Below are 113889 nucleotides of genomic sequence, written 5' to 3'. Positions count from 1 at the left end.
GGAAACTATTCTTATTCGTCATGATTCCGAGTTGACCCAAATTTCCATGTTAGCTTGTCAGTGAATGGAGATACTTATGCGTTCGCGCAGTTCGATTCGCGTCACGCAACACTGACTTAATCCAATTATGTGGGCCAATAGCGCTACAAATAGCGATTTTACAGTAGCATATATCGAAATATATTAGCACCAAACCTTTGGATGAATAATATCAAGTAGAGTTCCGGTTCAAAATTGCTATGTATTTTGTCCAACGGTTGGCGAAGCTGGGTCCAAATCGGTATTGATTGTCTGACGTTTGGTGAAGTATTGCAGCCAATGGCAAATTTCCTGATGTAGCAACCACAGTTCTGTTCAGTCTTGATATCCTATTACCAAATGATATATCCAGTTCATCAAACTTTTTGCGTCTTCAACCGATTTCTTGCTGTATCGTTGGTGTATCAATTTGGTTGGTGAAGATTCTGTCTATCTAACTAGATAAATCGACTTCTTGTCTTCTAGAATCCTGGATTTTCGACAATTATCATAGCTACATTATGGGAGCGCTGAAAACGCGTCCGCTCACCACGACGCCTGACAGTCAGTAGACGGCATGGGACCGTTCCTGTGAGTACAGGAACTCAGAATACAGGAATACAGACACTCTATTTCCGGTAACTCTTTACTAAAATACGTTGAGCAGTCATCTGTCGCTAATTCCGACTTTAGTCGCCCTTATCACATGGTTAATTGGTTATATGACTCAGTGATTTCATCCAACTCTTGTCAGAGCTCAGTGGTCGGGGAAGTCACACGTCGATGGTCAGCAGAGATGAGCATGGATTAGGATTAGGTTTTGAAAAAACAGGATTTGTGAAATTTTGACGGATTTGGATTGGATTTGGATTAGACATTTTTTTCGGAACGGATTAGGATTTGGATTGGATTTACCTATTTTCTGGGAGATTGAAATGTCGTGTGGCGAATGGCGACAAACTTTATTCAGATCAATTATTAATGTACTTATGGTTACTAAGTTATCTTGAATCAAGTGAATCGTTGATTGTGAAAGAAAATTTTTGAATCCCTTCATTGCATAAATTAGTATTTTTTCTAAATTTCCAGTTGGAATCGGATTAGGATTGGACATGGACTTGAATATGAAAAAGTTATGGATTAGTATTTGGATTTGGATTTCAAGGTTCGGATTTGGATTGGATTAGGACATAGAAATTTCAAATCCGCTCATCTCTGATGGTCAGGAATTTGCGCAATCGTTTTGTTTACATAATTTCTCCTACGACTCGGCCTCTTTCTATTTCAGTGGTTGGATGGTCGATTTCTGTCGGCGGCAATTCTTGCGAAATCGATTGTAACTGTGAAGTTAATTGAATTTTCAGGTAAGATATATATCAGTAAACAACAACTGAGTACCGTAACTACTGCATTTCAGCCCCCATGGTCGGGTTGCCACATATATACAATACAATACATGCTTGATTTGATGCTTAATGTGTGCAGCTTTCTCGATTTGATTTGATGTGCCAACAAGGGCAACAACGTTGATATTTTCGATGACATTTATGCATATACTGTACTGGAAAAAACTTCGCACAAATATCTTATACAGTGAGTCTTGATTTCCATAAGGCTACACAGCTGGCTACTCGGTCAGCATTATTAGTTACTGTCAGGTTTTGATACTGATGCTTCCGCCATCACCAATTCCAGGTGAAAAGCTGTCTAAAATTATGCACACCAAGCACGGAACCAATATTTCATATGAAAAGTACTGACCTCTGGCATTCGTCAAAACGTAGGCTATTGCTTACCGTCAAAACGTGATGAAAGTGAATTTCATAATTAATCTTGTTAGAGAGTAAATTTGAACTCACAGATATATTATATATATGATAGTCTAGATCAGGGGTTCTCAGCCGTCCTTTGCCCATGGCCCATTTTCCGGTTTGAAAATGTTCTGTGGCCCACCCCTTATCCTAGAGTCATTGTCCCGTCCAAGGCGTGGTCATCGCTGGCGCCGATATGCCTATTTCTCTAAAATCTGCGCATTTATCTCTTTCTGATCATTACAAATGTAGACCTTCAAAGCGATGAAATCGCACGAAGCGCGACGAAAATTTTCAAGTTGAATAAATTTCCCCCAACAAACAAACGACCAAAGAAATTTGGGCCTCTTTGAGCTCCCCCAATTGGTTATGGTCCTGGTAGATCGCATAACTTTTGTGTGTACATTAATATGGCCGCTGTTCTACTCACATCGCGAAACCCAATAATCTGATCTTCACATCAACTGTGTGATTGCGGTTATACTTCCACTGTGGTGCGGATTGGGGCTGGGCCAGCTTCAAACAATTCTTTGATGAAAGAATATTTCAATGTTCAAGCTGTACAATGTACATATAGTATGTCCTGTATCTACTTAAGTGGCGATGTCAGAACATTCAATCCAATGGTACAATCATTTCATGTGACTCTTACATTATGTAAAATGATTTCAAGGCCGGAAATTTTAAACCGACTCCAAACATTAATGCACGCACTTCTCTAAATCCTCAATACATTACGATTCGTTGTGGTGGTGCCGTATACTTCGATAGGAAGTTGAATTGATAATAAATTACGATTATGGCTATTTTTATATTACAATAATACGACCTGCCAAGGTACCGTAAGTCTATATCAACTACACTTCTGTCCGAGTTTAATGCGCACCCCTTTCAACGGCATACGACCTGCTGGAATACTTGATCACTTCAGCACTAACTTGCCGTTAGCCCTAGGTTGACGTAGCCGGGGGATAAAAGCCTCCGTTTCCCCTCCCATTTTCGACTTGTAGATTGTGACTCCATGCGTGCCATTACGTCCCATCAGAGTCGGATGAAAAACGTAAGGTAGCCTACGTATAATTTGATAATATGAATATATTTTTGAGCGAATAACATAACAAATACACCCAAATTTTCAAGTTCTACAATATTCCAAATAGCTCTGTGGCCCACCTCAAATGCTCCTGTGGCCCACCAGTGGGCCATGGCCCACCCTTTGAGAACCCCTGGTCTAGATATCCATGTGAGAACTATATTAGGATACTGTTACACCACATTTGTGTAATGCCCCCACAGATTCCCAGTGCACCTAATGGCACCCTCTTTGTAACTCCACCCCCTTCAAGATCAATATCACCCTTTGGTGATGTTAATAACCACTTACATACGTACAGACCAGTGTTGGGATGACACGAGTCGTGACTTGACTTGAGTCAACGTTTTTGTATGACTTGACTTGACTCGAGTCACTTTGCAAAAATGAGATGACTTGACTCTGCGCCAGTGTCACTTGTGAGAGCAGCCTGTCATTCACTGATTGCACCTATCACTGATACTCAGGCCTGTTTATTTTTGGATTTCTCCAAAAATAACAAAAATAGCTTAGTTTTGGATGTTTTCAAATTTTAGTTTTGGAAAATCTCCCAAAATAAGAATTGAAGGTGTTTTCAAGCCCTAATACTACTAGAAAACTTCACCGAAAGTATGTTATTATCATGTATTCATGTCCTTCAACACATCGACATCATCAGTGATCTTGATCTAACTTTCCAATGCTTTCTTCACAAAGTCTTTGGCCTGAAGAAAGGCTTCCAAATAAAAATCAGTCAGTGACGCCTGGTAGAGACCCTTCTCCCAGTTGATTTTCGAGAAATTGGCTTCGACCGTCGCAGTTGTGGGAAACATCAAACCGTATGGGTCCAAAGAACTGTCGGTTGGTTTCAAACTCTTCAATCTTCCTAACGTTTACTCCTGACAAGCGCTTGAAGTGACGTCCATTTTGTATCGGAGAGATATGGATTGGAATTGGTCTTTGATATTCTGTATCTACTCAGGTGCCCACCCCGGTGTTTGTCGATCAATTCATTGAGCTGCAAATAAAGTAGCATATATATATGTATCACTCTTGTTGATAATATTAGAATCTAAAAGAGCAAGAAGTGTTTGTTCTGTCCTGCCTACAAGGTTGCACCACAGGGCAGGACCCTTTCATTGTCGGCAACTTCAATTTTCTTTATGCCGTCGATGAGCCCTGCAATAAATTCTCCCTGCTGCCTCGAACGTGGACTGTTTCTCCTCTTCGTCGATATTATCGAGAACGTTGAGGACTGCACAGTGCACACCCCTGATCCTCCACGAAGTTGCGTGCCTCAGCGAACTTGATAGCCCAGCACCGTCTAACCAGAAAACCTTCCTCGCCGTGGGTGTCATTGTCCCAGTCCTCAGCTGGGCACTGAGCTTGAAGGCGTTCGACCAGGCGATGGAGCTTCCCTTGCTGCTCCACAATCAGATGGGCAAGTCCCTGAAGCATCGTGACGGTGGTGCTCAGTTCCGTGGCCATGCGATCGAGGACGATCAGTTGGATCCACCACTGCGGCTAAGGTGCACAGGCCGGACTTTTCTCGTTTATAACTCCGAGGAGTTGGGTACGGTGTCTAGTTAACCAATTGGTCATATTCTTAATTGACAACCAACAGGTGTCAACAAACTTGGGGTACGTACTTTTCATCTCCTGGATCAAGTCCTGTTGCTGTCTGAGGTAACCAGCATTCAGTCCCATCATCGTGTGGACGAAGTGATTGCTGTAGAGGTGGCGGTATTCGGCCTGCGCCACAAGGTCCAGTGGTGCAGCCGGCACCACACTCGTACGATTTCATACCATGCCGCCTCTTCAACCCTTGTCGCCACGCCTCTGGTCCTTCCAGTGAGTGGATGTAGCCTACTTTTGGCGTTTCGGAGACCCCCTGCCTCACACACATGCTGTTTTGCGTGTGTTTTTGTGAGTTTCCTGGTTGTTTCAGCAGTATTTACACTGCTCTGACTCGTTTATTTCACTAAAAAACTTGAAAAAAATCAACCAAAAAAAGCTTATTTTTGGATGTTTTCAAATCGTATTTTTGGAGAATCTCCGAAAATCATCATCATCATTGGTTTATTAGCAATTTTATCAGTTCAATACACCACAAAAATGCGATACAATGAAAAGACAGGAAGATGTCGAAGCGACAAGGAGTAGTCTATGGAATCTGACACCCACCTTGGACTAGGCGATGTAAAGAGGAGGCATGCACACTGAATGAAAGTAAAGAAGATAGTATAGAAGAAGAATGCGACAAGAAATAGGGCGGCATGTCATGGGAATCGCAGGTCAGTCGTGATCCGGTAATCTTGAGGATGGACTGTATTTATTTAGTAGTAATTGCTTGTATTTCGACTTGAATGTGGACATGCTCGTCGACTGTCGGATGGCCGGCGGGATACTGTTCCACACATCAGGTCCGGCATATTTGATGGAGCGATGATCTTTTCGGTCGATCATATGATATTTGGACGACGTGGACGCGCGTGTGTTGTACTTGTGCGCTTTTGATTCGGAGGTAAAGAAGTCATTGAAATATTCGGGGCAACGACCGCAGTGAAACTGATACATAAACTTGGCGATTTCTAGTTTCCGCATATCTTCTATGTTTAGGACGCCGAATCTCTTCAACAGCGACTTATTGGATGGGCAGCCAGGCCCCTTTGGGGCCCTAGCTATGATTCGGAGCACTTTATGCTGTAGTTTCTGCAGCGGCTTGAGTGCAGTTTTACTGGCAGCCCCCCAACAGAGGATGCCATAATGTAACTTCGATTGGATTAAGGATTTAAAGAGTATCAGAAGAACCCATGCTGGCATGAAGCGCCCAAGGCTGTAGAACAGGCCGCACTTTGGTGATAATTTAGTTTCTAGGGACTGAATATGACTCTTCCAGGACATAAAACCCAATATCCAAAAATAAACAGGCCTGCTGATACTCCATTGCTACATTGATTTGTTAGGTCAAAATCTTCCGTTTCTTAGGTAAAAAAAATCTCCCTAATCATGAGGTTCTGTACTCCAAAGAGTCTCTTTGTAAGTTTCACTGATCCTCCATTGTTGCACCACAAATAAATTGACCGCAAACGAAACAATCACAGAAAAAGTTGTCGTAGTGGTAGTAGATTAATGTAATAGCAACGTATCTTTGTTTATTAGACGGCTCAGTGTTTACATTATGCAGTGCTCACCGTTACCAACCTGCTTGTATAATTTGAATCGAACGAATGTAGTCTATGCGTTTCTATTGTCACGGATGTGTAGATGGGTAGTGTATCGTACCATATCAATTTGTTGCAACTTCTCGAGGCTTCACATTCGATCCTCTATTTTGGATGATAATAACATACTGTAGCTTGTTCCTACAGTTACTCGCGTATATTATTGGCAGTTCTACGTGTGCCCGAGCGATATAACGCCTTTTTGAAGGTATATTTAACTTCATATTCGTTATTTCATTCAAGATAAATGGCCAATTAATCTGTCTTCCACCCAGCAAAATGTAATGACTTTGCATCATCACCCGGTCTTCAAAAATTAAAATTGACTCGAATCGTGACTTGACTTGTGACTTGACTTGACTCGAGTCACCTCGAAAAAAAAGAGTGACTTGACTTTACTCGAGTCAAAATGTGCATGACTAGAGCTGACTCGTGACTCGAAGGTAGTGACTTGATCCCAACACTGGTACAGAGACCACCCTAACCCCAACTCCTGTGAACTGCAAGCACCGACTGCATGTCAGTAGAAGCGTGGCATATTTGTGGTCATGCGGGACAGTTTCCATTATGGCGTATGTATTAAAGAAGTGCTAATTTTTATTTGCATTTGCATGTTGAAAGAAATATTGTTTATGCCGTTGATCACATATTACCTCCATGGCTCCAGATGCAGTACCGGTGTGCGATTGATGACATAAAATATTGTTTTCTTTCCTGTCGCTGTCACTTGAGATTATCATTTTTAATAAAGCTATATTCTCTCTACAACAGACAAAACTGTTACAGAACTCTCTGTTGAAGAATGAAGGTTATCGTGGCTGGGTTCCCAAAGACGGGAACAAAATCGATGAACTGGGCTCTTACGACACTAGGCTATAAGGTGTATGATTTCCCCGAGAATGTCTATCTTCTGCAAAAGGAGTACAAAAAAATGTTCCATGATGGATGGTGCGCAGAAGATTTACAAAAGATGTATCAGGGAGTCGATGCGGTAGTAGACACGCCTGCTTGTTTTTTCTGGGAGGAGTTGGCTAAAGCGTTTCCCGATGCGAAAGTGAGTGAACGTAATTATGCGCCAATGACCAACCAATGTTAAATTATTCCACTGATATTTGTGGCATGGGACAATTTCATTTACCGTACTTATTATTCATGTATTTCTTCTTTGATGAAAATATACGCATACCAGACCTTGAAATAAAGCTAGCATTGGTTTTTCTTTTGTAAATTATCTGATATAACGGAAAAAATATCAGATTCTAGATTCTAAACGTAGAATGTCGAAAATCAAATGGGAATCAAACTAAGGACTCCAATGTGGTAAATCTAAATGTGGTTTAGGTAATTCTCGTTCGACAAAGGTACTGTATCCCTAGTCCCTACTCACTGGTTCTTCACCATTGATTGGCCACAATGCACATAGCTTTTGTTCTCAATTAATTATAATGAGCGCTACTGCTGTGGAATCATATCAGTTGCCAAAATAAATCAAACGTGGTTCGACAAAAATTTGGAGATTTTGAGATTCTTCTAAAATGAAATTAGTGAACAGAATACCTCAAAAAATATTGGTCACAATTATTGTAAATTATCACAACTGACCTTGAATGAAATCCCATTTGCATTTTCAATCGTCATTTTATGTTGGTTCCAATGATGCATATTTCAGCTGTGGGAGTAGACACCTTCGATTGGGTGCTTTTAGTATGCGATGCCTCAACCTAATCTACTTTTTGACATAACTTGGGTACTTTTGAGACCTCTCACTTTTTATTTCTACTTAAAATAGTTCTTCTACTTGAGTAGTTTTAGCCAATCTTGGAAATGGCTACTTCTACTTGTAATTGAGTAGAAATTTATGGTATCACTTCTACTTTTACTTAAGCAATTTTGTCTACTGTGACCACATCTGCTGCATGCCATATGCTTCTCATTTGTTTCATAAAACTATTTAAGATCATACTTACGATGCGCGACAGTGAAGAAGAATGGCTGCAAAGTATGAAGAATTTGACAGCGGCCGCTGAAGGAAACATAGCGATGAGATTGGTGGACACGCTATCATATACGCAATGGAAGACTAAAAGGAATCTCATGAACACAATGGGTATAGCCTACGCATCCGTGAAGTGTCACCTCTCTGCAACGCACTCAGCTTTTGACCATTATTTTCGCAGGCATGGTCACTATGGGATGGCAACCGCAGTCGTTTTTTGCGAGAAAGTATCACTTGAATGAACAAATGCTAAAAATGAAGTATCGCGCTCACAATGCTTACGTTGAGCATGTAAGTATGGCTTGGTAAACTTCTTATCACGCTATCTACCTCTGTATGAAACAACTACGCTAGATTGGTATGATGTGTCAAGTGGGAAATGTTATTGAATACAGAATCCCTATTTGTGAATATCGGAAATAACGTAATTGAATAATATCTTCGTATGGAAGTACGCCCTAATATTTTCGGCTGATATTCGTCAGAGGTGCTCGTCAGCAACAAGTAGATAATTCAAAAGATTTCTGTTTATCAACAATCGTATGCAAAGTTCTTCATTTCGAGTGTCAGCCAAAAATATTAGGGTTTATTTCATTATCAATATATCATTCAATTGTATACAGAAGTTCTAAACCTCCAAGAGTCTCTCGAAATAACATACCAGTTCCAGTGACACTTCGAAATATCGCTGTCTTGAATGTACATATTGTACATTTACCACGTGCACCCTGCAGTACATGTATCGTATGCCCCGGTATGTACCATACCATCGCTTAAGCTATAAAATATCTAGGATTTCGTAATGGCTCGCACAAGTTGGTTAGTATGTTTATTGGGAGTAAATATCAAGTATCCTGTATTCGAAAGACCTGATTCGAATTGGATGGCGTCCAAAATGATTCGGGTGGATTTCGATTCACTGATTTGGGTCGCTCACGACTGATGTCATAATGAGACTGAAGTTTTCTTTGACCTGCCACTGCATGCTTAGGTAGGTATGGAACGCAGTGATGTATGCAAAGTCTTGCAAAGTATTTTCAAACACCAGTGTTTGTATGAATTGTTATCGGTTTGTGTGCCCGCAGTTTAGCTGTGTTGACTTTGTAACTTTAGTCACAGCTATTCCCGCAATATGCGTACTTTTCGAGGTTCCAAGCACGGAAGTCATCAGCGATAAAGTACCAGTGCGAAACTGAGTGCTCAAGTGTAGTGAGCTCCCACTTTTCCTGCTTGCATTTGTTCCACGAAATTCAAATCTTTCCAGGCCGCGCCAAAGGACAGGTTTCTGGTGTACAAGTGTTCCGAAGGATGGGGACCTCTGTGCGAGTTTCTCGGGGTGTCTGTTCCAGACATACCGTTTCCGCACAAAAACAAGGCTGGCAGCATGGTGGCAGAAGCCCTCGCGACTTTCCCCGTCTTTATTCGAATGCAAAGGGAGGCTATGGCGGCAACCGCGCTGCTGCTTGCTGGAAGCTCGGTCGCACTTTATTACACTGTGAAACTGGGGCCAACTGAAGTTTGCCGATGTTTAGGCAATGGCCTTGTCAATGGGTTTGACTCGGCGGTAACTTTCTTCAAATTGAAATAATTTGGTTCCTATTTTCATAATTTCTTGTTATTAATCGCGTGGAATTGATGGCATATGTCGCTATGAACTATGAAGTGACGACTTCTGCAATTACAGCCAAGTTTTCTGTCAAATATATTTTCTATTGAACGTACGTCAATTCAATCTGGGCCATTGGTGAGCACTGAGTAGTGGGCGTTATTGGACTAAAGAAAACTGTTTGAGAAGTTGGAGGTTTAACAGCTCTGTTTATGCCAGACCTGGGCAAAGTGCGGCCCGCGAATCCATTCTGTGCAGCCCGCGAGGGGTTGCTTGGAATTCATAACATTAAACCTGCTTTTTGAATGTTTACGCGAGGACTAAAACCATGGGCTGTATCAACTAGACCGGAAATTCGTTTACTTTGAAGCCTGCCCATTAATATGCCACGATTGCGCTGGCTACGTACCTAGCATGCGTAACCCACATTCAAAATAACGGCAATATGGCAAAGTGTGAGTAACAATTTGATTCTCAAGAAATCACTCTTTCCATAAAGTTTAGGTCAAGCATCATAACGGTACGTGTTTCAAATCGTTACGTGACGCGATTCCAAATCCCTAATTCGCAAGAAGTCAATCAGTGCTAGTGCTCTCGATTACTATATGACTCATCATATCCATCACGGGCGGGTCCATGACGGATGAACGGGCATGTAGAAAAGAAAACCGAAAGCTCAAATTCATGAAGACTACGGAAGTTACGTGTAAACCCGTCCTTTTGTTTTTTGCCGAGCACGTAGCTGAGGTAGAGAATTTAAATTATGACAAAACACGAAACACTCGGTGAAGGGAGGACGAGTTTAAGAAAAACTGCCAACTTCGCTTGACATCAAGGCTATTTGAGGTGCACACTGCTCGGAATACAGCAACCGAGACGAGCTTCGAACTAACCCATATACATTTCAGTGCAGTGGTTCTCGAACTGGGGGGCGTGAAAGCAGCTGAAGAGAGGCGCGAAGCTGAAGTTGAATGAATTTTTTTGGCGCTTCAGGCGATTTAACCCAGATTATAGTTTAGATACTCCTCTGTGTATTGTCGGACTTCGATATTACAGAATTCTCTCATCAACAACCATAACCTTCCATGCTACGAAACTATCCGTTATGATTTCTAGAATTCGGGTTGCTCTTTTCAATATGTTGTGATATGATGATGGGGGTGGGCGCGAAATTTTTCACTATCATAAAAAGGGGGCGTTCCTAAAAAGAACCACTGTTTCAGTTTCTTAATAGAAGAACGTGCATAGGGGTCTGAGGAAAGTTACGAATGTAGCCTATCATGTTCAACATTGTTTCGAATCATGACGGCAAATATATATTTTTAATATACCGCCACTTTCTCACTACCTAACATCAGCACATTCACTGAGCAGCATTTGATAATAATTTAATTTAAAAATAAAATTAAAATACGCTGGAGAATATAGCTAAATTTTTTCACTCAGCCCGCCAACGTATTTTCTATTTCTCATTTTGCCCGCGGAGGAAAATAATTGCCCACCCCTGGTTTATGCGGCGAAGTCAGATATATCAGTATGTGGTCACGTCGTTCGCTATCGTATTGAAAAGAACACGGGCGGAATCATCGGGCCTGCTTGGAGATGGAGTATAAATCGTTGTTACTATTCTCGCCGAACAAATCGTATCTATATCATTAATCCATAGTGCCGCCTAGCCTGAGCTGCAATTCGAACCACAACAGTAGCGTTCGTTTTGTGTGAAATAATGCTTGAGGACTCGAAACTTTATTTCAATCACTGCGAATTGGATGTGATTCTTCTGTTTGTACGAGGATATGATAGAGAATCCATGTATGCAAAAAGAAACATGCAAATGAATAAACCACGTGTTTAGCTTAGTATATGGATGTTGGCTTCGACCATCCTGAAGGCGATTATTGATTCAATCTGGTATGATTTCCAAGTTTATTTTGCGCATCAAGAGTGCATTTATTCGAGCCGAATATATAAATCCAAATATGTGATTAGTGTAGCAAATTTAAGTAGTATTCCATCAAGTTTGACAACTTAGGTACACTCCTGGCATGTGCAAATATCATTACGTGATGCAATCCCCAAATGGGTATAAATGCCTTCAAAATCTGTATACGTCGCAAAATGTAGCATTTTTAGCTTAGATAGATATGCTGTTTGCTATTTTTTCTGGTAGAAGCCACTCATATGGATACTCGGCCTTTTCATTCCTGCGTTGCACCTCATTTTTGTATTTTTCCAGGTCCTTTTTAAATTTTCGTATAGCGACTTTTACGGCGTTATCCACAGAAAGCTTGACTGGATAATTTCCAAGGAAAACCTGCGCAATTGAATGCATATCACATTGTAAGATCGGTCAATCTTATGTTCAATAATATTATGGTAGTAGGCTATATTATGCACTCTAGGCCATTACCTACACACTAATTCAATAATACCAGTGGGAAAGTCATCCCGAAGTATGCCACCTGAGTGTGATACTATTTTACCATGGGCGGATTGAAACAGGTCAAGATATCTTTCCGGTGCCGTATGAATATGGCAAATATAGACTATGCCATGGGTATGCGGTAGAAAGTAGAAATAGCCTACATATCCTGGCACCGACGATGTAATTACCAGAGGTACAACAGCAAACCCCTTCCTCTTTGTCATATGCTAAGGAAGACTAAAGTAACAAGCTACTGATGGGTAATTGAACAATTCGATCCGTAACTAAACCCTCTCATCGGTATCCCCCTGTGTATTGAAAGATTACTAACCTCATCAGGCGCATATGTTGACAAAGAAAAGGCAATTGCGATAGCTAGTAGAGACATCCTCGTGTCGGGTAGAGACGCCATGATTCTCTCCATTGTAGCCTGAACATAGTAATATAATTGACAACATGTGGCGAATTTCAATATAAATACAGTGTTTAATTAGCAAGAAATGAGGTATATCGATACGATATCATATTACAATAAGATTAGACTGATTCAAAGATGTCACAGTCAAAGAGTAGGTTATTTGCTACATGTATGCATATTGCATAGTTAACCAGAGACGCGCGATCAGGAGAGGCAAAGTGAGGCAGTGACTCACGTGTCGCCAGGATGAGCAAGGAAAATTGGGAAAACCTTCAATTATTATATTGATATATACCGTTGATGTTCATGAATAACTAAAGTTGAACATTTTTTCATCCAACATCACCAATTTTCATATTTATTGTTAAAAAATACAGCGCTTGCACGGATGAGATGGCGAGGAGGAGCCTCCAACACTTGGTTATCAATTCTGGAGTCGACTTCGGTCGTACTCGAGCCCGCAACCCATTGGTATTGAGGCTGTAGATTATACCACTACGATATCTCGCCACTGCATGTCACTGTGTTATCTACGACACAATGCCTTGCAAACAAGAAGATCAACTACCTCTGCCAAGCACGACAGTCCGAACAATATGTAAATAGATCGATTTAGTAATTCTGTCGTTTAAATTTGAGGTAGTTTCCCATTTCTCAAACGCCCGAGCGAGACCGCAAAAATTACTTTTTCACTTGGTCACCTTATTCAGGCTATTGATTTTGATAAGGTCGCCAAAGAATGAGTTTTTCTGCAATCCCTTGGCCTAGGGGTTTGGGGTGTTTTTTTTTAAACTTGTTTTAGAGGGACGGGGGTTATCGCTATGCTGTTTGACTTTTTTTGGGAAAATTATTCTCGCATTGCCTAATTTTTTCGCTATGTTCCGGGAAAAATATAATTTGGGCGGTCCCGCCATAATTCATGTGAAATGGCAAAGTATCAAATTTGATAGCTCAGCAGGAACTACGTTACATACAGACCCTTTCGAGTATCATACCCTACTAATTCAACAAAAATTGTAAATGCAACTTTTTACTGCAACTTTTGTCAAAATTAGCTTAAGTGCAACTTTATCGCGATTTTAGTGCAACAAAAACTTGCCCTACTGATCACGCATAATTGCCCGCGGTCGATGATCGCCAAGACGGGCGTGTCATCACGAATGATATGTATGGGTTGAGTGTCATGACCTGCAGCGAAACCACTGACACTGGCTCAGGGAACCTTTCGGGTTATCGGCAACCCGGTTAAGAACCATTGACGTTCGACGAGAGTCTTACGAATTGTAATGTTACCATGCAGTAACTTATTCCTCGGTGTCGCGCGTGCTCACTTACCTCGCCTTTCCTGTGTGGTGGAAGCCTCATAGCAACTGGATTATTGGGAACGAACTTGTACTGGTCATACTGCGGGAAATTGACCGCTGAATGCTGGACGGCGCTTGTATAGATTGCCGATGTGCAGAGTTGTATCTGTCAATTTTCACAAGTTTCTCTCAAAATGTACAAACCCAGCACATGGTAGTTATTCCGTCGCTTACAGACGGAATTAACCGACCCGTCGTTATTGGTAATAGAAGTGCTGTCATGCATTCGACGTAGAGATGATGCCTAGATCTCGATACATTTTTCAGACTTATAGAATAAAGAAATAGCTGTACGTAAGGTCGCATTTAATACAAATGGTTGTTCAAAACACTTTGCTGAAAACATGTTTTAAACAAAGGCCTTATAAGAAAAATTGGGTTATTTTTAAGTTGCATAAATATGCCATAATTGTATAAATACTTCTCAAAAACATGTAGGGTGAGCCTACGGACGAGGATTACCACCCGATATAGCCGACGTATACGATATGGGATGGTTGGAACACTCGAAATATAGTCGGTTCAACAGCTATAGTACGTACTACGTATATATAGATCAGGGACGGCAACATACGGCCCGCGACGTGAATTTGAGTGGCCCGCAGACAATTTTTGGTCTTAAATGATAATATGGCCGGCGGTCACAGTCTTCCGCAATTCTCCACTACTTGCTTACTATGTCAAATTTTAGTGACTGTAGGTTATTTTTTATTTTTTTCGGACACAAATAATAGTTCTTTGTGTACGACATGCAGCCAGAGTTCAAAGAACCTGTACATAACTTTGATCGACCACAGATGTCTCATTGACTTCAACAGTCATTGAAGTACATTACATTTACAAATTCATTGAATACTGCTTTGATCTCTATGCTTAAAGTTTACATTAAATTCGATTAATCCTGGTATAGGCGGATAAACACGCGATTAATGCATTGATTCAGGAATCCGGCCCGCCAAGTACTTCATTTTCCCATATCCAGCCCGCCGACTGGAGAAGTTGCCCGCCCATGATATAGATCAGGGGTTCTCAACCCGCGGCCCGCGGGCCGCATGCGGCCCGCAGACGATTATTTTGCGGCCCGCGACATCTTTCATTATAAACACAATTATTGCTGACACGGTATTGTAACAAATTAATTTAGATACTTAGCTCTTTTATCGCACCGTCCCTGTTTCGTTTGATTACTAATTTTTGAATGCAGTGGTTCTCAAACTGGGAGGCGCGCCCCTGAGGAGCGTGAAAGCATCTGAAAGGGGTGCGACGCTGCGGTCAACTGAAAAAAATTTCGCGCTGCGCGCAATTTGTTTTCAGTTCATAGTTACTTCTCTGTGTATAGTCCGAATTTCATATTTGAGAATTCTCTCATCAACAGTCAAAACCTTCCATGCCATCAAACTAGCCGTTTGTAGTATTCAGGTTGAATTTTGTTATATGACGATAAGGGAGCACGAAATTATTCTCTATCAAAAAAGGGAGTGTGTTTGAAAAAGTTTGAGAACCACTGCTTTAATGTACTCTCGTTTCTTGATATATGCTCGACTTCGGATTGTTATTGTTTTGAATCTGTATTCTGCTGGACTCTGGTTCAAGAGAATCCCGCTACGTAGTTGGCCTGCAATTTTAAAGAGTGTTTGACTCACTGCGAACGATTGTTGAGATTGCCTACAACGTTACAGACGCATCGTTCAAAATTACTTGGAATATCGCTAAATCCTAGAAATCTGCTACAGAAGGTGCGATTTCAATAAGACCTTAACATACTGAGCGAATATTTGATGTTTCCGGAACTTAAGCAGCAAAGACAATATCACCTGACAAATTTCGAAGATACAGTCGTCTGATTCAATCGTGTCCAGACGAGTTACGTCAATGTCAGTCGGTCGCATGTTCTGAAACACGTTGCCGCGTAGACTGCTTTAACCCAATCTCGGACAAATCCACCGACATTGCATAACTAATTATCTGGTTGAATTTTATCAGAGTGGACCTGGACATATATGCAGAGGAAATGCTGGCTGGGCAAACGTGGTGAGGGGGCCAGCGAAAAATATTAACTTGACAAAGCTAACTCTGTAACTGTTGATGTAGAGCCCCAGGCATGGAAGGAAAAGAGAATGGTTGATTGGTTTGCTCAGAAATGGCCCCGAACGCCAGACTTCCTTTCATATCACTCAGAGCTCAGTGTGATAATGGCCTCTGTAACGCAAACGTTACCGTAATTTTATAATTGCTCACTCAAGCATTGAAACAGAGAGTTCGGTTCTCAGGTGGAAGGGTTTTAAGTTGCATATACCGACTTGGCAATGAATGCAATGCACGCTGCATGAAGGGATTTAATTGCGCCGCTAGATGATACATATTCTCACAATAAGCAGCAGCTGCAAACTTACGAACGCTGTCCATTGATGCTTTATAATGCATAAAAATGTACTAAATGCCCGTATACGAGTGGTAAATAGGCTACAGTAGCCTAAATTTAATGGTAGCCCACAAATACACGGTAATATTGTTCTGCGGCCCGCAGCGTCTTTTGCTGTTAAAATGCGGCCCGTTACACAAGAGAAGTTGAGAACCCCTGATATAGATTATAGATCATTGGTACGAAATGAATGTTATGATAATGACGACCGCTAACCGTAAAAATGCTGCAAGACGATGTATAGTCCTGGTTAAAGATATTTTTGGTCCGTGTATGACATTGGTTGGGAGCCTATTTCGTCAGAAGATCTATCTTTATCCTATATTTTCAATTGTGGATATCAATCCACTATGACGTCACAACATCGTTTTTAAAAAACAATAAAAGACATGTTTTAAACAATGGCCTTGCTTTAAATATGTTTGTTTTAAATTGTTTTGAACACAACCATAGCTGTACGAAGCGAGGTTTACCAGTTGATCAACCGTACAAAGTGGATAAGGCAACCCCTTGCGATGCTTTTCATCCTCCCATCCTATTCCTTCAGTTGCAATGTCTTCAATCATATCTTGCAAAAATTTGTCACGGCTGATATCCTGAAATTTTGGGTTGATTGGTATTGCGATTTAGACACTGTATTTCTGGCAATGGGCAAAGCGACCCAAACAAAGGAGCACAATCAAACTGAACGATTGAATTAGTATACGCTCTTCCGGACGTGTCGTTTATAATGTATAGGCCCACTGGTCACTGGTTCCCAGCATTTTGCTATGACGATAATCATGTTAGCATCCAACATTATGACAGGGCAGGGTTTTCGCGATTTCTAACTTGCTACACCCATATCGGCCATGGTTTCTTTAGGATTATCATTGACGCTATACGAGGAGGCCGAAGACGACTAATGGTCGAATTTTATTCAATGGGAAGCTAACAATGTAATTTTGGCATGGATCTCGATAAGGAAGAAAATCGGTGAGTAGGCAGCCTATATCGTCGGTTTCTTTTTATACAAACCTCGTTTTGGGGATAGTAATGTCGAAGAACGTGTGTCACGAACTCCTCAATGATTGTCCACAAATTTGTAGCATCGTCACGGTAGTAAAACTTCGGCAGAAGTTTGGCGTCATGCAAACCTGAATTGCGCAGTCTCCGATTGATACAAGTCACGTACATGAAACAGCTTCAAATTGTGGCTCAGGCAAACCAAGTATGAAATAATATAGACGCAATATAGGAAGCTAACGAATCTCCAACCAGAGGTGGTCAATAACGAATTACTGACGAATTACTTACGAAGTCCTTCAAGTAGATTTTGCCCACTCATACTACTTCCTCATGTGGTTATGATATTAGACTACTTCTACTTCTACTTTTAGGAAAAACTAGGACCAGAAGACTTACTTTTTCTTACTTATATATCGCTACTTCTACTTCTAGTTGAGTACCGACCATGACTACTTTGGCCATCTCTGTATCCAACTTGAGTGTGACAGACGTTTTGCTGGGGTGGATTCATAATCCCCATAATGTCACGATGTCGTGAATGCAATAGGATATGTGTAATATTGGGATAAATATGGTATAGTAAACATATTTTCGTTTATCCAGAATATTGTTTAAGATGTGCTCTTCTAATGGTATCGTAAATATATATTCGGAGCGTAAATTATTCATGCATCTAAGTAATGTCGCATGTATGATCATGATCAGTGACAGCTTTTCATACCTCGTTTCTTCAGGAGACATGGTATTCTCAAATCATCCATATCAAATGACTTGTACATCTTTCGCGCAGTATCTTCCCCCTCTGTAAGATCATATTCAACTAGTAAATCACGCATCACTTATATTTTGTACGTGATTGGACAGTCCGTTAATACCTAATCCGAGGGCCTGGTTAGCGGCGCTCCCTGCTAGAATAAGATTAGCTCTCGCCAATAAGTTGATCACAGTGACCGTCTGCAGGTGCGGTCGTAGTAGCTTGTAAACAGGATGACAGCGTGGTAAGGCCCGAAAGACAGCAACCGCAAATGACTCCATCACGCCGTGCGTCAGCAAAAAATGGTAGTGCCACTATAATGGGAAGATGCTCAGTAAAGTTGACGTGCGATGAAATAGGTACTGCTGAAAATCGCACTCAAGTCAACTTTCGATTTCCTTCGTAATCATATACTTGTAAGATGTGTGACTATATAGGTGGCCAAAGCAGCCAGCGTTGGTGCGCAAGTACTGGTATGAGTAGCGCCGAGTAGCGATTACCTAGATGTGTCAAAATTACTTTAAGTGGCAGTAGAACATGAAGATTTAAAAAGTACTTGACTATATGACACTACAAATTGGTGTAATTTCCGAAAATATATTCAGTTACAGGGGCTATTTCACCCCGACGGTATGACAACAGCATTCATTAAAACGATCGAAAAATATCCCTTAACTTAACTGCTTTCCACTTAAAAAATCCAAACTTCGAAAAGTAAATAGTGAAGTGAAGTGGGAGTAGTCTAAAAGTATGACAACATGAGTAACAAGTACAAGTAAGCGAAATCTACTTCAGTACTCCGAGAGAGTAGAAGTACCTAGTTACTGACTAAAATATCGTAAAAAAAATCAATCAATGTCGATACTTACCTCGTGCATGCACCCAAAAGCCGTTTTAAAGTACATTTTCGCCAGGAGCCAATCCAATTCGGAATCCTGAGGAGTAAATATTGTCTCCGTATCACTAGGGACCAATTGAATGGCGATTGGTACAAGATCTTTATTCTTGTTTACGTAAAATACGCAAATAGCGTCTGGACAATATAATTGTTGTCCCTGACTGTTTTTATTGCGCTTCACGTCTTTAAAGGTCGTGGTAAAATCCACCATGTACACCATTCCGCCCTGTCACAACGGATCTGGTTAAGTTATAACGCAAAAGGATCGTTTGAATACTCAAATGGCAATACCTTCATTGCTTTGGGCAATGTTTGACCGTCCAGTAAACCGGCAACGTGATCATTGCCTATTTGGCAGTTGTCAGGTATTTTCGTGCACCTATTTGAAAATGTATTAAGTCATAAAATAAATTCTATAATCTAAGATAATCTAAGATATGTTATTGTCCGTTTAATACAGAAGTGGGAAACCTTTTTCGTCACAGAAGCCATGTTCAAGTATGATTCGTTTTTCTTCTGCAGAGGTGGTCAAAGTAGTCAAGAAAGCTACTCAAGTAGAAGTAGAAGTAGCGATGAAAAAATCTACTCAAGTACGAGTAGAAGTACTTCTTCCATAAGCAACCTAAAACTACTTGAAGTAGAAGTAGAATTGACTGACTTTAAAAGTACTCAAGTAAGTAAGTAGTTGTGAAAACGATCCTAATTCGTTCACATGGATTGTAAAAAGGTGCAAATTGAGCTATGCGAAAGGTGACGAGCTTGATTCATATCGATGCATACCAACAGGTATCCAATTTTCGATATATTTTCCGGAAATTAAAGGCATTACTACACTTGCCTTTATACTTCAACATGTATGTTATCCAGACAAAACAACTGATATTAATTATACCTCAAAGTATTTGATACTGGTAATTAAAAGTAAAATGTAAATACTACTTCTAAAAGTGGAACATGTATTTCATGCCTTTAGTCGGGGTTGTAATGACTCGAGTCAGACACGAGTCACGATTTTTTGGTGACTCGACTTGACTCGATTCATTTTCTTAAAAATGAAAAATGACTCGACTCGACTCGAGTCAATTTGTGTATTGACTCGACTTGTACTCGAGTCATTGCGCATGACTCGGAGTCTGTGTCTCGGACCAAGTCATATGACTCGAGACTGGGTCTACCAAGACAGGCATTTCATAGTAATTTCGAAGAATAGTAAAGTTATCACACTATAATTATTTTGTCTATCAGTACTAATACTTGAAAATGCTACCAGAAACTGTTATAAGTGAGGAAAATCAGCATATTATAAATGCGAACCATTCGATATCACCAAACAGAGTAATAAAAAGTGGGTTTAACAAGACTTTAACTGGAAACAGAGCAGTCTACACAATGACTTGGACTCGGACTCGAGTAAAAACACTACGACTCAGACTCGACACTCTACTCCGTGACTTGGACTCGTACTTGACTCGGTACTGAATTGAAAATGACTCGACTTGATTCGAGTCAAAACTATAAAAGTGAGATTGACTTGTGACTCGGAACCTTGTGACTTGATTACAACCCTGCCTTTAGTCCAAAAAGTTTCATAGGTGATATGCTAAAACAGCTCTAAAACTTAAAAAAAGTCAGAGTCCACTTTTCCAGATTAGGAAACGCCATGGAAATGCTAGATTACGATATGACAAGTAAATGCTAGATTGCGAAACATCAGTTTCAAACGTCATACTGAACCATATATACTGTGATGTATTTCATATGGGCGAAGGACGACAATGTGGTGTAAACGGAACCACGCCAACCCGCGACCTAAATTATATTCACCGATACTTTCGTGAAATCATACTGGTCACTCCGTATCCACTGCACGCGAAGCGCGACGAAAATTCTTCGCTTTACTCAACTTTTATGAAAATTAAATGTTGATACTCCGTGAAAACAGCCCCGAAATTTCTCAGGCTATCTTCTTGATTGGGAAGATTGAACTACTTCTACTTGACAAACTGAAAATAGCGAAACGTAAGCAAGTAGATCACAAAATATTACGAAGTAGAAGTAGAGAAAATCAGATCTACTTGAGTAAGTACCAGAAGTAGAGGAAAACTATTTGAGTACTTCGAAAAAGTAGAAGTACTTCGTTACTGACCACCTCTGAACACTACCTGCAGGTAGTATGTAAATGACACAAGTTACTATCCTAGACAAATTTTGCAATTTTATACCGGTCAAATGAAGCAAGACGATTTAGATATCGAATAGTTCGAACCCAGCGGCTTGGTGGCTCACAATATTCGTATTGTGTGAATTGTACGTATGTTATGTATACCGTGATGACTGGCGTAATGTATATCCGGAACCTTTACCCTGCGCCTACATTCATGGTAATTACATGATAGACTACCATTGTCAACCAGCTACCAATATCACGCACGCGGCAATGTTTTTCTGTGCCAACCAGTACAGTTTCGGTTGCTAGGGTGTTAATATCTATCTGGATACTTCACAACCACTCGTATGGTTTTCGGACATTCACAGCAATCACGTTCTAGACTACCATTCAAACCACCCGCAACGTTGATAGGATGCCGCCACATGTCAATGGTATCTAGATCAGCCTTGTTATATACAAATATCAACATAACGGTTGTTATTAAGCTAGTGTTGCTTGCTATGTAAGTGACATTTCTGTTCTACAGTGACGTTCATGTTATGTATTTTATGTTTGCTCATGTAGTCCGTCCGTAAATGTCCACTATTGCATAAAATCTGCTTTCCCATCAAAACAAAACCAATGGATCCAAATCACATTCAACGTTACGCCAAACAGGTACCTTCACATGTATACCGTAGGGATGGTGCCAATGTTCCCTTCAATTTATGAAGAGTCTGCGCACACTCACCAACTCACTGCGCAGACCCGTCGACAACAGTGCGTAACGACTAAAAAAAGGTCATCACTGGGATTGTTTGTGCGCAACTTGGATTTTCTCTGCGCAGAGACCTAGTCAGCACTGCGCATTTGCGCACGTGCGCAGCTTAGAGGGAACATTGCGGATGGTGCAGATGTTCTTGTCGCGTTCGTGTTTGGTTTGCGAACCTCAACATCGCCAGTGTAGGCCTACATGCAATATGAGGTCGACGGAAGTAGCCTACCTCTCTAGTGATGTTGGCGCTATTCCGTTCAGTTGCTGGCGCCCAAATTCTTCATCGGATGTCCACCTAAAATATATCGGTGAAGAGAAAATACTTTTAGTGAGTATTCTATTTTTTCGAGCAACCTTCCAAGAAAATCTGATTTGTCTGCTCCATCTTCGAACACCTGGTATAGCATGTGGTAGCTTTCGAGACTGTCCAATTGAAATTGATTTTCTGAAAGCAACGCATTCGTTCGTCAAGCCCACAGAGACACATATACCATGTACGTCCAATGAGCCACGGTAAAACTTATGATCGATCGATTGTTACTTTGTTCCATGAGACCACGAAAATGTACATACGCCATCTATAAATTCGCTATAGCATGAGTTTCCAGAGCATGTGGTGGAAAGGAAATGACTTCGGGCCGAGACAACGATATTCCGAGGTATCAGAGTCGTAAATGCCACACCAGAGGGATCGTTTATTTCAAATAAAAGTCTACTCCATTTCGCATAGTTGAAATATCACTGGCGAATTTCTTTGCACTTCGCGCGATCTTTGTTACGGCTACTACTATGCACGTTTTCAAGTCACTGCATTGGGTAACCAATATAAGTAGGCTATACTGACAAATTGTTACGATAATATGTCCAACAATATAAATACGAAATTCGGTTCGATGTCAAGGTCGAACGAAGATCTAGCATGGGTAGGGTTACCATACGTCCTCTTTTTTTTTACTTTTTCGAAAGTGTCCTCGGAGGACGCCCAGATGTCCTCATTTCTGAGATTTTGTAATATTTTCTGAGAATTTAGGTTAAATATATGGCAAAATAAACTTAGATACAGTAAATCAGCACTGAAGTAACGCTCCGGCGGGTATTTTGGGAGCTGGGCCGGAAAGTAGACTTTTATTTTAGTTAACCAACTGATAACGTGAAAGAAAAAATGTATTCCGTTTTTTCTCAGTCAACCTACCACGAAGTGGGAAAAATTTACCATTTTTCAGGATTTTCCTCCGGTTTTGCAAGTCTGAAAATTTTGAAAAAGTGTCCTCTTTCAGATTTCCAAAATATGGTAACCCTATGCTATAAGCATGGGACACCGAACAAAAAACTTGAAGAATTTGTGATTAAGTCATAACAAAGTTTCGCATCCCAAGGATATTACATTGTTATTAAATTCGTGGTTTCGCGAAAGCATTGACAGCGCCAGTGTATTTAAGGGAAATCCTACGCGAGCTTGGTAATTTCCTGCTAGCAATTTGAAACTAGAAAAAGTATGGGAATCACTTATGTGCAGTGCACTCAATAAAACAAAGTTGTGTATTCTAAATATTGGGAAGGATGAATTGCAATGACATCAATCGCGCTGAATCAATGATTTTGATTGATATGATATTGATCAATGATTGACAAATAGCTGTGTACAATTGAATAGTATATATTCATATTGAAATGAACCCGAATATTTTCGGCTGACACTCGTCAGCAACTACTGGAGTAGTCTGTGCCAACAGAAGGAGTTCGTGTATATCATCTAAAATAGTACATTGAGCATTAGTCGCCTCTTCGCCGCGATTATTCGAAATTTCGTGTCGGTGCTGTCATATTTTGGTACACGACCGTTGATAGGCAATGTTCTTTCCAATTCTCTACCAGCTGCTGACGATTACCACTGACGAGTGTCAGTCGAAAATGTTCGGCTTCATTTCAATATGAGGCCGAATTGTATATTGAAGTTCTGTACCTCCAAGAAGCTCTTCTAACTGTGTGTTCGGAACTTGTCTATGACATGCATGCTTGAAGGAAGGGCGCTAACATTAAAATGCAATTTTGAGGCGTAAGACTTAATTGGGTCGTGGGACGTTTATAAACTTAGATTCGGGTCACGCTATAAAAAGTTTGGCAACCACTGTAGTGAAAAATTACTTTGCAGGAAATCCATAGCTTTCGTGACGCCATTTTCCACCGAGTTTTCCCCGAATGATTGCGTCCATTTCTCGGTTGGCTGAAATATCAACGGTACTTCTGCCCACGCGTCGGCGTCAACGTAGCGAGGAAGACTTCGAGTAGGGTCCCTAGGGCCTGGACGGCGCACCCAAGGCAACAATACTCTCATATGGTCCACTTCGCGTTTCAAAACCGAAAGCACGTGAGGATTATTTACTGTGTGGTGAAGGCGGCCTGGAAGAATATACAAATATACCCGATAAGAACGAATCAAACCATCATAAAATAATTTACTCCTAATTGTAACAAGATATTTGTTGTATAATAATAGCAACTATCTTCAAGCAAAAATTACGGAAATTTGGCAGGGATGAATGGTTTTTTTTGTAGACATACATGATTGGATTTATGGTAGACGGTTATTATCGGTCCCTCATATCTTTCTAAAAAAATAGGCCAACATATCAATTGAGTAAATTAATCTAACCTTCTCCAGTGGGCACATTTAATTCTTTTTGGACCCAATCATAAACTGGAAACACAACTTTCTGATCTTTGTAGAATACTTTGACTTTTCTTATTCCCCATGGATCCTTTTCTTTTAGTTCAACCAGTTCTGTGACAAATTAGTTCGGTTGCGACGGATAAAAACGCGATAGCAGCCATGGTATTTATTAAAAGAATATTCCACAAACACCATGGCTGAAATCTGACACTGCATGCTAACCAAATCTGAGGAGAACAGGAAGTCCAACGTCAATCGTTTCGATGTTAAATTCATCAGTGCCTCCTTTAATGAAATGATCGTCTCCTAATTGGTTAAGTTGTCGAGTCCCGGTAACTGTCCCATCTTTGCCGGTCAGCTCCAGCAACACAAAGTTGTTCTTACCCCCTGATCCGGCGTAGGCATTTGCGGTCTGTCGCAGGAAATTAATCGACAATGAACCCAATAATACAAACATGCCGTTATCGTTAGGTAAATGCTCATGTCATGCCTCCTATACCCCAATTTTACAAAGGAAACTGTAGTGGTATAGCAGATTCTTCGAAGTTGTTATTGTTTAATAAAAAGAACAGGTGCTTATCACCTGTTGGTCTTTTGCACCACGGTAAAAATGTGCGTACAAAGAAATGAACCAATAAATCAATAGAATCGGTGTGATTGCAGAAAATATGATTCCGAAACGTTGAGAAAATGCAATCAAGTTTCAAAAATCATATCCGGCGATTAGACGACAGTACGAATTCATTGGTGTATAGAGTAATATTTTGGTCACCATGGAGGGTCTGAATACAGAAATTGACAATCGATTCGGCACATATCACAACGAGGAGTTACCTGTGAAACGCCTATTTTGCGCAACGTAGTAAAACATGATCATTGCCATGCGAAGTTACTTAATTGAGTTTTCTGCAGCTTTGCATTGGAACATCGTACACTACAGCAGTTCTAGGATTCAGCGCATTACAATAATATATAGTCGTAATGTACTAGTAAATAAGTAATAAAATACAACATTTAGAAGCATGGAAGATCACGGGAACAGTCATGTTACCTGAATAACTATTTTGTATTCCGTCTTAGCCACTGACTCCATGGTGGTAGCAAATACACTTTACCACTAGATCCAGACCAAAGCAAGTCAGGAAATCTCAAAGATTGTTACTGTATAGATAGTAAATGCTATAGTTTCGAATGATCCGAGACTTGACTTGACCTGACTCGAGTAACTGCCCTAAAATGACTTGACTTGAAACGTAGTTGAGACTCGACGCATGAGAAATGTGGAATGACACGTGGAGTGATGTGAGCGTCTGCATCCATGTACAATGTGCATTAAATCGATGGACACAAAGTGACAATATTTTGTGACTTGAATTTGACTCGATATCGGGATATTTCAGATTACTTGTCACGTGACTTGACTCGAAATATTTTAAAATAACTTTACCTGACAAGAGTCAAAATTTGCTGCTATTCGAAATGGCTTATCGTACAGTAACTTGATTTCAACACTGAACTGAATCGAATCAGCATCACTAAAAAGCCTTGTGATATATATTCTAACGCATTCAAATAGGATTTATATGTAACAGAATGCCGCCATTTTATTGTCATATACAAAGGTGCGCTTTCGATAAATCTCGCGACTGGAATTCGAATTTATCGATGCCACTTAAGATATAAAAATACATATTATAATGATTCTACTTGAAAATAAAAATCAGGAAGCGACAACCACTGTATACCACACATAGGCTTAAGGACTATGGCCTATAGTCTTGAGCGAGCGTTAGGTTTTGGAATGAGCAAAGCCTAATACCTGAACGGAAATAAGAAATAACATATCTCATTCTTATATGACTGGTATCACCTAACCTATAGGCCTACATTCATTATACTCCAAAGTTCACAATTGAAACCTGTCTAGCAGCAATGTGCTTGCCTGAATGCTGCACAAATAACTAATCGCTCGTATTTCACTAACTCTAAGATGACTGCAATGTTGTAGTGTAATATTCATTCGGAACGAAGGTTGCCTAAAACAATTTCGCTCACTTTTGCGCTTTGCAATGTGCGGATTCGTCACGTCTGTGCATGCCCGGTATGCATCCGGTGTAAGATAGACAATAAAGCGCAAAGACGTAGGATGAGCAATATAAAATTCCGGATTGTCTTACAACTGTGAAGGGAGACACTTTACTCAGACCAATTGCTTTGAGTCTGGCTATAAACCAACCTACGGATGGATGCGCAATACGTGTCTCACGGTTGATTACCCAGATGGAGCTACTGATTGCTGGTCGCTTCGTAAGCAGATATTGTTTTCCAGCGGCCGTACATTGTACGGCGTACAACATTATGTCCAGCTAGGACGATAGTTTCGGACTGTATTGCCACTAGGAAACCACGTCTGGGGCATGTTCGGACTTTGTTGCCACTCGGACATCATATATCTGGGGTATGTTCGCACTGCGATCCGACACTGAGACGTCATGTCTGGGTTATGTTCGAACTGTGTTGCGCTACTAGGACATCATGTCTGTGGTATGTTTGCACTGTGTTGCTTCTCGGACATGGTGTCTAGGGCATGTTCGGACTGTGTTGACACCCGCGGATATCATGTCTGGTGTCTGTTCGAACATTGTTGACAGTGGAACATCATGTCAGGGGTATGTTCGCACTGTACAATATCTGAAGAGCTTCTTAGAAGTACAGAACTTCAATATACAATTGAAATTGAATAGTATATATTCATATTGAAATAAGCCCGACTATTTTAGGCTGACACTCGTCAGGGGTAATCGTCCGCAACTAGTAGAGAATGAAAAAGAACATCGCATATCAACAATCGTATCACAGAATATGATGTCACCAGCATGGAATTTCGAATACGAGAGCGTTCAATGTACTACACTGTAAAAAATAAACTGGCTGGGTAGCATGTTCGACCTGGTACCTGACAGGTTCAGTTCCATTTGCTGCCTAACATGTTTCTTCCTGACATATAATCTCGTAACCACGTACGACCTGAGATTTCAATTGACCTTTGACCTTGACCGATTGGCACAGGATCAGTAGCCAGGGTATGAATTAAAACAAGCAATTCAGAGTTGGGTCAAATGATGTATATTGAGAACAAATGCATCAAAACAAGAAAAATTCTTGAAATGGCGGAAGTTTCGGATAATACGTAATGAAATAAGAAATACTATAACGGCTAAAAATATTGACACGTCATGAAGCAATTAATTTACTACTAACAGCCACAGTGTAAGCCGCAGAGTACCTAACGTTAGGAAGTTTTGAAAATTATGCAATGAAAGAAGAATTATTACAACAACGGCTAAAAATATTGGCCTGTCATCAATGAATTAATTTACTACAAAAAGTCACAGTGTAAGCCGCAGAGTACCTAACGTCAAGTAGTTTTGGAACTTAAGCAAGGAAAGAAGAATTATTACAACAACGGCTAAAAATATTGACCCGTCCACAATGAACTAATTTACTACAAAAAGCCACAGTGAAAGCCGACTAGTACCTAAGGTTTCGAAGTTTTGGACATAGGTATAATGAAACAAGAATTATAATAACGGCTAAAAGTATTGACCCGTCCTCAATAAATGATCAAATTAATTTACTATGAACAGCCACAGTCAGCCACACCTAACGTTAGAAAGTTTCAAACGTATGTAATGAAACAAGAATTACTATACCAGCTTGAAACATTGACCAGTCCTCAATGAATTAAGTTATTATAAACTGTCACAGTGTATTTTTAGATGGTACACGAACTCTTTTTGTAGACACAGACTTGGCTGGTGTACAATATCTGTTTCGAAGCGACCAGCAATCGGTAGCTGCTTCTGGATACCTAAACATGAGTCCCGTGCCGCCCATCTATCCGTATACGTATTAGGTAGTCTGCATGTGTCATAGAAATGACCAAAGTATCGAAGTACGCCGTCAGGCATGCTCTGACCAATATGAATTATATTATTACAGTGTGCACTTTTGGAAAAAGACTCGACGAAAAAAAATACATTCACATTATAGCCTTGTATACCGTAGCACTGTGGAAGAAGACTGTGGAGAAGGGCACATACAACTGACAGACATTCGTAATAGCGAGTGTCGTTATAGCGGGCCGTTCGTTTTGGTTTGGGATACGTTTGGTTTGTTTGGGGTACGATTCAATGAGTGGTCAAATTGGGTAACGTTCGGGGTTATGTTAAGGTACGTTTCAGATGGATTTTGATACTCGCAAGTTTTGACACTTTCCAGTTTGAATAACTCGCTATTATGACACTTCTTGTTTCGACACTCGCTATCTGGGACGCAACGCGCTGTGTTGAATGACTCGCCAAAGCATGGTCACTACAGCAGTATATACCCAATGTAAGGTTGTTGTTGTTGTTGTTGTTGTTTATTAAACAAAAAGATGTGTGGCGCTTATCGTCTGACGGCCTTTTGCAGTTGCACCACGGCCAAAGACATAATGTAAACGATACGAGGAGGTCGTATGAAATAGTGACGGATATCAGAATGAAGTAACCCCAATATGAGGTGATACATCAGTGACATGGGGTCAGGGGAGGCAAGTGAGGCAGCGCCTCACCTGTCGTCAGGATGAGTGAACGAAAATTGTGAAACCTTCAATTATTATTGGTATTTACGATTGACATTAATTAATGAATGAATGAATTTTGAACATTTCTCTCCTAAAATTACGAGATTTGCATAGATATATTGTTCGGAAATAAAGCTCGGAACGAGAGTTGAGGAACCAAACCGGCCAAGCCTCACCGTTGATAGCCCATACATACGTAGGTTGGAATTTAAATTAACTGATATTAATCGAATGTAACTGTCGCACTGATTCCGAAAATTTAAATACTGATCGACTTCTCAATTCTCAAAGTATTCGGCGGTAACATATAACGTTGCGCTACACGCCTACGTTTTATCGCCATTACTTACGAAGCTTCTTACCAATCAAGAACTTGGATAGCTATTGCGTTGTGTGTAATTCGAGTTTGTAATTGGGAAAGTCACTTCCATATGGCAGTACCTTTCGTGCCTTAGATCAGGAAGAGGAAGACAATGTGTATTTGATAACTATACATTGTCACAGTGGCATAGCCATGTCTGCTATTGTCTTTGATCTATGAACGTATCGTACAATCCAAGATTTCGAGTCAGTACCAGACATGGGGTGATTACTTCATGAATGTAATCGATTGCGATTACGATTACTTCTGAATCACGCGATTACGATTACGATTACGATTACAGCAAAATCGGTAAGTAGTCGATTACGATTACGATTACATTGGAAAAGTAATCGCGATTACTCACGATTACATTTATTTTGTATCGTAGTAGTTATATTGGAAGACAATACATGGATTGCGCCGGAAAGGCCCAATGATATAACAACTGTCTTTAAAAAAAGATGGGACGTTTCCTTGTTACGTCATAATGTACCCATTTCCCATTTTATAGAGGACGGTTTATCGCACCGAGTGATTTGCATTCTTGCCAAGTCTATAACTGCCGCACCCCTTAATTCCCCAATAGGGTGGGGAGCGTGGTTGGAGGGGACTCAAAAGCATTTTGTAAACCAACATAAATTATAGAGTATTTTCGAGAGATTTCATTACCTTGGAATTTCTCTTTGAGCTTTGCGATTTAAATGCCTCTAGAAAGCTTGATTTTGAAATGCATACGTCTCCCCTTCAAGAAATACAGCATGCATAATTCATAGTAATAGGCATTTAGGTGTCAGTCAATACCGCTCCTCGACACATCCAAAGACATATGCAGTTTCGGCCAACATGAGACCCCACGAAGTGTGCTATTAAAGAAAGACATTGGCCAAAACTTAGGGTATGTGTCCACTGTTAATAGCCGCAATGGCTGGGCGTGGCCATAACAGTCCATTCCTTCCAATCTGAGCCCACGATGCAATTGCCACCCGGGCACCCACAGAGCATTAGACATGACAATTTGTGTGTGCGTCTCACGCAAGTTTTTCTTTTAGTCTGCTGTTTGGGCCACTACAATCAATATCTGTTTGCTATATAACAGACCGGAGGTCACGAATTAACAACATACAATATAGTAATTATTGCAAGACACCAGATGTTATAATTATGCATTAGCCCCCCCCCCCCCCCCCCGCGCTCTTCAAGTAAATCTGACCATCGGCCGCTGAGATAGGATTAAAAATGCAATGTAATGCAATTACCAATATTATTGACGAAATCAAATCTTCAACTTCAGAATTGACTACCCTATGGGGGCCCAAGACCAAAGTTTGGCTGAGGGACGCTTTTGCTGTTTTGATCCTGATTTTAGCTATAACCATGGTTAACATGGTATATAAGCCGATGGCTATAGCGGCAGGTCCAAATGCTCAGTAAAGAATTATGAAATAGCGACCCGTTTTACGTAGAATAATATGAGAATAACAGAAAGTGAACAAAAAATTCTGCCTTCAACTTAATGCAGATAATGTAATGCAAGCTGCCATTACGAGAAACGGCAAAACAATGGCCCAGTTATGATGATATATATCTGCAGCTGTTGATTTTAATGCTTCGTTGTGGAAATCGTAATGTTTTATTTGGCGAGTACAGAATTTTAAACCTTTGTCTGCTGTGCGTTCGTATCATATAGGCCTACTGCTCGCCAAGCAGCAACGGTGAAACTGCATTTAACTATAGAATTGGAACTATTACATTCCATAGTTTAACTGAGCATAATCAAACATCGATACGAAACTTGCTAGGTGATTATGATTAATTATCATGATGCGAGGTAGTGGCGTCTGAAATGTATTGATAAACCGATATACAGTACGGTGGGTTTTCTTACAATCACACTAATGTACATAGAATATATATTTACTATGTGTGGATACTTCCTACGCAAAGACGAGCAAAGCCAATAGGCTACCTCTGACGTAATAATGAGCAGTGGCATTTGAAAATCAGACGTTTGTTCTCTCAATAACTGGTATAATATCTCTTCCTTGTTCACGAGTGTTCAGTTTATGTCACAGTCCTCGTACAAATAAATAGTAATCGTTCTTTCACAAAGAAATCGATTAATTATGGGAAGTAGTCGATTACGATTACGATTACTTCGAGATTTTTTCGAATGTAATCGATTGCGATTACGATTACTTGAAAATGCTGTTATCGTCGTAATCGATTACGATTACTAATCGCGATTACCCCATGTCTGGTCAGTACATATTGGTCGCCGGCGCGACAGTAACTTAAATTTGAAAAGGGTGGTCCGAGCCCCTAACCCAGAAAACGGCATATTCTTTACCTCTGAAAGACATGTTTATACGGCAACGAGAATAATTATTCTGGCAGTGATGAAAATTTACTAGCCAGTTATTGCAATATTGATCAATTCAGTACAAAAATAATTGTTTGGCAGAGAGCCATATGTTATATATGACTCGCGAGCCATAGGCTCCCGACCCCTGCCCCTACACCCGGTTGAAGAGCCCTGCTATATATATGAAAGTAGCTATATTATTGACCAAATTCATACATAAACTTTTGAAAAAATTCGCGCGGCCAGTAAATTTATGCATAATGATTTTTCACAACAGTTATATTAGCGTTTGGTATATGGTAGGCCGACAAACATAAATGGATAAGTTTTGCGTACGCCGTTACCTAATTCGGTCACATCTACGAATCGAGTGATACCGGACTTGGTTCGCTGCGGAAAGGGTGTGTATACTGTGTATGTGCGTGTGTTTGTGTCAGTGTGAATTGCATGCAGAAATGGAAGTATGGGGAGTCTGTGGACCGAAGCCCTCCAGTAGGTGTGTTGATTGGGACCAAGACTATTGTTTTTGAGGTTGGCAAAGAGTTGTTGCGGCCCTGCTCGAGTGCTCGTATAGCCTGTCTTGTTCTTCAGTCAACGGGTGTTTGCGCCGGGGGAAATGACCTTTTTAAGCATCGGGCTGATTTTTCCTAATGAGGGGGGGGGGGGGTATTTTGGCTCAAATTTCAGCCAAAAGCGTCCACGAGATGAAAAAGGTTGGGAACCACCGGATATAAGAAATAGGTGAAGGCGTTTATTAAATGTTTCAACTGTCTGGTGGAATTACTGTCGATATGTAATCTGGAGTCAAACGTGATGTCTACATGTACCGGAATCCTTTTTCAAAGGGGAGATGCGACCCGTTGACGACAAGTCTAAAATCTATCGGCTTATGCGGCATGTGGAAAGAGTTTTGCCACAGGTTACTCATTCACCACAATTGCTCAGTAAATGGTCGAAACGACTGTTGCAAAAGTGATTGTCTCAATTTGGTATACCGCCCGCACGTTTTAGTCCGTGACGCACCTATAGCCTTATAGGCGTCATGTTCACTAATAATAATAATAAAGAAAGAATATAATAAAATAATTATTAATATTATAATCGCAAAAATTTGGACCCAAAATACTATATAAGTGCTGCATCCTTCCGTTTATGCAGAACTGTAGTGGGTTTCTTCGTAATGAAAGAGAATTTGAGATCATTGGTTAGCCTCATTTCTCCTAAAACACATAACGGATTGTCGTTTTCATACATTGCTCGTATGATTGTACATAATGTACAAGACACTTCAAATTTCAATTTTCACAAACTCAAGCGAAAACACTATCAGCGAGATAGAGAAATTCTTTATTGCTTCATCAACAGGAATATTAACAACAAGGAAATTGAATATGTGAAAATTCAACGCCAAGACGGAACACAGGAGATTATAAGCAATCCTTTTAGCGTATTTATTTCGATGATAAAGTGATATCAAGACGGTGGTTCGCAATTTGTCTCACTCTTAATCAAATGGCGATACTTCTAGCTATTCGTTCGGGCAGAAGCCATTCATACGGGTATTCAACTTTCTCATTCCTCATTCTGACTTCTTCCCCATACAACGAAAGATCTTCTCGGAATTGCGCAATCGCGCGTAACGGGACTTCGTCCGTGAACAACATGTTCGCCGGATAGTCGCCGAGGAACACCTATAAATCACAGTACATCTCACCATGGTCTATAAATCATCAATATACCCCCCAGAACCAAAGATTCTAGTCTACGTAATGATTTTAAATTACTGTATACTGAGATTCAGATTTATTGATCGACGTATGTAGGCTATGTATGCATTTTTGCTTATAGTTGATACGGATTGAAGATCAAAACTGCGCCACCTATCGGTTTGGTGAAAATGGTTTTCTTAGTAAAACGTACTACATGCCTCAACTCAACCAATGGCAAATTCTCATCCAAGGTTGCGCGATGTTTTACAAGAGGGGCAGGGTATTACCATATTGATCGTACCATTAATGAAAAGAAACCTACCTCATCCGGTGCATATGCGGACAATTCCGAGGCTATGGTGATAAATATCAGAGACATTATGGCGTCTGGTAAAGAATCCATGATTCTCTCCATGGTAGCCTGAAGAAAGCAACATAAGACTTCTGTCATTTCAGCGACGGTTTAGGAAAATATTTGAAACAGCAGTAAGCGCTTGTCGGTTGTGCGTGTACTGTGGTCGTCTTACGTTACCTCTCCTCTTCTATGTGGCGGAAGTCTCATAGCGGACGGGCTGTTTGGGGCGTATTTGAATTGGGCATACTGTGGATAGTTGACAGCAGAATGTTGCACGGAACTGGTGAAAATGACGCTTGTACATAATCGGATCTGTGAAACAATATCAGCGTATCATTCTCAAATACTTTACTGTGCTTGCGTTTCTATCACGGTATAATTTCACAGCTCTACTATCAGATATTTTCGCATAGCTTTGAATTTCTAGAACTAGAGCGCTAAATGCAGCAACATTTTATTCACAGCCACTGCGCATCTGAACATTAATATGTGTGTGTATTAGGGATGGTGTGAACCTCTGAAAGGTTCAGGTTCGTGTGAACGCGAACCTTTTTGAAAGGTTCTGTGTGAACGCGAACGTGAACCTCGTGACGTCACGTGACGTCATATTGCTGATTCCAGCCCTATCATTCAATGTAGTGATAGCCGATAGTAATGTACACGATACCTAGCGACGACTCGGGCCACATAAAGCCACAATGCTGAAGCACATATTGGCGTTTTAAACGTCGCTAAATGTATCAACTGAGGCACTCAAATGATATAATACTCCCATAAAATCAATATCATCCGTCGTTTTGCCAACAATTCCGACGAGGACTTGCCACGGAATATAAAAGCTTACGCAGTAACGGTCTTGGCCAGATGGACAATGTATTCGGCGTCTGAGTATTGCTACATTGATATTGAGCAGAGTGTAAAACAGGTTTCTATATTTTCTACCGATAATAGGCTACCCCACAAGTTATACAGCTGTAGTCATGCATTACCTTAATCGCACGGATTTAGTTTTAATGATGCAGTAAACATATGAAGTCAAGATTGACCCCGTACGCCTGCTAGATTTGTTACATCAAAAAACGATATCAATCTCATTGATTGGTTGAATAAGCATCATTCACGGACTACATGTAGTGTATGTCCCTCGTGATGTTGTGTGATTGCGGGTCAAGCCCACAGCAAAAGTCACTAAATTAAATATTCACAAACGGAAAGCTGGATATTTCGAGCAAACTTTTGTAACAAAGCAAGTTAAATCTTTGAGATAGTCAAGGTGCATGCTCGTTTTGTGTAGATTTTTTATGACGCCAGCGCCATGCATAGAGTGGCACGCAGTTGAAATGCAATAAATTCGAACCAAAGATATCATAAAGAAGTGAAAATTGTAATATATGAAAAAGGTTCACAGTGCAGAACCTGCCAAGGTTCTGTTGTGAACGCGAACCTCTAAATTTCCGAGGTTCACACACAGAACGCGAACGTGAACCTCGCGTTCACACCATCCCTAGTGTGTATTGTACCAGTTGGTCGACCGTAAGCATGGGGTACGGTACCCCCTTGCGGTGCGTTTCATCGTCCCATCCTATTCCTTCAACAGCAAGGTCCTCCATCATTTCTTGCAGGAATTTGTCATCTTCGATATCCTTGGTGAAAGGGGAATCAAAATTAAAACAGTGGTAGAAGACTCCACTAGCGCTACCGGTGACGACTTTAGAGTGTAGAAGCGCACAATGTACATGAAACACGGTAGTCGGTAGCCTACCGATTAACAGTAGCCTACAATTGAATTCAGATGCAAGGCACCGGTAGGCCTACACTATGCATTCATTTTGCATCAATATGTCCATAAGTCAACATGGATGATTTTACGAATGGCTGGCCGCTTCAAATCAAGTTAGTACTGGCCATATTCGCCGAGTGAATCGAAATTGTTTGATGTCTTATGTAGGCCTACCGAAGGAGCTCCATCAGTTCTTCGGGAAGAACTGGCTTGAAGTAGCTGTTGTGAGTGTGAGTGATTCTTAACTGACAGTTATATTACAAACGCTTTGAATATCAGGTAGCCTTTATCGCGGCCAAGGAATAAATTGAGCGGTTGCAAAAGAGAACCCCTTATGATTGGGATATGTCCTTTACTGTATATTACGGCAACTAACTAACTGCCCGGGTATGAAATGGCCTTTCTGTTGAAAAGGCATGAAAGCAAACACCATCGATGCAAAATTTCACATGCAGAAATATCGACATCATTGGCAATGTGCTGAAGTCATACTGATCTAGTTCTTGACCTAGATTCAGAGGTGGTACTAACGCAGTACATCTACTTTTTCGAAATACTCAAGTAGTTATCCACTACTTGCAATACTTACTCAAGTAAATTTAATTCGCCCATATGACTTGTTTCATTACATTAAATATGACTCATCCAAAAGTTTGAAACTACCGTTTTGCAATCTAGCATCTACTTATCGTATCATAATCTAGCAGCACACAGCTTCTCCTAATCTGGATGAGTGGTCTCCGACTTTTTTAGCGTTAGACCTACTTTAGCAGACCACCGTTGAAGATTACTGGACAAAAACATGAAATATATTTTCTTGGGTGTTCGAGTACTTACTTACTTACTTACTTACTTACCTACTTACTTACTTACTTACGTACTTACGTAATTACTTACTTACTTACTTACTTACTTACTTACTTACTTACTTACTTACTTACTTACTTACTTACTTACTTACTTACTTACTTACTTACTTACTTACTTACTTACTTACTTATTTACTTACTTACTTACTTACTTACTTACTTACTTACTTACTTACTTACTTACTTACTTACTTACTTACTTACTTACTTACTTACTTACTTACTTACTTACTTACATACTTACTTACTTACTTACATGAGTAGATTCAAATCCAGCCAACTCTACTTCAACTGGAAGTAGTTTTAGGTTGTCGGTACTACTTATACTTATACTTGAGTAGATTTTTGCGTTACTACTTCTACAGGAGTAGCTTTCGTGACTACTTTGACCATCACTGCCTAGATTCCTAAACCGATCTCGAGTTTATTTAGTATTCACATTGCACTTACTTGTATTTCGGAGTAATAATGTTGTATCACTGTTGAAACAAACTGTTTTATAATTTTCCACAGCTCCATCGCGTCATCGCGGTAGTAATAGTTGGGAAGAAGTTTTTCATCATTTAAACCTTAAATAAATTTGAAGGAGTAGGTCGAGTACACTTGATGTCAATGGATTCATGTTTTTGGAAATGCAGATTCCCATCCGAATAAGGTTGGCACATAACTACAACCCATTAGAAGAGCTTCTTGGAGGTACAGAACTCCAATATACAATTGAATATAGTACACCCCTGACGTGTTTCAATGTGATAATACTATTCACATCCATCCATTTACTCACGATCCATCTTAATCGGGTATATATTCTTTTGAATTAAGCCTATCAATGATTCCCACGCATTGGTAGGTCGTGGTCATTGGTGAGTCGTTACCCATGTTACAGTTTTCTACTCAATGTCAGAAGGATGCTTTTGGTTGTTACGGGACGACAGCAATTTTCTTATTGATATGATAGCAATATTATAGGTATAAATAAATAAAAAAAACTTGTAGAATATTAACGATCTTACATCATGTAGCTGGTTTGGTCGCAAATAGGTTTACCTAAATTTTAGATATTTTTGGATATTTTTCGAGAAAAAAATCAAGCCAATCAAGCCTAGAAGTGACATGGTAATATCTAATATACAAGCTCAACTTCCGCTTTAATAGTAAATTGCATTTGTATACATGTTTCTGTTCACGTTAATTTGTTTTTCATTCGTTTGGTCATAACTCATTGTGGGTCGCACAATAAAACTTGCCTTAAAAATAGGTCGCTAACTGAAAAGGGTTGGGGAGCCCTGGCCTACATGATTTCCCCGTATATTTAAGCAGGTAATCTTCTTTCAAACTGTAACGATACATCAGCACTGTGTCTTACCCTTTTTCTCTAGAAGACACGGTAAACATAAATCTTCCATATCGAACGACTTGTACATTTTTCGGATAAACTCTTCTCCCTCTTTAGAATGTTATTGATCATGTGAATAAATATACATCGTCGCCATAACAGTCTACTACAGGGGTGGGCAAACTTTTGAGCCCGCGGGCCGCATTCAACATCTGAATCCGTTCACGGGCCGCACTATATAAAATTGGGATTATAAACCAAAACGTATTATTGGTATTTGATTATATAGTGATGACATGGAGATAATATATATGCTTATTAAAATAAACCTAACATTGTTCGATACGCGTCAGAAACAGTGACAAGATGTCATAGGCTGGTCGACCAATTAATAACCAATTTGTCAAAACTATAGAGATGAAAGTCGGTTGTCCCGATTCTTAGAACCGGATTGAAATTTAAATCTGTGAGCATCGATCTGCGCATAGATTTACTAATTCCACTTTTGGTCCAGTTCCAGGACACACTATATGCTGACAGCATCATAACCATGTAAGCTTCAAGCACGCTTCTACTATGTGTAGATAAAATATAAATACCCAATTCTACGCATACAGAGAACGAATCTGCCTAAGACACGCGCGAATCGTTTTTTATAAGCACATCACTGAAATAAGTAAAACTGGAGTGGCCAATCCAATCCGAATTATGTCAATCTCGTTTAGGATTTCTGTGATGTTGAGTAGTTGAAACCTTTCAAACTGCGTGGGCCTTGAGATCGGGCTCTCGCGCCAGAAATTAAAGATACTATATAGTATATAGGCAGTAGGCTATTTACCTTAGAACAGTCATTCTCAAACTTCTTAAGACACGCCCCCCCCCCCCTTATGATCGTGAAAGATTTCGCGTACCCCTTATCGTAATATCACTAGACGCAACCAGGATGCTAGCAAACCTAACGGGTAATTTGATGGCATGGGATATTACTGCTGTGGATGAGAGATTTTAAAATATGAAATGCATACTTAAATACAGAGCATGTAATGATGAATGACATGCAAATCGCGCGGAGCGCGAAAAATTTTTTCAGTCGAGCTCAGCTTCACGCCCCCCTCCAGAGGCTTTCCCGCCTCCAGTTTGAGAACCACTGCCTTAAATCATGGCGAAATGTACCACGAAAAAGTTTAATCAAATTCCTGCATTAATTCGATTTTTAGTACACGTTTTATCAATATTTTTTATTAAGTTTCTTTAGACGCTCGCGGGCCGCTCAAAATGGTGTTGCGGGCCGCATGCGGCCCGCGGGCCGTAGTTTGCCCACCCCTGGTCTACTAGAAGTAAGTAATGTATCCGTTACCAATTCCCAATGCCTTATTCATTGCAGATCCAGCGTTGAGAAGATCGTTCCTGGCCTCCAAATTGATGACAGTGATGGTCTGCAAATGAGGCCTCAACAATTTGTAGACTGGATGGCTCCGGGGTAGATCTCGGAAAACGGCAACTGCAAACGGCTCCATTACGCCATGCGTCAGCAGAAAATGATAATACCACTGTAAATCACATTCGAGTAAATAAATGGTCAGAAGCTGTAACGAATCACAAAGCTTATTGCAAAGAGGTGAAGTGTTTTAGCCTAATTTCTCCAATCAAAGCTTATTAGTTTTAATTAAACGACTGTTTGATGTTTGGCCTAACGATACAGTGGATTCTATTACTTGATTAGTCGAGGTGAGCTTCTTCTAACGTCGCACACATTGTATAGCGTCAATACGTTGTGCTCGGATTTGGATGCCCCGTTACCCACCCGCTGAACAATAAGAACCTTTGCGATGGAGCATTACGGGGCTCGAAAATGCTCCCCTTTGATGCATGCATGTACGTAGAAATGGCATATACGCCGACTATTTCTACTCAATTACATGTGTAAGTGGTGACTTCCGAGACATGCCAAAATTACGTTTGAAAAGCGTTAAAAGTAAACTTGGTCCAGGAGTCGCATACTTTTAACAGTTAATCGAAGATGGTGACTTTCGAAATTCAAGGGTGCATCTTCACGACCAAAGCATAATTAGCAATGACACCACAAATAGGTGCAATGTTCAATATTACATCCAGTTTTTCCGTGATACAGAGGTCACTTCACGCGGTTCGTGCGACAATTTCAACGATAAAAGTGATGCAATCGTATACCAAAACTGCTTTGCAGTGTTGGGATCAAGTCACTACCTTCGAGTCACGAGTCATTTCGAGTCATTGCACATTTTGACTCGAGTCAAGTCAAGTCAATCGATTTTCGAAGGTCACTCGAGTCAAGTCAAGTCACTCGATTTTTGGAGGTGACTCGAGTCAAGTCCAGTCAAGTCACGAGTCAAGTCACAATTCAAGTCAAGTTGCTTTTTCGAAGTATGAGGCATGATTACGTCAATGAATTTTGCTAGCTGTCTGAACCACAGATTGAATGGTCATTAATTTTCAAGCGATGAACGAATATAGAGTTGAATATGCACACAAGAAGGCGCTGTATCGCTCACATACACGTAGAACTGCTAAACTACGTAAGTAATTGCATATCCTCAGTCTATAGTTACCAGTCAAAATAGAGAATTGAGAAACGAATTGATAAGATGCAATACATTACCAGCTTACAAATTGATATGATACAATTCGAGCCTGTGCCAATGATTGAGGGCTTAACTATATTCGAATTCAATTTCAATAAAACAAGAGGTTTGGTTAAGGTAAGAATATAAAGCAGAAATAGACATTTTGCTATTAAATTACTTTACTATATTAGTTTACGACAATGTAAGCTGTAACTTTCGATCACTTCGTTCGCGGCCAATTTATTTGTGAGAGAATAATGGAGGCTCAGTAAAACACACGATCATTGAATTATTGGTCGCTCTCACGGGTTACATCAGTGTTTCGCGAAAAATCCGAACATATGCAAGACAGTGATTTTTATCGACACCGATTACTTGATGACTTGAAATTGACTCGTGAATTTTGCTCCGAGTCACGAGTCAATCCACATTTTTGATACGCCGAGTCAAGTCAAGTCAAGTCATTTTAGCAAAGTGACTCGAGTCAAGTCAAGTCATACGAAAAAGGTGACTCGAGTCTGACTCGAGTCAAGTCATGACTCGAGTCATCCCAACACTGCTGCTTTGTATCATTCAAAATCGAAAGTGTAAAAATTGTTGAAATGGATTAACACATAACAACTTGAGTAAGTACTACAAGGAGGCAAAATCTACTTAAATACTCCGTATAAGTATACGTACTTCGTTACTGACCGCATCTGGTGCGCACATCAAGCCGCATACAAGCCTACCTGATGCATGCTACTAAACGATGCCTTGTAGTACATCTTCGCCAAAATCCAATCCAGTTCTGCATCGTTCGGAGTGAAAACGGTGTCAGGGTCACCGGGGACTAGCTGTATCGCGATAGGAACAAGACCGCCGTCGGAGTTGACGTGGAATAGACAAAGAGCGTCTGGAGAATATAATTGCTCGCCAAGCTCATTCCTGTTACGATGAACGTCACGAAAAACCGTAGTGAAATCCACCATGTAAACCTTCCCTTTCTGTTAAAATTTTACAAATGTTGCACGCGCGTGAGGGAGTTGCAGAGAATCTGTTGATTACCTTTATTTCTTCGTCCAAGGTGCTACCACCGAGGAAATCTTTGACATGGTCGTTGGAAACTTGGGCGCCGTCCGGAATTTTCCCACATCTGTTTCAAATTGAGCTACCACTTAACGACGCCCGCCCGCAAAATTCTAACACAGTAATAAGGCGGGACAGCAACTTGCGTCTCTGTTTTATGCATGTTATGTGTACGCCATTGTAAAATTAGGATAAGTGCTTTTTAACACCTGGAAATGCGTTGTTATATATTTCCGCAAATCCTTGGAAATACGTTGGTCGTGACGCTAAAAAACTGTTATCGTAAATTCGTGTCAGGCCGTTGCTATATATTAGAGCTATGCTCAGCACGCAGCACTGAAGTGCTATATAGACTTGCTTGAATCGATTTAAGCGAATATGGGAATCTACTGACTACCGCTGACGAATGAATCGCCTCAAATTTTCAGATATTTTTAAATCTACCTTTATTGGGACATAGACCACTGATCCCCTGTAATCTAGTGGGCAGAGATTAGAACATTGAAAGCGATTACGCTATTTAGTCGCAATCGCGGTAACGTTGCGGTACTCGGAATGAAAATTCTGTTGTACGCTATTAATTTTACGATGCATAAGCAATTAGTAATGACTAAGATGAAGTTCCGTCGTATACCTCTCCAAGATTGTTGGTGCGATTCCATTCAAGTGTTGTCTTCCGAATTCCTCATCTGACCGCCACCTTAAAGAAATTAACCTATAGGGTGATGTAATAATATGGATTTTGTAGGTTTATTACCCATTCAGAAATTCGGACTCCCCGTCTTCGCCATCAAATAATTGGTAGAGCATGTGATAACTTTCCAGATCTTCTAATTTGTTTACTTTTGCTGAAATCAAGACATACAAGTGCATAATTAGTGTAAGGAACACAGAAAAGTATGAGCACGCTCGACTCATTCGACCCTCATGCTCATGCCCTATTGTCTAAGCCAGTGGTTCTCAAACTGGGGGGCGTGAAAGCATCTGAAGGGGGTTCCGAAGCCGCAGTTAACTGAACAATGTATCGCGCTCCGCGCGAGTTACCTCCTGTTCGAGGTGATTACGCACTATGCGCACTGCGCAGTCGATTTTCTGAATTTAATAGTGGAGAATTCTCTCATCAATACCATAGCCTTCAATGCCATCAAACTATCCCTTGGGATTGCTAGCATTCTGATTTCTCTCTTTAATATTTGCTATAGCACCATAAAAGGGGTGCGAAAATTTTCACCATCAAAAAGGGAACCACTGGTCTAGGCCATGGCTCTTCAACCGGGTGTACATGTGCACCGTAATGTTTAATAGGTGTGGCACTGAAAAAAATATTAATTTTTTCCCACTTCGTGGTCGGTTGACTAGAATAAAAAGTCAACTTTCCGGCACAGCTCCCGCAATAACCGCCGGAGCGTTACTTCAGTGCTGATTTACACTATCTCACTCGAATTTTACCTTATATTTAAACAAAATTCTCAAAAAAGATGACATTTGAGCGTCCTCCGAGGAGACTTTTAAATAAAAGTCAAAAAAGAGGACAAATCCTTTTAAAAGAGGAAGTATGGTAACCCTACATATGTAATGGAAATGCGGCTTACTAGGGAATCGGTGCTTTTGCTGTTTGCGGAATTCGTGGTGTGTCGACTACAATGGTCATTTACACCAGGCCGATATTCGTTATTTTTGATTCCGTGACAGCCGACTTGTAGCACGGCCCACTTCTAAGCTCTTTAAGACACCGCTTACAAGGATGATAGGGCGAGGAGGAGCCTAGGTAAACCTCCAACACTTAGGTAGGTATTCTGGAGTCGACTTCTAACTCACAACCCATTGGTTTTTAACTGTGGATTTTACCACTATGCTACCTCGCCACACACGGAATCAGTGTGTTATGTTGTCAGGGGTGTACGAGTTTTGAGTAAATGTTAAAATGGTGAACCACGACGAAAAAGCCTGAAGAGCACTGTCCTAGGCTCAATACACTCTCTTTGTTTTCCAACTGTTTCGCGATCATAGTTACAAGGGTTGGTATAACCTATCATATTTGTCAAATGTTAAAATACCAGCAACTCTCGAAACATTTTCGTCTGCGTTGGGATTCACAGCTGAAACCATATCCTGGTGGATTTCTGAGGGCTTTTGACAAATATATGGATAGTTCGATTCGCGTTATCGATTTACCAACTAACTGCCTAACTATCATTATGAAATTATGTATGGTTCTGATAACAATAAACGGAGGTCTTTTGTACAACACGATAATTGATTACTTATGTTATGAAATAAGTAAGCTACTATAATCCAGTGTAGTAGTATAGTAGGGATGGTGTGAACCTCTGAAAGTTTCAGGTTCGTGTGAACGCGAACCTTTTTGAAAGGTTCTGTGCAAACGCGAACGGAAACCTCGTGATGTCAGATTGCTAATTCCAAACATTTCAGTGAAGTGATATATATTAATGTAGGCTATAGTCGCTACACGATATCTATAGCGACAACTCGGGCCACATAATGCCACGATGTGAAAGTACATACTGACTTTTTAAACGTCGCCAAATGTATGAACTGGAGCAATCAAATGATATCATAAAATCAAAATCTTCCGTGACCTTTGTCAACTATTTCGACGAGGACTTGCAAGGGAATATAAGCTTACGCCTCAACGGTCTAGGCCAGACCGGACAATGTATTCGGCGTCGGACTGTTGCTATACGTTGATATTGGATTTCTATACTTGCTACCGATATTACCCCATTAACAAGTTATACAGCAGTAGCCAACACCCAAATCGCACGGATTTGGTTTTTATGACATAATGAACATATAAAATCGAGATGGACCCCGTAGGGGAGACCGGGGACAATTGTAATACTTTTTGGATTTTCTAACATTACGTGTTTTTCTCATGGAAATTTTGTTTACAAAGTTTATATAAAGAAGCCAACTACTCGATAGTTAGTATAAAAACTAAAATGGAACTCAATCAACAATCAATCATGGAAATTTTGGATCGCGAAAATCGCCGCTCAACTGTTACAATCGCCCCGTATCCAGGGGCAATTGTACCACCCCTGCGGGGCAATTATAGCAGTGCTATTTATAATTAAAAACAAACGAAATGAACAACGAGAACGGGAGCACCAATTGTATTATTGCATTGAACTAAAGAAAGAGAAGTTTGAACGCTTTCAGGGTACGCCCCATCGCATTTTGGCATCTGAATACAGTATCACCATTCGTGCCTTCTTCATGAGCTAAAAGTGTACGAGAAGCACATTCATTCCATCTCGCGATCCCTACACATATTCGGCTTCTTCTACCAAGGTGCTGTTGTTCAGCGTGCATTATGGATTGGGCATTCGGTCACTGGCAAAGGTGCGAAACCGTTCTGGCTAAAATATCTTGGTTGAATGGGGCGATGATATTGTAGAAAAACGAAGACACAACATTGTGTGGCGTCAAATCTAATGGCATTCTTCGGTCCTGTACAAAATTAAAATAAATTGTTCACACCAAATGACAAAATGTAAGTGGGCCATGCTCAAATTCAGGGGATGAGGATTCAGTCATGGGCAAGTTCTTAAGTGACCATTGAAGGTCGACACATCAAAAGTCGATCAACATGAGAAAGGGTGGTAGAATCACGGAAATAACCGAACCCTAAGATTCACATCACTACTTTTGTATGGCCTTTCCGACAAATGATCATGTTGGAATTGGTATGGCAAGGTAGTATCTGTTCTGGTATTGACCTTATGGCTGTTGCAAGATTGGTCTTCAGTAGATAAAGGGTTTTACCGACTTATGAACAAATATATTCAGCATTGAAAAGATATTTTAGCGGGGCTAAAGTAACAGATTGTTACGATTGCCCCTGACACGCTCGACCATGATTAGCGTCTTAGTATGGTACCTTCCCGGCGATGCAAGTCCTAGTTTTCCTATCATCACGGTAGACTATTGTAACATTGTTCCAGCTACATATATTAGGCTACGTTGTAACTACTTGAGGTACTATCCGTCTGAACAAATTATTACAGACCAGAAAATATTTACTCAAGGGTCCAAAATTTCGTTTTTTTCAAATTATTCCGGGGTTTCGCGTTGTAGCTCAACGTAACTCCAGGTATGTTAGGAGAGATCACTGCCGCATGCGCACTCAAAATATCAAGGCGATATCTCCACCCTACTAGCGGTGAGGTCGATTGTTACATTTGCCCCTATAGTTACATTTGTCCCCGGTCTCCCCTACCCACTTGCTATATGTTTTACATCTGACAACGATATCAATTTCATTGATTGGTTGAATAAGCATTATTCGCCTACTACCAAGGCTACATGTAGCATATTTCGCTCTTGCTGTTGTGTGATTTCGGTTTAAGCTCACAGCAGAGAGTCACTAAATATTCGCAAACAGAAAGCAAACTTTTGTAAGAAAGCAGGTATAATTTTTGAGATTGTTATGGTGCATGCTCGTTGAGTGATGATTTTTTATACTGCAAGCGCCATGCATAGAGTCGCCAGCAGTTGAAATACAATAAATTTCAACCAAAGATGTTATATTGACGTGAAAATTGTAATATATGAAATTGTAGTACCGATACTAAGGTTCATTTGTGAACGTGAACCTCTGAATTTCCGAGGTTCACACACAGAACGCGAACGTGAACCTCACGTTTACACCATCCCAAGTAAGTAGTTCAATTATACTCCGCAATCAAGTGCTGCCTTTTAGTTTACCGATCATGTGCGACTTTTATAGAATTATCTAACCGGCTGAGTCAGAAACCTCACCAACCACTTAGTTGAAAGTTGACAGCCGTATACCTACGCCTTACATTGATTACGACCATGGGTTGAAAAAGTCGATAATTATCATACAGCCAATTCACTGCAAGGCTTTCGATGAAGCAGGCCGTATTTCGATAGGGAGATTTCAGCAGTATTCAAGAAAAAAGGTATTACGAATCACTGATCTGGAGAATCGTTGGTTTAACGGTCGTCCGGTGTTTTAGTTCCATCCCTTTGAAAATTATTTTTATACAAGTTTCGTCAAATTCACGGATATATCTTCTGGGCTACAAGTCAACAAATCTATTAGGGAAAATGACAATGCTGTGTTTTAACTCTTACCTTTCAGAAATGTGATTGCCGACTTCATCAAATTTTCAATTGCATTTTGACCGTATGATTGCGTCCATGTTTCTGTCTGGTGGAATATCAGAGGGACTTCCTCAATGCTGTTGGCGTCGACATAGCGCGGGAGGCTCCTCGTTAGATCTGTTGGGCCTGGTCTACGCACCCAGGGCAGTATTACTTTGGTATACTCCATTTCTCGTTTTAACGCAGACAAGACGTAAGGATTTTCTACGTCTTGATAGAGTCTACCTGGAAGGTTGAAGGAGGCATTTACAAACTGCAAAAAAACAAGCCATTATGCGATTTCGGGTTGTGGTGTAGAAACGTAAAAATTTTTCATATCAGCAACTTTGATGCGGCTAGCAAATGCATCTACAATATATGTGTACATAATTTATTACTATAAGTGTCAGCACAGATAAGCACCGATAAGTTGAATAAATCAAGAACACGCCCTGATACAATCAGGGCTGTGGAGTCGGTAAATTTTACCACCGACTCCAACTCCGACTCCACACATTTTCAATGGACCGATTCCGACTCCGACTCTGACTCCGACTCCTCAGTCTCTAAACGTACCGACTCCGGCTCCGACTCTGGCTCTGACTCGGACTCCTGAATCTTTAAAAATACGGAGTCCGACTCCAACCCCGACTCCAACAGTATTATCACTTTACTTCGAAAATTATATGCCACAGTGACGGTTAAATGACTATCATATAACCATTAAAGATATGCAAACATATGATTAACGATGACATGCAAAATTGTTTCATTGTGGCACAGCTCTTAGTCACTTAGTCACGTATTCAAGGTAGTGCGGAGCATGGACCGGAGCCGGCCAGAATCTATATGGATAAGCATGACGTTTGTAACAAAGTAACTACCAACCACACACAAGGAACCGCCAAGCCAGTGCGAAAATAAACGAGCCATATTTATAAATTTATGGAACCGGATTTCCGGTCGGAAAAATTGAAAAACCGGATCGGAGTCGGACCAGAGAATTTGTCGATCCGCTCCGCACTAATTCAAGGACTAGGACTTGCAGTCTTTCTTAATCATTTGTTCGACCCAAGCAGCTCAGCTACACTACAAATATTTTTAATTTTGTCAAGTGGGAAGGAGCGTTTGGTGATATTTACATAAATTTTGCATCCAGACGATATATTTGCTCTGTCACAATATCATGGTATAATTCCAAAAATTGCATCAATTTGTGACTGCATCGCGAAGATGCATATTGCTTTTTTCTTCCTCTATGCAACTGAATTGTATTTTGCGTCAGGGGTGGCCAACCTTTTCGGCCAAAGGGTCACGTGAGATTTACGAACCATTGTGCGGGCAACTTGAATGTTAATAACCTTTTTTAGTCAGTGTGTAACTGCACAGTGTGCAGTCATGTCCTGATCGCGCGAAGCAACATATTTTTTCGAAGGTAATGAATGAATTCGATCTATAAATATATTACTCGTAGATAAGGGGGGTCGCCTCTGTGTAGCAAGGGGCTCATTTGGCAAGGACAGGAATATTTGGCGTTTTAGACATAGCAATATCGAAGGTTTCGGTGAACATGCCTCTGTCATTTTGCGTAAATGTTTCATCGCCGACGATCTCCCTTCGAGCGCGCAAGCGAAGTCCCATGTTGGGACACGTTATCTCCTAATTGCGAGTTTAGTTGGACTCAATTCTGTAAATTACGCGTATTTATAATTTCTAGGAGGGTTTCCAATACTAAATGCAAGAAATGTGACCATAAATCATGCGAAATGCTAAGAAAAAATTCAAGACAAATAAATCTGCTACGGAATATTATACTTTATGGTCATATACGAAGATCTGTGATGAATGTGGCTGGCCCCTGGTTACGACAATGCGTCGAAACTGATGCGTCATCAAATTTCGCGGTCAGGCAAATCAAATTTAGTTGGCCTTGCAATTTTACCTGATGATATATCTAATTTTGAGAATTACCTCGCAGGCCACACAAAACCTTCTCGCGAGTCACATTTGGCCTGCGGGGCACGGTCTGGCCTCCCCTGACCCGTACCTGTATCGTTACTATAATAACAGTGATTGATAGTACATAAACATCATATAATAGTTAATATTAGTAATTCAAAAGATATCTTTGAAAAGCAATTGTTTACATGATAAAGAAGTTGGAGTGGGAGTCGGAGTCCAAGTCGGGGTCGTTTTCACAAACTCCGACTCCGACTCCAGTCAGTATCTTTTACACGACTCCGATTCCACAGCCCTGAATACAATACAATTGTTTACCTCGGTAAATCGTATGGACCGCAGAGCTTGAATATAAATAGGCGAAACAGTTTAAGACCTAAGACCTCAACGCATAACCCATTTAATCTGGTTATTATAAGCGTCGTTATTTCCTATTTCCAAGTTCCAGGTATATATGTAAACGTGCATCCACCCAACCTTCTCCGGTAGGAATAGTCAATCTTGTTTCAACCCAATTGTGAACCGGAAAATCCACTTCCTGGCCTCTGTAGATGATTTTAACGTTGCCCACCGCCCACGGATTCATCCGTCGTTGTTCTCTGAGTTCTGACAAGGCATTCAAATTATTATTTATATTCTTTATTCACAGTAAAACTGGTAGATACACACATAATCCGGGGAGCAACCTGCCCCCAAAGGAAAATGGCGAGATTGGAGTAAATTTTTAAAATTTCAGTAATACATTCAAACTGTTATTCCTATGCAATACACGGAGAAGTCAGATTACAGAATTGCAGCAGATGAAGAATTGGCAAGGGTTACAGAGCAGAGGTAGAGATGATTGAAGATGAAGAATCGAAATTACAGAAATTATGCTGTGATTCACAAGCGTAATTTTAGTCCAGTGGTGCATTCAAGGCCTTGAATGCACTGAATGCATTATTATTATTATACCATATTACTGTACGAAATGTCTCTGTTTTGTCGCGCTGTACCGCTGGGTGGAAATGATGAACTCGGCTGATTATCCTGGAACCTAAAGTTACCATATTTTGGAATCGGGAAGGGCGGACACTTTTACCAAATCATGAAAGGTAGTCGGCCGAAATCGAACACAGCTGATTTTGTAATATATACTGGAAATCTTGTGGCCCTATACTGCTGGAACCCCTCAAAATTACCCTCTAATTTGGCATTGGGACTGAAATGATATTATGACGACTGACGAACAATGACGTCGCGGAGAAACAATGCCCAATCCGCTGCGCGTGCGAGGTAGATTATATCAAATCCTATGTCCTGTCCAGTGTCTACTCACCCAGCGTTATGAGAATAGGTATTCCAACATCCATCGTTTCTACTTGAAACAAATTAGTTTCGCCTCTATGAAAATTTTGATCTCCTAGTTTGTTCAGTTGAATAGCTTCAGCAACAGTTCCATCATCACCGGTCATTTCGATAAAAACGAGATTGTCCTTGCCCCCAGAACCATGATAAGCGTTTGCCGTCTATTAAATACTCGCACTCAATATATGCTTATTATGCATGATAGTGTACAATAGTGCACATGCCCGGCTACCAATACCTCCACAATTATGTCGTATTTCGCTGTTCCTTTTTCCGTTACTACCTGCGTACTTCCATATTCCAACGAACTGATAGCAATTACGCAGATACGTAATACTAGATTGAGGTTGCTTGAAATCAGCATATCATCACTTTTAAAAGGCAACAGTATAGCTGAAAAAACAAGCGCCTGTTGGCCTGGGGAGATGTGCGGTTATATAGCACGAATATGTAGTCCTGTGGAATCAGTACGTACGTACGAACGTAGATGATTGAAGAATGCCGTATTGCCTATAACAGAGCATGTTCAAATGCTATGGTTTATGATTCTCGCGACACTAATATAAACTAATACACCCAATATCTGCGATAACCTCGCTGTAGTTGGTAGTCAGATCTGTTACATCCACTCACATAGCAATGTCGCCATAGGAAAGCTGACTATTATACACGTACTTCCGACAAATTGATCGTACACATTTCCGAGTGGAAATGCGGGTTGAAAACTTCAAGGCTATAAGTCAGCGCTCGAGATTACCAGACCACGATATAATATATCGACCAGGCTGGTCGACACACATATAGGCTACCACTTCAGTTTCATCGCTTGCATTTTAATCTTATCCTTTCTTACTTTTCATTTAGTGTACACTGTACAGTGTACGTACGGGTACGTCTCTTCTTTGCGTCGTCTAGCTAGGCCAGGGGTGGGCAATTATTTTCCTCCGCAGGCCAAATGAGAAATAGAAAAGACGTTGGCGGGACGAGTGAAAAATTTTTAGCTATATTCTCCAGAGCATTTTAATTTCATTTCTAAATTACGCTGTTAATAAATTCTGCACAGTGACTGTGTTGATGTTAGGTAGTGAGAAAGACAAGATTAATTTAAAAAATATCTATTTGCCGTCATGATTCGAAACAATGTTAAAAATGATACATTTTCAACTCTCTTCAAACCCCTATCTACGTTCTTCTATTAAGACGCTATAGAAGTGATTCTCAAACTTTTTAGACGCGCCTCCCTGTATGATAGTGAGATATTTCGCGCCCCCCTCATCATGATTTCACAAACTATTAAAAAGTGCAACCAGAATGCTAGCAATCCCAACGGATAGTTTGATGACATGGAAGGTTATGACTGCTGATGAGAGAATTCGGAAATATCAAAGTCGGACAATACACAGAGAAATAAATAACCATAAGCTGTGGGTAAATCGCGCGGGACGCGAACCAATTGTTTATTAAACTTCGGCTTCACGCTCCTCTTCTGATGCTTTCACGACCCCCCAGTTCGAGAAACACTTCACTGAAATGTATATGCAATAGTACAAATCCTATCTTCTTGGTCGCAGCCTTCCGAGCAGTTTGTTTGTTGTATTCATGGTGTGTGTCGACTATACTATGGTGATTAACACCAGGGCGATATTGCTCATATTTGATTCCGTATCTGCCGACTTGCAGCACGGCCCATTTCTAGGCTTTTTGTAAGACACTGCTCAGGCGAATGAGATCTCGGTCGGACTCGAACCCGCAACCCATTGGTGCTGTAGCTGTGGATTTTACTACTACGCTATCTCGCCAACTTCCGAGCAGTGTGCAGCTTAAATAGCGCGATGTTGAGCGAAGCTAGCAGCTTTTTTGAACTTCGCCCTCCCTTGATCAAGTGTTCCGTGCTTTTGTCACGAGACCGACTTTAATTAAAATCTTAATCTCGGCGAGATGCTCGGCAAAAACTAAGAGGAAGGTTCTACTCCTGACTCCAGTATACAATTATTTAGTGCTCTAAAGTTTAAACCTTTTAATTTCAGTTTTTGGCATGCCCGTTAATCTTTTATAGGTGATAGATATCATGAGTCATAGTAATCGCGAGCACTGATTGACTTGTTTTACGAATTAGGGATGTTGAAGACATACCATATAATGCGCAATGTGACAATGGCAACAATGAAGGTTTAAACTAAACTATATCGAAAGAGTGATTTCTTGTAACTTTAATTGCTACTCATACTTTGCCTCATTGCCTTTATTTTGAATTTGGATTACGCATGCGAGGTACGTAGGCAGCGTAATTGTGTCATATTAATGAACAGGCTTCAAAGTAAATGAATTTCCAGTTTAGTCGATGCACCCTGTGGTTTTAGCTATTCAAAAAGCAAGTTCTATGTTTTGAATTTCAAGCAACCTTCCGCGAGCCGCACAGAATAGCTTCGCGGGTCGCACTTTGCCCAGGTTTGAGCTAGGCCCTGGTGGGCGTTACTATGACCATGACCATGTTTCAACAACTCCATCTCCGTTCATTGTATCGCAATGGTTAGACCTTTTTGAAAGCATAAAATTATTAATATACTGATGATAATGAAGGCAAGATCGATTTCCGATATGTAATATTATGTTGGTGCATGACGACAGCCTAGCCAAGATTTGCACTCGCTGTTCCGTTGCTGCGTATGCAGCCTTAATTTACTAATAAATGAATTCTGTCATAATAATATAGCTTCCTAGCTGGAGTGAAGACGAGAGGTGATATAGCGGCCTTATTCGGACTGGTAGTTTTAGGGCAAGAAAAGCGCCGACTGATGCCTGGATATCGAGCAAATAAGCATAAATCTAATTACGCCACATTGTCGAACGTACCGGGTTGAAATGTAGGCCTACTTGTTCTCAGAGATTGCTGCGCCCGTCCGCGAGACGACGGTAGTGTCGATAGTAATCAGAACGCAACGCGGAAATGCTCCGTGTAAGAAAACTATAAGAACCCCGAACCATCTCACTTGCTGCATCATCACCCAACTACCTTCCAAACCCAAACACCACGCAAATGATTAATACATGCCACAGTTACATTCATTACACGCAAAATCAAATCGATATACTGCTTGCAATTTTCCCTGGGAGAAGCCATTTGTAAGGGTACTGGACTTCGCTGTTTCGCTTTCTCACGTCTTTCGCGTAGTTGTCAAGCTGTCTTCGAAATTCCTTTATGGCTGCTTTCGCTTCCTTGTCCACGAAGAGTTTGACCGGGTAATCGCCCAGGAGAATCTACACGTGAAAATTTTCGAAGGAATCGAAAAATCTATACGATGAAGCCTTGTTTCAATGTGTCAACTCACAAGTCTACGAGAGTGGATTCAATAAAATACAGGATACAAACATGCATTATGCATTCAATAAAATACAGGATATATACATGTTCATTATTCATATACAGTGCTGTTAAAAATATTTGCATTACGTATTTTTTTGCCTTTTCCGTGGATAAATTGCCTCTCCTAAGATATCTGACGACATCAATCACATAATCTACATCAGAGGTCTCAAACACGCGGCCCGCGAGAGCATTTTGTGCGGCCCGCGACGGCATTTTGGATTTTCAAGTATTGGACAATGTATTCCAGTGCCACATATCTTTTTTAGATATAAGAACTTGAAGTTCAACCTAAAACTGCTATAAAAACACTGAAATCTCAACAAACTACACTACCACATCACTTTTAAGAGCTACCATGTGGTAGAAGATCAGCTATTACGTCACAATTCTAGTTCATGATGAAAAAACATGACCCGTTGATGATTCGTGATTGAAAATATTGTGATTTGGTTTTGTGCGATCTTTCGTAAAATTACTCGATTTCGGAATGACTGGGTGATTAAATAAAAATTACTCGAGTTGAGTCGAGTCAAACGTTAAAATTGGAGAAGGACTTGCGACGCGGAACGTTGACTTGGCAATCCTACGGACGTAACAGTCTATATGAAATTGTCATGGGGAACAGTAATTATATCAAAAGGTGGTAGCTTGCGTTGCGTAGGGTATATATAGCTATCTAATCAGGTCAGTATGGCAACCATTGGTCTTATGTGACCCCGTGACGTATAGTTGGTTACATGTTACGTGTTGTCTGATATCTTTATATCTTTATCCATGTTATTATCGGTGGCGAGTAAGGTAGTAGTACGCTCCACAGCTGTAACACCAATGAATTCATGGGCGATTGAACATTTATATTCTTAACCAGGGTCCGTAGACCCCTTCGGGGCACGGAGCACCACATCATGGGGTACAAGATGCATTGTGGAATTAGGCCTATATGCTGGGGAATATTTTCTTGCCAATTTACTCAACTGGAAAATGGTCTTCGCGCTACGCGCGATTTTACGTATATGGGCTTTCTAATTTTAATATAGGTACAATCAGAAATTGTGTTGAAAATGAACAGGGGCTACGAGAAATCTTATTGGAAGCACGAGGGGTACGATCGCTAAGGTTAAGAAATAATGTTATTACTATGGTTCAATACTGATTATATTCAAGTTGTTATTGATATGTTCCAATAATAATCGAAGGCAAAATATGACGCTGCTTTAATTTGACTTTGGCAATGACATAGCAACAATAGCCTATACTTATCACGACTATATCATAACCCGGATTACGCTACACCGCTCAAATGCTCTGATATCAGATCAATCTTCAGTAGATTTTAAAATATTATACATAAAATTGTGGCACGTCCAAGGTTTTCTAGCTGCAATATTATAACCCGACAGTTTGACGATGTCATGAGCAATGCTTCCTCTAATTTTTGACGCATCTGCCCAGACTCACCAACTCACTGCGCAGATCCATGGAAAACAGTGCGAAACGACTAAAACACTGTCATCTCTTCGGATTTTCGTGCGCAACTTGGATTTTCTGTGCGCAGAGACCTTGTCAGTACTTCGCATTTGCGCACGTGCGCAGCTTAGAGGGAACATTGGTCATGATGCATCCTCTCGCATGATGTCTATAACTCATTATTTCAATAAATAATGCCCGGCATAAAATCAATTTTATTCAAATATTTGAAAATATGATTTCTTTCCATGTCAAGCGTGAATAGTACGATAGTAAATTACATATTCATGATGTTTCTGGAATGCCTGTCTTCAAGCTCCCGTCAAAAAAGGCCTACTTGAAAATTCTGCGTTGAATATCCCTATTATTGGAGGTGCGGCCCGCGGCGTCATCAAAACTAAGAAATTGGCCGTCGAGCACATTTGAGTTTGAGACCTCTGATCTACATTCTATAACAAAGTCGAAGAACGCTATTTTGGTTCCATTTGCACCTTCTTTTGACCGATTTTGATTTATTGGATAAATATCGCAACACATCGAAACTTTGAGAAGATAAAAATAAATGTGCGATTTCACCTGCAATACTATTCGCTAACGTGCAAGAAGCAACACTAGGTCCGCAGAGTAACGACATTGCAGTCAATTGCAGCCCGATTGTAGCTTATGACGTAACTACAAATGTATTTGTGACGCATGCGTCCTCGGAAACAGTAAACGCAGAATATTTGCAGATTTTACATGTGAAGTTTTTTGTCGGGGCTGCATGAGCAATGAGTTTTCGACTAGGTGCTACATATGTTGCTTACAGCATTCCGTTCAGTAGACAGAATGCGTTACTAATACTCATCCGACATCAATGAATAGTTTGATCCATGAACAATTGAACATATAGGTAGCTACTCCTACTACCACATCGCTAATATAGCCCCGTGTCCCGGAAATCAGCAATCCGTTGCCTACTGCAAGGTGGTCAAAGTATATTATGAAAATATAACTGAGCTTGACCAACCTCATCTGGTGCGTAGCTTGACAAAGAAGCGGTGATGGCAATTCCGATTAAAGACTGCTCCACACCTGGCAGTGATTTCAATATTCTTTCCATTGTCGCCTGAATAATTTGCGCATGGGTGAAATACGCATTGCTATACTTGATGGCATGATCATTTCAGACGCGCTAAGGACGCAGCAGCCATGTTCAATGTTTAGTTCATGCTTAAGTTGACCTCGAGTCGGCTATACCGATAAGTCGATGATAAGTCTTTCATATTCCGGTATTGACACTTCCCAAACGGTTGAATGCTCAGGAAGTGCGTGAAGGCGAAATCACAACCGGTGATTACTCGTAAAATCACAGGAATTCGTCGGTTTACGGATGTAACATGCTATGCGCCAGCAATCTGCAGACGAGCTTACCTCGCCCTTTTTATGTGGCGGTTGCATCATGGCAAACGGGTTGTTCGGAACGTATTTGTACTGATCGAATTGCGGGAAATTAACGGCGGAGTGATGCACAGAGCTGGTGAAGATGACGGACGTGCAAAGTTGAATCTGCAAAACACCAGGCCAGTATAACGAGCATTCGCTTACAGTGTTCGCTTACAGCTTACACTATCACGAAGGGCAAAGATCAAATTGCATATCAAACGATAAAGTGCAAAAAGAATGGAGTCAAAAGTTGGATTCAATAGGAATAGTTATTTACGTTCGGTCCAGCAAGAACTATACGCAGATTTTCGGACAGTGATAGTTCGACAATTGTTGAAGAAGCACCGTGGCTGTTTTCAATTTACCATCATCGTACACTCCAGTCATTATATTGGCGATTCAATGTTCCAAGAGTTGGTAAACTATAGTCATCATTGCTACTCAGGTGGAAGTAGAACTAATACTGTAAATCTGTGCTCAGTTACAAGTAGAAGTAGCGATTTGCCTTGGTCGAGGCGTCGCATACTTTTTGTAATCATTCGTAGGTGACGATATTAGAATTGAAAGATGTACCATTCCAGCTAACATTACTGACAACGGAAATATCGCCACCATCTGATCCGCGTCAGCGTTGTCTCAAAAAAAACCAAAGGTGGGACGTGCTATAAGTCGGCAGCTACGGAATTAGAATAAAGAGTATCGGAATAAAGAATATCGGCCTGGTATGTGAATGACCATTGCAATCAAAAACACGAAGAATACCACAAATAAACGAGACCAGTGCAGCCACTAAATGATAATTTGACCAATGAATAAGCGCTTGACATTTGGCGTTTCGCCCGCCTTCTTACCAGTTGATCGACTGTGCGCAGAGGAAACGGCAAACCCTTGCGGTTCTTCTCATCTTCCCAGCCAATGCCTTCGGTGGCAAGATCATCCATCATGTCTTGCAAGAATCTGTCGGCCACAACGTCCTGACGTGAAGGCGTTAGAAGTTTGTCACGTATAGGTATAGCATAGCCTATTATAATCTACCCCAGAGGTTTTCAACATATGGACCATGGCGTGGTTTTCAGTGGGCCACATAGCTCGTCAGACATGCAGCTGTCTTCAAACTGTGTGTCGAGAAGACGTCGACCTTTTTCAGTAATTGGCTTACAAAATTTAGAGCTTCACCACGGAAAATCCGAACTTGGGCCGCGACCACAAAAAGGATTGAGAGCACTGGTCTACAAGAGGACTATAGACGATATTGAACTGTATTTGACAATTTTTGATACCTCGCATGTATATTAGGGCTGTTCAAAAATAACTTTTTTTCCGGATTCCAGCCATTCACTTATTAAATTGTCAGGTTTTCATAAAAACGCTCCACACCAAATTTGGTTCCATTTTAACAAGCATTGGACTCCGCAGATCCAATTAAAAATTTTAATTTATTAGGGAAAATTAAAAAAAAAAAAATTCAATTTTTGCTGTCAACCCCATGAAATTGTTGGGCTGTCTTCAAAGACGATGCAAAACAAATTTGTCTCAATTCCGACCAGTAGAAGTGTAGTTTTGTGAGTTTATCCTTGATAATCCTAGGATTATCCTCTATCTGTGGATAATCCGCGGATTATCATCGAATATCTCACATAGCTCCGCTTCTACTGGTCGGAATTGAGTCAAATTTGTTTTGCATCGTCTTTGAAGACAGCTCAACAATTCCATGAGGTTGGCAGAAAAATTTGTAGTTTTTTTTTAATTTTCCCTAATTAATCAAAAAATTTAATTGGATCTGCAGAGTCCTATACTTGTTACAATTGAACCAAATTTGGTTGTGCAGCGATTTTTAGGGTAACCTGACAATTTATTCACTGAATGGCTGGAATCCGGGAAAAAAAGATATTTTTGAACAGCCCTAACGTATATTGCGCAATTGTTCAGCTTTACATCATACACCGTTCAGAATGTGTGGCGAGATAGCGCGTAGTGGTATGATCCACAGCTGCAACACCAATGGCTTGGCGGTTCGACTCCGATCGAGGTCGACTCCAGAATCCCTACCTATAAGTGTTGGAGGTTTATCTAGGCTCCTCCTCGCCAACACATCCGTGTAAGCGGTGTCTTATAAAAGCCTGTAGAAGTGGGCCGTGCTTCAGGTCGGCATTTACGGAATAAAAATGAAGAAAATTGGACTGGTGTAAATGACCATAGTAGTCGACAAACATCATGAATACCGCAAACAACAGCAACCATTCAGGTACCAAATGAGTGTTGGAAATAGCAATTCAACTACACTGAACCAGGACGCTCTCGGACCATGTAATTATACCCCAGCTATATAGAGCATATAGTTTGAGGTATATAACGTTGACATGATATACTGACTTCTTCGACAGGGTAGTAATGCCGGATTATAGTCGAAACGAAGTGTTCGATGATTTCCCAAAGCTTCGTAGCATCGTCACGATAGTAAAATTTTGGAAGGAGCTTCGGGTCATGCAAACCTAGACAAGTGCGCAAATTAAAAGAGATATATTCAGCAGCGATGGTGTAAGTTGTCATCATCGGTATTCAAAGTACAAGTAGAAGTAACGTAATGAATTTCGGCTCAAGCACAAGTAGAAGTATAACTTGGTACATTTCCCCTGAAGTACTGATTTCCAAGACATACAACGAGTACTATACAATAGGAATTGGAAAATATATGTCCGAAAAGTACTCAAGTCAGTAGTTTCAGCAGAAGCGAAAGTATGATCTCTAAAACATAACCAGTTTTTTGAGTAGGTTCCTACATAGGAAAAAAAAACTATTTGAGTACTTCGGAAATGTAGAAGTACGTCATTACTGACCACCTCCGATATTCATAGTGGGCCTGATCTCGCCCATGTAAATGGGCAAGTGAATGTAGAAGTGGTGAAGCAATTGGAAAGTACTTGAGATCGTACAGGTCTTTGCGAAGTAGTCAGGGAGGATATTCGGGTAACGTTTCGCCGCAAGTCCTCAAGATTTGTCTACTCAAAGGTGTGAAGAAAGAGTGTAATCGGAAATTATTTAAACTCCGAAACTGAGTCCACTCCCAGTATTGTTCGCGGTGAATGGTCTTAAAAATTATAAGTATAGCCTGTGCATCTACGCTTCTGTATTGCAGCGAATAAATTCGACTTGACAAAATCACCTCTTTTCTTCAGCAACTCCGGGATCTTCAAATCCTCCATATCGAAAGTTTTGAACATTTCGCGTGCGGTGTCTTCTCCCTCTAGAAGAGATTATTGCGAATCAAAAGACCGTAGCTTCCGTTTCGACCAAGGCAACTTTGAATTACCAAGTGCCAGCGCCTTGTTGGCGCTGGAGCTGGCCAGAATGAGGTTCTGCCTGGCGAGAACGTTGATCACTGTAACCGTTTGCAGATGCGGTCTCAGCAGCTTGTAAATAGGGTGAGACCGAGGTAGGTCTCGGAACACTGCGACAGCGAAGGATTCCATGACGCCGTGCGTCAGTGCAAAATGATAGTACCACTAAAATGGAAGCAGAATCCGATTTAGTCTATCATCCACAGGCACAATATACATTATATAGATTACATAACATTGCACTCCCAGCGAAAAGCGTGTGTAATCACACCCAAAGGGTGGTCCACGAAAACATTGCTTATTTCCGATTTACACGGCGGTTATAAATGCTACGTGCCTACCTGCACACCTTCCCACGTCCCAGCGTACAAGCAGGGCAGGAACTGCCGAACCCTAAACCCTCCAATAGGGGTGGCCCGAGCTCGAAGGGGGGCTAAAATTATTTCGCAAATCAACATAAAATACAGCGTATTGAGGGAAATTTAGGTATATAGGGAAATTGATACGACTCAAAATCTTCTTCGCGCGATTTAATGTAACTAATTGGCTGCTTTTAATTGAACCCTCCGCGCCCCAAGACAATGTACGCATCATTTATTTAAAAAAAAACTTATGAAGTTTCGGCCAACATACGACCCCGCGCAGTGTGTTTACAAGTAATACCTTGGCCAAAAATTACAGCCGCATGTTGGCTGAAAGCATCGATATATATATTGTCCATAGGCGCCTAGGAGGCCGGCGCGAAATAGTCAAGTCACCACCTCCCTCAGCTCTATCGGTAAATCTGATCGCGTGGGCCAAGAGGGGATAAAAAATAAATTGCAATATATGCAAAGCGCGAAGAAAAATTTCATTGTAGGAAATTAAAGGAATATTGCATACACGTTAAGCGATCGCTTTGGTGCCGTCGCGGCCCATGTTTGGGTGGTGGCCCATACTTTAATAACTAAGGCAAGTTTTTGTTGCACTAAAATCGCGAGAAGGTTGCATTTAATTTTAACAAAAGTTGAAGTAAAAAGTTGCATTTATAATTTTTGTTCAATTATCACAGGGTATGAGATGCTCAAAAGGTTCCGTTGTCTAACCTAGTTCCTGCACAGCTATCAAATTTGTTACTTTATGGCCATTTAACGCACGATCTGGCGAAACCGCCAAAAATTCGACGCATAGCAAGAAAATTACGCATTGCGAGAAAAATTACCCCCCAAAAGCCAAACAGCATAGCTATAACCTCCTCCCCCTAAGACAAGATAAATAACACAGCCCAAACCCTAGGTCTGCAAGCTTGACCCAAGGCATTACACAGAAACTCACTCTCGGCGATGGGAAACTATTTCAAATTTAAACGACAGAATTAATAGAACGAACTATTTACATATTGCTCGGACACGGTCGTGCTTGGCAGGGGTAGTTCAACTTCTTGCTTGCAAACCATTGTGTCATACATAACAGTGAGATGCAGCTAGGCCATCATATAGCTCTTTGTTTTGTAAATCAAAGAGAATAGAATTATACTAAAAATATTTTACAGCATGTTTATAAATCACTCCTTTACATTTCAACGCAATATTTGATAAAAGTTGCAGTAAAAATTGGCATGAAAAATAGAGAAAAGTTGCAAAAAGTTGCACTATAAAATCCCTCCAAACAGCTTCAAACATCATAGTACATTGATTATGAGTATCTAGGAAGCTGTCGGAAGCTGTAAAAAAAGGTTGCGAAAACCTGCCTTATTAATAACCCAAGCTCTAAAAGCTAGAGCTCATCAGCAACGAAGTACTTCTACATTTCCGTAGTTTACTCAAGTATAGGTTACACTCCTTGTTTTAATAAATACCATCATTTAAATACTACTTCTACATCAGTTTTTATAATCTGAAGAACTACCCTTTGCATATTTGTTATTTTCAAGTGAAACGTGGTTTCTGTATGCACTTAACGTCCCGTCGCTGTGAAGTTAGACGATTCATAAGCAAGTTCAATTGCTGTAGTGTGGAGCGAAATTTCCGATGAAGAAGACTTATGAATATTGACTGCAAATGAGTGTGACGTCTGTTCTGTATGTAGGTATGTGTCTTGGTCTCTGGAGACTGGTCCAGCCAACCCCAGTGGTTAACTAGAGACACAGTTGAGAACCACTGCGTTACATACACGAATACACGAATGCCTATTTACCTCGTGCAAGCAGCCGAACGCAACTTTATGATACATCTTCGCCAACAACCAATCCAATTCCGAGTCCTCCGGAGTGAAGATAGTATCCGGATCTCCGGGAACCAACTGGATAGCGACCGGAAGCAGATCGCCGCTGCAATTCACGTGGTACAGACATATCGAGTCGGGACAATACAGCTGGTTGCCGTATTTGTCTTTGTTGCGATTCACATTCCTGATGATAGTGGTGAAATCCGCCATGTAGACTTTACCGGCCTACACCGATAAAGTGAAGATGCATTGGAATAAGTTAAACTTTTGTATATGCGAGGTGAAGCTCCGATCCTGTATACAACCTTCATTTCTTCAGACAAACTCTTTCCACCAAGCAAATTTGTCGGCACGTGTGCGTCGGTTATTTGGGAGGTTTCAGGAATCGTCGTGCATCTGCGAGATGGGCATTACGGCGTGTTGTATCAGCGAAATCACTAGTTCGACTATGACTATGCACATAATAAATTCGACTTCACGCTTTGCAGTATGTATGAGTTCACAAACAGCAATTTCATTATGGAATATAAAAGGTATAGGGAGATTATGAGCTTTTATTGATACAAAAGATGACATGTAATGTTCATGGCTGACGATGACAAATTTGCTATCTGACATTGTGAGCGTTTTCACAAAAGCGAACTATAGAGTAACCGTTGCCGCGAAGATGACCCTTTTCAAGTACCGTAACAAGCGAGTAAATATTAGGATTGTACATTTTCATACTTTGGTCAGTTTCTTCGGTCTATGAAGTCGTATACAGAAGCTTCGCAAATGCAAACGCAGATTTGAAAATTAGCATTAAAATCGATTTATCACCTCGCGATGTATTGTAGCCAATGTGACACTTGAAACAACCAGTGGTGTTGGCGGGAAAGTGTGTACATGTAGGTATGCGTACTGTAAATGTCCGCACCTACTCTATTTCGTGAATGCACGTAAAAACGTAGCACACTATCACGTATGCACTTCTTTCGACGTGCGAGGCGTTAATAAAACACCGATTTCAGTCGCGCCAGGGTTGTAATGACTCGAGTCAGACTTTTTGGTGACTCGACTTGAATCATGTTGTGTATTGAAACGACTATTAAACTCAAGTCATTGCGCATGACTTGGGACTATAAGTCATATGACTCGAGACTTAAACAGCCAACTTCGAAAAATAGTAAAGTTGCCACATTGTCTGTGGTATTCACGATCGACTACAACCGATAGGTACTGCAGCCGTGGATTATAACACTTGGTTACCTCGCCGCAAGTTACCACATTGTTGGCTTTTCGTCTATCAGTACTGATACTTGAAAATGGTACAGGAGACTGTTAAGAGTGAGGGAAATTGGTGTATTATGAATGCGAGGTATTCGATAGCACCCAAGCATAGTTGTAAAAAGGTGAGATGAACATGATTTGAACTCGAGCCTGATCATTGATCATCAATGAACACGATGACTTGGAATTGAACTCGATCCTCTGCACCCCGACCTGGACTCGGTGCCGGAATGAAAATGACTCGACTTGACTCGAATCTAAACTATAAAGTTATTATCGACTTTTGACTTGAAACCTTGTGACTTGATTACCTTACAACGCTGGGTCGCGCTCTAAAAAGTTTGAGAACCACCGCCCTACAAGATACGAGCACGTCATTCGGTCTAATTATGAGACCGCAGAAATTAGAGTCGTCGAGACAACAGGTGTTCTTGCTACTGAAACGAGACTTTCTACCTCTCCAGCGAAGTCGGTGCGATCCCGTTCAATTGCTGCCTTCCATACTCATCGTCAGACCGCCACCTGAAATAGATTTCACACCGACGTGACGTCACTGCCCGGTGCCACGTTACGGTCCAGTGATCACCTGTCGAGGAATTTCGATCGTTTTCCTGGTTCTTCGAAGACCTTGTACAGCATGTGGTAGCTTTCCAGACTGTTTAGCTGCGACTGCGTCACTGAAACGGACAGACGGTGTGAGCCGATGATTGCTGCCGCACGGACAATAATATATGACCCTCTCTTAGGTTACGTTGTGTAACTTAGTATGCTCAGATGTAAAACCTATACTTACGAGTCGGATTCTTGTGTTGGGCAATTAAGGGTGTCAGATCTCACTATTTATGCATTTGAGCAATTTTGGAAATATGCTGAAATATTTGTGAAATGTTTCTATGCTCTAATTTCGGGTTTTCCTGAAAAGGCCATTGGGTAATTGTATAGTGCGAAGCGAGCCAAGCCTAGTGTAGACATTTGACCATCTAGTGCTTATGAGCAATGAGCATTAACTCTTAGCGACATCAGTAATTTTATTTCTAATCTAATTTGGAATAGCTGAAAACTTTCTAGTTGCTCAACACTGACGGCGAATTAAGTTAAAATTGGCGGATCTTTGTCGACTACGTGGTGACTCACACCGCCTTCTGGTTAGAGGATTTATGTTTTATCGGCGGTTTTATAGCATCCATATAAACACTTCCCGCGGGAGACCTCATTCGCAACCCGCGTATCGAGTTAATTTGACACTCTGGACGCATTTGACCTATAGAAATATGATGTCGGATCTCCGCCTTATATAACTGCGCACTCAAGCCTATATACAGATACTTAAACAGTGTGAACGAAAATCGTGCACCATGACGATTTTCACCATAGCGTGTAGGGTAGAAATCGTGTAAACGGCACTTTCCGGAAAAAGTGTCATATATCCCTGGAGTGGAGCATAGGTTCTCTTCTTGCCACACCGATAAGGCGCAGATAGGTGGATAATCCGAAAATTATCAACGAAAAACTCAAATAACTCCGCTTCTACTAGTTGGAATTGAGTTAAATTTGTTTTGCATCGTCTTTGAAGACAACTCAATAATTTCATGGGGTTGACAGAAAAATTTGGATTTTTATTTTTATTTTCCTTATAAATTAAAAATTTAAATCGGCTCTGCAACGCTAATTTACAGTGGATATGCAGTAGCCTATGCTATGGCGGAAACGAGTTGAATTCACGTTATGCATCTATTTCCAACCACGTATTTACAGTGTATATGCAGTAGCCTATGCTATGGCGGAAACGAGTTGAATTCACGTTAAGGATCTATTTCCAACCACGTATTTACAGTGTATATGTAGTAGCCTATGCTATGGCGGAAACGAGGTGGATGCACGTTATGCATCTATTTCCAACCATGTATTTACAGTGTGTATGCAGTATAGCCTATGCTATGGCGGAAACGAGTTGAATGCACGTTATGCATGTATTTCCAACCATGTATTTACATTGTATATGCAGTAGCCTATGCTATGGCGGGAACGAGGTGAATGCACGTTATGCATCTATTTCCAACCCTGTATTTACAGTGTATATGCAGTAGCCTACGCTATGAAAACAAAAATAAAGGAAACAGCAGACAAAATTACTGGCAAGAAATTCCATGGCCTTCCGCACGCCCGCTGGTACCGAATTCTGCCCGAAAGACAGCGTCCACTGTTCGGTCGGTCTGAATATCAGCGGGACCTCCGTCATCGCAACGGCGTCGATGTACCTCGGCAAACTCCTGGTGGGGTCCGTGGGACCCGGGCGGCGCACCCAAGGCAGTCGCACCCGCGCGTGTTCCACCTCGCGCTTCAGTACGGACAGGACGTGCGCGTTGCCTACCTTGTGGTGCGGGGCAGCTGAAACGTAGAGTAGAGTTAACGCTGTAAATTCTACTCAATTACAAGTAAAATTAGTAATTCGCGAGGAATGAAAAAGCTACGCGGAATGGAAGTAGAAACGAAAGTGTGAAAATTGAGCAAGTAGAAGGAGTGTCAAAAGTAGAATCCGCCCAGGGGTCCCATACTTTAAGCGGTTAATCGGACGTGGCCACTTTCGAAATCAAAATTTTGTCAAAATTGTTGCGTTATAGGTCAAAAATTAATTGTCAAAATTGTTTACAAAGTCATAATTTGTTTTTGCAACCTGGATTTCGTTTGTGTCATAGATGTTTATACAGTCGGTGAACTTATCCTTTGACATTTTACATCTTGTAGCCTACTTTATAGGCCTAGCGTTGTCGACGGCCAATCGTCTGCTCATTGTGAATCATAAAAAGGTCAAATGAAGCGAATAGGTTGATATGGTGTTATGTTCAACTTACCGCAATATCCTAACCGAAGCAAGACTGAATGGGCATTGGTTCTTATATCAAGAAGAGCATGATGGAAAAATTGTAATGTAGACGACATTGTCAGAATGAAGCAACACGATGTGTCACCAGCAGTGCAAGCACTATTTCAGTATTGCCAGCCAACAACTGCTGCTGTTGAACTCCTCTCTCCCTACTTGGCAAGCTACCTAGTAAGGACCCGAGAATGTAGGAAAGTATCTTTCGTTGTATTACAGCAAATTTCAATTATGTCTACCATAATGCGTGATGTAGCAACTGGAATTCTTCATAGGTCCAGATTTCGTTAATATAAGGTTTTTTCATGTAAAAATTGGTCAGTTTTCAAGTCAAAAAAGTTTTTTCCGGATAAACTTCTTCGTAAGGATAGACAGTTCCAAACAGAAATGATTAGATTAGTAGTACAATTCTAAAATTATGCGCGAAAACACTGAATTTGCATACATGCGGGCAAAATTTCGTCATTTAATAAGTTTTTTAAGGTAAAAAAGTCTAAATTTTGATTTTTTGGGGACAAAAACTTCCGTTTTTTAGGTCCAAAAAATCGCCCTACTAATGACACTACATATATGTAGAATCTTCGTCATTATATTCAGTTACCGCGATACTGGAGCTATTTCACGGGGTTCGTATGACAATTTCACTCGTATAGGTGATGAAAACTCATCCCAAAATGCCTACTTGTAAATTGTAAAACGTATAGGTCGATTTCACTGATATCTGTTCAAGTAGAAGAGGATGTAGTCTAAAACGTAACAACTTGAGTAAGCGGTGCAGGTAGGAAAGCCTACTTGAGTACTCCGAGAAAAGGAGACAAACGCCGCGTAAAACGAATGGCCGTGCAAGAAGAAGTGCCACATGAGGGTGGGCAGGGCAGAGTCGAATATCTGACTGATTCAATTTCGAATCGATTTAAGCAGGCAGTAGGCACGTATAGGATTTACGACGCGATATAAGTCGCTATGAGTGTACCATTGACTATAGCGCTTTGTGGTAATTTCGCTCCCTCCAAGGTACCATCATACAATGTGCACGTTTTCGGTGTCGTGATAATAAAGACATACATGCATTCCATAGACGGGAAATGCGTCGAAACGATAATTTCTGGTGATAAAATAGTTTTCAATCAATACTCGACTCGAATTCCAGTGTTCAAATCGTTGTCGCCAGCCCTATAGTCGTATGCACGTTGACAGTTATCTGACTGTACAATGTATATATTCATTTCCTCTCCATATACGCGTAACGTCGTATTGTGAGATTTGTGACTTAGTATGATTAGTAACAAGCATATGACTAATCAAGCATGTCGGCATAGCAACTTGAGGAAAAGCTATGGTAACGCTTCATAGCATATTTATATTATATTTTTTGTGACTTGCTTGGAAGCATATAACGCATAATTAAATGAACAAAATTCGGCAATGATTATAGCTGGTTCAATAGCACCCAGACGATTAGAAGAGATAAGATATACTGGTTCATAGTTCATTTTATCTGTAATCGATGTGGGTTGCTAGACCTTGAGTGGAGACGAACATTTCTGTTACGTCAAAACGTACCGATTCTGGTCCCAGTGATTAAGACGGGAAAATAGACAAGAGATACTGCGCAGATGCACTTATTTCTACCGTCAAACAATTCAGGTGTAAACAACTAACCTTTACCGGTAGGAATGCTCAATTCCGTTTCAACCCAGTCATATACCGGAAACACAGCTTTTCTGCCATGGAACCACACTTTAACTCGGCGTACGCCCCAAGGATCTTTAGTTTTGACCTTTCCCACTTCTATGAATCGAACACTTTCCGTAATCAATATATCGAGATTTAAACGCTGTCGACCTCCCTACCCAGTTTGACGAGAACGGGCAATCCAACATTTATTGCGCTCTTCACGAAAATATCTTTACTTCCCCTGGAGAAATTGTCGCCGCCGAGTTCATTTAATTGTATCGGTCCTGTCACTTTTCCGTCTTCGCCCGTCAATTCAACGAACAGCACATTGTCCTTTCCTCCGGCGCCGACATACGCGTTCGCTGTCTGTTAAAGACATTGGCCTTATCGGTGGTGGCCAGGTGGGTGTCATGCAGGTCGCTATCTATCGTCATGATAAATCGATTAGTTGCAGCCACAAAAATGCCATATAGTACGGGACGTATCCTCTATTTAGATGTTGGGAAATTGAGCATGCGAAACAATAGCATGCGACGATAGAGCATGGGTATATGGCTAAGGTTCGGCTTGGGGTTACGGTTTGTGTAGGTTCAGCGTTAATTTTCGGGCTAGTATTCACAGGCTCATGTGTTTAACGCTCAAATCCGAGCAAAAACGTAATTTAGTAGAACGTGTCCGCTATTACAGCTGTTACGTGTGATGCTTGGAGAAAGGTCCGTGTGGAAAACCGGAGATGACAAGCAAAAACATGCGGCACTTCAGTAAGGGTTCGGGTTACGGATTCGTTTTACGGAGTGAAGTGTGGTCCGTGGAAAACTGAACATGCAAAACAATAGCACCTGTACCTCAATAACGATTTTGTATTCCACTTTTTCTCTTTTTGCGACCTGTTCCATGGCTATTTCTATCGGGAGCCGACGTGATACAAAGTAGGATATTTCTAGCTTGAAGCTCTGAAAGTTATGAGCAACAGAATACTTTGATTACTTATAAAATAGAACTGCCTGCACTGCACCCTAAATAAGATGCAGTCTAAGTTTGCCCGCAGTTATTTCCGGCAAGAAGCCACGTTAAAGTAGCTACTCAGTTGCAGCTAAAACAAAATTTCAACTGTCCCCGTTGCACGCTATAGTTGTACAAATAAATTTATATGGTGACGAGGCTACGTGTCTCTGCTGCTAAACCCGGTATGAAATTGCTGTCACGATTTCTGGCACTTGCTGGACACAGTTTCCCGACGCGACCTCCATATCTAGTCCAGAGGTTCTCAACCTTTTGTTAGCTGAGGCCCATTTTGCGGTTTGAAAATGTTCTGTGGCCCACCTCTTATATTAGAGTCATAGTCCTGTTCAATGCATGCTAATCGACGACTGCGCCAATATCCCTATTTATTTAAAATATGCGCATTTTTTTCTTGCTGATCGTATTTATATCTAGACCTCTCAGGACATGAAATCGCGTGGGGCGCAACGAACATTTTCAAGTTGAATAAATATCCTCGAACAAGCGACCAACGAAATAATTTTGGGCCCATCGAGCTCCCCCATTTGAGGGTTTGCATGCGAAAGTTACGGTCCTGGTAGATCGTAGGCTATAACTCCTATGTACATGATAATAGCCCGCTGCCCCACTCGCGTCACGAAGCAACGGTATAATCCCCGCATCCACTGTGTGATTGCGGTTTTAGTTCCACTACTGTGAAGAATAATCATAAAAAATCATAAATAAACATAATCATTGTGGGCCAGCTTCAAACAAGTCTTTGGTAAATGAGGTACAAAAGAGAAGTGGAAAAAGAATTTTTTAACATGAAAGCTGTCTTACACCTATTGAAGTTGCGATGTCAGAACATTCAATCTAATGATACAATCAGTTCATGTGACTCGTACATTATGTACAATCATTTCCAGGCCGGACATTTTGAAACGACTTCAAAGACGAATGCACCCCGCTAAATCCTCAACCCATTACGATTCGTTGCGGTGGTGCCGTATTAACTTCACCGGCATTTGATAATAATTAATAATAATTTGCAATTATAGCTATTTTTATGTTAAATGATACGATCTGTCGAAGTACCGACACCGTAAATCTACATCAAATATATCTACACTTCTGTCCGGGTTTATTGCATACCCTTTTCGACGGCATACGACATATGACCCTGCCGGAATACTTGGTTACTTCAGCATTACCTTCCAGTTATTACATATTTGATGCGTATGCATCTACATTATTCCCAATCAGACCAGAAGGCACAGTACATGTAGCGTACAACGGAAACTCGACAAGTATGGCGAGCATACATGGAAGTTGTAAGATTCCGTGCTGTTGCATCATCAGCAAAGTGATTGGCACATCATGTTTTCCACGCACTATGTAAAAAATGATGGGACTCTAGACTAATATGAAGGTCGCGTCGAGCAAGTGGAAGCGAACAAATCGCCCCAGCGATTTCACAACGGGTTAAGCCGCGCAACCATCGAAATTTATTTATGCAACTTGCGTGCAATGGGGAATTGGGGATAGTTGGAATTCCCCTTTAGCTGCAGTTCCAATACTGTGGCTTTCTGAAGGAAGTGACAACGGCCAAAATAACTTCCCGATTTCATGTTCAATTTGAGACCACATCATATTTAGAGTGCAGTCGCTTCCTAGCTCGGGATGGAAACCACTACTTAACGTTACTGCCCGCCCGACAATCAATTGACTGGTTCTCCACGAATCTTCGCGGAATGTACGTACTTGTAAGCATTGCAAATCGTACACCACACAATCGCATATTTGCAACGCAGACTGTACCGTTGAGCTGCAAATTGAATATGTCGTCAGAAACGAGACGTCTCGAATCTTAATACATTAGCACTGAGCAGTACGCCGAAGTGTTGTTTCCGATGCAGTACCGTTATTCTAATCGACCAAACTCACGTTTCGGAATTGAGCACTGAAGTAGCAAATGGTTCGTTCGGTCGACTATGATACATAGGTTACTTGAGTTCACCGAGCTTCTGCCAATATTCCCATTTATTTGCCTTGTTACGTGCGTTACCTTTGATAATACTTTCTCATTGGGCATGCGCACAGCAGTCGCAAATGGCCTGAAGCTGTAGCGGTAAACTATAGAAATTAAATTGTTTAATTTCTACAGGTAAACAAAACATATACGGCAGCACAAAGCGCGTTAGAAATTAGCAGAATCAGCTACGATGCTGAATACATCCGCTGAAAGTCAATAAGCTATGCAAGACGACTAACATTCCCGATGATCTCGTAGTAGTGAAGTCTCTGAAAATGTGTATACTGTATACTGATTTGTATATCGAAATCTAGCAACTATCTGCAACAACTATACAGTATACATACCACATCTGCATTCTCTTGAGACTTTTGTGCCTTTCATAACTTTCAAGCCTAACACTTAGATGCCAGTGGCCTACTAGTTGAACGTTCACAAGAATTGAACCATAGCGAACACTAATACATTTGATTAAAGTCGATTTACCATTACGTTGCCAAACTTACGTATTCCTGCCATAAGTGAACACTGAACGGACATGTTAGTCCGTTACATGTTAGTCCGTTAACTTAGCCCGCGATAAAGATTCCACACACGCGAACTACCGCAATGAGGATATAAATTCCGGCATGGTTTATTGCTCCGAATAACTGCTACCTAACGCCTTAAATAACACAATTCTTCCGATTTGGAAGATGTGTCATTCCTACCTAGTCAAGTAGTCATATTATTGCGCAAAGCCGAGTCGCGACACTGAAAGGAATCGGCGTGCTGGTTCGAATAAGCCGACTCGCCGAGCCGCAGCGTTCTCAGGGTATAAGTATAGATAACTAACCTACGGATAGAGGCGCAACACGTGACTCTCGGTTGAGTTGAGTACCCAGATGCAGAATGCAGATACCAGACTTGTACACTACAAACTACTGAATTTTCAAAAAGCGCAACTAGAACTAGAACTTCCCGATTTTCAAAATCCGCAACTAGAACTAGAACTTCCCGATTTTCAAAATCCGCAACTAGAACTAGAACTACCCAATTTTCAAAATCTGCAACTAGAACTAGAACTAGAGCTAGTCAATTTTCAAAATCCGTAACTATAACTATAACTGTAACTACTCAATTTTCAAAATCAGCAACTAGAACTAAAACTAGAACTACTCAAAAAACCGTTAGTTAATTGACCATCAACTAACTAAATGGGTATAGTTTGTACAATAGGGCTCTTCAAAAATGACTTTTTCTCTAATCGTACTGGCTACTTGATAAAATTGTTAGGTTACCTAATTTAAGCCTACACACAAAATTTGGTTCAATTCCAGCCAGTAACCGCTTTGCTACAGGAGAAGAAAGTTTCTATTTATTATATAAAATTAAATAATAAAAAATTTGAAAATTTTCCGTTCACCCCATGAAAGTGTTAGGCTGTCTATAGAAACGATCCTCACCAAATTTGGTTCAGTTCCAACCAGTGGCAGCGGAGTTATTGCCGTCGAAAAATTTTGATTCGAATAAAATAGTATTTACGGTGAGCATAACCATAATAAATAAACAAAGAATCGGTCACCGTAAATACTATTTTATTCAAATCCAAATTTTTCGACGGCAATAACTCCGCTTCCACTGGTTAGAATTGAACCAAATTTGGTGAGCATCGTTTCTATAGAGAGCCTAACACTTTCATGGGGTGAACAGAAAATTTTGAAATTTTTTATTATTTATTTTTATATAATAAATGGAAACTTTCTTCTACTGTAGCAAAGCGGTTACTGGCTGGAATTGAACCAAATTTTGTGTGTAGGCCTAAATTAGGTAACCTAACAATTTTATCAAGTAGCCAGTACGATTTGAGAAAAAATGTCATTTTTGAAGAGCCATATTGTACAATTCTGCCTGAGTAGCTTTACTGGTAGCAGACATGGGGTAATCGCGATTAGTAATCGTAATCGATTACGACGATTACAGCATTTTGAAGTAATCGTAATCGCAATCGATTACATTCGAAAAAAATCCGAAGTAATCGTAATCGTAATCGACTACTTCCCATATCTAATCGATTTTTTTGTGAAAGAACGATTACTTCTTGTTTGTACAAGGACTATGACATAAACTGAATATTCGTGAACAAGAATGAGATAATATATACCACGTTAGCGATAGCACAAACGTCTGTTTTCAAACGCCACTGACTCATTATTACGTCAAAAGTATTAGCTCCGCTCGTCATTGCGTAAGAAGTATCCACACATAGTAAACAGACATGCGATGGACATTGTAGTGTGATTGTAGGAACACCTCCCGTGGTGTATATCAGGTTATCAATACACTACAGAAGCCGCTACCTCGCAGCAGGATATTGATCACCACTCTGCCTATAGTTTCAAATAGTAACTTACGTATTGATGTTTGGTTGTGCTTAGTTAAACGCAGTTTACCATTGCTGCTTGGCGAGCAGGAGGCCTACGTACGCACGTTTACCTGACGAAGATTCGAAATTTTGTACTCGTCGAATAAAACACTGCAGTTTCCACAACGAAGCATTACAAATAAACAGCTGCTGATATATATCATAACCGAGCCGTGCTTAGCCGTTTCTCGTAACAGCAGCTCGCTGTATATGTATTAAGTTGAAGGCAGAAATTTTATGTTAACTATATCTTATTCTCATATAACTACTTGAAACGGGCGTCAATCGGTATTTCACAGTTCGTTACTTAGCATTTGGACCTACTGCCATAACCATCCGCTTATATCGCCTGGCATGTTAGCGTGCGTTGTAGCTAGAATCATCAATTCAGCCAAAACAGCAATTCCCCTGTCCAACCGTTGGTCAATTTTCAAAACTGAATTTTGTCAATAATATTGGTAAATGCATTATATTACTATTCATTTATAACCTCTCTGAGCCCCGAGTGTCAGATTTACCTGTAAAGCTGGGGCATGTAATTCATATTCATAGCATCTGGTATGTTGTTATAATTACTGTATGTTGTTAATTCACGACCTCCAGCCGTTGTATAATCAAAAGATATTGTACTCGCCCAAACATAGCAAACTAAAAGAATATCTTTTGTGAGACGCACACACAAATTGTCATGGCTATTTATTCCTTTGTGGATGCGCCGGGTGACATTTGCATTGTGGGCCCAGATTGGAAGGACAGGAGTTATTAGTCACGCCCGCCCAGCGCGGTTATTGACAATGGACGAATACCCTAAGTTTCGGCCAAGGTATTTCTTTGGTATCACATCCCGTGGAGTTGCGTGTTGGCGAAACTGCATATGTCTTTCGGTGTGTTGTGGGATCGTGGCGCGGTAATGACCGGCTCCGAAATGCCTGTTCCCATAAAATAGCCTATGTATGCTTTTTCTTGAGAGGAAGAGGTATGCATTTCAAACCCAGCTATCTACTGGAGCAGGGGTCACCAACTGTTTTGAAACAAAAAGCTACTTCTTGTGTAGTGTGTACTGATTATTGCGACGACCGACGGGTTACCACGTACTCCCCTTACCAAGAACAAAAAACGCTCACTCGCAGGGACTCAAACCAGCTCCTCCAAGCTCAGTTGCGTTGCCGCAGTGCGCGCAGAAGCGCCAATCTCCGCGTCGAGACTCGGGAATATTAACTATAGATTCCCGTTGAGCCACCGCGTGGGCGAAGACAAGCAATGCCCCGAGCGACTGCGTTAGTATGTTCCTTGGGGTCGGCCGACCCATGTTCAACTGCAGCTCATATGAAACTAGCTTCAACTTTCAAATCTCTCATTTGGATATTTGCTACAGCGCAGTGGTGGCCATACGAAAGGGGGGGGGGGGCTGGGAGAGACTTACTGGGGGGCCCCTATAAGTATCTATCCGTAACTTATGGGGGGCTTCGCCACCCAGACCCCGCTTTCGCATCTGTTATTATTATCTGTCTATCAAGTTTTGGCCAGGTGCTGGATTCGGCCATGTCTATTTTTTCATGTGTGCAAGGATAGACTAAATTAAAACTAAGTAATTCTACCGCTTGCAGAGACGTGATGATTATCGGGATATGGTACTTTTCTAACAAATGCAGAGATTTGATGATGATTGACACATCTGTACGTAATCCTATTCTTGCTTTACACGGATTTCCATGTTTATTCGTTATTATCCTTGAAAAAAAGCGCATAATCGAAATAGGGGAGCCCTTCGACCAGGGGGCCCCCCGGCGACCGCCCACCTCGAAATACTTTTGAATCCCATTCGAGCACGCTCTCCACCCTATTAAGGAATTTGGGGTGCGGTAGGTAAAGATCTGGCAATAATGCAAATCGTTGGATGCGATAAATCATCCACTATAAAGTTGGGCAATTGGTATATTATGACGTAATAAGCAAATGACGCATGATGTATGAAGAAAGTTGATATCTCATTAGGCCTTTTCATCGCAATCCTTGTATTGTCTTTTAATATATCATTTAAGATTATAGTCCTAAGCAAAACAAATGTAATCGTGAGTAATCGTGATTACTTTTTCAATGTAATCGTAATCGTAATCGACTACTTCCTGATTTTGCTGTAATCGTAATCGTAATCGCGTGATTCCGAAGTAATCGTAATCGCAATCGATTACATTCATAAAGTAATCACCCCATGTCTGACTGGTAGTCCTACAGATTATAACAAATATGGTGATATAGTATGCACACATGTGGTAGACCAGGGGTGTCAAACTCAAATTGCGTTGCGGGCCGGATTCGAACCATCTGATCGCTCGCTGGCCGGACCATTCAAATGATTGAAATTCCATACCCTTGTTTTTTGCTTGAATACTTAATTATTAGGCCTACACAATGATATATTACCTTATACCCCGGGTTGCCATCGACATGGACCAAAAAATAAGGACAGTCGAAAAATTAAATTAGCATGAAAAAGCGTTTTTGTACATATAGGCATATCACATTCCATACTTTTCACCAAAAACAATCTGCTCCAGCAACTCCCTGTTATTAGAAAGTGCTTCATGGATCTCGCGACAGCTCAGTTCTAGGTTTGCCTTTATTAAGGGCCGAAACAGCACTTCGTCAGCCCCCCCCCCCCCCCACCCACACACAAATAAAAAAAAACGTTGGTGTTGCCCCCTGGGGTGATAAACCAAATTTCGTCACCATGTCAACCAAGATGGAAAAAGACCGCACACCAAGTTTAGACAAATCATTTTTGAGCGTATGGAGCAGCAACTCCAGTAACAATGCTTGTCGTCTTGGTCCTGGCCGAAGAAAACTTATTTGCAATGTTGGAATCAGAGAATATTGCTTTGAACAATTGCGATAATTGTTGGTGAGGAATGATTGCTGGTGTTTGACAGTATAGAATGCCTAGGTATACCCTCTGCAGCTGCATGCCTTGTAGTCTGAGGTCGGTCGTTGGTGCTGATCGACTTGTGGAAAAATTATTCATTGACCGACTCAAATTAATCATCATGTTTTGGGGTATTAATGTAAATTGAAGTAGCTGTCTCTGCTATGGCCTCCAGGTTAATGTCACAATTGCAGATATTGCTATGTGCGAAACACTCGCCCTTCAATCTTCGTTAGACACCGTTGAATTCTCTCTCATAATCGACACGAAAAACGTTTTTACGCCTGTTAATTTCACTAATCAGATTTAGTCTTCTTTGTAGCTAAAACTATATATGCACAAGTGCAATATAATTTGGATAAATTTATCAATGATTTATAGCTTTACTACTTTTTATTCAATGTGTCGACGGCACTGCGCCTTTTTGCACTACGCTGCGGCTTTCCCCACAGCTTGAGCTTATTCTGCTGTGGACCAAACAGCAGTAACCTGGCATTGCTGTCTACTGCTAAAATGACGTCCGCTGCGGTAGCTTGGTACTTCCGAAACTGCTGTACCCCCACTCACTGCCCTAGCTATCCCACCATTTAGAAGTCAAATCTTGTGGTGTGTACTAGGGATGGTGTGAACGAGAGGTTCACGTTCGCGTTCTGTGTGTGAACCTCGGAAATTTAGAGGTTCGCGTTCAAAACAGAACCTTGGTAGGTTCTGCACTGTAAACCTTTTGGTAAATTGTAATTTTCACTCCATTATAAGATCTTTGGCTCAAATTTATTGCATTTCGGGCCACTCCATGCATGGTGCTGGCGGCATAAAAAATCAACACTAAACGAGCGTGCACCATGCACCTCGACAACCTTAAAAGTTTTACTTGCTTTGTTGCAAAAATTTTCTCGGAATATCCAGCTTTCCGTTTGTGAATATTTAGTGACTCTCTGCTGTGAGCCTGACCCGCAATCGATATACGTAGTCAGCGAATGATGCTTAGTCAACCAATCAATGACATTGATATCGTCTTCTAAAAAATCGAACGGTCGTACTGGGTCAATCTTGACTTCATATCTTTACTGTATCATTAAAACCAAATCCGTGCGATTAAGGTGCGTGCTACTGCTGCATAACTTGTTGTTTGTGGCATCGGTAGCGAGTATAGAAACCCGTTGTACACTCTGCTCAATATCAATGTAGCAATACTCAGACTACGAACACATTGTCCGGTCTGGCTGAGACCGTTAAGGCGTAAGCTTATATTCCTTGGTAAGTCCTCGTCGAAATTGTTGGCAAAGCGACGGAATGTACTGATTTTATGCAATTATTATATCCTTTGATTACCGCGGTTGATACATTTAGCGACGTTTAAAACGCCGATATGTACTTCAGCATTGCGGCATTATGTGGGCCGAATCTTCGCTAGGTATCGTGTACATTAATATAGGGCATATTAGGCTATCACTTCATTGAAAGAAAGGGTTGGAATAAGCAATATGACGTCATGTGACGTCACGAGGTTCACGATCGTGTTCACACAGAACCTTTCAAAAAAGTTCGCGTTCACACGAACCTGAACCTTTCAGAGGTTCACACCATCCCTAGTGTGTACGTCACGAGAGTTCCTTTCATTTATGATGTCATAAAATCTCGACGAATAAGCTTAATTTTAGAATATTATGCAACATGCAACATAGATACCAGAGGAAAACGATCGAAGTTTTGTAGCGGTTGACAATAAGACAAAATAAGCTAGGACGCAAGTCGAAAATAAGGACATTTCTTAGAAATAAGGACAGTCGAGTTTCCTAAGACGTGGTCCTTCAAAATAAGGACAAATCTTAGAAATAAGGACGGTACGGCAACCCTGCTTATACCGGATCATAGGGTTCTACTCTAGCAACACCTTTATTAGCGAACAATGGAATTAGCAAAATTGAGATTATGGCTGGTTAAATATGGTATTATAAATACTGCGAAAAGAGTAGCTTTGCGGACGATATAGGCCTACCTCATGTGTATGTGTTATGAGGAATACGAGATATATATTGAAGCTGGTTCATTACTATTATATCGTGATTCGCGTTTAGGTTCTGTTAAGTCATAAGCGAAATTGGGAGTGCGTCCACAGATATTTGAATTATATTTGTGTGTAATAATCACATTTTCCATGTAACCTGCAAATACCGGTTCTCACTATGGCGCTTTCACTTCTGTGGTTAACTACTTTTGGTCCATTTTTCCGTAAAAATCGCAATTGAGTGTGCATTTTTTGCCTTCGCGGAATGGAAGTAAATGACGACTTTTCCTTGCTGATAGTGACTAGAGAGTGAAACCACAACACCACTCTCGGATGGTCATAATGTGACCAATGAACAATTGAACATACTCGATATTTGCTATCTTAGGGATTATTGATTATAATACTTCATACAAAAAATCTCAACATTCGTAAGAAATGTGCTGAATAATACAGCCATTTTTCAAAATAGCTTCGCGGGCCGGATGAAATGGTCTGGCGGGCCGGATGCGGCCCGCGGGCCGTATGTTTGACACCCCTGTGGTAGACTTTTGTTTTGTGACTCACTGAAACTTAGGGGTTCCCCCAAGGCATGTAGATTTGCGTATAGCAGACGTGGGCATTTTGCGGCCCGCGGGCCAAATACGGACCATAGCCTTTACAAAAAAAGGCTATTTAAAGGCCATATGTACGGATTACGCCTATGCATGCGAAGCGCGGAGAATATTTTGAAGAAAATTAAATTTGTCCCAAAAGACCCTATACCTCATGTTGATTTACGAAATTATTTGGATTCGCCTTCGAGTTTGTTCCGTTTTGAAAACTTTTGTTTCACTTTTTCCAAGAAACATGATTATAATGGTGCACATCAAATCATTTAGCATGTCATGAAAAATCGTCTTGCTTGCCACTTTTGGCACGCGTGCCAGGGGTGGCCGATCCCTGGCGTAATCTATATTCATAATAAAGTCGATATAACATGGATTGATTTAAGTCGGGATTATGACATAAGCACGCAGTCATTCGGCTGAGGCTGCGAGAAGACGAATTCGGAAAACCTGCTAGCCAAATTACCAAAACAACAGGACGATTTTACCAAGCTACACACCACTCGAGATAGTGACGAAGCTGTAACATCCCAGACATTTTGGTGTCTTAATAGAAGTACGTGTCTATGGGTTGGTGTGATTAAAAAGAGTTAACAATGTTTCTTCTTTACCATTGTTTTAAATAATTACGTGGGATGAATATTATATTTGTACATTGACTCTAAATTCTTTATTGCCTAACAGTAACAAATCCCCCCATAAGTTGTGTTAACCACGTAATTCATTGCTTTCAATTTATAAATTATTAGAAATTAATACACCGCCGAACATAGTGCAAACATTTGACTTGGCTCGCCAATGTATTTCCTGACTGTTATTCTCAGAAAATAGTTGCTCATCTGTGCCGTAGGGGTCCCCAAGTCATTAAAGGTTAAAGACCGTACTGAACTGGATTTCATTCTCCTATAGTCCACCCAATAATTTTTATTTTATCGGAAATATCAGACATTGAATTGACATTTCAAAAGAGTTTGAAATAGGAGATTCCGACCCCTGAAAGTCACCCACTGGCTACTCCACTGTTAGCAGTGATGGATCTGAGCAAGCAATGGCTGCACAGTGCACAGTGCACAGTGCACAAACATCATTCAACAAAACACCGGCATCTCAATTCGCTCAAAACCACGACAAATGATTTCTAGTTGTTCGGCAACTAATATATTTCGTTGACAGATATTGTATGCCAGATGTCTGGGACAGATTCGGACTGTATTGCCACTCGGACACAACGTCTGACGCATGTTAAAACTTTGTTCCGCTTCTCGAACATCATGTCTGGTGTAAATTCGCAATTTTTTGGAAAATGAATTTCATCCGCACACACCACAACCGAAAATTGTTATACAAATAGTCGATGATGATTCTTAACAATATTTTGTTCAGATGTGCAACAAATTGGTTACTCTTAGCCTTAAGCCATCAAGTGTCTCAATACAAGGCAACTCTTTTCCCTCGTCTTGATTTCAACTGTTTCACTAAAACCCTTCTCGGCTTCTCCGCCATATCAGTTGCTGGGTTTTGTACAAGAAGTTCAAGTTCAAGTTCAAGTTTATTCATAAAATTCCATCATTTCAAAACTTCACAAGACTGCGATACTATGAAAGATAGGACTGTGCCGAAACGACTTGGAATAGCCTTTTTGATCAGACACCCAAAACGTCAACTCCTATCCAAGGTACAGCGTGTCTTTCGCGAGTGAAAATGCTTGCTGGCAGAAATCGTGTTTGAGAGATGACACACTGACACAGAGGTCCCGGAGGCTCAATCTAACTTGAAAGTTCATAACAGTTCAATAACCTTAAAGCAGCTTTTTATACTACGACACAATTCCAAGTTTTAGTGGCATCTCGCGACCCGAGCCTCATACATGAAAAAGACTTCATTTTTGAAATTACAGTGGTATGCTACGATTTTACAGACATGTAGGCTGTGACATACAGAACGCGCACACCACAATTGTACTCAACACAGCTCTACGAAACATGTCTGACGCACGCGTTTTCAATTTAGGGTGCATTAAATTCCTCTGCGCGTCGCATTTGTACTACTTTCCACTCAGATTGCCAGAACGGGACTATTCGCTGCCGACTGCCCACAACGACGCATATTCATATCGAAAGTTTTGGCCATCCAACGACGGTCATTTTGGCCAAGGTTTTGTCGCCGCTGATGTTTTTGGCACCGCATTTTATCAGCGGTATGTTGACAAAAACTTTACGTCTTCATGCGCCCCGACCGAGAAGGGGCTGGCCTCAAAATGAATCAGTCTCATAGGTCTGAACTCGCTCGTTATTCACTCCTACACTAGTCCATCCCACTGGTCTTCGACCATGTTTTCCAGAAAAACCAGTCGGACAAATCTTATCATATGATGAATTCAAACCTAAGGTCGGCAGATTTTCCTAATCAAGCCATATTTTCTGCGTCTCTCGCCTATTGGCTATAGTATCCAACAAAGTGACCTAGGATATGTAAAAATGATCGCAGGATATTTTGCACTAAATTCCACAAATATTACATACATATAAACAGATCGCTCTGGCGCCGTGTCGACCCAACTTCGTGACCCATATTTTAATAACACTTGAATGGGTAACAAATTTGCTTTACGGTAACTTGCAATTGCAAATAGGAGTCTGTAATGATCGTGGCCTATTTACTACTATCCTAGTGCCTCGCGCTAATCGAACTGTTAGTACGAAATCATGATGATTGTTCAGCGAAAGAATGCAGTAAGTCAATTTGACGTCATTTTTCCAGCCTGTCGCCATACCTCAGACGGGCTGATACACTTCATGTCAGCTACTATCCGCTTTCGAACCAGACTTTCGTGTGTGCAAACATTAATTGACTACGGCTGGTGAGAGCAGCAGACTTGGACAACCATAGATAGTTCTAGTTGCCTAATTTCACTAAATTAGAGCGAAATGCCCGTAATCTAATTTTATACTAATTTGTGAATTGTTTTATTGTGACGAATAATAGCCTGACAGTAGTCAGCGAACAACATTCTAGTTTTTGAAACTTTACGTTAGTACAACGCCGTGCTGACTAACATGGGCGATGTTCATGGTTACCACAAAGGAAGTAATATTTTATTATTAAAGTAGTACAAATTCAACCAGAAATATCATGATCATAAACCTCATTCCATTTTGAACTATAAGCTGCACACGATACCCGACAACGCTTTCCAGCGACCGATGAATCGATATTGGGGCTAACCAGACATATTATTATCTGGAAGAATACGTTTTTCAAGCGTCCCGGTCTTGGCCGTGTCTGAGCCATTGCACGTCAAGACAAAATTCAACTGCTCTGAAATTTCACTTTCCTCGCCTTGATATTCTTTCGTATCACTGAAATGCTATTTTTTTTAAATGTCTATCCGATACGTACGCCATCATTGACTGATTTTCACTTATTACGCAATTCTTGATCGTGATGCAAAAGACCAATAACGTCAAGACAATATCCTTATTGATATCAGCTGACTCTCCATCGATGGAATGCTGCTGCCATCGCCGAATCTGTTTCAGCTAGCGCGGAATAGTGTTGTTGGGCACAGGCGAATAGCTGATTTGGAAACAACAGCAATAATAATTCAAAACTGAAATCAATTTCAGCAATTAAAAATGCTTTATTTCGCGTTCTTCCAAAATCACATATCAGACAGTCGGGCACGATTGCGGTGACCCCTGACATAGTACAAAACGAGCCCAGCTTGGTGTACACTGTAAAGACGTTAATCATTCTCATGGCTATGGGAATGCACTGCGAGTTTGCTGTATTTCTTTGCCATTCACAATTTCATATTTCCAAGTTTTTGCGAATTCATAAATTATAATTATAATCTAATTTGAAAAAAAGATCGGTGTAGCTCTAATTCGAATTCTAATCTAATTTGGAAAAAACTGTGTAGCTCTAATTCCAATTCTAATCTAATTCGGAAAAGCTGAAAATTTTCTAGTTGTCCAAGTCTGTGTGAGATACTAAGTTATTGCCAAAGCTACGATTCGTGGTGCGTCGTACTTCAAACATAAGTTTTTTCAATTTCGTCGCAACTACAAAAGTTAGGGAGACAATGCACTTGAATAGGCTTTTGGTACGTAATATTTATAGTGCGTAAATATTTGTTCACTACGGCTTGTGAGAGTGCGTATACCAACCCATAGATTGAAACTCACTGATCTATAGAATAAGTCGGAAAAGTTTTAAATTTGGGTCGCAGCCGCCACATAGCATCGTTTAATGTACGTGCTGTTTGTTGAACTTATGGCCAAAAAAGATTCTTCGCGCGATTTGCTGTGGATACTTTGTCCATTTTCAAATCCACTGTTCTGATTGGGTAAGGGTAATATCAAATAACTGAGACGACAAGAAAAGCTGTTACGACTATATGGCTTAATCATGGAAATGTGCTCACTCCTATTTCACACAAGTCGGTTACTCTGGAAAGCATTAACGGGTAATATAGGCCGGTACGGTATAGGGAGGTGAGCGAGTTGGTGTCCGACTTGCTCAGGTTAAACCATCGATATCATAGTAATGTTTTCCAACTAGCCTGCCTCTTGCTGTTGCAGGTAAAATGGGGTCGCGTGACAAAAAAAACTGAACTAATCATAACAACACTTGGCATGCTAAGTCTGCACTTTGTTGTCCAGTAGTTGGTTTGCAAATCAACCGCAATTTCAGTGATCCGAGGATCCGTGAGCTAAAAATATTCCTGCAAGCGGTTCGTGACTACACAACGTGTGGAAGCCATTGATGTATACATATCGCACAACAAAAAGAAGAGTCGTGCATTAAATGCGCTACGAGGGATAACATTCAGTGACATCTACCCAACCTCACCGAATCAATGACTTTTTCTGTGATGAATCCTGTTTCATATGCGTAACGTACAGCTGGCTGTCGGCATTGGCACTTTCTTTATTCCATACACGCACGTAAAATCGTATCATGCTAAAATTATAGAAATGAATTTATAATGATATTATAGAACCATAGAAGATACCTAAAGATATTAGTAAATGTATGATGATCGATTTCTGCTGATGCTTTTGATGTATGTTATTTTGGTCAGCCTTGTTACCCCAAGAAGTTACCATATCTAAATATTACCCACTAACACCATGGTATATGTCTATAAATATTGGCGTATGTAATATGTATTTGACTCGCTTTCACCCGTTGCAATGGGTGTCGAAAGCAAGGTATCAAAAAGTGCCTATGGCCCGATGGCCTGATTTGTACCCAACGATATGGTGGAAACCCGGCAACTACATCTATTTTGCATCCATGTATTTACAGCAGTGCTCTTCAACCGGGGTTGTCGTACACCCAGTGGTGGCTTTTGGGGTGGGCGAGGTGGGCGGTCGCCCGGGCCCCCCCCCCCCCTGGTCGAAGGGGCCCCCCTATTCGGATTATGCGCTTTTTTTCAAGGATAATAACGAATGAACAAGGAAATCCGTGTACCAAGCAAGAATATGATTCCACACGGATGTGTCAATCATCATCAAATCTCTGCATTTGTTAGATAAGTCTCGTATCCCGATGATGATCACGTCTCTGCATGAGGTAGGATTACTTAATCTTGATGTAGTCTATCCTTAGACACATGCAATAATAGACATAGCCGAATCCAGCACCTGGCCAATCGTTACCGCGGGAAAGAGGGGTCTGGGGGGCGGAGCCCCCCAGAAGTTACGGTTAGATACTTATAGGCCCCCCCCCCCGGTAAGTCTCGCCCAGCCCCCCCCCCCCCCCCCCCCCGTTCGTAAGGCCACCACTGCGTACACCCTAGGGTGTACCAGAATTTGCAAAGGGTGTACCACTCGGATGGGGTGTACAGGGGCGTACCAGATCCGAATTACAATGAGCCGATGGCTAGCTATCACAAAGGCAGGTTTATGGGTCCGTACAGGTTGACGCACAGGTTAATGAGCAATATGGTACGATGTTATCTCAAGTACTGTACGCTGCTTGATTGTGATGTCATAAGCAAATATTTCTCCTATTCATTTAGCCGTCGGCAATAGACCAATGGTTCCGTTTGGTGTTGGAAAGTATGCAGTTAACAAACATGTGTTCAGCTAGTCATTTGTCTTTTAGTGATTTTTGAGGGAACCGCCGCGATAGCTCAGACTTCTTGAATCGGCACTTCCTACCTGACGTTCATAAATACCGCAATGCACATAAATGAAGTGACGTAGCCGGCCAGGGTCGAAACAGCTTCCATGTTGAAATCGAAAACCTTTTGTTTTAAAATGCCGATTTTATGTCCAATATTTCGCCATACATTTGCAATTTAGTATTTTGTTATTAGTGATGCAAATTAGTGACAATAGACTGTGTATAGCGGCATACGATCTGAGTTTGCTGACATCTCTTGCAGCCCAAGAGCTACTATCGACTGTTGTGTGGTGTGGGGAAGGCCTGATACGCAGTAGGCTGGTGCGCCTGCTATCATCGCTGATCTGAATTACCGCTTCTGCAGCAGTAACTTTACCTACTCTCTCCACAATACTATTACATTTAGGTTGATTATCGTTCGTAATGCCATGCTGTTTTTGGGCTGACACGAAATAAATTCCAACTTGCGTGGCGGGCGGCTTAACTGGCTGCGAATAGACTCTGTGACTAAGTACTATTTTATCCAAATCCAAATTCTTTGACGGCAATAACTCCGCTTCTACTGGTTGGAATTGAACCAAATTTGAAGAACATCGTCTTTATAGACAACCTAATACTTTCATAAGTGAACAAAAAAATTTCAAATTTTTCGTTATTTATTTTATATAATAAATAGAAACTTTCTTCTCCCGTAGCAATGCGGCTACTGGTTGGAATTGAACCAAATTTGGTGTGTAGGCTTAAGTTAGGTAACCTAACAATTCTATCAAGTAGCCAGTACGATTTGAGAAAAAAGTCATTTTTAAAGACCCCTAATGAACAGGGGTGTACGAGTTTTGAGCAAACGTTAAAAGGGTGTACCACGTCGAAAAAGGTTGAAGAGCACTGATTTACAGGAAATAACCTGACGACTGCATGATTTGTCAAGGCCGGAGAGGGTGCCGCCATATTTTGTCAGTACTACTTTGATTCAGAAACAATACATCCACCCACTGCAATAATGATTGATTTAATCAATTCTTAGTCGCTCGTGACAAGTCATTCCGTAATCTGGGTCGTTATGACAGTAGGATACGTAAAACGTGATATCCGGCAGGTGGTAAGTTATTGCAAAATGGTGCATTTATAGCGCTTCATTCTTCATTGGGCCCTGTATAAGAGCGTATTGCTTGAACATCTGATCGATAGGTAGTATATCATTGTTTAGTTTAGATCTATATGTGGCATCTGCCGACTGCCAAGCTATCGTAAGTTACCATGACGCTTTCCAAGTTTTACCAAACGTAAGTAGCTGGTTGCGCATCACATCATGGACAAATATATGATAAGATAATGAGTATAATATGAAATCATGATCGAACGGTAGCAAAGTGCTGTACAACAACCATGTAAAATATGACATTCCATTGATAACTGATCCGTCAGTGACATTTATACGCTTTAGATTGATGCGCATATAAATGTTTTCTCAGTCTAAATATGGCGAATGTGTAAGCCTGTATGCCAATAACCTAACCGGGAGTAAGAATCTTCGAGGTTAAGATGATGATATCCTTTCCTGCTACGCAAAGTACACTTTAAGCCGGTGGTTCGCGGAGTTGGTTCTTTCCCTCGTTGAGGCGATTCGAGGGGAAGAAAATGTAAGGGGCGATACGGGCAAAACGCCCCAAGTCTTTGGGCTTTTATTTTCAATATCATGCAAAGTTGAATTTTCGATTGATCGACATTGATGCATGGGATAAGCTCCGATGCATTTTCTTTCACCTCGCCAAGTTAAATATTCATGCGAGCTATTTTAACTATATAGCCTACCTGGGCCTATAGGCTCGTTTATCGATTCATTGTCTAATAAGAGTTATTGAAGTGCATCCAAAAACTGCATTTCACGTACAAAATAAAGTATGCTAATTAGTATTTCTGTATCAAAACTGTTGAAGTAGAAGTTACTATACAAACGAAATTACTTGAAAAAGTAATACAAGTAGATAACACTGCTTGAGTAAAAGTATCTCCCAAACTGAGAAAGCGACCCTTCAGCCCGAGTTTGAGGTATCTCTATTTTGTACTAAACTTGAGTGTTCTGTTGCATACAATTCTCAGAACTATAGTAAACCAAGCTAGAAATATCCTACTATTGTATCAAACCTGTTCACGACAAAGGGAGCCATGGAACTAGTCGCAAAAAGAGGGAAAGTTGAATACGAAATCGTGATTGAGGTACGGTGGTTAACGTTTTTACACCTAATCATGCATGTATGGAAAATGGAAATGCTTGTGAATTATACATGATATGACAGTGGTATTTATAGGTTTAGGTTTAGATCATGGATTCTTAACCAGGGGTACGAATCACCAAATCAGGGAGTACGAGATACATTGTAGAATTGTGCCTATACGCTATCTAGGGCCAAAAATTATTTTGCAAACCAGCAAAAAGGGGAATATTTTCTAGGCAGATTTATTCAACTCAAGAATCTTCTTCACGCTATACGTGACAATTCATGTCAATGGTCGTTTTGATTTTAATAAAGGTACAATCAGAGGTTGTGTTGAAAATAGATAGGGATTAGCCTACGAGGAATTTTATTGAAAGCTTAAAAGGTACGAGCGCTAAAACGTTAAGAAACACTGCTTTAGATGAATGCAGACGAGACGGTTTCTTCACAGATATCTAACCTACGGCTAAAGTGAACTCAGGGATATCTAGAATCTAGAGTTGTAGATATCCCTGAGTGAACCAGAATGAATCCTGTTTGTCGCCGATAACAGAAATATCTTAGTAATCCTGTAACGGACTGGAGCTATGAAAATGAAGCGATATGTGCAATGTGCATAGCGCATTTCTGCTTGAGGCAGACAATTTAACGGGGAAGCGTGTCAGTCTTTAAGAGGGTGAAACATAATTTATTGGCGTTGCATTTATAGTAGGAGCACCGGATTTCAAGAATGTTTAATGTTGAAACTTAAGTGTCTCCAAACTGAAATGCTCGAAATTTGAGCATAAGCCACTTGAGCCACGAGAATGCATAACCAGAAAAACAATAGCTATAATATCATGTACTATATGTAGGGTTGCATTTAAAACAAAAATCAATTTAAACATACATGTTTAAAACAAGGTCCTTGTTTAAAACGTAGTTTTTATTGTTTATTTTTGTTTGTTTTTTAGCCATGTCGTCACGAATATTTAATTGTGACGTCACATTGAATTGACATTGACAATTGAAAATGTAGGGTAAATATGGCTCCTTCGACGTAAAGGGCTTCCGATCACTGTCATAAACTGACCAAAAATATCTTTAACCAGGACTACATCGTTATGCAGCATTTTTACGGTCGGTGGTAATCATCATCAGAACACCAATTCCGTACCAATGATTTATATCTACGTGCAAAAACTGTTGAACCGACGATGATTTCGAGGGTTCCAGCCACCCCACATCGTATACGTCGACTATTAAGTGCAAATCGTCCGTAGGCATTTGTTTATGCCTACGGACGATTTGCACCTAAAAGTGTTTTAAAACATCGTTTGTTTTAAATGCAACCCTAACCATATGAAGGCTCGGTGGCTGCGGTTAAAATCAATCAAACGCGACGAGAGCTACCGAGTGACCGGAAACCAACCATCGGTAAGGCAAATGTTTGTAACAGACGGCGAACGCGTGCGTCGGCTCTGCAAGAAATGGCAATTCGTTGATAATCGAATTGACGGGCCGGGACGGAACTGTGACAGGACCTATACAGTTGAATGAAATTGGTGACGAAAATTTCTCCAGGGGAAATATAGATGGTTTCTTGAAAAGTGCAGTAGATGTTGGACTGCCAATTCTCGTCAGACTCGGTAGGTGCGTTTTACGGACCCACTATACATGACTACATTACGTTGATGTTCTATTCCAGAACTGAGAGATATCGAAGGTAAAAATCCGTTGGGTGTACGCCGCGTCAAGGTTTGGTACCGAGGTAGAAAAGTTGTATTTCCGGTACATGACTGGGTCGAAAATGAATTGAACGTTGCGACCGGCGAAGGTTCGTCCTCTCAAGTTGAATTACTATACCAGGGGTGGGCAACATACGGCCCGCGAAGGGATTTTGTCCGGCCCGCGGATAGTTTTCCGTCTTACATGATAATGTGGCCCGCGGCCCCAGTCTGCCGAGATTCCGCACTACTTGCTTACTACGTCAAATTTTAGAGATTGTATGTCATTATACACGTGTATGCGCAGCGTTGCGAGAGTGCAGCTTATGCGTAAGTTCGTCGAAGCGAGAAGACTTGCATCATCGGCATTTACGATGCACTCAACCATAATGCCGTCTGTGGTTATCATGATTTTGGTTGACTACAATGGTCATTTGCACCAGTCTGATATTTCTTCACGGCGCACTTCTAGGCAAGGCACTGCTTATGCCAGGGGTCGCCAACTCAAAACGGATCGCAGGCCACTTTCAAACTTCGTAGAGGACGCGGGCCGCATGAATTCAATATCGACATTAATTGGCCACACGCAGTTGAACAACGACGCTATCCCGTCGCGTACTCAACCTTAATGAATTGATATCTTGGATAATTAATGTAACCGGGCCTACCGAACGCCTTGAAATCTTAATTAGGGATTGCACCGTGTGTTGATTGATCATGATCAGTGAGATGCAGACATGGCGGTGCCTGTATGACAATGTTATTCTCAAATCCACATTGTCTTAGCCATTATCGTTGTCGTTAAAATACATTCATTAAAGACGATTTATTCCTTGTATATGTGGATAAATGGGCGAATAATGTATCGATTCAGCAATCCGGCCCGCCAAGTACTAAATTTTCCTATATCCGGCCCGCCGACTGAAGAAGTTGCCCGCCCCTGTACTATACGATAGGAATAAGTTCATGTGTGTGCATAAGTTTCTCTATGTGACCCTTCATCTGGTGAACTATATAGCCTATAGTATATATACGCTGTACCTGAGGGATAATAATCCCATCGGGCAAGTTTTGGTTGCACTAAAATTGCGAAAAAGTTGCTCGTATAATTTTAACAAAAGTTGCAGTAAAAAGTTGCATCTATGCATAATGGTCCGTGGACATATGAGCATGCGACATTACAGCATGCGACACTTCGGCATGCGACAATTTGGCATGCGACACATGAGCATGTGGGTTAAATTACGGGTTAGGGGTAGGTTAGGGTTGGATTTATGGTTGGGTTAGGGTTAGGCATTAGGTTAGGTTAGGCTAGGTTAGGTTAGGTTAGGCTATGTTTCGGGTTAGGGTAAGTTTTTGGGTTATACAGTCACATGCTGAAGTGACGCATGCTGATGTGTTCCATGCTGAACTGTCGTTTTCCATTGTGTCGCATGCTCATATGTCGGGCAACCATGCATAATACCGACAGTGAATCAACACTGCACTACTAACAAGGTGTCCTAACTGGTCACCGACACTCTAGCATCATTCAATCAGTCTAGGAGGCATTATACTGGGCACCAATCTCGATTCAGTCTTCACTCACGCACATGAAATAAAAAAGCGAACGGAGATAGTAACAGTAGGGTTCCCAAACGTCCTTTTCTAACAGGATTTGTCTTCTCTTATGACTGTTCCGAAAGTGCCCTTGTAGGACGCCAAATGTCCTCTTTTTTTAGAATTTGACCTCTTTTTTGTTTTAATTTTGGTTAAATGTATGTGAAAATTAAACTCAGATATAGGAAGTTAGAACTCAAGTAACGGCACGGCGGGTCTTTCGGGAGGGGAGCCAGAAATACGACTTTTTTGCTTAGTCAACACCATAAAATTAACGGAAAAAGTGGGTATTTCGGTAGTCAAATCAAAGTGATGACCTTTTTTTAGTCAACCAACTACAAACTAGATTAAATTTTCAATTTTTTCCGGATTTTACTCCGGTATTGTAAGTCTGAAAATTTTTAGAAATTGTCCCGTTTTCGGATTCCCAAAATATGGCAACCCTGACTAGCAGCTCCCATACTATACTATTGCTGATTCCTAAAAGCTGACTGGCACATTTTAATTAGGCTAAGGTTCAAAATACTGTTGGGTGTGAAAATGACTAGCTATGGGCGCACAAACATTTCAGACGGGCCGCAGGTTGGACATGGGCATCGCTATCTTAGACTGCCATCTTAGCAGATATCACGGTTTTTGCTTTCTACTTGAAAAATAACGTCTGCACTTTTTAACCACCTTTATTTTTCGGGGTCAGTATTCATATTATTCAGCTCATTTATCCTTAAAATGTAATATTTACATGTTTGCACCACGGCATTCGGTTTCAGCCAAAGCCAAACGAGACGTGGGCCAATATAACACAATTCACGAAACGGCATTGTGTCGTATGTCGCCGGTGGAGGTCTTGTAACCACGAGAGACACTTTCTAATGTAGTATTTTAAGATTACTCGCGTCTCTCATGATTCATCAATGCGATCGCTCCATGCGCTCGTTTTTAGTCTTTGGTGCAAACTTGTGAGGCAGAGATCACTAGCATTTTGCACTTGCACATACACTGCAGTAACTGTGTAAGGAAACCGCATAAAGCACACAATGTTAAGAGAGCCGAGACTTGAACCTGGGCTATCATTAGTTCCGCTGTGGTGGCGTATTGCCAACTGCATCACTCGTCTGTGCCAGAGACATTGCATAACACTCCTCTGGGCGTTTATATAGTTGTTCTGCATCGTTTCAGCTGTTCCGTATCACAAGGTACACAACCCGCATGTCATGGCGGTTCTGAAGCGCGAGGTGAAATACGCGAGGGAAGTTTTGCGTTGGGTGCCCCGCCCCGGTCCCACGGATTCCAAGGCTAATTTACCAAGGTTCGTTGACGTTCATATGGTGTCAGAGATCCCGCTGATATTCAGACCGACCGAACAATGGACGCTGTCTTTGGAACACAATCCGGTGCATGCCAACGTGGCGAAGGCTGTGGATCTTCTGAAAAGTCAGTAGGTTTGCAATTTCCAGATATTCGTTAATATCTTATTTCATATATACAATACATAGACTTGTGTCTAGGGTTGCATTTAAAACAAACGGTGTTTTAAAACACTTTGTTTAAAACATGTTTTAAATAAGGGCCTCTGAAAAAAATTGTTTTTTTTTAAGTTGTAAAATTGTGCCATAATTGTGTAAATACTTTCCAAAAAACATGTTGTATGAGCGTACGGACAATTACCACCCGATATAGCCGACGTATATATCGATATGGGATGGTTAAAATCCTCAAAATAGTCGGCTCAACATTGATAGTACAGATATTTCGTCAAAGGAATTATATTGACCCTATGTTTTCAATTGTCAATGTCAATTCACTATGACGTCACAATTGACAAAACAATAAAAAGCAATAAAAAACAATAAAAAACATGTTTTAAATTAAGGCCTTGTTTCAAACATGTTTGTTTTAAATTGATTTTTTTTTCAAATGCAGCCTTACTTGTATGAGTATTTAGAAGGCAAATAAAACAATGTGCTTCTCATATGATGGGTTGCAATCTTAAAACGTTGTCGACGAGATTCTCACGGTCCGGATAAAAACAGCTGGCAGACCGGAGGTTTCAAATACATGTTATATACGATATGCTTCGCATACCACAACGATAAACTAGGACGATACTGTACCATAAATACCTGCGGAGTATCGTAACCCGCAGCAAACCTCTGTCTTATTCAATCAATCATGTCGCGTGTTACTTGCTTGGCCACGAGGTGCCCGATCATCACCTAACAATGTATTTGTCCGTTTCAGTGACCAAGGCGGAGCTGAACAGTCTGGAAAGCTACCATGTGCTGTACAAAGTTTTCGAGGAGCCGGGGAAAAGATCTGAATTCCTTGACAGGTGACGATCCGGCCGTGAGCTCGTACTGAACTTTAACTTCACGACGGCGTGAAATACTTTTCCAGGTGGCGGTCGGACGAAGAGTATGGAAGGCAGCAATTGAACGGGATCGCCCCGATGGCGCTGGAAAGGTAGAATTATGTCGCTATTTTGCAGCAAGGGCTGTCACAAAAACGAGGGTCATCCCGAAGGGTCCAGAGTATTTCGGGTTCAGAGTATTTCGGGCCCATTATTGGGCATGGCGACGTGTTCGGATATTGCAGGAAATCGCATATTCCATATTGCAGATTCACGGAAATCTAATAATCCCATGTGATTTCTGCAGAATAATCAAATTCTTGTATAGGTAGCCTATATCTTGGTATGCGGATGGAGTCATGTTTATTTACGTTCGAAATATAAGTCTTCGACATTTATGAATGACCTAGTGAGTCAAATTTGTACTCTGCCGCAGTACAGTATACTTATACATCAAAGCATCCCATAATTACGCCTATTTGACAGATGCTCAAATATCCCCGAAACGTCCCAAATTTCCGATGTTCACGTGAAAACCTTACTGGGTGGAAAGACCTTGACTGGTGAAATGAAGGTTGTGGGAATGGAATTCGCCTCGCTATAATACAAACTCTACTGCATTCTCACTTTATCGGTGCAGGCCGGAAAAGTCTACATGACGGATTTCACTACCATCATACGCGATGTGAAACGGAATAAACAGCAGCAGGGGCAACAGATGTACTGTCCCGATTCGATATGTCTTTATCACGTGAATTGTAGCGGTGACCTTTTCCCCGTCGCGATCCAGTTAGTTCCCGGAGATCCGGATACTATCTTCACTCCGGAGAACTCGGAATTGGATTGGTTGTTGGCAAAGATGTATCATAAAGTTGCGTTCGGCTGCGTGCACGAGGTAAATGGGAATTGAGCGGTGCGCCAATTATGTTCCGTATAGTTTATAGGTCTCTTCGGGACGATATACGCTGTGACATTCAGATGTCTATTTTGTGGGTACGTTTATTCGCGCATGAAGGGCAGATTAAATATGATATTGGTTTCATTTTAGTGGTACCATCACTTTTTACTGACCCACGGCGTTATGGAACCCGTCGCAGTCGCTATGTTCCGAAGTCTCCCTCGGTCCCATCCAATCTACAAACTCATGAAGCCACATCTACAGACAATCACAGTGATCAACGTGTTTGGCAGGGCCGATCTCTTAGCGAGCGGATCCGGCGCTAACAGCGCCATGGCACTTGGTAATAATAATTTGACGTGGTCAAAACCAATGCGATAGTATTTTGTTATCAAGTGATTTTCTTTAGGGGGCGACGAGACTTCGCGTGAAACGTTCAAAACATTCGATATGAACGATTTAAACTTTCCGGAGTTAATGAAGAAAAGAGGTGTGACAAATACCAAGACTGGTTTGAAATACCTCCGTTCATTTGCTTATCTCATTCTAGGTCTGAACGATCCGAAGCTCCTTCCGAAATTTTACTTTCGGGACGACGCTACTAGGCTTTGGGAAATCATTGAGCACTTCGCTGCGACTGTAATCCGGCATTACTATCCGTCGGACGAAGTCAGTATAAGATCTCAGGAGCACCTATAGTCATTATTTATTACCCTCTCCACTTAATCTGTAATTGGGATATACATTTTAACTGTAAAAGAGTGTCATGGGTTCAGTGCGTTCAATTGGTATAGATGTACTCGTTTTAAACGTGATTCAGGGAACATGTAAGTAGGAGTGCATTTAAAACAAAAATCAATTTAAAACAAACATGTTTGAAACTTGTTTTTTATTGTTTTTTTTTGTTTGTTTGTTTTTTAGCCGTGACGTCGCGAATATTCAATTGGGACGTCACAGTGGATTGACATTGACAATATATAGGGTAAATATGGCTCCTTCGAAGAAAAGGGCTCCCGACCAGTGTCCAACCACTGTCCACCAGTGTTGGGATGACTCGAGTCATGACTTGACTCGAGTCAGACTCGAGTCAACTTTTTCGTATGACTTGACTTGACTCGAGTCACTTTGGAAAAATGACTTGACTCGACTTGACTCGGAGCTTCAAAAATGTGCAATGACTCGTGACTCGGAGCAAAATTTACGAGTCAATTTCAAGTCATCAAGTAAACGGTGTCGAATAAATCACTGTATCTTATGTATGTTCAGATTGTTCGAGATACGCCAGTGACCCTTGTGAGAGCAACCAGTACGTTACACTGATCCTCCATTGTTAGATCACAAATAAATTGGTCGCAAACTAAACGATCGCAGCATACGCTGTCGTACAGTCGAAGTAGTAGTAGTGGAAGATTTAGCTACATAGCAATGTGTCTCTGTTTTTATAGACGGCTCGATGGTTGGGCATACGTAGTGCTCACATTTACCAACCCTCTTGTATGATTTAAATCGAACAAATATAGTTTGTGCGTAGATATTCTCACGGATAGATGGGTGTATTCTATTGTACCATATCATTTTGTTTCAACTTCTCGAAGCTTCGTATTAGGTCCTATATTTTGACTGATAATAACTGACTGTAGCATGGAGCTGTATAGTTATGTATTTTATTAGCAGTTCTACGTGTACGTGAAGGATACAACGTCTTTTTGCATGTATATTTACCTAGATATGCGGTACTTGATTCAAGATAAATGATCAATTAATCTGTCTTTCACACAGCTAGCAAAATGTAACGACTTTGAATCATCTCTCAAACTTCAAAAATTCAATTTGACTTGAATTGTGACTTGACTCGTGACTCGACTTGACTAGACTCGACTAGACCCGAGTCACCTCCAAAAAATGAGTGACTTGACTTGACTCGAGTCACCTTTGAGAATCGATTGACTTGACTTGACTCGAGTCAAAATCTGCAATGACCCGAGACGACCCGTGACTCGAAGGCAGCGACTTGATCCCAACACTGCAGTGTCCATAGACCAAAAATATCTTTAACCACGACTACATCGTTATGCAGCATTTTTACGGTAGGCGGTCATCATAATCAGAACACCCAATCCGTACCGATGATCCATATCTACATGCTAAAACTGTTGTACCGACGGCGATCCCGAGGGTTCCAGCCACCCCACATCGTAGCGTCTACTTTTGGGTGTAAAACGTCCACAGGATCATACTACATGTTTTTTGCGGACGTATTTACACAATTGTGGCATAATTAGACTACGTTTGAAAAAAAAATTAAAAACATTTGTTTAAAACACTATTTAAAACATGCTTTTAACAAAGTGTTTTAAAACACCGTTTGTTTTAAATGCAACCCTACAAGACTGGACAATTCCCAATGTACAGACGGCCAATCAGAAAAAAACGACAACCAATATGATTGTCGAAATTTTGTCACTGCTCTCCCTGAGATCTCGCAGAACTAAAATGTGTATACTCCTCCATGACGATTTCTTGTCATCTGCACAACAGGACATCGTGGCCGATAGATTTCTGCAGGACATGATGGAAGATCTTGCCACCGATGGGCTTGGTTGGGAAGATGAGAAGCACCGGAAGGGGTTGCCGTATCCTTTGCGCACAGTCGATCAACTGGTGAGAGCCTGGGAAAAACTCGATTTGCAACTGCAATGCACATTGCGCAATTATCCATTTAACCGCAGTTCAATCGGTAATACATTCTGGCGTTCACTATTATACAATTTCATGTAACATTCCCCTGGTTGTCGACTAGTTTCGTACGCTGACTCCTCAAAGCAAGAGATGGGCGGGCCGGTAGAAGATGGCGGGGGGATTTCTCTGACAATCGCTGAACTATCACTTCCGAAAAATCTGCATATCTCTATCGATCTAAATCTGCTAACTATTCTTAATCAAACCGTAGTTTCATTCGGTACTTCATTGCGCTTTATACTTCATCATTTCCTATACCTTCCGACAATGTATACCAGCGATTCCTAACCTCATTTCCTCCAGCGACCTCCGTAACGTCTCTCCTCCTCGGATCCGATGTACACAGCTCCAACCCGCCTTTGCCATCAGCGATACGGTCTAATTATATTGAGTTTGTGCGATTAGTAAATGAACTGAAAATGTGGGACCTTTTGACACGTCGCGTACGACGCGTGCGTTCAGTCGGAAATTATGCGTGCATGAAGAACGCAGCCATGTTTTAGATGATTTTCACGTCATTCGTAGAAAATTGTTTACAGTCGATATATTTCGATAAAGATTCGATAATATCGGTAAAAAGTTGCAATTTGCAACGGGAAGAAGTAACCTACATTGTAATGCACTATCTTTCGTCAACGTTCCCAGATCCTTCCAGCATCCCCTGAGTATCTCCATCCCTTCAAAATCAAAATCACCGCCTGGGGAGCGATGGCGCTCATGTTGGTAACCACTGATATCAACCAATGTTCATCACGTGTCTGTTGTGTTTTAGATCCTACTTTGCACGTCTGTTATCTTCACCAGCTCGGTGCATCACTCCGCCGTCAATTTTCCTCAGTACGATCAGTACAAATACATTCCGAACAGCCCACTTGCAATGCGACTCCCGCCGCATAAAAAGGGAGAGGTAAGCTCATCTGCGAATTGCTTGTGTCACTTAGGTGTTTGTCATTTAATTTCTACCAGGTAGGCGGTCTGTTAGTTAGGTGATAATTATTGTTGTCCAATTTCACTAAATTAGTGCGAAATGCCAGTAATCTAATTCTAATCAAATTCGTGAAATGTTTCTATGATCTAATTCCAGTCTAATTTTTGAAATGTTGCTATGCTCTAATTTTAGTTCTAATCTAATTTATTGTTCTCCTTAAAAACGCTTATTTATTCACGGCATTTTGCATCGAGTGAAGAAGAATATCCATCTCGCGCAGGGAAGTCCAGTGCCAAGACGCCATCGCATTACTTACGCCGTACAGTGATACTAATTATTGTGCTACGAATAACAGACATGCTGGCATAGTAGCTCGAGGTCTGCGAACAACATTCTAGTTTCGATCACAAATAGAACAGCAGCAAAGATATTGTTTTCACAAGCTCGTTCACTTTCATGCCCTCAACTACACTAAGAAAAAATAGGATGATTGCTTCAGATCTAACCAGAGAAAACATACTAGACGATGAGAGAGAGAGAGAGAGAGAGAATTCTTTTATTCGTGGAAAGAGATTTCGCAGCAGAGAGCGAGAGCATGGACTGCGATGTTTTAAGTTAATGGAAAAGAGAAAATCGTTTTCCTCATCTCAAGGTATTGCTGCTCCTCGAGAACTCGTAGGCATGACTGCAACATCAGCTCCACCGGAGAGACTTTTCAGCCATGCAGGAGAACTGCAGTGGCGGCTCGTCCTATAGGGCAACTGGGGCATTGCCCCACCTAAAATTCTGTTCAATAACAATTTAACCATTTATAGACGCACAGCGCTCAATATATATCGAGATCACAGCGAAACCCGCGTTCTTCTTGTGCTTTCGCTTGCAAATGCCCATACATAGCGAAGTCTCCGCGATAATCGAATTCTCTTCTGTGTTTTCGCTTTGTGAATGCCTAGCCGGGGCTTGCCCCGGTAGCGCTCATAACAAGCTTTCACTATCTATTCTCTCAAAGCTGCGCACAATTAAGAAACGTTGCTTTACTCCTATTCGTAAAATGGCCGAGCAACCGGGGCAAATATGCTTGCTCGCCCCTAAGGTGTGATGTAACAATCGTATCTATATCTGAACTCGGATACCGTGATATGCGTTGAGTCGACCGTTGCTGGTACAGGTCGATTTTGATGGTGTTTCACACCATGATAATTCTTGAAACTTGGTATGTCATGTCGTGATGGTGGTATTTAACACTGTCCTAGGTTTCAGGGTTTCTACTCAAAGTTTAGGGTAGTAATTCCGTTTCCAAAGTCGAGTGTGTGCTGATCGGTCATGTATGGCAAACATATTTCACGCAAAGCCGGTATTGGTCTCCATTGGTTTTAACGATGCTCCTTAGCTAGATCCGTCATGAACTTTTACATGGTATGTCTTGATTTTAGTATCGAACGCTGTGCCAAGTCTCAAGGTTGACACTCAATGATTAGGGCAGCAATTTCGTTATTAAGTTCGAGTATGGTAGAGATGTGCGCTGATCTGACACTTAGCCTACCTAACGCATTGCGGATTTCACGCAAAAGCCGGTGTATCTGTGTTCCATACTGAGATAGGTGATGAGATGATGATATCATGAAACAGTTTACTAACATCCTCGGTTTGCATTCAAATATTTAGTTTTATTTTATATTCTCCAATGTCAATTTCACCGTGGAATGGTGGCCTTCGGGCCATTTGCTCTCAATTACAACCCCTGTCAAGCGCGATAGCTGTTTCGTTTTCGATGGCGGCTAACAGCTGATCGCTTGATCAGCCGATTCCTCAGTAAATATTACGCAAAATTCGGCGTTGATCTGTTCGTATTAATTTTGACAGTGTACCATACCGAAAACGGTCATGAGGCTATACTTCTCGATGATTTCATGTAACAGTGTACCAAGTTTTCGGCTTTCATCCACGTATTTATTCGGTAATATATTTTCCGAAGGCGATTTTGCAGCAGACATATAGACACTATAGACCAGTGGTTCCCAAACTTTTTCGGTGTGAGGGCCAAATTTAGAATTTCAGAGTACGGTCGGGGCCGCACGAATACTACGGCTATGAAACGGACCCAAACAGTCATCATGGGTATTTCGGAGTAGTTTTATTGCCCTGGCGAGATTTCAAGACTGTACACTGTTCACCGCTACTTATCTGCTGCATTGGGTGTCCGTTGAGTGAATCGGCTTTTCTCGTCTAAACGCGCGAAGCGCGAGAAATTTCTTTAGTTTCATGACTGAATCGGTCAATATGATCAAGAATTGCATGTATTGCTATCAATTTTCATCTTGTCTCTGTTCACGTAATCTGATTTACCGGTAGAGCTGAGTGAGGTGTGTTTGTAAAGGTATAGGCCCCCTCAATAGGAATTAAACATATCCGGGGGTATACCCGTTGGCAGGAACGTAACGGCACTTCATCAGGACCCCGGGCTCCCATAGGGTGATAAACTGACCCCGCATGACGTTGTTCGCTTTTGCCACAAAATTAAAGTTGTACTGTTTATTGAGACAGCGCGACGCCCGAATATTTCGATAATTCATGATAAAATCGGTGAATAAGATCGGGAATCGCGTGGTTCTCGTCTTTATGCCCACGTAATCCGATTTACCGGTAGAGCTGAGTGAGAGGTGTCTTGAAACTGCAGACCCAGTAAAATTAAACATCTTCGGGCGGGCAGACCCCTAGGTATGACTTCTTCACATGATGTTATTTCGTGACATCCTGATGTCTGCTATATCAAAAAATGTAGAATTGCCCAAACCTACTAAACTGGAAGATCACACGATTTCAGATTGGTATTTCTTCACTGGCATATAATTTTCTTTCCTGCAGGATGGTATTTGTTTTGTGGGGTTCAGATTGCCAAGACAAGAACATTCGGGGCCAGTCATTTAGGCGCCTATATGGACAAATAAACCTATATGTATTTTGTATATATAACGAAGCTTTTGGTATTTCGAAGTTTTTGGTCAGCATAAAAGCAGTCCTTTACGGCCAAGGCTTTCTCGCTGGCGATCGTTCACACTTCTTGGAGTCACATGTTACATGGCCTAAAACTTTATATGTCTTGGTGCGTTGTGGTGCGGTCATGGCCAACGCTGATATGCCCATTTCTATAAATCTTGCGTGTTTTTTCTTGGGGAGAGTACCCAATAATCAAGATATGCGGTGAATTAAAATCGCGCCCAGCGCGAAAAATTTTTGAAGAAGTTGCATAAATTTTCAAAAAATAGTCTATAATTTATGCCAATTCACGAAATAATTTTGGGCCCCCTTCGAGCTCCGCCCCCTAAATTGGGGGGTTCGGGGTGTGGCAGTTACGGCCCTGAATATAGGACTACCAATTATGCTGCTTTTAGCCGACTAAGCAGTATGCATCTCGGCGTATTCAACCGTGAGTCACGTGATGCACATCAATAGTTATCATAGGGTTACCATACGTCCTCTTTTAAGATGATTTGTCCTCTTTTTTGATTGTTTTTAAAGTGTCCTCGGAGGACGCCCAAATATCTTAGTTTTTGAGATTTTGTCTTCTTTTTTGAGGATTTTGGTTACATATAGGGCCAAATTCGACTGATACACATTAAGTCATCACTGTAGGAACGCTACGGCGGCTATTTCGTAGCTGGACCGGGAAGTTTTTTTTCAATGTTAAAGAAAAACTGTATTTTGCGGGAGTTGAGCCTCTTTTTCATTTTTACTCAAGCGACCACGAGGGAGAGATTTTCCTCCGGTTTTGTAAGTTATCAGTACCTATTTATATCTATAGCTACTGCTCGTTCGGTACATTGCATTGAAACAGCATTGACTTAACGTTAGCAGTCTATACTCACAACTTTCCTGCAATTCTATAATTGAAAACCACGGAGGTCAAGTCAAGCAAGAGTATTTTATAAATATATATTTTATTTTTGTCAATAATCGATTTCCTAATATATTTTGGGGGCCGCAAGAAGGCTCTCTGGGGGCCGCATGCGGCCCTCAGGGCCGCACTTGGGAATCACTGCTATAGACCGTAAGCCGTATGTGTCGTGTGACAGTCTCCAGCCTCAAGGCCAGAATCTCCGAAGCTGTACCGGGACCGAATTTCCGAGGCTGCTATCCGTAGTTCTTCAGAATGATGTTTTGGATTCAATATGACATGTCCTGTCCAATCTATGAGATAACAATTGCGTATGTGTTCGAACTCGTTGACCTTTCCAGTTGAGCTTACGCAATCTCTCGAGTTATAGTCATTTCCATTTCTGCAGTCAGCTATAGTGCGAACACCGAACATGAACCGTGTCGAATCTTTGTTCCGTACACCGTTTACGCAGTTACCACACTTCAAGTCACAGCTGACCGGCAGACCTCTCGGGCAGTGTTGCCACTCTAGGTTCCCGGAAAAACACAAGATTATGTCGTGAAAAAACACTAGATTGGCGAAAAAAACACTAGATTCGTAAATTGCTGGAAAAATGTTCCGTTGCCAAGTAATCATTATGACCAAGGTACAAATCGATAGATAAGAGGTGTTCCACACATGAATTTGATACATATGCATGATATACTGCATGATTATTCAACGAAAATTAATGACACGAATTCAAAAGCACAAAAAAATCAAATATTGTCGCTTTCGAATTGTACGGCATCACAAAAATTCTCTTTCGATTTTACACCATCCATTAAACATTATAGTATCCTTTCTGTGGCATCTTGATCACTACTGTACATTAGGGGTGTTCAAAAATAACTTTTTTTCCCGGATTCCAGCCATTCACTGATTAAATTGTCAGGTTACCCTAAGAAACGCTGCACACCAAATTTAGTTCAATTCCAACAAGTATAAGACTCCGAAGATCTAATTAAGAATTTTAATTTATTAGGAGAAACTGAAAAAAAAATTCAATTTTTTTGTCAACCCCATGAAATTGATGAGCTGTCTTCAATGACGATGCAAAACAAATTTGAGTCAATTTCAACTAGTAGAAACCAAGTTATTTGAGTTTTTCTTTGATGAATATGGGATTAAGAATTATCATCAAAAAACTCAAATAACTCCGCTTCTACGGCTTGGAATTAAGTCAAATTTGTTTTGTATCGTTTTTGTAAAAGTGTGACAATTTCATGGGACTGGCAGAAAAATTTTAAATAAAATTTTTTTGGTATTTTTGAGCAAATTCAAAATTTTCAAACTAAACGAAATCAGCGATCATCTGTTGAAAAGAATCCGAATTTGGTATGCGTCGTTTTTTTAAGGCAACCTAACGATTAAATGACGTAGCCAGCAAGATTCAGGAAAAAAAGTGATTTTTGAACAACCGGGTACAGTATACTTCATTTCCACCAATGCAGTGGAATGTGGCAATGCCAAGAGATTCGTCATGAGCTTCCCCAGTAAAGGAAATTTTGATTCACCGAATCCATTGTGCACAGATTTCAATTTTTGCAAAAATTCTGTTGGAGGGCATTGACTGATAACCCGCAGCTTATTTTGCGATCTTGCCAAAGCAGCCCATTCTTCCGACGAATCATAAACTTCATCAAATAATATCACAGAGGGAAATTGCACAGCTAGAGGAATGATTGATTTTACTATTCTTTGTATTGATAAGGCTGTTAACGGATTCAAGACACTTAAGTATGCTGTCCACGGCAAATGAAAATCATGCCCGAATCTGCAGACTGAGTTCAACAAGAAACCGCGAGTGTCAGAGCGAAATCGATCTTCATTTTATCAGAGACTCTCGCTCATAAGTATGGATTCACAGCGTGCCCTGTTAAGCAATTGCTTGTTACTTAGGCTTACCATATTTTGAAAATGCAAAAAGAGGACACTTTTTCAGAAATTTGCAAGATACAAAACCGGAGTGGAATTCTCAAAAACCGGTGAATTTTTCCCACTTTGCGGACGGTTGACTAAAAAAAAAGGTCAGATCTCAAAATACCGTTTTTTACTCTACATTGCCAGATGGATGACTAAAAAAAAAAAAGGTCATCTTTTCGCTCAGAGCTAAATTCACCGTTTTTCACTCCGAAATATCCAACGGACCGTCACTTCTGTGCTAATTTGCGGCATATCAGACCTAAATTTTCAAAAAAGAGGACAAAATCTCAAAAAAGAGGACAAAAGGGCGTCCTCCGAGGACACTTTCAAAAAAGAGGACAAATCCTCTTAAAAGTGGACGTATGGTAAGCCTATTGTTACTACACCACTACATGGAATTATCGAAAACAAACACAGTCAGAGACACTAAATCGCCTTATCAGCAATAAATTTAGCGTATAATTTAGTAGTCTAACGTTAGAATATTCATTGTTCGCACAATTGCAGAAAAACACTAGATTAGCAATATTTTGCGGAAAAAAACACTAGAACACTAGGATGACCGAAAAAACACTAGATCTAGTGTTAAAACACTAGGAGTGGCACCACTGCTCTCGGGGCACATACGTTAAAATCACGGTTGTCGGGAAGTTCGTGTTACCGTACCACCAAGTTACTTGTTTACGTTGGAAAACGCCATTGTGACGTCATCTTGATAAAAAGTCGCTTGCAGCCCTTGCCCCACCACCCGATATTGTCACGAGCCGCCACTGGAGAACTGTGTAGTGCAAGAGTCGCCTACTCAAACGGACCGCGGGTCACTTTTCAAAATTCGTAGAAGTCGCGGGTCTCAGGAATGCCATATCGAGACAAAATAGGCCACACGGTTGAGCAACCACGTTTTTTAAAACTTCACGTTAGCAGGGTTGCCATACGTCCGGAATTTCCCGGACATGTCCGGAATTTCACTGAAAAATCTGCGTCCGGGAGGAATTTCTAAAATATGCCTAAATGTTCGGAATTTTGAAGGCTTGAAGTAGGCTCAAAAGTTTTTCGTAAATCAACATAAACAATATTATTTGCCAGCAGATTTATGCTATTCAAAATTATTCTTCGCGCCGCGCGCGAGTTAATTCAACGTATATTGATATTAGTATGGGCACCAGGCATCACCCTCGCCAAAAAATGCAATCAAAATAAATATAAATAACCATCATTTACTGAAATAAGTCTGATTGTAACCGCATTGATAGGCTAACGGTATATTCCTAATAGGGATGGTGTGAACGTGAGATTCACGTTCACGTTCTATGTGTGAACCTTGGAAATTTAGAGGTTCGCGTTCGCAACAGAACCTTGGTAGGTTCTGCACTGTGAACCTTTTCATATATTACAATTTTCACTTCATTATAACATCTTCGATTCAAATTTATTGCATTTCAACTGCGGGCCGCTCTATGCAGGGCGCTGGCAGCATAAAAAATCTACACTAAACGAGCATGCACCTTGACAATCTCAAAAGTTTTACTTGCTTTATTACAAAAGATTGCTCGAAATATCCGGCTTTCCGTAGCGGTGAGTATTAAGTGACTGCTGTGAGCTTGACCCGCAATCGCACAGCATCGCGGGCGAAATAGGTAGTCAGCGAATGATGATTATTCCCTCAACCAGTGAGATTGATATCGTTTTCTGATGAGGAAACTTTAGCAGGCGTACGGGGGATCAATCTTGACTTCATATTTTTACTTAATCATTAAAACCAAATCCGTGCGATTGAGGTGTTGGCTCCTTTTGTATAGGCTAACATGTTAATGACGTAATATCGGTAGCAAGTTTGACACTCTGCTCACTATCAATGTAGCAATCCTCAGACGCCGAATACATTGTCCGGTCAGGCCAAGGCCGTAAAGGCGTCAGCTTATATTCTCTGGTAAGTCCTTGTCGAAATTGTTGGCAAAGCGACGAAAGATGTTTATTTTACGGTGTTATTAGCCTATATCATTTGATTGTTCCAGTTGGCGACGTGTAAAGCGGCAATATGTACTTCAGCATTGTGGCATGATGTCGTCGCTAGGTATCGTGTACAAATGGGTTACCACTTCAATGAAATGTAGGGTTAGAATTAGCATAATGACGTCACGTGACGTCATGAGGTTCACGTTCGCGTTCACACAGAACCTTTCAAAAAGGTTCGCGTTCACACGAACCTGAACCTTTCAGAGGTTCACACCATCCCTAATTCCTAAAGTAGGTTAAGGCCGATTGGATGCTTCAGTTACAGACAGTAGTTCCAAATCTTGGGGTCGTTTGCCTTTATCTGGGGATCGCGATGATGTTGGACGTAATCAGCTTCGTAGGCCGTGAGTAAGTTTAAGCAAGCTGAATTTTTTTAGTAATCAACTTCAGCTTGTCAAGTTTTGAGCTGGGCCACGAAACATTTTAAAGTTGGAAATGAGGTCGCGACCATAAAAAGTTGGAAATCACTGCATGTACAACCTGCTGGTGGTGCATTTTATAGTAGGCTAATATACGGAAGAATCAACCTTATTGACAGAATTCATTCATAGTTTTTAACAGTCAAATGCATATAGTAAGTGCCCAAGAAGGTACATCGATTACTCTATGGTGGGGCCCAACATCAGTGCTTTTTAGGGCGGGAGAGGCAGAAAAATGTTGTTTCGGACCGGATTAAAACAGACAACCAGATAACCGCACCAACCTAACAGTATAACAGGGCTGTCAAACACAATCCCAATAGGCCCAATGGAGAAATGTATTGCAGACCCTAGCAAGTAGCAATCACCAAAGCTCATATTACAGATGGCCCAATTCATGACCTATGTTCCACTCCTTTCGTATTTTGTATACAGTCGATGGGCAATGCTTTGCTGGTGTGACATTATATTGACACCTCATTTTCGAATCCGCTAGTGGGCGCTAAAATTGTCCGGAATTTGCTTCACAAAAATATGGTAACCCTACGTTAGTACAACGCCTTACTCACTAATATGGGCGATGGACATGGTTACCACAAAAGAAGTAATATTTTATTAAAGTTTGGTGCAAGTACAACAAGAAATATCATGATCATAAACTTTTCAACTGAGCTGCGCACGATACCTGACAACGCTTTTCAGTGACTATAATGAATCGACATTGAAGCTAGCCAGACATGTCAGCAGCTGAAAGACTACCGGTATCTTGTGGGGACGCCCTAGGCTGTTTTCTAAGCGTCTCGGTCTTAGCATTGTCTGGGCCATTATTGCACGGCAAGGCAATACGCTTCTTCATGTCAGCTACAGGGTTAGCATATTTTGGAATCCCGAAAGGGGGGAAACTTTTAAAAAATCATAAAAGTTAGTTTTAAGAAATCGAAATCTTGCGTGTTGACTAAAAAAAGTCATCACTTCGACTCGACTACCGCAAAATATGACCTCGCGGACCGCGTATCGATCACCCCTGGTATGGTGCAGAACGAGCCAAGCTTGTTGTACTTGTTTTCACGTTAACCATTCTCATGATTATGGGAATGCACTATAATTTGATATGAACTCAACTTCTTTCTGTATCCATTTCTCGTTCACAATTCGATTCAAAAGTTTTTGCGAATTCAGTAATTCGAGTTCTAATCTAATTTGGGAACAATTGTGCAGCTCTATTTCTAATTCTAATCTAATTTGGAAAAAAACTGTGTAGCTCTAATTCTAATATAATTTAGAAAAAGCTGTGGAGCTCTAATTATAATCAAATCTAGAAAAAGCTGAGTATAACTTTAATTCTAATTCGAATCTAATTCGGAAAAGCTGAAAAGTTATCCAAGTCTGCCTATGGCAGAGCTGTGATTTTTCTAGTTATGTCGCGATATCGAACACACCCAAAACGCAGTTGCAGCAATGAGGTTCATAAATCTGACAGCATTTATAGTGCACTCTCAGCTAAAAGAGTGCGTATTCACAGCCATGTAGCCTACCATCCGCGTTATACGGGCGTGAATATACATCCGTGGTATCCCAAACCAGAAACTACCTCAAACTTACGTCTTACACCATGTTATTAATCAAACACAACAGTTTAATCCAAATGATGCTAGCAACTAGCGGTGTTGGGATCAAGTCACTACCTTCGAGTCACGAGTCATCTCGAGTCATTGCAGATTTTGACTCGAGTCAAGTCAAGTCAATTGATTTTCGAAGGTGACTCGAGTCAAGTCAAGTCAGTCGAATTTTGGAGATGACTCGAGTCAAGTCGAGTCAAGTCAAGTCAAGTCACGAGTCAAGTCACAATTCAAGTCAAATTGCATTTTCGAAGTGTGAGTGATGATTCAAAGTCATAACATTTTGCCAGCTGTGTGAAATATAGATTAATTAACCTTTATCTTGAATCAAATACCGAATATAAAGTTAAGTAGGCCTATACATGCAAAAAGACGTTGTATCGCACACGCACACGTAGAACTGCTAATAAAATACGTGAGTAATTTGGGGGGTAAATTGTTGTGGTACAATAATACCCATCTACACATCCGTAAGAATATTAACGCATAAACTGTATTCATTAGATTTAAACCATTCAAGAGGGTTGGTAAAGGTGAGCACTGCGCCATCTTAGAAACAGTTATTAGATTAATCTACTACTACTACTACTACTACTACAACGTAAGCTGCGACCATTTCGTTTTTGGCCAATTTATTTGTGATATAACAATGGAGGACCGGCGGAAGTGGAACGTACAATAAGTGAAAGACTGGTTGCTCTCACAAGTGCCACTGGCGTATCGCGAGTTATCGGAACATACACAATTACACATGATACATTGATTTAGTCGACACCATTTACTTATTGATGACTTGAAATTGACTCGTAAATTTTGCTCCGAGTCACGAGTCAATCCACATTTCTGAAGCGCCGTGTCAAGTCAAGTCAAGTCATTTTTGTAAAGTGACTCGAGTCAAGTCAAGTAATACGAAAAAGTTGACTCGAGTCAAGTCATGACTCGAGTCATCCCAACACTGGCAACTAGTGACGTAGGAAGTAGGATATATAACTGTGATATAATTCTGAGTTAGAGGCAGGAATATCTAGAACCGGATAGAACTGCTTCTATGCTATTTTTTCGAGTGCCACCTTTTCGATGTGAATACACACTCTTTTGAGTCGTCGCAACATTCCTTGTTCGGTTTATGTAAAGGTCTTTGCAAAATTAAGAGCTTAAGAGCTAACAAGTTATGTATTCGTCTTTTTTTCATGGCAACGAATTATTCAAAACCGTCGATCACGATTACTCTGGAATTTTACAGTATAAATCGACTACGCTACAAATTACGATTACTCAATGTCTTACGATTAGGGTTGTGTTTAAAACAAAAATCAATTTACAACAAGCATGTTTAAAACAGGGCCCTTGTTTAATACATGTTTTATTTAGCCATGACGTCACGCAAATTAAATTGTGACATCATAGTTGATTGATATTCACAATTAAAAATATAGGGTAAATATAGCTCCTTGACGAAATACTCTTCCGACCCCTGTCATATTCGGACCAAAAATATCTTTATCTAGGACTACATCGTCATGAAGCATTTTTTCGGTCGGCGGTCATCATCATCAGAACATTTATTCCGTACCAATGATCTATATTTACGAACCATAGCTGTTGAGCCGACTATTTCGAGGGTTCCAACCATTCCATATCGTATACGTAGGCTATATCGGGTGGTAATCGTCGTCTGTATAGGCTCATACAACATGTTTTTGGAAAGTATTTGCACAATTTTGGCATAATCAAATGACTTACAAATACACTATTTTTTAAAAGTCTTTGTTTAAAACACTGTTTAAAACATGTTTTAACCAACCATTTGTTCTAAATGCAACCCTACTTACGATGATACTTCCTAAAGAGCGATGTACATTTCTTTCATCCGTGCGATATATACAGGCGACTATGGAAAGGATCATGAATTCACTCCCAGATATGCCCATGTCTTTAGCTGCAGTTGCCACCACCTCGTCTTTGTCAAGCTACGCACCTGATGAGGTTAGTCGAGCGTGCACTGTGCTGTACAGTGTACGTACATTGTATAGTGTGCATAAATTACATACACAATAACACATGTTACATACATCTACTGTAGGTCAGTGGCGGCTCGTCCTATAGGGCAACTGGGGCATTGCCCCACCTAAAATTCTCTTCAATAACAATTCTTTACCATTTATAGACGCACACCAATCTAAATATACCGAAACCACAGCGAAAATCGTATTCTTCTTGTCCTTTCGCTTGTAAATGCCCATATATAGCGAAGTCTCTACGAAAATCGAATTCTCTTCTGTGTTTTTGCTTTGCGAATGCCTAGCCGGGGCATGCCCCGGTAGCGCTCATAACAAGCTTTCACTGTCTATTCTCTCAAAGCCGCGCACAATAAAGAAACGGTAATTTACTCTCTCCTATTCATAAAATGACCGAGCAACCGGGGCAAATTAGCTCTGTGCCCTTAAGGTGTGATGTAACAATCGTATCTATAGCTGAACTCGGTTACCGTCATATGCGTTTAGTCGACCTTTGGTGGTATAGGTCGATTTTTATGGTGTTTCACACCATGAAAACTCTTGAAACTTGGTATGTCATGTCGTGATGGTGGTATTTAACACTGCCCCAAGTTTCAGGGTTTTTACTTAAAGTTTAGGGTAGTAATTCCGTTTCCGAAGTTGAGTGTGTGCTGATCCTTCATGTATCGCAAACAGATGTTACTCAAAAGCTGGTATTGGTATCCAATCCATTGATTTTGACGATGTTCAATACTGAGATCGGTTATGACATTTGGCACGGTAAGTCTTAACGTTAGTATCGAACGCTGTACCAAGTGTAAAGTTTGTCACTGAACTGTGTTAGTGGTAATTTCGTTTCCTAATTCGAGTGAGAGCTGACTCTCATTTATCGCTAACAGATTATACGCAAAGCCGGTATTGGTCTCTAATGATTTTAACGATGCTCCTTACCTAGATCCGTCATAAGCTTTTGAACAGTATGTCTTGATTTTTATATCGAACGCTATGCCAAGTCTCAAGGTTGACACTCAATGATTAGGGCAGTAATTTCGTTATCCAGGTCGAGCATGGTAGAGATGCGCTCCGATCTGACACTTTAGCCTTCAACGCATTGCGGATATCACGCAAAAGCCGTTGTATCTGCGGTAACGTTAACTGAGATGATGATATCATTCTCAGATTCCATTCAAATATTTACTTTGATATTATATCCTCCAATGTCAATTTCACCGTGAAATTGTGGCCGTCAAGCCATTTGCTTACAACCCCCTCAAGCGCGATAGCTATTTAGTTTTCGATGGCGGCTAACAGCTGATCACTTGATCAGCCTATTCCTCAGTAAATTTTACGCAAAATTCGGTGTTGGTCTGTTCGCATTAATTTTGACAGTGTGCCATACCGAAAAGGGCCATGAGGACACTTCTCGATGATGTCATGTAACAGTGTACTAAGTTTAAGGCTTTCATCCACGTATTTATTCGGTAATATATATATTCCAAAGGCGATTTCGCAGCAGACCTATAGACAGTAATAAAGCCGTATGTGTCGTGTTACAGTCTCCAGTTTCAAGGCCAAAATCTTCTATGCTGTACCGAGACCGAATTTCCGAGGCTGCTATTCTTAGTTCTTCAGAATGATGTTTTGGATTCAATATGACAGGCCCAATCTATGAGATAACAATTGCGTATCTGTCCGAACTCGTTGACCTTTCCAATTAGGCTTACGCTATCTCTCGAGTTATAGTCATTTCCATTTCTGCAGATAATTAGTCAGGCCTAGTGCGAACATGAACCGTGTTGAATCTTTTTTCCGTACGCCGTTTACGCAGTTACCATACTTCAAGTCACAGCTCACCGGCGGACCTCTCGAGTCTCGTGGCACATACGTTAAAATCACTGTCGCCGGGAATTCATGTTACCGTACCATCATTAAGTTACTTGTTTACGTTGGAAAACGCGATTGTGACGTCATCTTGATAAAAAGTCGCTTGCAGCCCTTGCCCCACCACCCGATATTGTCACGAGCCGCCACTGCTGTAGGTAGTGGTCAAAGTAAATATGGGTGGTATTGATATTATCAGAGGTGGTCAGTAACGAAGTACTTCTACTTTTTGATGTACATGAAGTAGATTTTGCCTACTCACACTACTTTTTAAGTAGTTATGATTTTAGACTACTTCTACTTCTACTTGACAGTTTTCAGTTTTGTAGGCAAAAATAAGCGTAGAATACCGACTTACTTACGTACTTGTGAACCACCACTCCTACTTCTACTTGAGTATAAATTCCGGTGTTACTTCTACTTCTACTTGAGTAGCGACGGTGACTACTTTGACCACCTCTGGATATTATCTTATCAGTTATCATTACCGATGCTTTGTCCTGCTAATGCAGCAGATGGCAGATTCGAGTTTTCTTTGGACTAAAAGTCTATCTGCAATGAGATTCCCTTTTCAATGTCGTGATATAGGTAAAGCAAGACGTTGTCTTACATTTTCGGATTGCTTCGCAAGTGATATCATTTCCTTCGCATGCGTAGATTCTCCTTCTGGGCGATTACCCGGTGAAGCTTTTTGTGGAGAAGAAAGCGAAAGCAGCCATGAGGACATTTCGACGCCAGCTTGACAAATACAGAGCAGATGTGAAAAAGCGCAACAACGAAGTCCCGTATCCATACGAATGGCTTCTCCCCGAGAAGATTGCAGCCAGTATATCGATATGATGCTGCGTGTAATGTGCGTAGACTGCGTATAGTATATAAGTGAATGTTTGTGTCGAGTCCAGTCAAAATGATGCAGAAATAAAGGAGACGGTTTAGGTTTATGATACCAAACTTGAAACTATATTTTGTCTTCCGCAATGACAATGAAGACGCTTATATTTCACTCTTCAATTAAAACTGCTTTTCGATATGCATTATATAGGCTGGGGAAATCGATCACCCAACTAACCCAAGCGACGAATTATCAGTGTTGGGATCAAGTCACTACCTTCGAGTCACGAGTCATTTCGAGTCATTGCACATTTTGACTCGAGTCAAGTCAAGTCAATCGATTTTCGAAGGTGACTCGAGTCAAGTCAAGTCACTCGATTTTTGGAGGTGACTCGAGTCAAGTCAAGTCAAGTCAAGTCACAATTCAAGTCAAGTTACCTTTTCGAAGTATGAGGCATGATTACGTCATTGCATTTTGCTAGCTTTCTGACATACAGATTGAGTGGTCATTGATTTTGAACCGATGAACGAATATAGAGTTAAATATACACGCAAGAAGGCGTAGTATCGGTCACATATACATATAACTGCTAAACTACGTAAGTAATTGCATAGCCTCAGTTTATAGTAACCGGCCAAAATAGAGAATTGAGAAACGAATTGATAAGATGCAATACATTACCCATTTACGAAATGATATGATACAATTCCAGCCTGCGCCAATGGTTCGGGACTATTTAAACTATATTCGAATTCAATTTCAATAGAACAAGAGGTTTGGTTGAGGTATGGACAGAGAACAGAAATAGACATGTTGCTATTAAATTACTTTACTATACTAGTTTACGACAACGTAAGCTGCAAGCTTCGATCACTTCGTTTGTGGTCAATTTGATTGTGAGAGAATAATGGAGGCTCAGTTAAACGCACGATCATTGAATGATTGGTTGCTCTCGCGGGTTACACTAGCGTTTTGCGAACAATCCGAACATAAGCAAGGTACAGTGATTTTTACCGAAACCGATTACTCGATGACTTGAAATTGACTCGTGAATTTTGCTCCGAGTCACGAGTCAATCCACATTTCTGATACGCCGAGTCAAGTCAAGTCAAGTCATTTTAGCAAAGTGACTCGAGTCAAGTCAAGTCATACGAAAAAGGTGACTCGAGTCAAGTCATGACTCGAGTCATCCCAACACTGCGAATTATATTATCGCTCATTACGTCATACGCAAATTTGAAATACGTAATTTTATTTTGCTTTCACAAATAAGACGCTGCCATTTTGAGGTTTCCACAGTGAGAAGAATGTATAGCTCTATGAGCAGCAAGGGATGACTCATCAGTTCATAAACAGATCTCTTCTAACAACTCGAACCATTACAATTAGCCTAATATTCGAATCGCTTCAGACTACTCAATTATTTTGCCAAACCCTAATCATATGTTTGATGTAGGCCTTAATAACTTCTTATGATTGTTGCTCGACCTGCTGGCTTCATTTCAGCGTTGTAGGCCTACTACAACGAAATCTTCGGCTTTTCTAAATTATATTAGATTGATAGTTACACATTTTTTCAATTATATTAGTTTAGAATTGCTGAATTCGCAAAAGAAGTACCAAAAATTCAAGTTCAGTTCATATCAAATCAGAGTTCACTGTCGTAAGATAAAAGAAACATATCACAAATTAGATTACAGGTATTTCGTTCAAATTAGACTAGAATTCGACCTCGCTTCCCGTGACATGCCACCTCATTTTGTCGCTTGCTCTTTATATTATCTCTTTTTACTTTACATTCAGTGTGCAATTGTGCATGCCTCCTCTTTACATCGCCTAGGCCAAGGTGGGTGTCTGATTTCAAAGACCACTCCAAGTCGCTTCGACACCTTCCTATCTTTTCATTGTATCGCAATTCGTGGTGTATTGAACTGATACAAATTGCTAATAAACCGAACCGTAGAATTATCCAGCTATCCAAACCTGCCACAGGTTGGCGCTAAG

At 40.8% G+C, this 113889-nt stretch overlaps 5 protein-coding genes and 1 long non-coding RNA gene across 9 annotated transcripts; 3 read left to right on the top strand and 3 right to left on the bottom strand.

Moving 5' to 3' along the window:
- Nucleotides 1–1220: 1220 nt before the first annotated feature.
- Nucleotides 1221–9838, top strand: LOC145458540 (uncharacterized). Its single transcript, XM_080336942.1, has 5 exons — nucleotides 1221–1382; nucleotides 6897–7179; nucleotides 8082–8232; nucleotides 8303–8412; nucleotides 9386–9838. Exons 2-5 carry the CDS (start codon nucleotides 6928–6930, stop codon nucleotides 9707–9709), a joined length of 837 nt encoding a protein of 278 aa, XP_080193068.1. The 5' UTR covers nucleotides 1221–1382; nucleotides 6897–6927; the 3' UTR covers nucleotides 9710–9838.
- A 1041-nt stretch (nucleotides 9839–10879) lies between these two features.
- Nucleotides 10880–26618, bottom strand: LOC145458532 (allene oxide synthase-lipoxygenase protein-like). 2 transcript variants are annotated; one of them, XM_080336935.1, is made up of 15 exons: nucleotides 25663–26618; nucleotides 24834–25023; nucleotides 24594–24704; nucleotides 24086–24340; nucleotides 22295–22385; nucleotides 22170–22235; nucleotides 19308–19395; nucleotides 18988–19242; nucleotides 18240–18432; nucleotides 18086–18166; nucleotides 17374–17492; nucleotides 16830–16952; nucleotides 13906–14040; nucleotides 12484–12582; nucleotides 10880–12041 (listed from the first exon to the last, which is right to left on the bottom strand). In XM_080336935.1, exons 1-15 carry the CDS (start codon nucleotides 25702–25704, stop codon nucleotides 11862–11864), a joined length of 2028 nt encoding a protein of 675 aa, XP_080193061.1. In that variant the 5' UTR covers nucleotides 25705–26618; the 3' UTR covers nucleotides 10880–11861. The 2 variants fall into 2 exon arrangements, with proteins under 2 accessions (XP_080193061.1, XP_080193060.1); XM_080336934.1 differs by having other exon boundaries at nucleotides 24594–24722; nucleotides 25663–26616.
- Nucleotides 16948–39628, top strand: LOC145458544 (uncharacterized). The gene is made up of 2 exons (XR_013921158.1): nucleotides 16948–17331; nucleotides 39398–39628. It is a non-coding gene; the product is annotated as an uncharacterized LOC145458544 (long non-coding RNA).
- On the bottom strand, nucleotides 33295–50965 carry LOC145458529 (allene oxide synthase-lipoxygenase protein-like). Its single transcript, XM_080336928.1, has 15 exons — nucleotides 50362–50965; nucleotides 50095–50284; nucleotides 49254–49382; nucleotides 46809–47063; nucleotides 42442–42532; nucleotides 42319–42384; nucleotides 41664–41751; nucleotides 41348–41602; nucleotides 39371–39563; nucleotides 38044–38124; nucleotides 37128–37246; nucleotides 35549–35671; nucleotides 34206–34340; nucleotides 33996–34094; nucleotides 33295–33655 (listed from the first exon to the last, which is right to left on the bottom strand). The coding sequence occupies exons 1-15, from the start codon at nucleotides 50485–50487 to the stop codon at nucleotides 33473–33475; spliced, it is 2133 nt and encodes a 710-aa protein (XP_080193054.1). The 5' UTR covers nucleotides 50488–50965; the 3' UTR covers nucleotides 33295–33472.
- Nucleotides 50966–53164: 2199 nt separating this feature from the next.
- On the bottom strand, nucleotides 53165–71218 carry LOC145458531 (allene oxide synthase-lipoxygenase protein-like). The gene is made up of 16 exons (XM_080336933.1): nucleotides 70678–71218; nucleotides 68595–68702; nucleotides 67926–68115; nucleotides 67735–67863; nucleotides 65328–65582; nucleotides 63781–63871; nucleotides 63651–63716; nucleotides 62231–62321; nucleotides 61896–62150; nucleotides 59693–59885; nucleotides 59546–59626; nucleotides 58756–58874; nucleotides 57234–57356; nucleotides 56371–56505; nucleotides 55967–56065; nucleotides 53165–53381 (listed from the first exon to the last, which is right to left on the bottom strand). Exons 2-16 carry the CDS (start codon nucleotides 68643–68645, stop codon nucleotides 53202–53204), a joined length of 2058 nt encoding a protein of 685 aa, XP_080193059.1. The 5' UTR covers nucleotides 68646–68702; nucleotides 70678–71218; the 3' UTR covers nucleotides 53165–53201.
- A 15623-nt stretch (nucleotides 71219–86841) lies between these two features.
- On the top strand, nucleotides 86842–112132 carry LOC145458530 (allene oxide synthase-lipoxygenase protein-like). 3 transcript variants are annotated; one of them, XM_080336931.1, is made up of 15 exons: nucleotides 86846–87060; nucleotides 88498–88687; nucleotides 88747–88875; nucleotides 91544–91798; nucleotides 92606–92696; nucleotides 92762–92827; nucleotides 93201–93288; nucleotides 93355–93609; nucleotides 93763–93955; nucleotides 94022–94102; nucleotides 94163–94281; nucleotides 96151–96273; nucleotides 97124–97258; nucleotides 109063–109161; nucleotides 111711–112132. In XM_080336931.1, the coding sequence occupies exons 1-15, from the start codon at nucleotides 87010–87012 to the stop codon at nucleotides 111891–111893; spliced, it is 2058 nt and encodes a 685-aa protein (XP_080193057.1). In that variant the 5' UTR covers nucleotides 86846–87009; the 3' UTR covers nucleotides 111894–112132. The 3 variants fall into 3 exon arrangements, with proteins under 3 accessions (XP_080193058.1, XP_080193056.1, XP_080193057.1); XM_080336932.1 differs by lacking the exon at nucleotides 111711–112132 and adding an exon at nucleotides 111212–111700 and having other exon boundaries at nucleotides 86842–87060; nucleotides 94022–94281; nucleotides 109063–109258; XM_080336930.1 differs by having other exon boundaries at nucleotides 86845–87060; nucleotides 94022–94281.
- The last annotated feature ends 1757 nt before the right edge of the window (nucleotides 112133–113889 follow it).

The sequence above is a fragment of the Botryllus schlosseri genome, chromosome 16, assembly GCF_051294905.1.
Source record: "Botryllus schlosseri isolate E-star chromosome 16, Bs_hap1, whole genome shotgun sequence".
Taxonomy (NCBI): domain Eukaryota; kingdom Metazoa; phylum Chordata; class Ascidiacea; order Stolidobranchia; family Styelidae; genus Botryllus; species Botryllus schlosseri.
This window is presented reverse-complemented; position numbering and strand designations above follow the sequence as displayed.

Excerpts from the sequence above, each read along its gene's own strand:
- LOC145458540 (XM_080336942.1), top strand. The coding sequence starts at position 6,928 with ATGAAGGTTATCGTGGCTGGGTTCCCAAAGACGGGAACAAAATCGATG. Across the intron at positions 7,180-8,081 it reads AAGCGTTTCCCGATGCGAAA|ATCATACTTACGATGCGCGA; the intron begins GTGAGTGAACGT and ends AAACTATTTAAG. Across the intron at positions 8,413-9,385 it reads ACAATGCTTACGTTGAGCAT|GCCGCGCCAAAGGACAGGTT; the intron begins GTAAGTATGGCT and ends AAATCTTTCCAG.
- LOC145458532 (XM_080336934.1), bottom strand. The coding sequence starts at position 25,704 with ATGGAGTCAGTGGCTAAGACGGAATACAAAATAGTTATTCAG. Across the intron at positions 19,396-22,169 it reads GCGCCAACATCACTAGAGAG|GTGCACGAAAATACCTGACA; the intron begins GTAGGCTACTTC and ends ATTTTCAAATAG. Across the intron at positions 18,167-18,239 it reads TAACCAGGCCCTCGGATTAG|AGGGGGAAGATACTGCGCGA; the intron begins GTATTAACGGAC and ends ATGATCTTACAG.
- LOC145458529 (XM_080336928.1), bottom strand. The coding sequence starts at position 50,487 with ATGCTGATTTCAAGCAACCTCAATCTAGTATTACGTATCTGCGTAATT. Across the intron at positions 42,385-42,441 it reads GAGTCCGAATTTCTGAATGG|GTGGCGGTCAGATGAGGAAT; the intron begins GTAATAAACCTA and ends AATTTCTTTAAG. Across the intron at positions 41,603-41,663 it reads CCTTGGACGAAGAAATAAAG|AAAGGGAAGGTTTACATGGT; the intron begins GTAATCAACAGA and ends AAATTTTAACAG.
- LOC145458531 (XM_080336933.1), bottom strand. The coding sequence starts at position 68,645 with ATGGAACAGGTCGCAAAAAGAGAAAAAGTGGAATACAAAATCGTTATT. Across the intron at positions 68,116-68,594 it reads AATACAAAATCGTTATTGAG|ACAGCGAACGCGTATGTCGG; the intron begins GTACAGGTGCTA and ends TGTCTTTAACAG. Across the intron at positions 59,886-61,895 it reads CGTTCGGCTGCTTGCACGAG|TGGTACTATCATTTTGCACT; the intron begins GTAAATAGGCAT and ends CTTCCATTTTAG.
- LOC145458530 (XM_080336930.1), top strand. The coding sequence starts at position 87,010 with ATGGAACTAGTCGCAAAAAGAGGGAAAGTTGAATACGAAATCGTGATT. Across the intron at positions 88,688-88,746 it reads GCCAATTCTCGTCAGACTCG|AACTGAGAGATATCGAAGGT; the intron begins GTAGGTGCGTTT and ends GTTCTATTCCAG. Across the intron at positions 92,697-92,761 it reads AGATCTGAATTCCTTGACAG|GTGGCGGTCGGACGAAGAGT; the intron begins GTGACGATCCGG and ends ATACTTTTCCAG.